This window comes from Schistocerca gregaria, chromosome X (genome assembly GCF_023897955.1).
Source record: "Schistocerca gregaria isolate iqSchGreg1 chromosome X, iqSchGreg1.2, whole genome shotgun sequence".
In the NCBI taxonomy this organism is placed as follows: domain Eukaryota; kingdom Metazoa; phylum Arthropoda; class Insecta; order Orthoptera; family Acrididae; genus Schistocerca; species Schistocerca gregaria.
Genome location: NC_064931.1, coordinates 649,910,658 through 650,032,553, shown reverse-complemented (window position 1 = coordinate 650,032,553; position 121,896 = coordinate 649,910,658). Strand labels below are relative to the sequence as shown.

Genomic DNA, 121,896 nt, shown 5'->3' with positions numbered 1-121,896 from the left:
TCTCCTGTCAGAATTGAATGGAGAAATGCGTCACCTTCATTCTTGTAGCGCGAGAGGAGTTCTTGGCAAATTTCAAGTCTGTGCACTTTCATTTCAGGAGTCTGCACCTGAGGTACCCATTGTGCACAGATCTTCAAATAGCCAAGCAAAGCTATAATGTGACCCATATGTTCTTGTGAAATGCCGATTGTGCTTGCGATTTCTCTGAGTGATACGATGATTGTCCTGAATCAATCTGTCAACATTTTGCTTGTGAAACTCGGTGGTTGCTGTCACAGGAAGTTTCCCACGCAAGATGTTCCTGCTTCAATATCTTTAAACTTACTCACTCAACGACGCACAGTACTCACATCAACACAATCACCATAAACTGCTTTCAGTCTCTGATGAATCTCCTTTGGTGTGACACCTTCTGCTGTCAAGAATTCAATGACTGCATGTTGCTTAAATAGCATTGACCAACCATTTGCCCAGGGTTCCATACTTTACACTGTAACAACACAACCGTTCATTGCTAAGGCTTCCCACCAACAGGCGCTGTAGAGAAGAGGCTACAGAACAAACAGTACCTGCCGAATACCAATGCTGCTTACTGTTGAAGAGCTACGAAAGTGGAGGCATCAATTTTCAGTCAACCCTCGTAGTTCCAGTAGTTAAGCAGTGATGACGAGATGTGCATAGAATGGACTAGCATGGAGAGGTGGATTAAACCAGCCTTTGGACTGAAGACCACAATAATAATTACACATCAGTGGCAGTTTGTATTTCTAAAATTGGGGAATTAAGATAATTTTTTAAAGGCCACTGGGTGTGGTAGTATGCCAATGAAAGACCTACCCCGTTGACAGCTGTGTAACAAGATTCTCTGATTTATGTAATAAGGGAATTTCCTTAACAGTCTTAAGTCTTCAAGTGTGTAAAAAGGGTTTCCTTAAACCTCTTATGAGTCACGTTTTTTAAGGAGAGTAAGCAAGTAATTACATGCCCGGAGAGGCAATGCCCGGAGAGGCAATGTACTGATAGCCTTGTATCTGAATATTCATAACTGCAGTGTGTTTTCTTAAGTATAGTTGTAGGTATGTTTGATACATATTCCTGTAAAATCATATTGATACATATTATCTCTGAAATAAGATCTACAAGACGCAATTTTTTGCATTTCCAGAGATACAGCAATAGCTATTACTATAGTGATGACTGGAATGTTACCTACGCTGGTTGTTCAATGAAAGACAGAATTCGGATGTGTGTGTCAATTTTGGACTCCATTTTAGCGTTATAACCTCAACTCTTTTAGCCAATTTTGTCAGTTGTCTTGATAGATCCTTAAGGCTTGTCAATCAAAATAGAGAGTACTATTCCATTACGACTGTTAATAGTCTACCGTGGAAATAGAGACTGGATTTCCTGATCTCCAAAATAACAGCAAGATACTACTCCTTCATTTTACAGGAATTGTTCGATGATTTGAAGAGTATTCTGTAGCTAAGGCAGTCATATTTTCAGTACCTTCTTAGATTTACACTAGATCTGTGCCTATCATATAACTGCTGGCAACAGAAAGTTTTTCTTTTTTGGCATTGTTGTCATGCAGTGCCAGGACTGGGGAAGGTGTAAACTTCTCTCGCTCCTCATTCACCTTCAAAATTCTGAAATATTTTAAGAACTGAATCTAAGTATATGATTGGAAAACAGCACATGGTCTAGAACATTCTGGCTATCGGACACAGACAGAAGTTCCCTCTATGTGTAATCATTGCTATGCACTCAAAAGGCACAAAGTTTTAAAAGATAGGAGGCATGTGCAGGAAATGATGCATTTTCAGTATCTCATTTATTTAATTTATGGTTACAAATAATAAATAAATTGGTTCACAAAACAGATCATGCACCTCTGTTTACTAAACAAGTCTGACAAATATTTACCGACATATTCAGTCAATGAATTTATCATCATGGGAGCTACTCCATAACAACACACACAAAGCAAAAAAATCAAACAACGTAAGTCACTTAAAACTCTTTCCTTCATCGTTATTTATTTCCTTCTAGTAAACAGGAAATCCTCAACCAAATAATATCACAGTGTTTATTTTTATAATATTACATAATGCAGGAATAATTTACATTTTCTGTTCTGAATCTGCAAGAGTACAACATTCAGGAGTTCTCTCTGTAACCTTCTTAGTCTTTCTAAAGCATTTTGCAGTATCATCAGTTACTACAAATGCACGAACAGTTTCTCCATCATTACTCTTTCTGTCCCAATTTTCCATACTTGGGGAGAAGTATTACCAATACAGGTAGTACATGTGGCCCAATAAATTCAACAGTTCTTCAGTCTGACTAGCTATTACTCAGTGCATGTATATTTCAACTTCTATCTGTCATATGCTACAGGTATGAATCTGTAGAGCAGGAATTCCGTCATTTGACATTCGCCCACTGTCAATACTGTTAACTGCATATGTCAATAGGTTAATAACCATTAATCAATCAATGGTTACACATAGCAAGAGAAATCCTGCCCACTGAAACTTGGTCCACAATTATAATAAAATGATGCAAGGTCAAGAAAGCAAGAATTACAACAAGATTAAACTCTTACCTCTACTACTTCAGTACATGAGCAGATTCTGACAGCAAAACATAGTGTCATTTCAGTAAGACCACATGACAAAACTCCTGAGAGCTGAACATCAACATAACATAAGAGAGAGAGAGAGAGAGAGAGAGAGAGAGAAAGAGAGAGAGAGAGAGAGAGAGAGATCAAGTATAACTAAAGATATATTCAGTAAATTTGTATTAAAAATATTTAGATGCAATGTATATCGGCTTTAATTTATCACAGTTTTGCAGTTTAATGTGGATAAATAATATATACATATATTTTGAGCAAACCTATAATAATATTTTGACAAACTTGCCAGATGAAGATTTCAAGTCTCTGTCCCTAGTATCACAATCATTCATGCCAGTAAACAGTACACAGAGAACACTTACTGTAACAGTCTTTACATGTAATAGTAAGTGAATTACAATTAGTGTCTGTGAGGCAGGAACGGATCATTCAGAACAAGTCCACGATATGCAACACTTACATACATACACAGTAACACAAAAACAAAAAGATCGTCAACCAAACCTAAAATGCCATAAACAGATTCAGGAATTATGTCCAGTGGCGACAACAAGTATGCAATTGCAACACTAATGCAGAAACCCATTCGCAACTGGAAGAGATAGAAGAGCCCTCTCACAGAAAAAAAATCTGCTGTGAAGTTGCGGATTAAAAAAGGAATATCTCTGATAAACTCTGGGATCTGAAACAGACACAAAGTAAAAATAATGAATATTAGATCATATATAATAACCACACTATCTTGTGAAGTCATTCTGGAATAAAGGGGGGGGGGGGGGGGGGGAGAGATGATATTGAATGGCTATCTCTTGTAATACCAGGGCTTCAACTGTATATAAAGAATACAATGCTGTCTTCACAAAATTTTTACGAAAAATACTTCTTGAACAGTTTAATTGGTGGTACAGGTGATGAGGATTTGTGTCTGATAAAGGTAATTAGTTCAACATGCCCACAATTAGTAGTCAAATTTGTTGAATCTATTCTATTTGTTATCAATATTTTGTATTTTTCAACAAGACCAAAATCCACTAAACCAGCTGATCAAGCCTTATGATGACAAAACTACTTTGGTAAATGTTATTCCACAACTGACTTGGTGCAAGAATACTGAACAAACATCGAAATCATTAAAGAAAATTTTATATCCAACTTACCTTTTTTTATTTTTGACGTATTTCAGTTTATATTTTGTTTCTTTCTATGTCTAATAAATATCCAGAAAAGAAAAGGGCTTTTTCACCTCCCTCTTCTAAATTCACCTTTCCAAAACTCCCACTATCATCATCACCACCACCACCATCACCATAATCATCTATAGTGAGCTGTTACCACTTATTAGCCTCTCTAACTCATCATAGACTACTTCTCCTTCTTCCTCCTCCTTACGATGTTTCAGTATACCATTTGCTTATTTTTAAAACAAGCCTCGATATTCTGTGCAAGATTCAATCGATAATGGTAATTCCTACACCCCCTCCAGCCCAAATTGCTTAAGAATCAAGCCTACACTTGAATTTCCTCACACTTACGTTCCTCTAAAATAAAATAGATGTCTTGCTTTTAATTTTATTTGGTCTTGATTTTATCACTGCAATGCTGGTAACACAACTACACCTGATCACATGCCAGAACAGCCCTCTAGTCTCTATCCAATATTGTCATTTGGCAGTCAATAACTCAGTCGATCTACACGTCACCTTTATCTGGACTCTCAAAAATTCGTGAGGGGGGTCTATAAGACTGCTACCTCAGAACAAAAGCTATATATTAACACAAAACTATCACATAACAACGGGCTTGGAGACAAGGAGTGAAAAATGAAAGTATTTATTATGATAGTGTGACCATTTTAGGATATGAAACACAATATCATAAATTAGGTTATAATTATCCTGAGATAACAAATGTCAAGTTTTACTGGCCTTACACAAGGAGTTCAGCTCTCTCTCTCTCTCTCTCTCTCTCTCTCTCTCTCTCTCTCTCTCTCTCTCTCTCTATCGACAGTATGTTCTTACAACTTTTTATGAGCATTTGCAGTATGTTTGACAATTTTTTTTTCCTAACCAATGTGAGCACACAAAACATCATATATCTGTGATAGCCCATTTCCAGAATCTTCAGTTGTTGGCGAGTAACTCTAAAAGGTGCCATGGCTTGTAAAACATTCTTCTGGAGGGGTGTGTTGCTGACCCTTTTTTTCCAAATGAGGATGTACTGTTTCTTACCCTAACTCCTTCAGAAAAATTCTCCATTTATCAAATCTGTCCTCCTTGTAGTTGGGATGCTGCTGTGAAAATAATTATAGGTGCTACATCCATTACATTTGTCCATAAATCAAAAGGCAATCCTCTTGACTGTCACTTGCATTTTAATGTACATGCCTTCTGGTCAAGAGCATCAACTCCTGATTTAGTTTTTTTATTGAATAAAATTCTTTCTGGCTTATTTTTATGTCCTTCATCTACCATGGCACCATGGTCCAGAGAACTGAACTGGATGACACTTTTGCTCTTTTTGGGCACATAACCTACTGTTGTCAAATTGTCTTCAAAATCAAATAGTCAAATGATGAAGATGAAACTTCTCTGGACTATGAGACCTTCATCTCTGATGGAATTTCCTCACAATTTTGTCACTGCTGTAATCTCTGATGGAATTTCCTCATAATTTTGTCACTGCTGTAATCTTTTCCTGCAATAGTTCTTCAAATGACAGGAAACATGCAAAATTTTCCATTCTAGTATTTGTTGAGATTCCTCTCAATGTCTTTGTTAGTGTTTTCACTGTAGTTGAAGCAACACTGATTTGTTTTTGTGATCAGACTGCAAAAAAATAAAAAAAAAATAAAAAAAAATTGCATTCATTTCCTAAGATTAATATTCTGCCAATTTTTTATTGATAACAACAATGCACCTACCTTCTAAACTAGTACAATGCACATTTTCTTCCTTATTTGTGTAATAGTACCATGTTTTCTTAGTGTGTCAGTTACACTACCTATTATTGAATCAGGTGGAATTTCCAAAATATTGTGTACTCAAATTTTGCTTTAATCCACTCAGTTCCATCATGACCAAGAAAGAAATCAGCAATTCTGTTGGCTATCTTCACTTGAAATGCTACAAGATGCAGAATCATTATCCTGGGGACTATCACTGTCTGAATCACTGTCATCTTCCTGATCAAAAAAGAGCTGCATCTTCAAGCAGCTTAGGAATTGTTGATTCCAAATTTTGATCACTTTTGATGAATTCAGATGACATTGTTTTGCTTCTAACAGATTATATGGAATGCCTAACTATCTCGCATAATTATTTTGTTCATGAAACTAAACTTACAATCACCTGAAGCAACTGTGGCATACACAAATACACTCACCTTTCAAAAGAATACTCAGTTGTTTGCAGTACTTCCAACAATGAGTGTAGGTGTGCCAAAATGCTAGCTCTTGGCAGTAATCTTGCCAAAATGATGTACAGTTCATACCAAAGACAAATAATCAATTACTATTCATATCCAAGACAAATAAGCAATTTTAAGGATGGTTTGTTTGTTAAAGATGTGTTATTCAAGGTGCAGCTGTTGCCTGCAACTGTGGCTGGGCCTGCCCACCATTTATTGCTCAGGTATACAGGGTGGTTCATTGATCATGTCCGGGCCAAATATCTCACAAAATAACAGTCGTCCAGGATACTGAGCAGCATACATACCACATGCCCGTTGGGCATTTTGATCACAACAGCCATACATCAACATGATATCAACCTTTTCTGCAAATTGGTAAATGGTCCATTTAACATGGGTAATGTATCATGAAGCAAATACCGTCCGCACTGGCAGAATGTATTGTGATAGCACGTACTTATACGTTTGTGACTATTACAGCGCCATCTATCACAAAGCAAAAAAAGTGGTACAACTAAAACATTCCTATTTCTTTACGTACTACATAAATATGTAATAAAAATGGGGGTTCCTATTTTTTTTAAATGTAGTTGATATCCGTTTGACCTATGGCAGTGCCATCTAGCAGGTCAACCATAGCGCCATCTGGTTTCCGCCTTCAATCTAGACGAGGCTTGTTCTTTGTAGTTTTTTCGTTTGATGCTTATTCCGTGAGATATTTGGCCCGGTCACTATCAATGGACCACCCTGTATAGTTTAGATTTTTATATGTCCTATGAATCATATTTGCAAAAACTTGCTATGACACAAAACATGTCAGCAGGTTTTACAATGAACCACATTTTCTCTATGAAAACGTTGTTACAAGCTGGCCATTTATATAACTAGATTTTTTTTTATCTTAATCTACAACAAAATTTAATAAATATAACCAAACCACATAAAGATACTATCTATTTAGTAATTCTTCTATGGAGCAGGAGGAGTTATCAAGCTCATGTAGTTTCAGTTTGTGTTTTAATTTAATATTACAATCCACAAAATTATTTTACAATCGAGTAAATTCTTAAAATCACTCAGTAAGTGGCCAAAGATTTTTATGGCTGAATACCTCACTCATTTCTGTACTACACGATGACAGTGATGTACAGTGCATATCAGTTCTTCTAGTATTATATTTACGAATGTTACTGTTGTTTTCAGAATGTGATTCACTGGCAACAAACTTCATAAGAGAGTAAACATACTGTGAGGAGGTTGTCAGTTCCTCTAATGTTTAAAGAGCTGTCAACAAGAGGTTCTGGGTGGACACCACATATTATCTTTATTATTTGCTTTTCTGCAACAAACACTTCCTTCACCAATGAGTTGAATAGGATGCAGTGAGACATTAGTGAATGAAAGTGGGAAAAGTAATTCAACTTTTTCTTACACTTGCATCTCCAAAATCTGATAGCATCAGTGATGCAAAAGTTGCACAGATAACACATTTAAGGAGATCTGCAACATGTGACTTCCATCTCACGTTCATATAAAAATAAACACCAAAAAATTTACAAAGATTCTGTTTCATTTATTGATTTACTATCACACATTATTTCTAATTCTGTGGTCAGGCCTGCATTGCACGTATTGTGTTTCAGCTAAGTTCCGTGACAGTCCATTGGGAGAGAACTAATTGTTAATTTTCAAGAAAATATTACTTACAATTTGAAGTGTTTGAGTTACTCTGTTACACTTTATTATTATACTTCAACAATGAAAAATCCAGGATGGAATAACGACAATATTATGAAAAGAATACACTACTACTCACCATATAGAAGAGTCACCAACGTGCGTGCCGACACACACACACACACACACACACACACACACACACACACACACACACCTCATTTATCTATCTCTGCTATATGGTGAGTGGCAATCTAGCCTTTTCATAATATTGTGATTATTATATTTGTAACAGCGGCAAAGCAAACTACATCTGATTCTTGAATATATAATGGAAGACCATTTATATATTAAAAAAAAAATAGTGGACCCAGTATCGATCTCTGTGGCACTTGTAAACATGTAGACCATTTACCAGCATGATCTACAGAATCACAATATCTGTGTTTCTCTAGGAGAATACTGTGAACTAAACAATCAAATGCTTTCATCAAGTTACAGAAAACAGTTGGTAATATTTTGTTATTAATATTTGTATAATTGGTGAACTGACAGGCAGTATGTTCTTTGGAGGCCCCCTTCTGAAATTCAAATTGATGCAGACTAAATTTTGAGACAGGTATGCTAAGGTTCTTACACACACAATTCTTCCCAGAGCATTCCACAAGGAGGTAAGTCCGTGAGACTGGTCAGTAATTACTAACATCTGTCTAGACAGAATAATAATGACTCAAATTTTTGTAAGAATATTTGAAAGTTCCCCAGTAGGAATCTATATACTGTAACAGTTATAAATGACTTTTCTGGTAGCAGCAATTCACATGCACAGACATCCAATTGTTGATCTGAGAAAGTACTGGTATCAATAGATTTGAACTTAATGTTATTCCCAACAAACATGACGACTCCTCCAATCTCCTTATTTTCATTAAGAAATGTACTGCTAATTTATGGTATTCCAAGTTCAACACAAATGGATTGCTGTATTGAAAGGACACTCAGGCAGACATAATACATCCAATTACTTTTGACATTCGAGACTGTGTAAACAGATAAGACTTTCTTTACTTTTGTTTTTCAGTCCTTTAAAATTCCAAAGCATGATGATAAGGTTATTCAGAAAAGTGTGACCATTTACCTGGACCTATTTCAAAGCAGTCAGCTTGAATGAGGCAACTAAAAAAAAACTTCTCTCGCACCTATAATCACAGGAATTCTGCAATTGGTGGCAAAGTCCACACTCCTCCACACTCCCCCCCTCCCTCCTCCCATGTTTAGCTGTCCGTTCAGATAATCTATCTTTCCCCTTCCTGTTGTTGTGTAGGCCGTGTCTTGTACAATCTTCATCTCCCAACAGCAGCAACTGGCAAAGTACTAAAGAGAGCTCCGTCCCAAGTCAACAACAAATCAATCAGTTCCAGATTAACTCACCCGATGGCTTCATTCATCCAAGTTTATCATGCCACTGAAGAACCTCAACAAAGCCCATGTTTGTGTGTGATGTTGTTGCCTGTAGATTCTCCGGGTCACTCCTGATGCTTTATTCTCTATTCTTTGCCTGGCTGTTGCCTGCTCCCCAAATTATCAATCCCTGGTTCTTTTCGCTTAGATCCCTAATCAGTTCCTCAATATCCACTATCATATGACCCAGGCTAGCACTAGGTTTTACAATACTTGTGACCTAGTACCTTAATCCTCAGTTTTCCTGCATATATTGGCCAACACCATTCCCATACTGCTTCCTAGCAGCAAGACCTTTCTTCTTCCTGAACTTAGTTTCTGACCTGTCTTCTGAAACCTGCAGCACCCTTCTTTCCTCTACAGGTCAATCGAACTTCTTCACAAACTACTCCCTTTTCACCCCTCTCCTGTTATCTTTCTTCATACCTCACTGTGCTCCCACTCTTTGAAATGCTCTAATTCAATTTTTGCAGCCTCAATCTCTGCCTTAATGGCAAAAATCTTAACCTCTAACTCGACACTCTTCCCATCTTTTACTCAGTAACTACAGATCCATGGGACAGCCTCGTTAGAAATGCCTTCTTTTGTCCCAGTGCATTCACCACAGTGAAACCACAATTTACAATCCGCACACATCAATCCTAAACTATTAACTAGCTAGTGGCAGCATGCACATTTGTTAATCTTGGTGACTACTGTTTTATTGTTAACAATAATTATCTGGGTTAAGTGAGACCAGTCACTGAGTTGTTTACTGATTGTTTATTTTTTCTCAAAGATCCTAATTTTTGTCAGCTTTTATTATAACTGTTGTGTCATCAGTAAATAAAATTATTTTGTGGGCTGCAATATTTAATATCATGTCATTCCCATAGTTAAGAAGAAGAAATGGTCCCACGGCAGACCTTTGTGCAATACCAGGAGACTGAGGCTGTCTTTCACATGCACTCTGAGACTAATCTAGTTTTGTTGTCCAAAATCTTATGCTAACATTCTGTCTATGGCTGAAGATGAATGACTGAATTCATTCATTTGATAATCCCCTAATACAAAAGTTTTCAAATTCCCTAAGGAGAACAGTGCAGTTAACCATGTGAAAAGAAACTTCCTGGCAGATTGAAACTGTGTGCTGGACCAAGACTTGAACTCAGGACCTTTGCCTTTAGCGAGCAATTGCTCTAGCACAGAAGTTTGGAAGGTAGGAGACAAGGTACTAGCACAATTAAAGCTGTGAGGACAGGTTGTGAGTGTGCTTGGGTAGCTCAGTTGGTAGAGCACTTTCCTGTGAAAGGCAAAGTTCTCGAGTTCGAGTTTCGGTCAGGCACACAGTTTTGATCTGTACGGATGTTTCATATCAGCGCACACACTGCTGCAGAGTGAAAATTTCATTCTGGAACCATGTGAAATGTTTTCGTTAAGTCTAGGAGTATTCCTGTTATTTTACAATTTTTGCAAGATTGTATATACAGTCATATATAGCAACCACTGTTGGTTGCTTGTTTCTGAAGCCCTGCTATGAGTGAGGTAATATATGATACTTCTATCACTAGCAAATAGCACTATTTTTGTTACATCAGTGTAAGATGGAAGGCCATTTATACATAGAATGAACAGAAGTTCTTGCAACAACTTTAAAGTTTATTAGAATACCACAGACCTTTTTACTATGATTGGGCATGCTTGTGCCCTCCTAGAATCTATAACTGATCTACCCAGTCAAGTATAAGGGGTGGGGGTGGGAACATACAGTTAAACATGTATTCTGAACTGTGGTGCTACTGGAGGACTGAAGTAAACACAAATACACACACAAATCCTTTTTTTCCACATATGCATTGAGAATCGCATAAAATGTAACATCCTTTTTATTTTGTGAACAGTTCACAGAATGAAAATGAGGTTCTCAGTATATAACATGTGGCACTTTAACAACACAACTGTGCAGCCTCTCCTATTGTGCAGCCACATGGGGCAAGGCTGGTATTGGAATACAGTTGACCTTTAACGCTGTCTGCTTTAGTCCGCTTCTGGGTTTTGGTTGTAGAGCAGTGAGTTAAAGAGAGAGAGAGAGAGAGAGAGAGAGAGAGAGAGAGAGAGAGAGAGAGAGAGAGAGAGAGAGAGTTGTCAACAGATTGTTTTCATTTGTTAAGGGAGAAGTATGATAATAATACTATGTCACGAATGTGAGTTTCTGAATGGTGTGAACGGTTTTCAGAAGGTCAGTATGAGATACAAAATGAGGAATGCCCCAGTGAATCCACGAGTTCAAGAACTGAAGCAACATTCGGAAAGTTCTGAGGAACAGTCAGTGTCTGAGTATTTGGATGATCACAGACATTCAATGAACATGAACAAAGAGACAGCAAGACAACTTTTGCATGATGAATTAAACATCTGTGGAAGAATGAAACGTGGATTCTGCATAAGGACAAAGCGTCAGTCAACAATGCCATATTTGTGAAACAGTTTTTTGTGGACAAGAGGATTCCTGTGCTCCAACAGCCTACATATTCACCAGATTTGACTCCTTGTGACTTTGATCTGTATCCAAAAGTAAAAAGTACATTGTTGGGAACACATTTTCAGTCTGTTGAAGAGGCCGAAGAAAAACCAGCACAGTTGTGGGAGAGGGAGTCAAGTGGTGACCTACAGCACAGCTTTGAACAATGGAAGACACACACATGCAGTGGTGTATAGATAGGGGAGGGATGTATGTTGAAGGGGATAAAAGTTAGTTGTAACTTCATTTGCAGTAAATCACATTCCTGATACCACTCTCGTTATTTAATTGCCACATCTCATATGATAGCAAACAGAGAGGCATTAAATTTTGTGTAGTACTTTACAATCTTAACCATTGCATCAACTGAGAAATTCAGCTAGATATATTTTATTACAGCCTTTTTAAAAAATTATTTATGATAACAATTACATAATGCTTGCTAAGTTTAACTTTGTAACTTTTCCAAAAGTATCTGCAAAATGTGTTCAAAATGAAAGCAACGATGGCTAATATCTGTTATTTCATTTACACAGAAACAAACATGGTTCTCTACTGGCCTCTTTTCATTATATCAAAGTTTTTGTCCTTTTAACTTGTTTGCGTTGCAGAAATAATAAGAAATGTCATATCAATCTGCCTACTATAATACACCTCATTTCTACTTCAATATTTTTTTGTGTGCTGGCATGTACATGAGTGAGAAGTTAAATAAGCTACTTGGATACGATCAGTGTCACAGAAATTCTCACAGAACAGTACAACAGTATACGGATATCCATCTTCACCACCAATGTATGTCATGTCACATATTTGCATACGTTATCAGGACACTAGTGGGAATGGGCTACATGAACAACAGTGGATGAGAACTACATATGACAGAGCATGCAAAGCAGCATCCAGATGGTGAAACAATGGAACGAGATGTATTGGCATGGACTGTGGACTCAGCCATATATCAGGTGCTCTATGGATTGGTTCCAAATGTTGTATATAGTTTTGGCAGAGTGATCAGCAACACAGGAGATGCTATAGTATGTTTTTGAAAAGTGTGCTTCACTGAAAAAGTAATAGTTACAAACCATGGAAATCTAAATTTAGATAGCTAAAAATGCTGTCCCCATCAAAGTACGTCAACAACACCTGTTGTCAGCTGAGGGTTTCAATTAATTATGATTTATTCTAGAGAAGCTGCACGGTCATCAATGGTATCTGTTCTTTAGAGAACAGTTACTATCTTCACATATAGAAATCTATCTTGTTTTCATTTGACATGAGAGCAGTAAATGAAGAGGAAACAAAAAAAATCAGTAAATGTAAACATGCGTCACATGGAGACTACCCACCCCCATAATAACTCTGACTGCTCCACATATCAGAACAGCACAAATTTAGAAAAAAGAAGAATTTTCAAAAATAAGTTCATTTTGTAGCGCACATCTTTCTGAAGAGTCTGAGACATAAAACATATATCTTCGAGGAAATGTAAAACATGTTATTTGGCCTTAAGTGTGCTGAAGTGCAGTGTCACGCCTCTTCAAACAACATTCTTATACCGCTCTGTGGAACTCAAATGTGTATATTTTGTAATGGATGCCATCAAACTATTTCAGGACAGTGGAAATTAAAATGGCCTGAAGTGTCTCATCTGCTCCCAGTTGGCCGGTTTGACATCTTGCCCCTTTTAAAAATAAAATAAGTAAAAAAATTTAAAAAAAATCGCAATTAATACTGGATGGGATTACTTGTAACCGGGAGAACAAGAACTCTTCAGAAAATGTGGACTCTTTATTGCCTATTAGCTAATAACTTGCTCTTCTATGTGACATAAAATTAAATATAGGATACCTAAAACCAGTAAAGACAAGAGATAGGCAAGACAGTATACATTTCTTCAATACTTAGGTCCCAGCGATTTTTCTCTTTCATCTTGCTACAGCTTTACATGGCGCATTTTCCTTTCTGCGAAATAACTATTACCTCATCAAAGCTCGTCAAACGTTTTGCTACATGGAAAATTGAAATGTCATCTAATACTGAAAAAGCTGTTAATACAAACAGGACCCAAGACTGTTGTGGTTTCTCTATCTGATTACTTCTATTTTGTCACCATGTGCTGGATAAAATGAAATAGGCCTTTCTAATATTGCAGCAATTGTAACCACATCAAATGAGCAAGACTGTTTTGACAATAATGATCATTTTTATAGTACAACAATATAATTCACGAAGTACCAATACGAAATACCTATTTGGCCTGCTAAATCAAAAACCTTTATGTTAGGAAATAGTTTCACATTTCATTCATATGCTACAGTTTCTTATGCACGAGACCGAAAAGTGGTAGAACGAAACTTTTGTATAATTTTGGAATTGTCATATTCTTCCATATTTGTGTGATATCCCCATTTCTTGTCCTTCCTCGTTCTAACAAACAAGCTTGTCAACATCAATTCTGTAACTATTCCTACCACTGTCAAAACTCATTCTCTGGTTAACTTTGCTAACCCTGCCATAATCACCGGTTTAGTTATCCTGCGATTATTCTCTTGTTAGGCACTGATACATGTTCGTACAATGCTGCTAGCCGGGACTACACGAGAAGATAATACATAATCTTTCTTACCTGTTATTCCTGTTAGTCATTTATTTCCACTCTGGTAGTCTGACTCTATGGGTTTCACTAGCAACTATGACAGCGCCGAACATTTGCAAACCGAATTAACCACTTAAACAAGCAGCAGTTGGCATTCACCGGTTCAGCTTTATTCTGATCAGCTCGTATAGCCCCATCCCATTTTGTACATGGGAAAGTTCATTTCTAGATGTGACAAGGGTTTCCCTGGCAGAGACATCATGTTCACTATGCACGCATTCAAAAATTAACTTATAATTCATTCAAAAATCAACTTAAAGGCTGTGTTCAAAAATGTCCAAAAACCAACAGGGGTGTGTTTCAAAATCATATGAATAATCGATAGCCTGACTTGCGCTGGATGCTAGGTGCTTTGTGAAACAAGGTTTTTTTCCTCAAAAATATGAATTTGCCCCCTGCCCCCGGAAATTGCTGCCAGGTTCAGATATCCCGGTTTTCCGCTGGCACTGTGGTCAGCAATGACTATATAAGACAACAAGTGTCTGATGCAGTTGTTAGGTCAGTTACTGCTGCTACAATGGCAGGTTATCAAGATTTTTGTGAGTTTGAATACAATGTTATAGTCAGTGCAGGAGCGAGGGGACAAAGTATCTCTGAGGTAGCGATGAAATCGGGATTTTCCCTTACGACCATTTGAAGAGTTTACTGTGATCATGAATATAAGAAATCTGGTAGACCATTAAATCTCCAACATGACTGTGGCCGGAAAAAGATCTTGCAGGAATGGGTCCAACGAGGACTGAAGAGAATCGTTCTATGTGACAGAAGTGCAACCGTTCTGCAAATTGCTGCATTTTTCAATGCTGGGCCATCAACAAGCGTCAGCATGTGAACCATTCAATGAAACATCATTGACATGAGCTTTCGGATCTGAAAGCCCATTCGTGTACCCTTGATGACTGCACAACACAAAACTTTAAGCCTCCCCTGGGCCCATCAACACTGGCATTGGACTGTTGTTGACTAGAAACATGTTACCTGGTCAGACGAGTCTCGTTCCAAATTGTATCGGAAGGGTGGACGTGCACGGGAATGGAGACAACCTCATGAATCCACGGACCCTGCACGTCAGCAGGAGACTGTTCAAGCTGGTGGAGGCTCTGTAATGGTGTGGGGCGTTTGCAGTTGGAGTGATATGACTCTGATGGGTGACACACATGTAAGCAGCATGTCTGACCACCTGCATCTATTCACGTTCATTGTACACTCCAATGGACTTGGGCAATTCCAGCAGGACAATGTGACACCTGACATGTCCAGAATTGCTACAGAGTGGCTCCAGAAACTCTCTTCCGAGTTTAAACACTTCCACTGCCCACCAAACTCCCCAGACATGCGCATTATTGAGCATATCTGGGATGCCTTGCAACATGCTTTTCAGAAGAGATCTCCACCCTCTTGTACTCTTATGGATTTATGGACAGCCCTGCAGGATTCATGGTATCAATTGCCTACAGCACTACTACAGACATTAGTTGAGTCCACGCCACATCATATTGCGGCACTTCATGGTAGCAGGAGGCCCCACATGATATTAGGCAGGTGTACCAGTTTCTTTGTCTCTTACTTGTAGCTTTCAGTGACAAAGAGAAGTCAATAAATTTTTTGGTTAAACAAAGGCAGGAGAAAACACTCAATGTTAAGCACAGCACAAAGCCTGAATTTGAATTGTATAAATGGAAGAAAGATTTGCATGAAGTACAAAAAAAATGTTGCTAAATGAAACTTGCCATAGTGTGAAAGAAAAACTGTTCGAAAGATTTAGAACTGCCCAGAAGAGTCAATGTACCACTGCTGAGGGAGGTCTACGAGACTGGGCCCTCTGAATTGCAAATGAGGCAAACATTACTGATTTCCAGAGTTTTTCTACTTGGTTAAACGGATTCAGGAAATTATATGGAAAAGGAAGTCATAAAATTACCAAGTTTACTTCAACTATATCTGTAGAGGAGGTATTATTAATAGATAACACTAAGGAGAAAATTCATAGCTAATGTGAAGACAAAGCTTCTTGTCATTCCCTAAAATGCTGTGCAAAATGCCAGCCAGTCAGGTTATGTCCAAGAACTGCATGCAAATCACATTATTTTGAGTGGGGGAGGGGGAGAACACACTGAGTCGCTTGTGCATCTGATGGACGGTATGACACATTCGTATACAATGCCACTGGTAATCATCAATAGATTATTGTTTCCACAGCTACACACATGTCTTCAGGAACCTTAATGCTAATCAGGACCAAAACTTTAAAAAAGGACTGTGTCGTTACGAAAAATCTTATCATCATCATAGCAAAATATTGAAAAATAATTCATCACTTTTGTTGGACCTTTGGCCTAGACACAAGGCAACTCTCTCTTTATGACAACAAAAAGACTGTCAATGTACGTAATTCAGATTCCATCTGGAACTAGTATCAGCCTCTCAATAAAGAATTTTTTTGACAGTGTCACACTTTCAGAAAATTGTCAGACAATACAACTTCCGATCGTTCTTTGTCATTTCAGGTTGTAACACTATTATCGATATTACCTATAATGGTCTTACCTAAATTCTTTGTCTGTTTTTATTTAATGTGACTTCTGTATAGCTATGTGCTTTGACGTAACATCCACGTAAATCTTTTATTAATTATTTATGACAATTTATGTAAACATAATTAATCTAAGAATGTAATATCAAAAGTAACATGCTGTTAAAGAATGTAAAAGTTAAAACTTTAACTGTAATATTGATTTACACATAGGGAAAGTAGCTCTGTAATCACACAAAACTTGGAGGGAAGTCCCTCTACAATGGAACTGGTTAGGTGGGAATAGAAAAGATAGATCTGGTGATCAAACTGCGAGGCTCCTGTGTGGAATGAGTCAGTTGGTGGCTATCGCAAAGAGTGCACATCTTGTGAACTGAAAGAAGTGAGAATAACTGCAAGATTATATAAGATATCCTCGGATGTGGAAATAATTCGGCTTATTATTGACAGACTTTGGTTAGTTCTGTACAATGAAAATCCGACATTAAGAAGAGAATTTCCAGAGCTTGTTACACTGGAAGAGCCACGGATTCTTTTGCAACCTTTTTTAAATAACACATGAGGTCAACACTGCCACCACCTTCATCTGAAATTATCAGTTGAGTACTGTACAACTGCATGAACCAGTTATGTGGTTCTGGTTTCAATAATAAGTCTGTGTTCTGTAAACTTTGTGTTGAGTTACCATATTTTATCCATAGTCATTTACCTAGATAGGGTGCTACCCAAAGTGCTACAATGAATCAGAGTATCCTATCTTACTGAACTGTAAAGCAGTTATTTTCCTTAATAAAATTTAAAAACTTTTTGATGTTGTGTAGTATGTAATTATTTAATGAGCATAAGCTTTGAAATATTCCACATAGCCTTCATAAATGGAAGGTTAAAGTTTCATCATAGTAGAAGCACTAAAAGAAGATTTAAAGTATTCAATTCTAAGATTCTTCTTACTGAAATAATAATATATACAATTTCATGTATCATGTAGTTAACAGTGATTCCCAATCTTTGTTGTGACTAAAGCGTTCAATCTCGATCTGAGTCTATTGATAGATTAGTTGCTAGGTCCCCATGCTAATAGTTGAGACAGATTTAAATGTCATATTAAAAAACAGCAATAAAGAAACTGACTACAAATATTCGAACTATACTAGATCCAGGTGTCACATCTTCCACTTGAACTAAATAGTAGAAGGAAGTGAATAGTCTTTGAGAATGCAAATAATAATCAGTACAAAAGATACAATTACTTCATAACTATTTCAATAATAGTAATTTTCCATAACTAAACTAACAAAAGACTCTCTTGTCAAAGTCAGTAGTGCTCCATCTTTAGTATTCATTTACCTATAACTACCATTAGCTTCCAACTGTAATGTACAGATTGTAAGTATTAGGTGAGAGCCAGTTTTTACCGAAACATATTAGTGCTACTACTGTGTAGTTCAAGTAAAATTACTGGTACATCACTTGCTAAACTGTGCTACTGTCTTGTATCTTATCAGCAAAACAGAAGTTCAGTATCAAGTAAAGTCAATCTCAATGGTTAGCTTTCTTCATGAGCCACACTAGTACTGGGTACAACTTTGCCTAAATAGGCTGATGACCATTTCTTTTTACTTAACTACTGTTTATTTTATTACTAATAGAACTTTGATTCAATTAGTGCTTGTTTCATTGTTGTTTCCTCTCAATAAAATTTTTTCCAGAAACAAAAAAACAATCTGATACCTTTCCATTATGCACAGTCACAAAAATCCAAGGGGTGTTGCTAATTTAGTAGTAGCCAGTACTGTTATAATGTGTATCAGCAGCACAGTATTGTTAAACTTCATTCATTTGTGGATTGTCAGTTTGCATCACCATGGCTTTCGTATTTGATCACGCATGCCTGGTACAGAACACAATAAGCGGAACAATGGACATGATCATTTTTAACTCCACCCCAGTTCAGTCCAAGTATGATTATTAATTACTGTGAAGTGCCTGAATGTATTGATTTTTCTTATATCAGGTATGCCAGGTGTAAGGGAGTGTTTTCATTATTGAACAGACACATCACATTTTTGTGAGGACTACAGGGAATACACAAACAACTGTTTCAATGTTAGTGAAATACACATTACTAAAAATAATGATAATAACTGTGCTACAAGGTTGTAACAAAATATTTTATGGGATAAATTAAAGTCTGAATTGAGGGATGCCGTCTGTAATGTAATATGATATACTGACTTGATTTTTTTTTCCTCTACTAGTCACAAGATTAGACGGATAGATCACATAAATAATTATGAGGTATTCAATAGAAATGGGGAGAAGAGGAGTTTGTGGCACAACTTGACTAGAAGATGGGATCGGTTGGTAGAACATGTTCTGAGGCATCAAGGGATCACCAATTTAGGACTGGAGGGCTTCGTGGAGGGTAAAAATCATAGAGGGAGACCAAGAGATGAATACACTAAACAGATTCAGAATGATGTAGGTTGCAGTAGGTACTGGGAGATGAAGAAGCTTGCACAGGATAGAGTATCATGGAGAGCTGCATCAAACCAGTCTCAGGACTGAAGACCACAACAACAACAACAACAACAACAACAACAACAAGTCACTAGTGTAACAATTACATCTGTAACAGTTTACCTAATGATATGAACAGCGATTTAGTCAAAAAATTAGTTATTTGAAACATTTATGGTATAGTTTAAGTACTTAAAATTCATGAGTGTGCACTTTGGACTTTGCACTACACGGCACTACATCCTCATCCCAGCTGTGTTTGCTTATTCATGCTTTTCTTGCACTAGACAGGAAGGGCTGTACAAACCGCTGTTATAAGTGGTTCTTCATGAGGCAAAAATCAGTAACTTTAACATTTTTTAAAAATATTTAGTGTGTCCCATATTGGATAAAATTTTGAAATTGCATTTCTTTCTATGTACTCTTCCTGGGTGAAAAATTTCAGGGTAGGTTTCGACATGGTGGATTGGATCATTCCCTTGCTGGTTAAAAATACTTGCTTGCAATGGCAAATAAAAATCCCAACATTTAGTTTCTGATGTATAAAGCAAAACAACAAACACAGACAATGTCTTTATCTCAATGTACTAAATGGCACAACTCTCCATTCACTTTCTGTGGGACTACATAGCTCTCAACATATTTCACAGTATGTAATGTAAAAAACAAAAAAGTAATTTAAACAACTGATGATTCACACAATCCGGACATGCTGTTACTAATTAATGCAGTCAAACTCTGAAGGTATCTCATATAATTAGCAGAAAATTGTTATAACATTGTGCAATAATAAAAACTATGTAATACAACTTTTGAGCAGTTTATAAGCTACTCTTCTCCTTGAATTCTGTTATTCATGAAACTGAAGATATTATAAGATAATCATAGAGTGAGTGAGTGAGAGTGTGTGTGTAGCACATTATCACCAACAACATAAACACTACAGACTACAGTCAAACCATGAAGTCTTGCCAAGTACTGAAACTTAGTTCATTGAGGAGTGTGGTTTCAGCATTGTCTTACTGAAGTACATTCCTTTCTGTTTCTGGCATGTAGAAATGAATCAATACTTAGTTAAAGTCAAATCTCATATTCTGACAAAAACACCAAGGTCACTGATACAACACTACAGACTGGAAACTGTTTCACTTACTGATAGTAAACACACTTTTTTATGTTTACAGTTTTAATTCAAGCTGATTTACTCTTTGTATCTGGCATATACTTCAACACACTCCTATTACAGACAAATTGTAAGAAATATTTTCCTACAATCCAAGAGCAACATGCCTCAAGAGATGGATGACACAGTAGAATTCCAATTACTTTCTGCCTTGTAGTAATACAATTATTTACAGATGATCCTATCACACTGGATACAAAAATAGAAGGGATTGGTTGTGGAGGTGCTGGTGGTGGGAGGCCTGCAAGGCAGTAAAAATAAAATCTGATTTTTTCCTACTTTCAATATATTTATAGTAAGATGCAGAAGGAGTGATGAAAGGGTTTCATCATGCAGCTATTTCATTTAGTATATGAAACAGTACGACATGCTATGAAGGAAAACTTCATCTGAGAACAGCACACATGGATCACTTACTTAGAGCTGACAATGTTAAAGAGGGAAAAATGGTTATGGCGTTGACTAAAAATCCTTCCCATCACTCATCTGGAGTGATTTAGCAATACCACAACCATACTGGCAATCGAGCAGAGTCCTCTGAAATACGAGTCCCAAGAATTTGGAAACTGATGGCACCAGAAAATAAGCCCCACGGCATATCTTTATTCTTCCTTCTCTCCTACTGTTCAAAATAACCCATAATCAATACTTAATTACCTCAGTTAATATTTATTCACAGTAATTTTTGTTCCACTCCATTTTGGCTGTTCAATAGAGTAATCGGTTATGAATATTTTGAATGAAAATAGTATCTGTAACAAAATTGTTTTTACTAATGACTATTACCTATTTCACCCTTGTAAGGCATCACCACATTATCTGGAGACAATAGAACAAAAACTAATATGACATAACAGTAAATACAATAAGACATGGTTCTAATCTATGCAGCTGTGCTTACAATGAACATTAATATTTACATTAACTCAAAAAAATGTAGTATGATAAGTTTCATCCATCAGTAGCCACTGAACTGCATTAAATAAGAATAAGAAGTGTGGATATGATATCTGGTCATCAAGTGTCTTATCAGATATGTGAAGGACCTACAATGCATTTAAAATTATTTGCAACTGTTGATGTTTCACTGACCGGAGGGGGATATGATGCTGTTGCCCAGATAATGACAGTGGTGAGCTGGCTTTCCCTACCATGCAGCCAGCAGTTCAGCTGGTAAGGTGCCCCTGTTGCCACATCATGAATGAACAGTACCACATGGTGTCACACATTAGATGCATCAATGTTCATCAGCTCTCATTGTAAAGTTGTATTGTCTGGCATTGAAGGGTTCTGTAGCCATTAGGTATTGTGGACAAGTTTTCTGTGTTGGCTCTAGATTAATAACACAACAGTGAAGTACATATGAATACAAGATTTGAAATAAAAGTGTTGTCCGAGAACAGGTTCATAAGCTGGGAAGATAATGTTCTGATGCAAAATATTCCTCAGAATTCCACAATAGTAATGGAAAAATGTCATACCACTCTGTTGTGATGCACAAAGCTCCACCAACGCAGTGGAGGAAAGTGGATAGTTTGCTCTGTGTACACAGAAATGTTCCACGAGATAAACTGAATCCAGTATGTATAAGGCGAAGTTACTGGAACTTGTAGTGCTGTACAAGCCAAAACTTCACGTTACCAGGTCAATGAGGTACAGTTTAATCAGGCTTCTTCCATACCCCGCTCATTTAAATCTGACTTGAGTTATATGGCCCTAGGCGAAAAGTAATGTGGCAAAAAACAAAACCAAGTTTATGCTCACTGAGGTTGAAATGTTGGCAAAAGAAGCCACTGCAAATGTTACACGACAGGACTGGTCTTCTTGAGTTGTCAACCATACCAAGAAGGTGGTTGAAGAGACATTGATCTACTCTCTCTTCTTGTCATGTTAAAATTTACTTCTTTTTTCAAAACACAGCAAAATTTAGAAATATTAATCTCACTAACATTCTAATGCAGTTGAAATTGTGACAGAATCCTGAAATACTCTAATATTAAACTAACAGCTGAGTACCAGTCAGGTCAATAGTTTATGAAACAGCCCATTCTCAGTATAAAGATAAATGTGCAACTTCTTCACTTATATTGTTACAAGACCCATGGCAGCTCTCATTTCACCAGCGGTTGAGAGCCCTCAATAATTACATAATTTCACTGAAAAAAATCTGTAGTCACTTGAATATTGTGGTAGACATGGAAGTTTCGCATATTAATCAAATGGCAAAGCACTCTCGTCTTTGCATGCTACCATTTGCCAAAATCTTGTTCTGGTGTCTCAATACCATTTATGAGATATGAGGAATTTATGAATATTTCATTCTAGTTTTTTCACTAATGCACAGTTTGTGACAGTGCTTTACATACATTCTATCTTCTCAAAATTGGAAACAGACAGCGATATCCTTCTACGTTTAATATGCAGAAACATGTAACCTAATGGGCACCAACACACAAATTCATAGTGACACCTATTTTTCACTGCAAACTAAAAATTTCTTGCAGTAGTTTACCAACTATCGAAATATCACAATAACTATGACCATTAACAAATACACTCCTGGAAATGGAAAAAAGAACACATTGACACCAGTGTGTCAGACCCACCATACTTGCTCCGGACACTGCGAGAGGGCTGTACAAGCAATGATCACACGCACGGCACAGCGGACACACCAGGAACCGCGGTGTTGGCCGTCAAATGGCGCTAGCTGCGCAGCATTTGTGCACCGCCGCCGTCAGTGGCAGCCAGTTTGCCGTGGCATACGGAGCTCCATCGCAGTCTTTAACACTGGTGGCATGCTGCGACAGCGTGGACGTGAACCGTATGTGCAGTTGACGGACTTTGAGCGAGGGCGTGTAGTGGGCATGCGGGAGGCCGGGTGGACGTACCGCCGAATTGCTCAACACGTGGGGCGTGAGGTCTCCACAGTACATCGATGTTGTCGCCAGTCGTCGGCGGAAGGTGCACGTGCCCGTCGACCTGGGACCGGACCGCAGCGACGCACGGATGCACGCCAAGACCGTAGGATCCTACGCAGTGCCGTAGGGGACCGCACCGCCACTTCCCAGCAAATTAGGGACACTGTTGCTCCTGGGGTATCGGCGAGGACCATTCGCAACCGTCTCCATGAAGCTGGGCTACGGTCCCGCACACCGTTAGGCCGTCTTCCGCTCACGCCCCAACATCGTGCAGCCCGCCTCCAGTGGTGTCGCGACAGGCGTGAATGGAGGGACGAATGGAGACGTGTCGTCTTCAGCGATGAGAGTCGCTTCTGCCTTGGTGCCAATGATGGTGGTATGCGTGTTTGGCGCCGTGCAGGTGAGCGCCACAATCAGGACTGCATACGACCGAGGCACACAGGGCCAACACCCGGCATCATGGTGTGGGGAGCGATCTCCTACACTGGCCGTACACCTCTGGTGATCGTCGAGGGGACACTGAATAGTGCACGGTACATCCAAACCGTCATCGAACCCATCGTTCTACCATTCCTAGACCGGCAAGGGAACTTGCTGTTCCAACAGGACAATGCACGTCCGCATGTATCCCGTGCCACCCAACGTGCTCTAGAAGGTGTAAGTCAACTACCCTGGCCAGCAAGATCTCCGGATCTGTCCCCCATTGAGCATGTTTGGGACTGGATGAAGCGTCGTCTCACGCGGTCTGCACGTCCAGCACGAACGCTGGTCCAACTGAGGCGCCAGGTGGAAATGGCATGGCAAGCCGTTCCACAGGACTACATCCAGCATCTCTACAATCGTCTCCATGGGAGAATATCAGCCTGCATTGCTGCGAAAGGTGGATATACACTGTACTAGTGCCGACATTGTGCATGCTCTGTTGCCTGTGTCTATGTGCCTGTGGTTCCGTCAGTGCGATCATGTGATGTATCTGACCCCAGGAATGTGTCAATAAAGTTTCCCCTTCCTGGGACAATGAATTCACGGTGTTCTTATTTCAATTTCCAGGAGTGTAGGTGGTTCATTATGAAGCAGACGAATTAAATTATAAGATGTGTGAAAATGAGAGAGAATCACTGAGTAGTTTCTCTCAAATCATTTGAGAAAGATTGCAGATCAGCCTACTTGCGCCGCTTGCTGTTCACACAGTCCAGTGAGCCTGCCAGGTTCTGCACCAAGTAGACCTGGCATTACACTGTGGTCAACTGCTAACACACACAGCACACATTGGGAACCACACTCCCCTCCACTCATTTTGTACTGAACTGTCAAAAGTTGCAACTTATTTTCAACACACTATAAATAGGAAGTACACACAGAAAAGTAGAATTAGTCAGGATTAAGGAAGGGTAGTGGGAGAAATGCCATCTAAAGTAGATAAAATACCAGATCAGTTAGGTACCTTATGCGCTGTGTGTGTACTGAAGTAGGCATAGTGTACACACCTCAGAACCACATGTACAGCATGTGTATGTAGAGTGGAAAACAGTTGACAAAGCAGGCCCATCCAGCGCAAGACTACATTTGGGTATGAGGTGTGCAACTGGATACCCTGTACTCATATGATGGGTATGGGCTGGATGGCACAATAACTCAAATGTAAATGATGACACTAATTGCATTGGTTAATTTCAACAGTTTAACAACTTATTAAAATACATGTGATATTATTTAAAGTGAGAACAATCCCACTGTAAAGAATTAGCGGAAACTTGCTAATAATGGTTATATGTAATGGATGCGTAAAAATACACAAATAATGTAATAGCACCAGACGAATCAGTGCTACATCCAATAAAGCTTATAATAGCAAGATAAAGTACAGCAATATTAATAAAGTAATTGCAGATAAATAAGGGAGTATTTGATGTGGCTGAAGAAACAGTCAGTACAACATATGTGTCACAAATGCTGGAGTGTTACAGAGCCAACACATTAATTTATAAATTGCTGTAGTTTCTGAAAGGGTCCAAGAGAACCTTAAATAAAACCATATAGAAGTGAAAAAACAGTAGCTATCATAATAAATGTCCCCTCTGCATTCATGTTGTTTATGACACACAAGCTAGACCACCTCTTATGCCAGATCTCTAACAGAATAGGAAATCCAGGTGAACTGATCCCCAAATATACATTGGAACTATTTCATCAAAAATTTGTATTTGAAGAGAGTTTCACCATCTGCAACAGGAATGGTCTGGTTAATCTGCTTAGTGGTATAATCTTTCCACCTACCTGCACCTTGTTATCTTTTGATATAGAAAACTTATACACAAATGCCTCGTACACAATGATCTTCTTAAGCAATGTCGAACAACAAAGTATGAGATTAACGAAAAAGCACTTTTATCCTTAGATCGCTTACTACATGTAATTATTTCTCACACAATACTCAATATTACAAGCAAAATGATGGCCTAGCCATGTTTGGTGGGTTTCATTGCTGATGTCTATGTCAACCACTTAGAATGAAATTACTTTAGGCACAACTTGGACAGACAAAAGGAGGTCCTTTTCCTGATTTTGTCCATTATAAATGGTTTTGTGCGAGATTGTGACTGTGAAAGCAATGGGTTTGTTATTACATAACTTTTTCTCCTAACAGTCACCGTTTTCTTTTAGTCTTATTTTGCAAAGCACATTTTAGGAAATGACTCCCATTTTCAAGTATATTTTCTCTTTGTGCTATGTCATTTTTACATAATGTTTTTGACGTGTGAGGTTCTGCTTTGTTTTGCTGACTAAGTTTTCTTATGGTCAATTTGTGCAGACACACATACATGTTAAATGTAAGTTATTTTTGATATATACTGTGCACTAAAAGATGTGTGAGTCTCTGCACAAATGGACCATAAGAAAACTTGAAGTCAACAAAACAAAGCAGAACCTTACACATTGAATAAAAGAAAATTGTAACTGGCAGCAGAAAAGTTATTTACAAACAAACCCATTGAGGTCCTTTTTTATCAGCGATATGTAGATGACATTTTCATTTTCTTTAACAGTTCTGCAGTCGGCATCCCATTGTTGGTAGATGACTTCAACTCATTGAGCCCAAACATGACTTACTCATGAATTAATGAATAATAGCAAAATTCTTAATTATTTGAACCTACAGTTGCATATTGATGGGGGTAAAATCCAATTTGATATATTTCATAAGGCCATCACAAGAGATTCAATTACACACCCTTCCTTGTAACTCTTACTGGTATAAGATCAGTTACTTCAAATCAGTAACACAGTTTATCAGTGAACTTCCACTATGTTACTCATCTATTGCTGAGCCACTCACCTATACAGAAAAAGTTAGCTATCCTAAAACATGTGGTTAGCAATGATTACAACCCAAAATTCCACAAGACTTATCAGTCTCCAATATGAAACTTGTGAAGATGCTCTCTGTAGGAAACCTGTCATATGGCCTTGCTAAAACATTTGAGAAGCAGGGCATGGAAGTTGTTTGTTTTATTTGGTTAATAAAGTTCTGAAATAGTTATATACATAACACACAACCAAGCAAGCAAACAGGCAGGATGTTTAGAACTCTATTTCATGAGCACCAACTAAATAAGAGAGGACAAGTTAGGCATCACCCAGTCATTACTGACAAGGGAACCTCCACATCGCATCCCCCTCAGTTTTAGTTATAAGTGGATAGATCTTGAAGAACTGAACATAGATCAATCGAGAAAACAAGAAGTTGTGTGGAACTATGAAAAAATAGGCAAAATATACAAACTGCGTAGTCCATGTACAAGATAGGTAACATTTAGGATAATGTGAGCTCATGAGCGCCATGGTCCTGTGGCTAGTGCGAGCAGCTGCGAAATGAGAGGTCCTTGGTTCAAGTCTACCCTCGAGTGAAAAGTTTACTTACTTTATTTTCGCAAAGTTATGATCGGTCCTTTCGTTCATTGATGTCTCTGTTCACTGTAATAAGTTTAGTGTCTGTGTTTTGTGACCGCACTGCAAAACCATGTGATTAGTAGACGAAAGGATGTGCCTCTCCAATGGGAACCAAAAACATTTGATCGCAAGGTCATAGGTCAACCGATTCCTCCACAGAAAAACACGTCTCATATATTCTATATGACACTGGTGACAGCATGTGCATCACATGACAGGAATATGTTGTCGACCCACCTAACTTGTACACTTGGCGAATGAGTAAAAAGATTCTTCTACCTTGCCCAATTTAGTTTTTCTTGTGGATGTGATAATCACTCCCAAAAAAGTGATCACATCGGACAGACGGACGGACGGACAGATAATTGTCTGAAAATAAAAAATTAAACTTTTCACTCAAGGGAAGACTTGAACCAAGGACCTCTCATTTCGCAGCTACTCACGCTAACCACGGGACCACGGTGCTCCTGAGCTCACACTTCCTTAATGTTGCCCATATTGTGCATGGACTACTCAGTTTGTATATTTTGCTTATATTTTTCATAGTTCCACAAACTTCTTCCTGTTTTCTTGATTGATCTGTGTTCAGTGTTTCAAGGCCTACCCACTGAGCCAACTTATAACTAAATCTGAGGGGGGTGCGATGGGGAGGTTCCCTTGTGAGCACCTGATATCAACTGATAATCAGCCTCCAACATTGAGCAACATGAGCTTGCTGCATACCACTGGCAAAGAGAAGAAGATGAATTTGTTAGAAGATATGGAATCGTTAAACACTAATGTGCTATTAAAGAAAGGCTATTGAATGATCAATTGGTTAGTAAAAACCAGTCTTATTACAGTGTAATGATGCCAACTATAAGATCCCTCCCATAATACTGCTTACCGCCACAATTGCGCAGCATAACTTTTGTTCACTCTCTCTTCTATGCTAATGAGTGTTTTTGTCTTAGCATTTATTCTTTTGCCTCTGGGATTTTAATGTAAATCAAAATTTCTTAAAATGTTTTTACTCTGTTTATGCTGTCCTAAACAACAGGTATGCACAGAGGATATTTATTATGTTAGCTACTGTTTTTTACTTCTATGTGGTTTTAGTTAAGGTCCTTTTGGAACCTTTTAGAATATATCACAGTTCATAAATTAATGTGCTGACCTGCAGCCGTCCAGCATTTGTGATACATACATCGCCGAACATTGTTTCTTCGGCCATGTCAAAAGATTCACTTATGAATCTGCAATTATCTTACTAATGTTGCTGTACTTTTGTTTACCTTGCTATTATGAGCTTTACTGGATGTGGCACTGATTCATATTGTACTACTACTTTTTTGTGTATTTTTATGCATCCATTATGTCTAATTGATATCAGTAAATTTCTGCTTGTGCTTTACAGTTTGTTAACTGCAATGGGATTTGTTCTCTTTTTAAGTGGTATCACATATATTTTAATAAGTTTTTAAACTGCTGACATTAAGCAACACAATTAGTGTCATCTGTTATGTTTGAGTCTTTGCACAACCTAGCCCATACCAGCATATCTGGTCACACACCTCATAGTCAGTTCTGGTCTTACGCTGGACGGATCTGCTTAGCCGATTGTTTTCTGCTCTACATCCATATGTTGTACGGATGGCTCTGAGCTGTGTAAACCATGCCTGCTTTAGTACACATAAGGTACAGGGTGACAGTTATTGAACTATACGAAATAAAATCATCGTAACTTCTGAATGGTTTGCGTTAGGTTATTCAAACTGCACGGTTGGTCGCAGGGCATGATGAGAATTGGTATGGCTTGGTTTAGTGACAAAGCCCATTTCCATTTGGATGGGTTAGTCAATAAGCAAAATTGGCACATTTGGAGGACTTAGAATTCGAATTTTGGGATCGAGAAGTCTCTTCACCCTCAAAAGGTGACTCTGTGGTGTGGAATGTCCAGTCACAGAATAATCAGTGTGATATTCCTTGATGTCATGCTGACTACTGAATGGTATGTAAAGGTTTTCGAAGATGATTTCATCTGCATTATCCAAAGTTAGTCTGATTTCGACAAAACGTGGTTCATGCAAGACGAAGCTCAACCCCATCGAAGCAGGAGCGTGTTTGATGTCCTGGAGGAGCACACTGGAGACCGCACTCTGGCTCTGGAGTACGAAGAGGCCACTGGACTGGGCCTCGATTGGCTGCTGTATTCTCCAGGTCTGAACACATGCTGCTCCTTTTTGTGGGGCTATAATAAAGATGAGGTGTACAGCAATAACACGAAAACCATTGCTGAGTTGAAAACAGACATTCAGAAGGTCATTGACAGTATCGATGTTCCGACTCCTCAGCCGTTCATGCAGAATTCCACCATTTGTCAGTGCCACATCACCACAAATGAACATATCATGACCTAAATCTGAATATTTGTAATGACATTTTCACATTGAATAAAGTGTGCGCACACCATTGTTTGTCACTAATTTATGTTTCTTTTCATATAGTTCAATAATTGTCACCCTGTACCTAACTGGTCTAGTAATTTACCTACTTTAGATTCCCATTTCTCCCACCATCCACCATTAATCTTGGTTAGTTTTACTTGTCCATTTTACTTCCCATTTAGGGCCTTGTTGTATCTGATAAAAGACTCAATGACTGGATGCTATATCCAGACAATTCTTATCCTTATTTAATGCCCTTCAGTTGCAATTGATGGATGAAGCTTATCCTACTGTCTTTTTTGAGTTTATGTATATATTACTGTCCTTTGTATGCATGCCTGCACAGCTTACAGCTATGCTTCATTCTCTTTACTGTTTTCTCATATTAATTTTCGTTCTATTGCCTCAAGACACTCCGCTGATACCTTTGCCCTTACAAGGGCAAAATGTGTAATTGTCACTTATTGATACACAATTTTGTACCCTAGACTGATTTCATTCAAAATACTCATATACAGTATCAAAAAATTAGTCCTGCAGTAATCTCAATTTATTGAAGAGGTCACTGCAGGCACCACCACAGAGCACATTTCAGCAAGTAAACAACTGAGAATGAAATTTTAAAATTATCGTGACAACTTAAAATATTGAATATTTTCTTGAGAACATTGTATAATAAATAATAGAAAGATGATTACTGAGTGAGAACATCACTCAGTTTTTAATATGTGGCGGCAAATTTTAGTTTCACACAGGAAACTAGAGAGCTCTGAAGTCCAAAAAAATATTAAAGGTGGCTGAAAAGTAAAATTTTAACTGCTGTCTACAGAAGCAGACACGACAACACAACTAAAAACAGACTTTCTTGTTTCCTCAAAACCCTCATATGACAGTATAGGCACAATCTGGCAAGTTAAATAACTAATTTCCCAGCTGACCACATATACTGCATTTTCATATCCATCCATATGATGAACCAGAAAACTGAAAGATGTTCTTTTGGTAAGACACAACAGAAGAGATGAGTATAAACTGATACTGAGGGGTTGATGGAAAACAAGCCAATTTTGTAGAAAACATGCTCGTCTGTGAAGTTATTGTACTACATCTGGAAAGACGACTCCACCTCTCCCAAGCATTGAAGCAGGCATGAGTATTATATTAATAATTAGACTCTTCATGTGAACTCTAACATAATCATTTTCTGTCCCCAGTAGCATAAAACACAGAAACTTCTATGAGTACATGGAAATCTTTCTAGACTACATCATCACTTACCAACTTTACAGGCAGACAGAGTTAAATTTACTAGATAATGTCACCACCACCACCACCACCACCACCACCACCACCACCACCAACAACAACAACAACAACAACATAACTTAGACGTACCTTCATCCAGTGTAAGACAGGGATCCTCAACAATTATAACTTATCAACTGAATTGGGTTCACTAACAATGAAATTACTGATGGGGATGAAATCAATGCAGATGCAATGACATTAAATGGTACCAGTTAAAACAGGTCAGAAACATTGAACTTACAATGTAATGAAAATGTTATAACATGCAAATTCATGTTAAGACAGGCACTCAAACACTGATTTCTTGAGCATCCCTGCGGGTCGGACTCAAATTTTTATTGCCACTTATGTTTCCCATTCCTAATGTCTGAACACTACAACCAGCGGTTATCTACAAGGTACGTGGGAATAACATCATTGCAAAATAATGGATTTGATGGACTATGGATTATCCTCTCACAAGGAATATGTAAATACGGCACAGATTTTCATTTGTCAGGATATACTCATTAGATTGCCAGTTCAGCATTTCTGAAGGATTTTTCACATTCATCTTCATTGATATTATCCCCATTAATTCTTTCATTTCCAAGAATCTAATTACATTAATACATATGCCGGCAGGGAAAGCCACAGACCTCCACTCAATGGTGCTACTCCCACATATCACATGGGAGACACACTGGATGTAGTGTTCATAAATCATAGGTGTAACCAACAATGAAAATGAAACTTTGAGTCAGGCCTGCAGGAATACTCAAGGCCTGAGGACATGTTCAGACAGCCTAATGGTTAAGGCAGACGTTTGCAGTTCAAGCAGGAAATCTGGGTCAAAAACCTTCTCTTACATTACTGCCATTAGTTATGACACATTCACAGATTTACTACTATTTATGAGTTATCTTGTCTCTCTTCCAACTATAAATTTCCATTGTGTATTTTCATCAAACTGAAAATATCATCTGCCCTTTAACACCATCAAAAGAAATAATTTTTTGTCTGCAAGAAGCATGCTCATGTTATTACTCAATATATTCAACTGCTCTATGTCTAGAAGCTTCTTCGACTTATCATCACTAATTTTACTCTCTTTCTGTGCATTTTTGCAATTTTCCACACCTGGTTGCAAAAGTATCAGCTATTTCAAATAGTATTTCAGCTATATATATGTAAGTGGTATCCGTTACATACAACAATTTGCATTTCATTACAATTAACCTCTTCTATAATGTTGATCCAATAACCAATCTAGCTGAAATCAAAAATCCTTAATTTTTTTTATGTATGGACTCAAACCACTTAATATGTCTTCCTGTCAAAGTTGATTGAACTTTTACCTGTTGACACAGTTAAACATAACATGCAAATGGAAAATCAGTTACAAAGAACAGAACAGCTCAGAGGGAAATTTCATCTAAATAATGTAAAGGGAGTCATCCACTTCTCACATAGCAGCAGACTGACTATAGCCTTAAAAGCTATGTGACCCAAAAGATATCAAAACTTATAGTTTTTTTTTCTGCCAAAAAGAGGGGACTTTTCCCAAATTACATCCTTTACTGTTGTCTTTCTTCATTGTAAATCACAGCTGATTTTGCTATGTAATACTTTTCGTGTTCTATTTTCCTTCATCCTCTCTTTTTAACACACTATCCCAAGTTCTGAAACTAGTGACTATCATTCTTTTGTTGGCACCAATCTGATATCACCTGTCGTTCTTCTGTTGGCACCAATCTGAAGTCACCTGGTAGGTAACAAACCATTATGTTTATCTTTTGCCATTATAAGTTTTCATATTACACCATTTCAAATGTTAATTTATGACAAACTGCAAGTACAACAGCACAAACCCTTGCTATTACTTTGGCATCTGGACACCTAGAAAAATTCTGTATTGATCAACTTACACAACACTGCTTGTCAGTGTGCTTTTGCTAGGTTTCAAATATAGGTGGTTCAACCACATTGCATGCAGCAGAAAGTACAACATAAATCACAATATGGGACATTCACAACATTTAATTGACCTTTAAACATAAAGTTTTTGTTGTATTGTCTTATAGCAATGACCTTGCAGTGTACAATTTTTCAAACAACGTCTACAAACACTGGATGCTTACTGATATTTTAGTAATAAATCTGATTCAAAATGAATGCCATTCACACAAAAGGAGTTACTATACTACGCACATTCTGATTCTCAGCACACCACTCAACATGAAGTCTTGCACAACTTGCTCATAATAAATTAAATGAATTAAACACAGAAATTACCGATCTTGGCACTCCATATGACTGCCTGTTGTATGCTGTAACAAAGTTCCGAATTTCTATACGTCTCTGTGCTAGGTCAGTGCCATCTTGTGCCTGCCTTTCCTCTGGAGTAAATCGAGTCATAATCAATGTCACCTGTGAGAAAAATGAAAATACAATTATGAAGCAGTAAGATGAAAGTTGTTAACAGCGAATAACGAGAATCATTACAGTAGCAGATAGTCAGTGCTAAACACTCTTTCAAAAATTGTTGGAAATAGTTATAACAAAGGTAAGTCCAGGATGGAATAACAGGAATTATGACAGAATGCAGCTCACCACTTTAAGGATTTAATATTGTTGCCATTGGACACAATCTATAGCAGATTAGAAGGATTACAGTTAGTGTATGTCAGGCATCACTAGAGGCAGAATCGATGAGTCACATGGTCCTACCCGACCGACAACAGCATGGGGCTAGGCGAGTGGCTACGGTTGAGTCTTATATAGTATGTGCTATGAGCTCTTTCATATCTTTGCTATCAGCTATTAGGATACTGATCTGGCTGTGGGTTTGGTGTCTTCTAGTTTTTGTTTCTGGCATTTCTACTGCATTCAGATCATGACAACCTTGTCTTGTTTATGGATTACACAATCGTATCAGGGCCAGACACTTATCATGATATAAGTTCTTAGGGTCCTACCCTATCATGTTTTTGGCAACATGTTCACATTCAGTGCCAGCACTACGGATGCAAAGTTTGTAAAACTTTGGCAGCAACTGCAGTTGTCCCAACAGCAACAGTTTGCAGCTCTCAGCAATGGCATAAAGAGCAGCATGCTGATGTCCTGCAGCTAGTGCCAAAACAACAACAACATTCTGTGTTTGTTTTATTTTAGGACATCAAAACAACTAAGGTCATAAGTGCCCACACAACAACATTCGGTGTCCATGGTTGTGGCTACATTCTCACCACCATTCGCTGCCTTCTACAAACCTTCAGAAAGCTCGGACATATGCCTTCATCAATTTGATCTCCACTGGTTCCCTCACAGGTATAACACTGGTGGTAGGCAGCAAAGTGCTTTGCTTTTGTCTTCTAAGGGCAGTTCATACAAAGCAGTGTAGAAACTGCAAACACTCTTCAATCTTGGTGGCTTGTCATTCAATAATCTCTGTGTTCTACTAACTGAATACTGGGTCAGCAGACACATCGGATTGTGGCTAGGCTCAAGGTTAACCACTATCATAAACAACAGGGCCAGACCTATGCAGCACTGGCTGATGACTTGCAGGGTCTTGCTAAGTGCAATTTCAAATGCTAGAACTGTTAACTCTCATATGTGGAACCATTAATTTAAGATGTAATTGTGTACCTCTCACCTGACAGAGAAGTCACAGCTAAAGCAAGTCCAAGTCTAGCCTTGGTGACATGCTTAAACACGCAAAATGTTTCGAGGTTGCTTTGGAATCTCAGCACGCTTTCACAAATGAAGTGCATGTGTGCCAAGTTGGTAATCACCATCACGAGCAGTGGTCATCTGATGATTCTGACTCATCTTCTAATTCTGCATCTAAGTCTCATCCAAGTTCATAGGCACCCAGATCGTGGGCATCTCTTGAGAGACTTAAGTATATTGATGACTCTGTTTGCCCTCAGTGGTGAATGACATTTTTGCAATGTTAGTCGGGCAGGTCAGGAGCGTCATCATTCCTCAGCATTCACACTATGTAATGTACCTCAGAGAAACTTCAGTCCTGTCCAAGTCCATACTGTGGTAGTGGGCATACCAGAAGCTGTTAACTGCACCATGCAGTGGACTGCTGGTCCTGCAGTGAGCACGGTCAGCTCGCCGTAATGTCAACAAGTGGCCCACATATCGCATGCTCTGAGGCAGTATGGGGACAACACTGTGATCAATACAGTCATGACTGCAGAGCGGGAAGTTCCCCTGCAGACACAGAAGCACACTTTGGAATTCCAGCTGGACACAGGTGCTGAGGTGCGTCTAATGATTCAAGTCATATATCGCTGGCTCTGTTCCCCTCCACTGCAACAGGCCCAGTACCAGGTCCTGCCTTTCTACAGTATGTCCAGGCCTTCCCTCTGAGGACTGTCACTGGTGGCTAAGTGCAAAAACATTGAACACATACTAATCTTCTTAGTAGTGCAGTCCCCCTACTAACATTTTCTACTCAGGCAGCTTTACCAGTTTTGGGTTCAAAGAAGAGAACCAAATTAACTTAGTGTCAGACTCAGTGTCATTTTCTGCTCTGTGCGCACCATATAAGAAGATTTTTTAAGCAATGCTCTGATGTGCACGTAATTTTATGGCTCACATTTCTTTGAAGCCTTCTGGAGTGCCTAAATTTTGCCAAACTCACCCACTTCCATTTATGATTCATGAGGCTGTTCAGGCAGAACTCTCACAGCTTTAGGACCGGGTCACTACTTCCCATGTTTTCACCAGATAGTGGGTGATGACTGTAGTGGTCATTAAGAAAGCAAATAGGTCAATACATATTTGTGGTAATTTTAAATCCACTATTAATTCCCAGTCTATGTCCACTGCCTCGCCCAGATGAGTTGTTGATGAAACTGGCTGGGAGCCATTGCTATTAAAGGATGCATATCTCCAACTGCCACTTCTACATATGCATCCACATCCATACTCCGTAAGCCAACATATGGTGCATGGCGGAGTGTACCCTGTACCACTTCTAGTCATTTCCTTTCCTGGTTCTTAGGTGAAATTTATGTAGGTGGCAGCAGAATTATTCAGTAGTCATTTTCAAATGTCAGTTCCCTAAATTTTCTCAATAGTGTTCCTTGAAAAGAATTTTGCCTTCCCTCCAGGGATTCCTATCTGAGTTCCCAAAGCATCCTCGTACTACTTACGTGTTGTTAGAAACTACCAGTAACAAATGTTGCAGGCCCCCTTTGAACTGATTCTATGTTTTCTTTTAATTTGACCTGGTGTGGATCCCCAACACTCAAGAAGTGCTCATAATGGGTTGCATTGGTGTCCTATATGCAGCCCCCTTTACAGGTAAACCACACTTTTCTAAAATTCTCCCAACAAACCGAAGTTGACCATTCAGCTTCCCTACTACAATCCTTACATACTTCTCCCATTTCATATCACTTGCAACATTATTCCCAGATATTCAAACAACATGACTGTAGTGAGCAGGACAATACTAATGCTGTATTCGAACATTATGGGTTTGTTTTTACTACTCATCTGCATTAACTCTCATTTTTTTAGGTTTCGATCTAGTTGCTGTTCATCACACCAACTAGAAATTTTGTCCAAGTCATTCTGAATCCTCCTACTGTTACTCAATGATGACACCTTCATGTACACCATAGAATCAACAGCAAACAGCTGCAGATCGCTGCTCACCCTGTCCACCCTATCACTTGATATTTCATGTCAATTACTAATTTCAAATATGCCTTTTGGCTTATACAGGTAATATTGCTCTATGAAAATGCCAGGATGATTCCTTCAAAAGGACAGAGTCAATTTCCTTGCCAAACCTTGACACAATCCAAGGTTGTGCTATGTCTCTTTGACCTCTATTTCATAAGTGTATTAAAACTTAATCTTTATTTCTTTTTAAATTGGTTTACACTGTCAGTTGGAAAAGTGCTGTTTGTTTGTCTGAGAGCAATTGAGAGGATTACAGCTTGAGAACGTATAGAGATGGAACCACACCCTCCTTCCTAACCTTCATGGTGGCACTAGAGCAGCCTCATGCCATGGTTGGGCTATCACCCCCTGCAGTTCTCGATCAGGCCTCTTGTGCCACCGCAGTCCTTCACTGGGCATCTTGTGCCACCACAGTGCTGGATTGAGCCTCCTTTGTCACCGCAGTGCTTAACTGGGGCTCCTGTGCCACCACAGTGCTTAACTGGGGCTCCTGTGCCACCACAGTGCTTAACTGGGCCTTCTGCTGGGGTCAGACCAAAGCCACTGGTTCTAGATCTGCTGATGGAAAGTGCTGCCTCTCCACTTCCCATCGCTGGCAATGGTTGGGCCATTTTTGATAATATGTGCAAAATTCAAGAGGGAAGGGATTTAATATCTGTTGGGATTTATTATATGTTGGGATTTATTATATGTTGGGATTTAATATCTGTTGGGATTTAATATCTGTTGGGATTTAATATCTGTTGGGATTTAATATCTGTTGGGATTTAATATCTGTTGGGATTTAATATCTGTTGGGATTTAATATCTGTTGGGATTTAATATCTGTAACAGCAGACACAATTGACAGTGAATCAAAAGCATTACAGTTAGTGGCTGTCAAGTGCCACCACGTGAACAATCACCAGGTCACATGGTCCTGCCTGACAGCAGCACGGCGCTACGCAAGCAACCATGGCTCAGTCTTATGTAGTAAGGGGTGGAGGAAGAAGTGCTGCTAGTGCTACCTATAGAAGCACACAGGAACAGGGTGGGGAGATTGTGCTGGAGAGAGGGAGGGAAAGGAGAGAAGGGGAAAGGACTATACAAGTGCAACAAGGGGACAGAGGCCTCATGTGAGGCTGTAGTGGGAGCAGGGAAGGGTGTAGAGGCAGGTGGGAGTACAGGGACTAGTGAAGGTTAAGGACAGGGTGGTTATGAGGACAAGGAATGTATAACAGGGAGGAGTTCCTACCTATGTAGTTCAGGAAACCTGTTGTAGGTGGACAGGCTACAGAAGACATGGGCTGTGAAGCAGTCAATGTCAAGAACACTGTGTTCTGCAGAATGCTCAGCAACTGGGCGATCCAGCTTTCTATGGTCATAGTTTGCTGGTGGTCATTCATGCAGACAGTCTGTTTGCTAGTGGTAGTGCCCATGTAGAATGCCGCACAGTGGTTTCAGATAAATTGGTAGACCACATGGCTGCTTTCACAGATGGCCCTGCATTTAATTGGGGTAGTAAATTTCTCTAACAGGACTGGAGTAGACGGTAGTGTGAGAATATATGGAACAGGTCTTACATCTACATCTTTCGGTATTTGAACCACAGGGCAAAGGATTGGCAGCAGGGGTGGAGTAGGGACAGATGAAAATATTACATATGTTGGGTGGGTGCTGTAATACCACTGTGGACAGAGTAGGAAGGATACTTCTCATTTCAGGACAAGACAATAGGCGGTTGAAATGCTGGGAGAGAATGAGATTCAGCTGCTTTGTCCTGGATGATACTGCGTCACAGGGGAAGAAGCGAGGGGACGGGATGGGGGGGAGGGGTGCACTCCTTTCTAACCGGTCCATAGGGGAGGGTAGGTGACATGGGAGACACAGAAAAGGAGATGCGTTTCTGGACAAGGTGTGGAGATTAATTATGGTCTGTGAAAGCCTCAACAACACCATCGGTGGATTTGAAGAAGGACTGCTCGTCACTGCAGATGTGACAGTTATATGGAAAGGACTTCTTGGTGTGGAATGGGTGGCAGCTGTCGAAATTGAGGTGTTGCTGGTGGCTGGTAGGTTTGCTGTGGCTGGAAGTACTGATGGAGCCATCCGTGAGGTTTGGATTGTCATTGCTGAAAGTGACTTCTTGGGCTGAGGGCGACCAGGTGAAGCGAATGAGGGAGAAAAGGCTGAGGTTCTGGAGGAATGTGGATAGGGTGTTCTCACCCTCAATCCAGATCATGAAGATGTTATCAGTAGTTTTGAACCTGATGAGCGGTTTGGCATTCTGAGTGGGTAAGAAGAATTCTTCTAGATGGTCCATGAATAGGTTAGCATAGATTGGTGCGAAGTGGGTACCCACAGCTGTACCATGGGCTTGTCTGCAAGTGATGACTTCAAAGGAGAAGTAATTGTGGGTGAGGATATGGTTGGTCATGGTGTGCAGGAAGGGGCAAGCTCCCCTCATGACTCAGTACTACCCAGGACTGGAGCAAACAAACCATGTTCTGGAAATGACGACAACCATGTGTATATGAGTTGTGTATGTAAGAGTGTGTGAGTGTTTTGTAAATTTGATGGCAAACTGTGTCCAATAGCTTACTCTACCTCTAACTGCATTTCTAAATATTGCTATTTGTCACTCAACACTTCTTTTGTTGTTAAAAAATAGCCATAGTACACACATACATGGCACGAAATCATAACAGGTAAGAAATAGGGATGTGAAGCGCTTCACACTGGTAGACATTCTTATCAAACAAAGAAGAGTCTTCAGGTATTGGTCTCTTCTGATCAAAATTATGCCGATTTCTCTTCCTTCAAATAGCTGGATATTTGTTAGACAAGCTGCTCACTCTTGTGCTCACATAAACACTTTCTCCCAAAAAAGTGAGGAAAATGTGTAGAACTGAAGAGGATGGTGATGTTTACTCATAAACTATTCCCATTTGTCTTAATGTCTTCAATACTAAACTAAGACTGCAGCCTTGTCTGAAGTTTTCCTATATGACGTCCGATATTAAATTCTGTCTCGTAAGTAACAAAAACAACCTTCATCAAATCTAATCTAGAATGGTAATTTTTTCCATACTTGGCGCTGCAAGACTGAGCTTTTCTTAGGTCTCTAATGGTCTTGTCAACTGCACTGTTCTACTGACAAGCAAGCAATAGTATGCTGTACAAGTAACCGAAAAACAGAAGACCATTGCATACTAGTTTCACCATAGCTGGTGATGTTGGATAGCTAGTGACACCAACTTGTTCCTACCCAGAGGTTGGAAATAGGGGAGGTTTGATAAGCTCCTTTTCCAAGTCACCTTTGTGGTTAATTCTGTCTAATATTCTAGGACGGGATGATGTTCCTGACTGCATGAATGACCAAGCAATATGATATTAAGTCCTGAAAAAATTGAAGACACTGTTGAAATCCAAGTTCTTTTACTGAAGCAAGGTATTGGTTGGTTGGTTTAAAGACGGGAGAAGGGACCAAACTGCAAAGTCATTGGTCCCTTGTTCCTAATAAAGCAATGCCACAAGTGTGAGAATAAAACAGACGAAACATATAACACAGAACAGGAAGAAAGGAAAAGCCACAAGAACAAAGGGAAGGCAACGAACACTAAAAGGAACAAAAGAGGACAAGAAAACAACAGAAACGCTAGAAACAGAAGAGAGTAAAACATGAAAGCAGATTACAGTGGCTGGCCAATCACGAGAATAAAAAGGGAAAGCCAGCCACTCTGCAACACATTAAAACCTCCACCTCAAAAAAAGCACTAGAGTGGAGGACACAGAGGGACAAAGGACATACACTAAAACCTACATAGAAGTATAAAACCCACCCTCACAGATAAAATGTAAAACAAAAGCTGCTGTGGAGGCATTGTCACCCAACACCGAAGTTAAAAGCCTGCCACAGAGCGGCTAAAAGTGGGCAGTCCAGCAAGAGGTAGACGACTGTCTTTTGGGAGCCACAGCGACACTGAGGTTGGTCCTCGCAACGGAGTAGATAACCATGTGTTAGCCACATATGGCCAATGTGGAGCCGGCAGAGTACAACTGATTCCCTGTGAGAGGCCTGCATGGAAGACTTCCACACATTCATACTCTCCTTAATGACACGCAGTTTGTTGTGCGTGCTGTTATGCCACTCCGTCTCCTAAAACCAGAAAACTCTGCGGTGTAAGACAGAACGCAGGTCAGCTTTGGAGATGCCTATCTCCAGAAGTGGTTTCCAAGTTACTTGTTTGTCCAGCCTGTCGGCAAGTTTGTTGCCGGGGAATCCAACATGTTCTGGGGTCCACACAAACACGACGGAACAGCGGGACTGTTGCAGGTCTTCGATGAACTCCTGAATGGATGCTACCAGAGGGTGGCAAGGGTAGCACTGGTCGATAGCTTGTAGGCTGATCAATGAGTCAGTACACAGGAGAAATGACTCGCGAGGGCAGAAGCGGATGTACTCAAGAGCACGAGATATGGCCAATAGCTCGGCAGTGAAAACACTGCAGCCAACTGGCAAGGAGTGCTGCTCAATATGTCCTCCATGAACATATGCAAAGCCTACATGACCATCAGCCATTGAGCCGTCGGTTAAACCGCTTCAGAGCCCCGGAACATGTAGAGAATCAAGAGGAAGTGACAGCGGAGCGCAGTGGGGTTAACAGAGTCCTTAGGGCCTCAGGTCCAGGCGAAACTGCAGCCGAGGTGTACACCATGGAGGTGTACGTGAACAGACCACAAGTAGAGGTGGTAAAGGGAAGGACTCCAGTTCAGAGAGAAGGGACTGCACGTGAATCTTAATTGTTAGCCCCGATCTGGACCACCGATGCAGGAGATGGACAGCCATGGGCGGGAAAAGGAGAAGGTAATTTGGATGCTCAGGGGAACTATGAATGTGTGCTGCATAGCTGGTGAGCAGTTGCGCACGTCTGATCTGCAGTGGAGGGACACCAGCCTCCACCAGTACACTGATCACCGGGCTTGTCCTAAAAGCTCCTGTCACTAATTGAACCCCACAGTGGTGCACAGGGTCAAGTAAATGCAATGCTGAAGGTGCTGCCAAACCATAAACCACACTCCCATAGTCAACTCGGGGTTGGGAAAGGGCTCTGTAGAGCTGCAGCAGCGTACAGCGATCTGCACCCCAACTAGTGTTGCTCAGGCAACGAAGGGCACCGAGGTGCTGCCAGGACTTCTGCTCAAGCTGACGAAGATGAGGGAGCCAAGTCAATCGAGTGTCAAAAACCAGTCCTAGGAATTTATATGTCTCCACTACAGTGAGTGCGTCATCATTAAGGCAAAGTGCGGGTTCCGGATGGACGGTACGCCACCGACAGAAATGCACGACACTCAACTTTGTGGCTGAAAACTGGAAGCCGTGGGCTAGAAACCATGACTGCGCATTGTGGATAGCTCCCTGGAGGCACCGCTCAGCAACAAAATTACTGGAGCAGCAGTACGAAATGCAGAAGGCATATGCATAGAGAGATGGTGAGACGGAGGGCTCGACAGCTTCTGATAGACCATTAATGGCCACTAAAAATAGTGACACACTCAATACAGAGCCCTGCAGAACTCCATTCTCCTGGATATGGATGGAACTATGGGAGTCACCAAATTGGACACGGAAAGAATGGAGCGACAGGAAGTTTTGGATAAAAATCAGGAGGCCCCACTCATACAATGTGGCAAGGATATGATGTCACCAAGTCGTGTCATGTGATTTACGTAAGTCAAAAAAGATGGCAATCAGATGTTGCCATCTGTAAAAGGCAGTTCAGATGGCAGACTCGAAGGACATAAGATTATCAGGGGTAGAACAACCCTGGCGGAAGACGCCCTGACATGGAGACAGCAAGCCACATGATGCCAGGACCCAACCCAACCGCCGACGTACCATACGTTCCAGCAGCTTATAAAGAACGTTGGTGAGGCAGATGGGCCGATAGCTATCCACATCAAGCGGGATTTTACTTGGTTTGAGCACCGGAATGATGGCGCTCTCTTGCCATTCCGATGGAAAGACGCCATCGCACCAGAGCCAGTTGAAGATGACGAGAAGCTGTCGCTTGTAGTCAGATGAAACATGTTTAATCATCTAGCTGTGGATGCCATCAGGCCCAGGAGCTGTGTCGGAGCAATGTGCAAGGGCAGTGAGGAGCTCCCACTCTGTAAATGGTGCTTTGTAGGATTCACTGCAGTGTGTTGTGAATGAGAGGACGTTCCCTTCCAGCTGCCATAGGAGTGTGCGAAAGGCTGGGGGGGGGGGGGGGGGGGGGTAATTCTCCGATGCAGAGGCTCAAGCAAAGTGCTCGGCAATCGTGTTTGCATCGGTACATAACTCGCCATTTATGGTAACACTGGGGGCAGCTGTTGTGGCCTGGTACCCGAAAAGACGTTTGATCTTTGTCCAGACTTGGGAAGGTGACATGTGGCACCCAATGGTGGAGACGTATCTCTCCCAACACTACTCCTTCCGTTGTTTGCTAAGGCAGCGAACACAGGCACAGAGCCGTTTAAAGGCTATGAGGTGTTCCAGGGAAGGGTGCCTCTTATACCGCTAGAGAGCTCATCGATAGTCCTTAATTGCTTCAGTGACTTCCGGTGACCACCAAAGGACTGTCTTACACCCCGGGCACCCTAAAGAGCGAGGGATCACATTTTCTGCCGCAGAAACAATTGTGCTAGTCATCTGCTCAACCATCACATCGATGTTACCATGAGGGGGAGATTCAGAGGTGACAGCAGAGGTGAAAGTTCCCCAGTCCGCCTTGTTCAAATCCAATCTGGGCAGGCGCCCATGTGCCTGATGTTGGGGCAGTGACAGGAAGATGAGGAAGTGGTCACTACCACACAGGTCATCATGTTCTCTCCACTGGATAGATGGGAGAAGTCCTGGGCTGCAAATTGATAAATCAATGGCCTAGTAACTACCATGAGCCACACTGAAATGTTTGGTGGCCCCAATATTTAAGAGGCAGAGGTCGAACTGAGACAGTACAGTTTCGACATCTCTGCCTCAACCAGTAAGCACAGTACCATCACACAAGGGATTATGGGCATTAAAATCTCCCAGAAGTAGGAAAGGTTTAGGGAGTTGATCAATCAGTGTAGCTGATACGTTCAGGGGTACTGCACCATCTGGAGGAAGATATATATTGCAGACAGTTATTTCCTGCGTCGTCCTTATTCTGACAGCCACAGCTTCAAGAGGGGTTTGAAGGAGCACATGTTCACTACAGACCGAGTTTAGGATATAAACGCAAACTCCGCCTGACACTCGATTATAGTCGCTACGGTTCCTGTAATATCCCTTATAGCCACGGAGGGCAGGGGTCCGCATTGACGGGAACCAGGTTTCCTGGAGGACAATGCAGATAGCAGGTGTAAAGCTTAACAGTTGCTGTAGCTCAGCCACGTGGTGGAAAAAAACGCCACAATTCCACTGAAGGATGATATTGTGAGACTGGGAAGGAATGGAACATTCAATGAGGCAATTTACACCTCAGAGTCAACTGCTGCCACCAATTTATTGCCTGAGCAATCTATATTCATTGTGTCTGAGGGTGTGGCAACATCTAGGTCCTCAGCGGATGCCAAAATCTCCACCCCCATCCTCAGCCGCAGAGCTTGTAGGTAGTGGTGGTGTGGGTGCCACCGCAATTTCCTTGGTCATAGGGGTTTTCTTTTGGGATTTCTCTTGCTGCTCCTTGGGTTTCCCTGGCTGGGAGGACTTCACTGGCTCAGTCTCCAGGACTGAGGATGAGCATGAAGCCCTATGACCAGCTGCTTTTGGGCTCTTCAGCTACTGGCGGGTGTCGTCTTTCCCACTAGAAGAAACCTGGGAAGGGAGTGACCCAAGAGAACCCTTCCTAGCGAGGGAAGCCGAAGAAGACTTAAGCTTCTCCGGCTTAGAAGTGGGGACAGACGTCCCCAATGGTTGGGGGTTGTTGTTCCCAAAGTTGTTGGTGCAGGAGCAACAGGAAGGGAAATGCCCCCCACCATGAAGGGGGCAGGTGTAGTCTTCAGGCTCTGAGAGGTGACAGGGATTGGCAGAGCTGATGGTGACAGAACTGTTGTAGGGGCGGCATAAGATGATGTCATACGCACATGATGCAGGTGTTCAAATTTTCTCTGAGCCTCAGTGTAGGTCAGTCGGTCCAGGGTCTTGTACTCAATGATTTTCCTTTCCTTCTGGAGAATCCTGCAGTCAGGCGAGCACGTCGAATGGTGCTCTCCGCAGTTGACTCAGATGGGAGGCGAGGCACATGGAGTATCGGGAGGTGATGGGCGTCCGCAATCTCGACATGTGACGCTTGAAGTACAGTGGGAAGACATATGGCCGAACTACCAGCACTTGAAGCACTGCATCGGGGGAGGGATATAGTTCTTTACATCACACCGGCAGACCATCACCTTGACCTTCTTGGGCAATGTATCACTCTCAAAGGCCAAGATGAAAGCACCGGTGGAAATCTGATTATCCCTTGAGCCCCAATGGACGCACTGGATGAAATTAACACCTCGCCACTCTAAATTAGTGCGCAGCTCATCATCAGACTGCAAAAGAAGGTCTCTGTGAAATATGATACCCTGGACCATATTTAAGCTCTTATTGGGTGTGATGGTTACAGAAATATCCCTCTGCTTGTCACAAGCGAATAACTCCCATGACTGGGCAGAGGATGCTGTTTTGATCAAGAGTGACTCAGATCTCATTTTGTATAAGCCCTCCACCTCCCCGAACTTGTCCTCTAAATGCTCAACAAAAAACTGAGGCTTCACAGTTACGAAAGACTCCCCATCAGCTCTCGAACATACAAGGTACCAGGGTGAATAAGATCCACTGCCATCCTTTGCATGACATTCCTCCCATAGTGTGGCCAGGCATCAGCAGAGCGATCCCTGTGTGGTCAGGGGGCTACAACCAACATGGTACATGGCGGCCCCACCACAACGGACTGGCTACTTTGCTGGATATCAGTGTCAACGCAGAAATCAACACTGCAGAGTGCATTGTGGAAAACTCACACAGGAAGGTGTCCTCGCCCAAGAGATGGAGAATGGGCAGGACTGCAATGCGGCGATGAGAAAGTGGGCTAAAGATCTCAATGCACGATGGACATGATGCACCTTTTAAGGCACCCTTCCCCAATTGGCTCGCTCTTCGGGAAAATTTTGAAGAATGGAGGTCAAACCCTACAGGGAACCATCACATAAAGGCCGAAACGTGTGAAACTCCTTTTACTCGTCTCATACGACAGGCAGGAATACCTTAGGCCTATTCTAACCCCCGTACCTGCAGGGGGTGAAGCAAGGTATTCAGCACCCTGATGGCTAAACTAAAACCTGCCAATAGAGCTTCATGTATATCGTACTAGCTGCAAGACAGGGAGGTGAGCCGGATAGGAACCCAATTTATATACCAACGTATCAATGATGAGGCACACTGAGCACTAATCAGATGCACTAACCAGCTTGAGTGTAATTGCTGCGTGATTTCCCACGACTGTTAAAGAGCAAATACTGGCATGGTCCCACACCTGTGCTACCTGCATGTCAAGGTAACAGCTCATGCATCAACAGTGCATTCCTGTGCAGCCAGAGGGCCACCAACATATGGGCATCTTATGACGAACCATATGGATTGGTAACCCCACTGTGTACTGGGTGATCTTCCCTGCATAACACACACCTCTGTACAAAAAAATTTGAAAAGGTGTAGGTCAAACCCAGGTGTTAGGTTCAAACAGGAGTTAACTGAAGTAAGCAGTGTAAAATAAACAAAATGGGAAAATCTATAATAGATTTCATACAAACAGGCAAGGTTATCAACAATGAACCTGTCCTACAGATCAAGTCACAGGTAAGGAAGAAGTACTACAATGACATGGGACCCCATACTCACCACACACTTACTCACACTCACAAAAGAGTTGGGAGGCCCTTGGGGAGGGGTGAAAAGAGTGGATTCTCAGAAATGATTGTAGTCTTCAGGTTCAGAGCTGCATGGAGGGCTTAAATCTTTGGAAGGGAGGGAGGGAGGAGGCTCTGAATGCTCTACACATACTGACTACAGAGAGGGGCAAATATCAGCCCTATTAATTATAGATGTTAGCATTAGTAATTCCCAATTAGAGAAAGAAAATGTTCATGTAGCACCAGTTAAATGCAGCACCATAAACAGACAGCATCCAGGACGAAACTCATTTATATTGGTAATAACACTAACATACTATAGTGGTGCGCACATAAGAATGTAGTTGGTGGGGTGATGCCCAGTGGCAAGTTGCACTGTACCACATGACGTTCCAACCATTAGCATCATTCTACCGTGTCTGCCTGCACCACACACTTTGGCATGCACATAGAATATTCAGCATTGACTTTTGTGTTAGTTTAGGTATGGTGATGTTACTTAGCCACTATAGTGTCCATTATGCATGGCATAAAGCAAACAAAAGTATTATACTAAAAAGTGACGGCTATGATTTTCCATATAAATTATACCAGTGAGAGTCAGAAATAGAAACAGCAGCCCAGTATATTACTCACCCTGGGGTTGCCAGTTATCAAGGTAGGCAATGGCTAGAGGATGAGGACAGGTACCACACTGGTGACAATGGAAAGTATTTTTCATCTCTCTTTGCACAGTATGCATCACACTGCCGGATTCTTACATGCACACCACCATAGGAAAATAAAATTGCCTGAAATTAGAACTGAATACCAACGAAATTTTGAGTTCTGCTAGGAGAGTTTACAGCAAAGAAACACCAGACATCAGTAGTGGATGCATGTTTATAAAACAGAAATAAAATTATGTAAAGTAAGTTTGGTGAAAATGAGCATTAAAGGTGCACTGTGAGTGGTAACTGGGTGCTTTTATAGAATTCCTGCCTCTAGGGCCACAGCGGCAGAGCATTTAAGAGAAAACTTGGAGAAGATTGTGTGTAAGTTACCTGATCATGTTATATTTTAGGGGTAATATTGAAACTTACTGGTTATTGACTGGAAGCTGCAAATGACTAGAAGTGGCAGGAACAGAGATTGGGTGATTTTGTTCTAAACACCTTAAACGAACTTGAGTAGCTAGTCAAGAACTGACTCGCAAGGGTAATGCCTGGAATAATTTAATTACAAACAGGTCTATACTATTCAGTTCATTTAACATAGAGCAGGGAATCTGTAATCATAAGGATGGTTCACATGGCTCTGAGCACTATGGGACTTAACTTCTGAGGTCATCAGTCCCCTAGAACTTAGAACTAATAAAACCTAACTAATCTAAGCGCATCACACACATCCATGCCCGAGGCAGGATTCGAACCTGTGACCGTAGCGGTCACGCGGTTCCAGAATGTAGCGCCTAGAACCGCTCGGCCACCACGGCCGGCTCATAAGGATGTTATTGCATCATTGATGATAGGTATCAATAAGAATGTTAAGAAATGTAGGAGAATATAGGAAGATATTTCTCCTTAGGAAGTGAAACAGGAAACATATTTTAGATTACCTGAGCATACAACACCAATCTCCAACTCAGAGAGAGAGAATCTTGAGTATAAATAGACGAAGTTAAAGAATATTGTACAATACATCTTAGACATGTACGTGTCAACCAAAATTGTGAGGGATGGGAAAGGTTCGCCAAAGTTCCAAAAGGTGTGCTAGAAAGTTGCTCCAAAACCAAAGAGAACTTCACTACGACAAAAACATAGCCAAAATAGTCAGCTGACAAACAAGCTGGTGTCAATCTATAGCAGGCTTTTGTAGCTCGGTATTAAAACCTACCCAGAACACAAACATCATCTTTTTAGGAATCAACACACATTCTGAAAACAACAATCTTATGAAACCCCACTTGCTGTGTTTGTCCACAAGATTATGAATGCACTAGATACTGGTGCCTGGGTCTAGTATATTGGTAATGCAGTAAATGATTCCTCAGAAACTATTAGGCTACTGGCCCAATATGTATTAATAAAATTTACTTATTCTCGAATATTCTTATGAGTCCACCTGGCATGGAATGGCTCCCTAGTAATGACCACTGACATAAGCTTTCTACAATGGAAGCATAGTGGCCTAAATACTTTCACAGGAGCTTCTTTCAAGTGACCCCTGACTAGTATGTTGAAGCTTGTCTAAATCAGTGGGTTCCAGGATCTGTCCTTTCCATGCCAGACTCAGTCCAGACAATAGTTTCACATTCTTGAGACATTCCTCTGAATAAAAGCCATCAATGACCTTCCATGTGGATTATAACACACACAATGGCTTTCCATACAGTTTTGAATATAACGGCTCAACTGGTCAAGACTTTGAACTCTTACAAGAATCTTTTTTGCCCAGTTCAGTTGTGTATCTGGCAACCACTCTTACCCAAACTGTTACAGATTCTTTGCTGTTAGCCTGAGGGTACTTGATGAGGCTCCCTTTTGAGTGACAATATTCACCTGCCAAGACTGTGATGAAACTTAGCTAATTAGCCACACATTTTCCCACTGATTCCATTGAGGATACAGTTCTATAGCTCCTCATGTGCATCAGGTTTATTCATATGTATGCAGAGCTACTCATAGATTTATACAGATTTCACATAGAAAAAATTATTGCTATAGCAGAACAGTATGTCAGTGTTGGATAACAACCTCACAGCAATCCTGAAATGTTTCACTATTTTTATTAAAAAGGCATCAGATCCTGAATTAATTCATATTCAGACAAAATGCCCAATGGAACATTATGCCTATTATGATTAGCCGAGAGAAGGAAATGTTAGGCAGTTCTCTCATATGTCGTAAAGAGTGTTACTAATGACAAGTTCCTATGATGGCAAGTAGACTAAGGCTACATTCACCTATCTGTAGGCAGATACTGCAACAACTATTCTGTGCACAATAAAGGCTGTAGCAACATGTGAAATGGTACAGAAAACTTACCATGCCATTACACTACCTTCACATGTACTCATCATACGAATTATCACTTGTGCATGAATTTTAGTCATTACGCACAGGTGTGCTTGTTGGCTGAAAGTGCCGCCTCTATTGGCACATTGTGTGTTTTACCCATGCTAGAAGCTTTAATGTCTATTTACAACTCTTTATACTTTCCCTATCCTTTTTATTGAAATGAAGAGTAGTGAGGGAAGCAAGCTAGATATCAACATCTGTTGTCAGCATTGGTCAATAAGACAGCACAGTGTACTGAAACACTCCCCCCCTTTTTTTTTTAACATGTGAAGTAAGAGATATGGGGATACACTAACAGAAATAAATCTATATACTAATGAACGAATGAACTTCAAACATACTTTTAATTCTATCATTAATAGAATTTCAGATAATTATAATGATTTTAACATACTTTGTGCTCATTGTTTTACGCTGGGGGGGGCAAGGGGGGGGGGGGACTTGGTTGTTCAGTAGTTTTCTATGATCATATATATACTGGGTGATCAAAAAGTCAGTATAAATTTGAAAACTTAATAAACCACGAAATAAGGTAGTAGAGAGGTAAAAATTGACACACATGCTTGGAATGACATGGTGTTCTATTACGGGAGGGGGGGGGGGGGGGGCGCAAAGGTATTGCTAGACACGTGAAAGATCTCTTGCATGCGTCGTTTGGTGATGATCGTGTGCTGAGCCGCCACTTTCATCATGCTTGGCCTCCCAGGTCCCCAGACCTCAGTATGTGCGATTATTGGCTTTGGGGTTACCTGAAGTCGCAAGTGTATCACGATCGACCTACATCTCTAGGGATGCTGAAAGACAACATCCGACGCCAATGCCTCACCATAACTCCGGACATGCTTTACAGCGCTGTTCACAACATTATTCCTCGACTACAGTTATTGTTGAGAAATGATGGTGGACATATTGAGCATTTACTGTAAAGAACATCATCTTCGCTTTGCCTAACTTTGTTATGCTAATTATTGCTAGTCTGATCAGATGAAGCACCATCTCTCGGACATTTTTTGAACGATTGTATTTTTTGGGTTCTAATAAAACCCCATGTCATTCCAAGCATGTGTGTCAACTTGTACCTCTCTACCTACATTATTCCATGATTTATTCAGTTTTCAAATTTACACTGACTTTTTGATCACCCGGTATATACTTTTTTTGACTTCCCAACATCTCTGAGCTATAGGTGGCTGGAGGTAAATTGCAGTAGGTTGCAATGAACCAAAAGTACTAAATATGACATCCCTCCTTTGAGTCACTTGAATGAGCAACTGAGACAGTCTGCTTGCACATGGTTCCATACTCCAGTGGGAGCACCAAAAACACTGTTGTGTGCCTAAACATGCATATTACCACCCACAGTCCAGCGGTTGTCGATAAAAAATGCACTATTCCGTTAAACATCACTAATTTTACATTTTGAAAAGGCCTTCAATGTCTCTTATGGATATAAAAATAACACATTCACTGAAAACTTTTACTTTCTTCTTTAATAGTGAGAAAGGTAGAGAAGAAACAGACCTTTAAATTCAGTCATTATATTTTTAAGATAGCCCCCTCAGGTCTAACTATCTGGTACTGGTAGACTGTATATTTGCTGACAATCTATCCAGACACTGGGAGTTCTCACAGCTTCAGAGTTTGGATATAAAATAAGATCACAAGCAGCTAGGTAATTACAAACTCTGAAATATAGCCTCAAATGCCTGAGTAAGCCCAAGGCAAATAGGGTGTGAAAAGTGGCCCAGAGGTTACACAATGATGAAGTTTTTTGTCTATAAATCAATTCACTTCCTCAGAACATATCTCACTTTCAAGCTTGGTGGTTTGATACAGGTTTCTATATAACTCATAATCAAAGCCCAGAACCACAAACTCTGTAATATCAATGTTCTACAAATGTAATCATGCAAAAATAATCGCCCCTGAAGTACGCAAAAAGTTCATATTATTACAGAACCAGTGCTACTTATTAACCGCAGCTTTGGCCACCCAACTGTCAAACTTAAGGTGAGCAAACACAGACAGTGAACTGTAATATGTGAAATACATAGATTAAAGCCATAATGTCTAACAATCCTCCTCTAATGACTGGAGTAACAGCAGTGTAACATACATGGTGGTTGCAAGTGCTATGTTGTAACATTCAGTGGTAATTTCTTGCTTAAGGCATACAAAAAGTTACTTTTGTAACTACAGATAATCTGAACAGCAATGTGATGTTTCATTCTGATCAGATATTTTTGATTTATGTGAGAAAATAGGGAGAATGCAATGAAGCAATAGAGAATACTGAAATAGGAAAAACATCAAGGTTTTTTTTCTTTGAATTTGACACTGTGTCGGCTCTGTAATGCCATTCTAACTGGTAACATTCGTCACTTTTTCATCACATAAAAGGACACACACACACACACACACACACACACACACACACACACACACACACACACACAGAGAGAGAGAGAGAGAGAGAGAGAGGAGAGAGAGAGAGAGAGAGAGAGAGAGAGAGAGAGAGAGAGATCCTTCACAAATACTACATTTTGCTTACTGCTACATGCTGATGGGTTTTGGAAAACTCTAGTATTTAACTATATCTTACCAAAAATCACATGTACTTACATTTGCTCTGCACAATGGACATGGCTTGATTACTTCTATTAGAGGCCTATGGCGAAAAGTTTGCAGCAGACAGTGCCCTGAAATTAATCACATGGCAGGTTATATTTCAGTAATACACTAATGTGACAGAGATAAAATTATCTACTACTTCATCCTGAAACTCTAAACCATAATTAAGCATAAAAAGTAATAAGATACAGATGTAAATACACATGAGGTCAATGGCTTATGAAATTCCATTATCTAATAGCATGTTGCTTTTGAAACAGAGAAAACAAGAAAGCAGTAATTATAAAACTCAGCAACAAATTGGATGAACTGAAAAAATTAGAAAATGGTTACATATCAAGGACAAAATGTCATCTCTAAGCAACAACTGGTTGATTCTGTTTCCCACTGTTGTTCAAATCAAATTACCTAGCATCCCCCCCCACACACACACACCACAATCCCCTCCCCCTCTACTGACCAAAAAGAAAGGACATTAAATTCCATGACAGGATATTAAATTCCAACCTCGTCTTTTCTTCTGGTAGCTGGTCTGCAAATAAGTCACCAAAATTTATAATTTTCTGTAGGTCAATTTGATATTTTCTACAAAATAAACTGCAGCAAAATGACATGCTGAGCAGAAAGTATTCTGAAAGCTGCATTTGATATGCAAGAATGTATAGATACAAACTAATAGCAATCCTTATGAAACAACCAGGGAATGTGCCGAGTAAAACTATTTCAGGGGGGAGATGGATGACTAAGACTCAGTGGTATAATACAGTTACCCCTTGCAACAATACCAAAACTACATAGGCAGATGTCACACCGGAAGAGCAATGGGGAGGAAAATAACTGAAGATAAAAAGTATAGAGCAAAGAAGTGAGATGAGGGACAAGAAATGAGAAGGGAGTGGTAATGGTGTCACTCAGGAAGGAGACTATCGCAGGGTTAGGCTAGAAGGCTTGTGGGAATGGAGGATGTGCTGGAGGGACACAGCTCACCTTAGCATTTCAGAGGGGCACTTAGGTATTAAAAACCTTAGCCACATTCCTTGTCAGGGTCTGGCCATTTAACCATCTATATCTACATCCCCACTCTGCATGCCACTGTGAAGTGCCTGGCAGAGCATACTTAGAATCGTGCCACATGTTTGGGTTGTTTCGCATTCCAGTTATGTATGCAATGTGGCAATAATGATAGCTTAAATACCTCTGTGTATGCTCTAATAAGTCTAACCTTGTCTTCACAATCCCTCAGGGAGTAATATGTACGAAACTGAAGAATCTCTCTCGATTGTTCATGTAATACATATTCTTGAAACTTTGCAAGCAGGCTTTCATACAATAATTGCTATTATCTTCCAGCATTTGACAGTTCAGGTTTTTCAGTGTTTCAGTGACACTCTCCCATGGGTCTAATAAATCCATATGCTTTGTGCCACCATTCTTCATATATGTTTAAGATACCCTGTTAGACTTACTTAGTATGGTTTCCACACACTTACGTGATATTGTAAGATAGGACACAAGGTGATTTGTAATCTGTCTGCTTTGTAAATTAACTGCATTTTCACAGTATCCTGACAATGAACTGAAGTTTGACACTTGACTTACCTGTGACTTAGCCTATGTGCTTACTCCATCATATGTAAGATTTGTTAGCCCAGGTATTTGTATGAGTTGACTGATTTCAAATGCGACTCATTGATATTGTTTTTGCATTTTGTAAAGAAAACAAATTTCTGACAATTTAAATCAAATTGCCAAACTTTGTACTACTATGAAATAATATAAAGATTTAACCAGATACCGTATTTACTCGAATCTAAGCTGCACTCGAATCTAAGCCGCACCTGAAAACTGAGACTCAAAATCAAGGAAAAAAAAATTTTCCCGGCTCTAAGCCGTACCTGAAATTTGAGACTCAAAATTCAAGGGGAGAGAAAAGTTTTAGGCTGCACCTCCAAATCGAAACAAAGTTGGTCCATTGTAATATGAGACACAATTTAGGTCGATTGGATGATGATACAGCTACAGTAGTTTGGTACGAGTCATAAGGTTAGCAGTTAGGCTTTACCAGGTAGCCATTGCTATGCGTCAGGCGCTCCGTCTGTATTTATACGGGTACCCTTCCTTTTTCACGTGCTTCGTCTGGTTTGAATTGATTGCTTATTTTGCTTTGATCTGATAAGTGCCGTTTTCTTTGTTATAGGTGTTCACGTCACTCTAAGCTGAAAATGCATTACTATACTGTGTCATGCATTATTTGTCGCATTCTGATAGTGCGTGTTTACGACTTGTCGCCTGTGGCTTGCTTTTGTGCGCACTACCGCCACTTACAATTTAAAAAAAAGAGAGAGGAAGCGAAACAATGGCAAGAGACTGCTATTTGTTGTTACTTACACTGCTGCTTTCTTTGATAACGATCAACAAGAACCAAGTAATAGACTGCATATGATAGAACATGTTCTGAACGAGAGTTAGGCGAAAAATTTTCTCCGTTTGAAAATCTTTGTGGCCGCTTCTTTAGTACATCAAATTCTGCACAGAAATTAGAGTCATCGTAGATTTAAAAATCTAGTCAGTTGCCGTGCTTCATTTCTGACTGTATCACTATTATGCATAAGAATAATACGAATATAAACATGACACGATACGTATATTCTTCCGCGTTTGCTGTTGTGTCGCTCTAGTTTCGTAGTTTATTAGGCAGACATGATTTAAATGAGATAGCAGCAAACATGAAAGAATACATAGCAAAATGTTTATATTCGTATTATTCTTATGGTGAAGAGAATACTGCATGTGATTCACATTTCATCAGGTTCCTATTAGCAACAATCTCATCTCACAGGCAGAAAAAATTGAGAACGTAGAGTTGGCCATATTGACAAACATCCCAAACAGTCTTGCCAGTCGGATTCTGCTACATTCAAAGATTAACAATACGGAATTTGTACTTACTTCGGTGGATAATGTATGAAAATGCAGTGGTCGAAACTCGGGGCGGAGAAGAAAACCTCGTCTTCCACCTTTTTTTTTTAAATTTATTTACTGACGCAGAGGTTTCGGCACCAGTATTTATCTTTGTGCCTACAAAGCATGCCTGTGTAGCGCTACATATATTCGACGGCAGAAGTTAGTTGTGGCGGCACCTACCACATTTTTTAGAACTTCCGCTTGCTTTGCACTCGATTCTAAGCCGCAGGCAGTTTTTTGGATTACAAAAACCGGAAAAAAAGTGCGGCTTAGATTCGAGTAAATACGGTATTTGTGCAGCTTTTTTCAGATTTTACTTCATTATGGGTAGCTGCATTATCTGTAAAGGTTCTAAGGTTACTATCAATAGTGTCTGAACAAAAATTGTCCAAAACACTTCCCTGTGTTGAAGTTGTTCTCTTGACGACATTCTATCGAAGATAACATGCGATGTCTGTCCTGCCAAGACATACATTAATAAGCCTTGGAGGAATTCTGAATCCATCTGATTGCCTTGACTCACAGCTTTCAGGATGTCACTGAGAAAAGTGGAAATTACATGAGCAGTATCTTCATATAGAAGAGGTCATTCTGTTTGAGATATTTCATTACATTTGAGCTCCAAATATGTTTAAGTAATCTACAAGTGATGGATGTCAAAGATGTTGGAGACTCATTTTTCAGATCACTTCTGCTACCTACTCTGCTATCCTTCTTGTAGGTGGATGTGACCTGTGCTTTCTTCCGATCACTGGGCACAGTTTTCTGTTCACACACTAAGAGTATATTATGGTTAAAATGGGACATAACACAGCTGCAAATTCAGTACTGAATCTGACAAGGATTAGACTGGGGCCAGGAGCCTTGTTTAAATTAAGCAATTTTTACCTATATCTGAACATAATTGATACTAATAACTACCACTCATCTTTGCAGTAGTGTAGGAAATAATCTGGGGCAATACTTCTGTATTTTGCTTAGTGAAGAGACACTGGAAAACCGAGTTCAGCATTTCTGCTTTCACTTTGCTACCTCCAATTTCACTTTCAGTGTCATCGATGAGTATCTGGGCACTAACTTCGGTGTCACTGGCAGTGTACTTATGACTAGAATTTCTTCAGGATGGATGGATAGAATATAGTGTTTTAAGAGACCAAACTGTTATGATCATCAGTCCCTCCATAATGAGTATGTTAGAAATGTGGGAGATGAGAGAAAGCCACTGAGTTTTAAAACACAAGCAAACAGGAGAGGGGTGGGACAGACACAAGAGGCATTAAGAATCAATTATTAAACAAGTCAGGGGGTAAAAGATAATAGTGTAGAATAGACGTCTGCTGGGAGCAATTCAAGGCTCTCAACAGGTTATCACACAATGCAAGATGCATCCCACCCGACTAGGGTCCCGAGGCCACTGTACCACATTAACAGTCAACAGGGCAGCTACCTAAGAAGAGGAGCATTAAAACATTTCAAAAAAGAAATTACGGTTCATGGCAATATTAAACAAACTTGGAATGACAGGTGTTGAAATAGCCTTCCATCTGGGCAAGCAGCCCAAGTCCCTGGGGCTAAAAATGCAATAATAGGTGACCCCCTCCACCATCTGGCAGCTGGCAGGACCATAACAATGCATGTTTCAGATAAAAGTATGCTATCCACTGCAACGGATAAAATTTGAAACCAGATTTTCTGCCTGGACATTATCAGCTAGGACTTCAGGGAGTGTCTTAACCAAGTGTGAAGCTGAGTCTGTAGCAGCCAACATGGGGCACTCCAGCCGTATATGAGTGACTGTCAGGGCCCGACCTTCAACTGCAATGGATGGGCCAATTTGTCACAGGATGTATCCATGGGTCAGACTGGTGTAACCAACATGGAGGTGGCAGAGGATTGTGGATTCATGACAAGATGGACAAAGAAAAGACTCCCACACACTCACAGACACTTTGACAGTCTGTAATTTATTTGGCTGTGGTTGAAACACCACATTCACTGTTCCATACTACTAAGAGTCAGTGATATAATATTGTCTCCATGTCAGATCCTGGTACTTTTAGTTCTAGAACATCCTTCCTGGTAGCAGCATTGACGAGCCAGGCCACAAGTGTATTCCCCAAGATCCCAACATGTCTGGGGGACCAAAGGAATACTACTGTCTTCCCACTGTCATGGAAGTCTAAAAAGGGAGCTTGTGTTTTTGTTATCAGTGGAAGCCAGGGCCAACAGAGGGTTATACCATTTATGTTGCTCATGTAGTCACTGTAGGTAAGGAAAGACTCATGTAATTGGGTGCAGTTGTACTGAAACATACACAATTGCCACCACTTCAGCCAGAAAGGCACTGCATCAATTAGGCAGGGAGGGTTGCTTGCTGATTCTAAGGCATGTGAAGGTTGTAATGTGACAACATGCCATTTAGTGAAGGCCAGGCATAGTCAAGGTAGAGAAAGTGGACGGTAGAGAAAGTGGACGCTTATGCCATCTGTGGGCCAGAATCGAAGGCAAAGCGGAAGTGCTTCCGCCTGGTGGCAGTTAAATTAAAGTATGCTATGCAGGAGACAGTGTCTGGCTTGTGCTGCACTCTGACAGCGAAATAACAAAAGAATTAAACTAAATAATATTGTTACATATAGTGAAAATATAAATGTAATATTACTTTAATATATGAAAATGACTGTAATTGAATATTGTATTGCTATGCTATGTTTAATTGTAAATAGAGAACTTGGCGTAATGTAAAATAATGTTTAGGTGTGGGTGGAATCTCTGAGAATGAGAACAGTGTACAGGTTGGTGTGTAATATTGGCGCTAGAAGTAAGTTGGCTTAACTCTGAGGCAGAACAAGTGTTAAGTGGCGTAAAAGTGACTGCCGGTGTATGCTACAGTAACGTTGCTAACAGACCATTTAGAAGTGAGCTGAAAACAGATATGGACTTCGTTTATCGTATGGCTACAAGCTAAATGGACACTAAGGCTTGTAAGATGCGGTATTTTGACGGAGATGGACTGTGAGCGGCAAAATAGTACGGTTTCCCACTCTAGGGTACAGGCACTGCATGGTGCAAGGCTGCGTTAATTGAGGTGAGTTGCTTGTGCCAACGGCGAGGTGTGAAGGGACCAGTAGCTGCATCCAATGGCGTATTGTCATCTCAATAGCTGATGATGGGGTGAGCTCACTTCAGTAGCAACGAACTAGAAGTTATCTTACAAGAGTATTATTATGAACAGTGGTTGTTATGCCGACGCCAGTAGCAGCACATTTATATTTTGTGAATCAGTTTGTGTAATAGTCAAACCAAGTTCTCTACAGTGTGTAAAGTTTGGAGGCAATAATAATTTTGTGGTTTAAATTGCATTCCCCGAGTGTAACCAATTATTTAAAGGAAATGGCTCATTATTACCCTATATCCAGTGATTTGTATGTGCTGCAACATCAGTGAAAAGTTATGGTGTGCGAGTATCGGCATAGCTATATTACAAGAGAAAATAGTCTGAATTAAAGCCGAAATCGCCAGCAGACACTGCTTCATGCAATGGATGGAAGATGCCAGGTACTGTGCCACCTTAATTACTATCCAGCTTGATGTGGTGGCTCCTCAGTACATTGCCATAGTCAAAAATTACTCAGTTCCGTCCGAGCAACATAAATCTCAATTAGTGTTTTCAGTAACTATGTTGACAAGCAGATCTACATTGTTCTTTCATTAAGTGTTCAAGGAAATTGCTGCCACCACAGTACACATGCAAGCTCAATAACATTAAATTCAATAATTACAATTTGTTTAGTTTACATTAACCTAAAACAAATTCAAGTGTTTATCATGTCTGTTTATGTATTGTGAAATAATTTCAGACTGTGGTAGTGTTTTAAATGAGTAATGTCCTCCTGCTAGGCAATATCAAACATACAGAACTAAGTGCTCCCCGTTCAGTCACTTCAAAGAGATTATCAGTACTACTAATAATCAAATATAGACGTAAAAATAAGTTGCTTACGTGCCATTATCATTATTAATTACAAAAATTCCATGTAGTAGTTGGATCACCAAAAACTGACAAACATAATATAAAGAAGACTTGTATCAAAAGGAGTTTCAATAAAACAAATATTGAAATATTCTATGAAAAACTAAGTAAAGTTAAGTGGTGTTTCAGGGATGGTGATTCAACAAATGAAAATTTTAGTACATTCTTAAACAGTTTTATTGAAGTATTTAATGAAACTTTCCCGCCAAGATCATATTGCAACAAAACATCAAGTAAGATAAAATGGATCACACCAGGAATAAAAATATCGAGTGAGAGGAAAAGGAAGCTACACAATCAACTGAAGTACAACAAAGATCCTGATTTTGTAAAATATGTTAGAAACTATAAAACTATTTTCAAAAAAGTTGTGAAAGCTTCAAAACAAATGGCAAATAACAAATTCATTCTAGGGCAGAAAAATAAAACAAGGGCAGCATGGTCTGTAGTTAAGTCTGAATTAGGTGTCCAAAACCATAAACAAGATATCTCAGAAATCAAACTTAAGGAAAAATTGGTTGTAAATCCAGCTCAAATATCTGAGTGCTTCAATGAATACTTTATAAATGTAGCACAATCTGATTTAGACATAGCAAATTATGAGCAGAAAGTAAATAGTTTTGGGTTAAAAGACAATACCACTGAATGTCTTAAAAAATTCAACACAGTCTCAGCAAAACTTGTTGAAAATATCATACTTTCCTTGAAAGACAAAAACTCGGCTGGCTGGGATGGGATACCCACCAAAATAATTAAAAAAGTTTACAACGTAATAGCTCATCCTCTCTCTCTCATAATAAACAAATCCTTTGAAGACGGTTACTTCCCTGATCTCTTGAAATATGCGGGAGTAAAACCATTGTATAAAAAAGGTTCAAAAGATGATATGGGAAATTATCGCCTCATCTCTATACTTCCTGTCATATCAAAAATATTTGAAAAAATTGCTGCTTTACAGATACAAAGCTTCATCACACAGAATGATATCATTTCACCAAACCAATTTGGCTTCCAACAAGGCAAAAACACAGTAGATGCAATAAATGAGTTTATTGAAAAAATTACTTCATCACTAGATAGGAAAGCTAAGGTCGCAGGAATATTTTGTGATCTTACAAAAGCATTCGACTCTGTAAACCATGCCCTCATGCTTTTCAAACTCAACAGGTATGGAATAAGGGATATTGCTTTGAAATGGTTTGAATCATACCTCTCGGAGAGGAAGCAAAGGGTAATAATCACATCAAATGGAGCAGATTACTTCTCAGAGTGGAAAACTGTCACACAAGGTGTTCCTCAAGGCTCAATTATTGGACCCATTTTATTCTTGTTCTATGTAAATGACTTGCCTCTCAATATAAATACTCATTTAACTTTGTTTGCAGATGATACTTCTGCCCTAATTGAAAATGAAAATTCTGAAAATGTACCACATTGTGTCATGAATACGTTAAGAAACCTGGAAACATGGTTCAGTCTAAATGGCTTAAGGCTAAACATTTCAAAAACCCACATGATGAGTTTTAAATCCAAAAAGTCAAAAACTGAAGAAATCTCTATCACTCACAACAATCAAAAAATGAAAGAACTTGACTCAGTCAGGTTCCTGGGAATAAACTTAGACAAAACTTTGAGCTGGAATTCTCATATAGAATATCTAGCAAATAAATTAAACAGCCTTGCTTTTGCAATGGAAATTTTAGCCTGTGCCACTGATATGGCCACCAGGAAAATAGCGTATTATAGCTACTTCGAATCAGTTATTCGATATGGCATAAATTTTTGGGGAAACTCTGGAAACGTTACACGGATCTTAAAATTGCAAAAAAGAATCGTTCGCAACATGTGCTCTGCACAGCCGAGGGCATCATGTAGACCATTATTTAGAGATCTAAAAATATTAACTGTTCCCTCTCTATACATCCTTGAGGTGATTCTTTTCCTACGCAGGAGAGCTGATCTATTCAAAAAAAATCATTTTGAACACTCGTATGACACGAGACATAAAGAAAACTTTATGCTCACCTCTCATCGCTTAAAACTGCGTGCTCAGACTCCTCAGTATATAGCCATGAAAATTCACAACTCTATAAAAGGGTGTGGCATGACGAGTATGAAGGTAAATATTTTAAAAAGCAAGTTACATGATTTCCTAATTAAACGATGCTACTACTCTGTGGAAGATTTCATGAAGGATGAAGTGATACTTTGAGCTGGATCCCTAAAATGGAATAAAAATTTCTGATAGTTATAGTAGTTGTAAATGCTATAAGTTTGACAAATTTTAAGTAAGTAAATTCTTCACAAAGTATTACTGTAAGTATGACAAAATTGTAAATAAGCTAATTGTAACCTTGACGTGTCTCCTGTACATCAGACATATGTTCTGAAATATTGTACGTTATGAGATAAATAAAACACATTTAACATTTAACACATTCAAACCTATTACATGCGAGAGCCACTTTCCGGAAGCCCGATGCCGCACGGTCTAATAATAATACAGTAAATTCGGGTAGTGGCATCGCAAGGTATAGCCTGTCAAGCCTCCAATTCTTGAAGCACTTGCATATACGGTACTCACCAAGTACCAAAAGGAAGAACTGGTGAACAACCGAAGGGTCTATCACATCCTTTCCACTAACGGAAAGATTTAGACAAATTTGCAGGTAAGGGATGCAGAATTGGGGGTGTTTCAAGTGTGATGTAGTGATTGGATTGAGAGGATGTAAGCAAAAGTTGAAACTGATGGACTGTTACCAGGACAATAATGGAATTTTTTGACCAAGGCTGCTTTTCTGGAAGTCTTACATCCATATCAGGAAACAAAAGGTATTGGTTAGGATTTTCTGGATGGCTAAGACTATGTATGTCATAGCTGAGGAGTAATTAGTGGTTCCTGATCCATAAGGTGGTGGTCCACAGGGCTCGTCTGGTAGGCATCAGCTGCAAGCCTGACCCCACAATGGTGGATCGGGTCTATGAGACTCAAGGTTAATGGTGCTGCTAATCCATAGGACAGCCTTCCATAATCCATATATGATAAAATGAGAGCTTTGTAGAGTTGCAAAAATGATGGAACGGTCCACACCCAAGGAAGAGCTACTGATACAGAATAGGACGTTTAGTTTAAACTGGTGTGTCCACTTAAGCTGTTGTATAAAGGGATAACCCACTTGACATAAAAAATGAGTCCTAAGAAGCGATATGTCTTAAGCACATTAAGTAGCTTATTATGTAGGTAAAGTTCTGAGTGTGATTGAACAGGTTTACATCAGCAGACACACATGGTGCAAGTTTTGGTAATGGAAAAAACATGATCAATATTTTGCCTTCCTTATAGCAACCTACTGTTGTCCCTCTGTGAACCTCATGGTGGAAGAACTGTAGTAGATGCAGAAGTCATTATTGCATGAGGATTGTGAGACTATACATCCCACTGCCCCTGCAAATCCATTGAACGCTATTAGAAAGAGGATCAGACTCAGCAGAGAGCATTGTGCAACTCCATTTTCTTTTATGTGGGAAGCACTGTAGTAATTACTGATTTGTATTTTGAAGGATCACTGGGAGAAAAAATGTTGGATGGAAACCATGAATGACCCACAAAAACCCCACTCATATAAGGTGGATATGATATGGTGGTTCCATATCGTATCATAGACTTTACACAGGTCAAAGAAGACAGCAATGAGATGCTGATGACAGGTAAAAGCCAATCTGGATCAGCTGTCCTGAAACCCACAATGAGTTAGACAAGTGATCCTTGTTTCCAGGGCCCAGCACAGATGTTGCCTTGCCAAGCACTCAAATCATTTGCAAAGGACATTAGAAACACAGATTATATCTGCTCCCTGTGGGGTCTTCCCTATTTCAAAACTGTGGTTATCATACTTTCTCTTCATTCCCTCTAGCCAGATTCAGTTAAGGTTGATGTGCCTGCATTTTATAGATACACTACTGGCCATTAAAATTGCTACACCACGAAGATGACGTGCTACAGACGCGAAATTTAACCGACAGGAAGAAGATGCTGTAATATGCAAATGATTAGCTTTCAGGAGCATTCACACAAGATTGGCACCAGTGGCGACACCTACAACGTGCTGACATGAGGAAAGTTTCCAACTGATTTCTCATACACAAACAGCAGTTGACAGCATGTCCTGGTGAAATGATGTGATGCCTCGTGTGAGGAGGAGAAATGCGTACCATCATGTATCTGACTTTGATAAAGGTCGAATTGTAGCCTATCGCGATTGCGGTTTATTGTATCGCGATACTGCTGCTCGCACTGGTCAAGATCCAATGACTGTTAGACTATGGAATCGGTGGGTTCAAGAGGGTAATACGGAACGCTGTGCTGGATCCCAACGGCCTCGTATCACTAGCAGTCGAGATGACAGGCATCTTATCCGCATGGCTGTAATGGATCGTGCAGCCATGTCTCGATCCCCGAGTTAACAGGTGGGGACGTTTGCAAGACAACAACCATCTGCACAAACAGTTTGCCGACATTTGCAACAGCATGGACTATCAGCTCAGAGACCACGCCTGCGGTTACCCTTGACGCTCCATCATCATAGACAGGAGCGCCTGCAATGGAGTACTCAATGACGAACCTGTGTACACAAATGGCAAAACGTCATTTTTTTGGATGAATCCAGGTTCTGTTTACAGCATCATGATGGTCGCATCTGTGCTTGGTGACACCACGGTGAATGCACAGTGGAAGCGTGTATTCGTAATCGTCATACTGGCGTATCACCCGACGTGATGGTATGGGGTGTCATTGGTTACACGTCTCGTTTACCTGTTGTTTGCATTGACGACACTTTCAACAGTGGACACATCCTTTCAGATGTGTTATGACCCGTGACTCTATCCTTCACTTGATCCCTGCGAAACCCTACATTTCAGCAGGATAATGCACGACCACATGTTGCAGGTCCTGTACGGGCCTTTCTGGATACAGAAAATGTTCTACTACTGCCCTGGCTAGCATATTCTTCAGATCTCTCACCAACTGAAAACGTCTGGTCAATGGTGGCCGAGCAAGTGGCTCGTCACACTACACCAGTCACTACTCTTGAACTGTGGTATCGTGTTGAAGCTGCATGGGCAGCTGTACCTGTACACTCCATCCAAGCTCTGTTTGACTCAATGCCCAGGCGTATCAAGGCTGTTATTACGGCCAGAGGTGGTGGTTCTGGGTAATGATTTCTCAGGATCTATGCACCCAAATTGCATGAAAATGTAATCACGTGTCAGTTCTAGTATAATATATTTGTCCAATGAATACCCGTTTATCATCTGCATTTCTTCCTGGTGTATCAATTTTCATGGCCAGTAGTGTAGATGGTGTGACATTTAATTTTATATTCTATATGGACCCATAGCTGCATTTCAATAAATTGTAAGAGCACTGAGGAGTTCCCACTCAGAGAAAGGGGTGTTATACGGTTCCATACATTGTGTGTAGGAACACAGGGTGACACATTTTCGTAGCCTTATGAGGAGGAAGGAAGGTGGATTAGTTGTCAAACACTTGATGCTCATGCAAATTGTATCCCCAGATGGTAAGCATAGACAATAGGGTTGGATTTCACTATGCCATCCTTACAGATGCCTGAGACACCAGTCAATTTTTGCACATTGACCACACATACACAGTAAATTGCTAGGTCTAACACACTTTGTAGAAACGGACAAAGACAAGTACTGTCAAGCTGCAAAACGTTTTTACTGAAAGGAAAGTGACCTGCATCTAGGCTACAAACTGAAGTGAGGGAAGATGAATAGTACTTTGGTCTCCTGTATAAGAAAATTTATTACTCAGTAAATGCACTTCAAAGCCATTATAAGAGCATTTCTGATTTAGCAAATTATAGATGACCAATTACAGATTACTTCTGGTGAAACTAACAATAAAATTGTTGGTAGTAAAATACAAGATGTTTGCATTCAGACTTGTGAGTTTGTTGACATTGGCATGATCACAAGAGGCATAAAATCCTAGTCAACAGCTGAAGCAGTCACAAGAAAGTAGAGTTTCAAGTACTCATAAAAACAGGACTCAACATACTATTAAGTACAGGAATTTGGATAAAAACTGAAATTAACAGGAGTGAAATTTTTGAGGTGAATCTAAGAATACGTCAATAGGGGTAACCAGAAATCGAAGCAGCATGATCTGTGGGGGGGAAGGCTCAGTAGGCTATAAACTTATAATTGGGTCCTTCTATGAATCTGCAGACACAATAGGCTTGTTTTACTCATGGGAGACCATCACAGAAGGATTGAAAATCTTGAACTGCCATCATAACTGATGAAATGTGATGTCCTCCCAACATAATTTTCAGTTTTGTTCTGTTGTACACTTATCCTTTCCAACTGTTTCTCTCAAATTTCTACTTACTTTCTTTCATCTCTTTGAAATCACTCCTGAGTATTGTATTTAGTTCAACATATTCCACCAGCTTTATATCATCAATTGTTTGGCACTCTTACCTGCTCTTTTATAGTTACATAGTTCTTTTGAGATTTTTTTCTTTTGCCTCTTTCATTCTTGCAAAATTTGATACTGTCTGCACAAGTGTCTTTTTATATAACTGTCCATTTTCTCTCTGTATATACAGTTCCAAACTTTCTGCTGCCAAGTTGGTTCCTTAACCCTCGAGCAAGTAAGGCTATGTACAAAATGCACCAACTACAAACAACATTGTTTTGTACCATTCCACTATTTTTTGCAACTGCTAGCCCATACCTATTCCTTAATTATTACTTCAGCTAATACAGTGATAAGCTGTGTTCTCACATATCCACATGAACAGCAATAATATAAAATAAACAGTGAACTATGTGAGGAAAAAGGGGTTACGATTTGTGAAAAAACAAAAAGACCCAGATTGTGAGCTACCAGCACAATCCCACAATGAGTCAGCTACCTACAAGATAATTAGCAATCAAATAAGTTGTTGGCACGGATCTGATGCAACTACTATGTTTCATGCTTCAAGTAGTTTATTACTGTGGGGTAACACTTGTACATAGCAACAGAGTGATATAATTACTGTTTAATTAAACAATGATTTATCTCACACCATGTAAGTTTATTTTATTACTGTTTAATCAAACTAATATTAAATTGTGATGTTTACCTTGGTAATAGAAAGACAGCCATTCTTTACATGTGTATCAAGTATACCACAGACCCACTTCTGTTAAGAAAAATGGCATGGCCCCTTATATTATGAAAAATGGTATGCCCGCTCGAGAGTTCGTTGAATCTTATATACCTCAGTGCTCCTAAATAAATTTGCATAATCTATATTTCTGATTTCGTACTTGAAGAGTTTGTAACTGTTTTGTTTTGCATATTGTTTTACTGTGAATTTTACTTGTCTGTGACCAATCGAAATTCTAAAGTAGTTAAGAACTGTCACATTTAGTACAACTAATTCGTTATTTGATAAAATATGGTCAATTCTATTTGGTGCTTGTCAACTTAACTTCCTATTTCCCTCTCCTTCTCCCCACCCCAGTAGAAGATTGAATCATATTGCTCTCATCCGTCATTTGTGTTGTTATACTGAAAGATAACCACTAAAGATTTTTTGTTTACTTTTCTACCTACTTTGCATTAAAATTGCACATTACCTTGCTGCCATTTATTAAGTTCTGCAGCTCTATGACACTTTTGAATCCTCACCAGAATGTGTGCATGTTGGTCCATAGAATTGACTGATTAATGTGGAATATCTTACATTTACTTTAAAACAAGTCTTGCTAATCTGTCTTTCATTCCTTCAATATAAATTGTATTGTTTTTCAATTTTCTTGTTTTAGAATAAAGCCAACACAAAAGTTTCTTTCCTGTTCTTCTGTAATAAAATGTACTGCACAAAAAATTTTTTGCAGCACATGCATATCTGCAAAAATAAAAGAAACTATAAAGTAAGAATAGAAAAATAACCAAAATAAAAGCAGTCTGCCTGAAAGTGAGCACCTTTGCTCATCTCTTAAACCAAAATCTGTTACTGAGCAACATTCAATACTATGTTGGTCCACCTCATGCACTGTAACACACTTTGATCCTCCTCGATGTTCTCCCCACAGGTGGTCTAGATGTTGCTGCTCAAACCTGTTCCATACTTGGGATCATCCAGTGTGTAGGACGGTTAATATGATGAGAAATTGCAAGTTCAACTGACCCCCAGCCTGCTCCATTACGTTCATGTCAGCATATACGGAAGATCATTTTGTCCTGTTGATTAGTGCCTTGTGAAAGAAGGCACTGTGTGCTCATGCATTACCATCTTGGAAGTATCCCACTGTTGAAATATCAAGTGATAGGCTGGGAAATAGGTCAGAGGATCCTATTCTGTTTAACTGACACAGAAATGTAGGCCAGTTTGGTGAGCAACTTCCCATACTGATATCCCTTCTTCTCATAAAGCAGCAATGCGCACACGGTCAACACTTGCAACGATTCTTCACTGCATGTGAAAGATTAGATAGTGTACACAAGTCATATTGTTCCAGTCACCACTGCAGACACGACACATGCACTATTCAACTTCTCCAATGCCACATAGAAAACAAGGCCTTACATGTGTGGTATGATAGCACATCTTGAGCTTATGCCAAAACAATAATTTAGTCTTCAGTGAAGACAATACACTGAGACTTCTTTGGCAAATCATAAATACCAGACACTAAAGTTCATCATGATGATCCAGCTAATATAATGAACTTATTGAGAATTACATTTTTTACCATTAAGTTAAAAACATTTTTTTTTTCTTTTTTCAAATATATTGCATCCTATGTAACATACTGATCATCATTATAGCAAAATTTTCTTTGTGCCAATTTCATTTTACCATGATAATGTTTTACACAACACTATTAGAGTAACCAAAATTACAAAAATTAAATCTCGTACTTGTGAACTACTGTGAAAATTCAACTAAAAACTTTTGAACAAGTACATAACTATTAGCTAGGAACCAGCAAAATTCGCACTTGTGATAAATGCAAATTTTGCATCAAAATCTGAAACTGTGAATACATATAATAACCTTTATTTCAAAGCAAATTGTATCCAGATGAATTATTTTATCAGAGATGGTTTGAAACTGAGTTATTTTCTTCATATAAATATTGAAAAAGTAGCCAATTTTCAGTTACTAATACTGCACTTCATCTGCTGAAACCCAATTTGGAAAGAGAATGTGAATAATAATGTACTTGCAACATAAATAGTGCATCAATGCTCAAACACAGTGGTATATCAGTGCGTTCTGAAGTTACGCTCCAGCCCCACAGCAAGCAGTGGGTATCTGAATGGCCTTTATAAGATAGATGTAGCATTTGACAATGTAGGACTCAGACATGGTACTTAATATCTTAGCACAAAGAAATGTGTATGTTTTTTTCCTAGCTAAAGTTGGTATTGTACAAAATGCCAGATACTATAAAATGGTAGATGCATGTGCAGGGTGTTTTGAACTATGGTTGCACAACATCCAGTAATGGTCAGGCCTGAACCAGCTCATTTACTAAGTTACCAACCACATCAAGCAATTGTATGGTAGCTGCTACCAAATGCTTTTTGCACCTCACTTTGCTTTGCATTGTACATAACTCATTTTCTTTTCTTACTTTGAAATGAGTGAAGAGCATAATTCTGGTCCATCACAGGGTCGAAGTAAAACTTTCATGACACCAGGGGAGACAAGCAAACAATGTATCAATTCCAATTTCATAGAAACACAAAACAAAGGTGTAGGCTGGCTCAAGAGTGAGAAATACAAACAAGAAGAACAACACAAAACAAACCTAAATCATGACATTTGAGAAAACTAAATACATGATATTCTTATAAGAACAATAGCTAGCAAATGCCACATGGTCAACCATTTGCTAACACTATTCACCCTATCCTAAATAATGAAAAAATAGCAAAGACTGCTGTTCAGCTTTTAAGTCTCATGGAAAACAGTCATCCCACACCCAGCAATACCATTACAAATGTTTGTTGAAAGCAAATATCATACATCTTTGTGAGATCAGTTCTTGAAATACAGCTTGAGAATATGCAGCCAACTGAATAAACTACAGATAGTGCCAATATTGAAGATGATAAAGGAACAATCATACATAATTATCATCATACACAAGTGGGAAGCCTACCTATATGTCCCCAAGTATTAATGGGTAGAAAAGAGAAACTGGAGTATCAAAAGGTCACCTACAAATGCAAAGATCAGAAGAATTATAGCTTCACGCTGACACCATACGACAGGCAGAACTAGAACAGTAAAAATGAAACCATAAACAATATTCTCTATAACATATGATAACAATGCACAGACAAAGTAGGATATGTATTGAGAATATGAGGTACTAACACAGCTTACAAAACCAGCAATTTGGTACAGAAGCATCCACCAAAACACAATTAAGGCTCTACCAATTAAGCTATTAGAACTGCAAGAGATGCAATGACCAGTCGAACTGTTGACATAATGCACAAAGAGCAGACAATGTCATTTAAGTACAAAACCACACATTGGACACTAGTGAGACTCTTACACAAATAAATTATTCACCAACAAGAAACATACATGGATATAACCAGAGGTGGTAACAGCAGACATCTCACTCTTCTGGAAAACTACCACGCATGAACATCAATAGCACAAAATCATTTCAAATACACTGAATATATTTCAGGAAAAATATGTCTATGACTAGACACAAACCACTCAAGGACACACCCCCTTCTGCAACAAAAAATCACGACTAAAACAAAAAAAAGTCCAAAGTTCCAAATTTTACTTTTTTAATCACGCAATGGCTAGTTTTGGGCTTAGACCCATTTTCAAATCTTCATAACATAGTAAAAAATGGCACATTTTTGAAAGTGCCATTTTCGTCTATGTTACAATTATCTGAAAATGGGTCTTGGCCCGAAACTGGTCATTGAGTGAATAAAAAAGTAAAATTTGCAACTTTGGACTGGTTTTTCATTCTACTGATTAACAGAAGTAGCTGACACACAGCTAATCCAGCATGCTTGAAGTTCATATAAAATTATGAGCTAAGGAGGCACAAATGCAACCAAATAAAGGTGCTGATTTCTTGTAGCGGGCAGCGAAACTACTAAGTATTCATTTATCTGTTTATACTATGCACTTCAACAATAGTTTCCTGTTTAATAATCTCTGCATTTTGCCGTAGTTATTAAGAAAAATTTCCTCGGTTCGATTAGTGAATGTTACAGAATTCTATAAAAAACTTATTATTGTCCATATGTAGTCAGGAATTAATTCACTTCCTGTTCAGCATCTGTTAACTGGTAATGCTTTGGAGAGATACGAAGGGCAGGTACGATGTTTGTGGGGAGGGCAAATTTTCCGAGTTGTGGCTTGCTCAGTTTTCCAACCTACTGTGCAAGTTTCCCATAGCATTTTTTTAAATGCAAATAACAAACCTATAAAATTAAGAAAAATATATTGTGCTTTGTCTGCTGCAACTTTTACTGTGAATAAAACTTTTAACTGCCACATATTTACATTAAAAAGCAATCTAGTTACCACAGAATACTCTCCAGGAATAAGTTATACCACCTGGTCACAGAAACCCACTTCTTACATAATATTCATAGGCTGGGAATTTCAAAATATGAACTTCCCTGTTCTTGTCATAATTACTGACGTATGCTATGAACACAACACTTGTTCACCACTCTAATTAGTAATAGTCAGTTGCTAAAGATAGTGTAGACCCTAAAAGACTACTATGATGCACTAAAGAACATAATGTCTTTGCTAACAATATAAGGCATTAACAAGCATCCTATGTTACTGTCACCCACACACTGCACCTGCTTTACTTGCAATATGTGATGTCACTCCCTACTAATCAGACAGATGTGTGAACTTGTCCTGTAACTTTCCTCTATTAGACAGTGGCTGTACACTTGATTTCCTATGGTCAAAAGACAACTGAGAAAGAGGTTTCCAATAATAATAATAATAATAATAATAATAATAACAATAATAATAAAGAGAAAAAAGAATGGACAAACCATGCAAGTCTTTAGATCTGCATTTACACCATAAATGTCCACTACATAAAAACTGGTTGAAGCACATAGGTTCCAAAGATTAATCAAACTTTTTGTAGCAGCGTGGGTGGTACACAAATAGCTGGGTGTGTCCAAGGTCAAAAGCCATTGCTCGATTTTCCTCAGATACTTATCCTCAATTTTGTTGCACCTGAACCAATATACTGATATCCCAGAAACTTCAGAATGTACAAGTAGTGTCTCCAGTACCTAATTACAGTACACTAGGCTGAAGGGCTCAAAGAATTTGGCAATTCTCAAACTGTACTATACTTCACCATCTACAGCAGTCTCAGGACAAGACTGAATGACTCTAAATCTCAAAACCTGGGGTCAACACAACAAGGAAGTGATAGTTCACATGCCAGGCAGTGGCAGTCATATGCTAGGAGAGCCCTCAAGTCAACGCTATCATTTAGCAATTAGTTACGTCTGCGTGAGACTCCTAATGCATTCAAATATTGTTTACAGTGTTGCAGATACTGACTCTCAATATTTTGCAATATGGGAGGATGAACAGCCCATCCACATTTGTTGTCCACAGAGTAATCCATCATGGTGGCTCCCTTAAGAGTACTAAAAGCTGCAAGATTCAATGCTGGATAGGACACTGGGCTCCATCACTAGTTAATCTGCTCTAAAATGTACTTAAGATCACTGCTAGTAGAACTTCCAATTTGAAACATATAGATTATAAAAGAAGATTATGCTGAGTTGTTAATAAGTTTTTTTTTTATTTTTAACTGGGGGATACAAAAATTTAAATACTGCTGCACCAAATGCAATGAACTCAGTGAAGATTAGATTCAGAAACAACACTGTGACTGTTATGCTGCTCAGTACACACTTTCAATTTGCCACATATCATCAAAGCAGTATATAATTCACACAGAAACTTCCTGGCAAATTAAAAATGTTTGTCAGGGTGGTATACAAAAACAGCACTTGCCTTTTGTTGCAGTGTGAAAGATTCCCATTGTAATCCACACAGATTAAGATAATAAACTCTGTATGATAAATATACCTGTGTGTTAACTACTAACTGCTCTCCGTTCATTAAAAAAATTGTTCAATAATTTTGCCTATGAAAGGGTTATTTCACAGCCCATGCAATCTGGATCTTTCTCAACAACACCAGCTTTTCTGAATTACACAAGTGGTAACTCTCCACACAATTTATCCTTTTGCTACTCCAAGTCCCTCATCTCCTTCCCTGATCCCACTACAGCCCCATACAAGCCTAGTACCCTCCTGCTCACATGCATACTCCTTTCCATTTCCTATCTCTCCCCTCCCCCATTTCCTCAGCACAGTTCTTGTGATGCTGTACCTAGCAGTCCACTATCCTGTCCCCACCATGTTCATGCATGCTTCCCCTCCCCACATCATGCCTTTTCTGCATCCCCACTACCCACACCATCAGAGATCACTAGTCATCCCAGGGAGGCCAGAGTGCCTGCGGATGACGTGCGTGTGTGTGTGTGTGTGTGTGTGTGTGTTTCCTTTGTCTGACAGCTAAAACTAATATACGAAAATCTACTTTTAAATATGCCTGCCCATTGCCTCCTCTATGTGGTGAGCACCAACCTATCAATCAAGTCATATAATTCAATTATTGATGTTTCTTTTTGTGAAAAGTGTTCCTTATTTTTTATTTTACCAAATTCATCAGTACACCCTTTTAAGCTCTTGGTTTGGCACATAAAAACATCACGCATTTAATAAGTGTTCTATGATTAATTTGTTCCATAAATTATTTTCCTAAGCCTGTCATTCATCTCTCTATTAGCCCAGTCTTTGTAAGATAAATTACTAAAGACATAAGAGAAAATCAGAGGTCAGTAATAAAAGAATTTAACAACAAAAAATAGGACAAATATAGAATGCCATATCATCATGTGAGTTTACCACAAAAATGATGTCCACAGTTTGTCTCCACTGCTACAGTAAGTTGTTCCAAACAAATACAGCAGCTGTGCTCAGGAAGTGGACGATCTGAAATTAAGAAACAGTTACTTAGTCTTATTGTAAGGTTATTAATTGTTACACTAATTTATTTATTTACTCTTTTACTTGGAAAAACTTTACTGTGGCTTGAGTAAATATGTAAGGGCATGCATGTAATGGATTAAGAACAGAGCTGGGACAAATAAAGACATCCTGTCTTGAACAGGAATAAATAAATCTATAGGTATAATATATGCATTTAAGGGAATGGGTTAGGTACTAAAAACTTTAAGCTTAAAAAAAATTGTGTGCACTTATTATGCATTTGACATGTTCCACATCATAACAGTTACCATGAGATTGATCAGTGGAACATTAACTAACAGGTTTCAAGGTCTTGGGATCCAGTACAACTAGAAATGAATAGATAGAAATTCTGCCATAATAAAATGCCAAATTAGATACAAAGGTAGTACATCAATATGGCCAAGTGAGGCACTAGTTCCTGGGAATATAGAGGCAACAAGTGCAAAGATATGACTGTGTGAATTAGACTTTTTTCCTGATAATGTTTAATGTCTTAATGACGAGGAGATCATCACAGACAAAGCTCTAGCGCAGTTAAACCACGAGAGGACACTACAGACATTCACCAATATCTGACAAATGATATATCTGAATCAGGAGGTATAGGATATAATGTGAATCCAAGTTCTCCACTGTTACAGCATTGCCCACTTGCAAGTGAATGGTCAGAATTGTCAGGTGTAGGCCTGTGTTATTGTTATTCCACTTTGGGAAAACTCCATATGCAAAATTTTAGTTGTTGACATGAAGAGGAAAGAGCAAAATTAAATAAATAAATAAATAAAAATATGAAATAATACATTTTTCATATGGTTTCCACAGTTGATATTGCCTGGTGCACAGCACTGAAATCTTGTACTACTCAACACAACATGCTTTTGTCAACATTTCCATTGGTTTGCAAGATGACCTTCAAGCCGCCAATAAAGAGATCAATACATAGCTACATATTCATAGAGAAATGCGGTGTTCATTTGCAAGACTAGAGTCTCACAGCGGTAACATTGGCTAAAATGTTCTCAGGTTTCCAGCTGCATCAAGTGGCTAAAATGGCAAAAACTTTCAACCAAGCACTTCCTGGTCATTATGAAGTGGAACGACTGCTGATGGGCTGCTGATATGCTTGTATACACTCTACTTCACAGTTGTGATGTCACTAGCGCTCATGGCATCACCATATACAGGCACACGTGGACTTCATGTTCCTGCACTTGCTTTAACCTTGCAATCATTGGAGTCTAAGCTGTGCTGAGCAGCAAGAAGTCATCTCTATTAATGATGTTATCAGTGATTTTTATTTTGATGACTTCTTTAATTACACAATCCCAGAGGCTGTTAGTGCATGTCATGATAGAGGTTTCATCAAATTTGATCCGGTGACCATTTTCCAGAGCATGCTCAGCAAAAACGGATTTTTTGGAGCAGCATTGTTTGACAGAGTGCACTGTTTCTATGATATACAATTGGTGACACTCACAAGGTATCTTGTAGACCCTAGGCATTCTGAGACCTGCTACATCTTTAACTGGTCTCAGTAATTGTCAGACACATGAAGGTCGATTTGATTTTATGTTTTCAAGACAACTGAGCTCGTTAAATGATCTTTGCTGGAAAATGATGTGGTCATAAATCTTCTCACAAAGGCATCTAGACTACATGCTGTTTACGTTCTACCAAAGATCCTCAAGGATTGGATTACTGACATGTGAGCTGGTGAAGTACTTGGCCAACCTCCATGCACCACATGGGAGTCACTGTGAACATCATATTAAGAACTCTGCTGACTTTATCAGTCAAATTAACCACCTTCAACTTTGAAAGGGTGACATTATGGTCAGTTTTGAAAGGGTTTACCTATTTATGACTGTCCCTATAAGACCTTTTAGACCTAGTATCCCACTTCTTTGAAAGTACCATATTTAGGCACATTCTTATGTCATATTTTCCTAACAATGGACAGTATTACAATCAAGCAGATGATGTTATCATGCGCAGTCCATGAGCTCAACCTATTGCAAAGCTCTTTATGGACGATTTCAAAAAAATTGACTTAGATACAGGCTCATAAGAAACAGTGGTTTCTTCCGGTACGTTAATAACACATTCATCATTTGGTCCCATGGATGCAAATACTTTAGGAGTTCTTGGAAAACCTCAACAGCATTAACAGTAACATCAAGGTCACTATGGAAGTACAAAAAGACGAAGCATTGCCCTTCCTAGACATCCTCTTCTCCCATGAATGAAATGGGTGCCTTGACCCAGAAAACCTGCACACACTGATCTGATCTTTACTTGCGCATGGTCAGCCATCACCACCCAACAAAGACACGTACTGTGCTCCAAACATTGCTGTAGCATGTATGAATTATATCACATGCTGATAACCGGCCACAAGTGCTAGTTCATGTATGCAAGGTCTTCAGAATCAATGGCTGCAATGTTCACCAACTAAATGAAGTGATCTCAAACAAGAATCACAATATCAATGAGGAAAAAACAAACTTCCCTTTTTAGCATTCTGTGGCTCCAGGTTAGGCAAGATAAGCTGCCTGCTCAAAAGACACAAAATCAAATTAGTCTTCATGCCTCTGACAAAAATCCAACAGTTACTGAGACCATTTTAAGATGCAGCATGTCCCAGAACACCTGGGTTCTGTAAGATACCTACTGAATGTTGTCAGTCTTACGTTGGGCCAAGTTTCCTGAGGTGCTCACCATCTGGTTTGACCTCAAAGGTACATACTGCTTTTTTAATGCTACGGATGCAGCAAGCATTATCCCCACTCTCCCCAGAATGAATAATTCATAAAGCAACTGATACGGGAACTCCAGACTTCCCTTTCCAGAGAAAACAATGTGGTGATTTGGACATTCCACATCACAACGGACACTTAGAGGACAGTTAAGTAGCAGCTGATGGAACGTTATCCACAGAGAGGGAATCCCCCACCGCTGTCAGCAGGCGGTCTACAATGGTCATCCAAAAGGTATTGGCCACGAGCTTAATCTCAGAGTGGTGAAACAGGGATATGATAAGCAATGTTGGTGGAACTGCTAAACTGTATGCCAAGCTACTGTAATTCAGAAAAGATACAGGCTTTGTAGAGTTGAGAAAGAGTGGAACAATCTTCATCATGAGAGTTGTTAGTGACGTACCAGCTGGTACTGAATTTTAACAAGCACTTATGTTTAATACAAGGCAGCTTGTGATTTCAATACTAGGGAATAGCGCGTATAAAAATGTGTCAGAAACTTTATACATTTATTCTCAACTTCAGAACATTCCAAAAGTTCAAATGAACATGGGTACAAAAAATTCAGTTGTTACAGAGGTATGAAAGTAATTCCCTGTAGAGACTTACTTCAAATGTGTAATTTTACATACTTGGTCATGACATTTGTTTTGTCTGATGGTCGTTTGCTGTGTTTAAGAGTGACTTCCAGCACAATGCATCAAACAATGTAGTCAGTGTCTGAAATGACAGATGCATCAGGCCAACTTTATGCTGACCATTACCCTGGGAGGCAGTTACCTCACACAAGAATGTTTGTACAACTCCACCAATGCTTGCTTTTTGTTATTGTTTTGTGTTAGGCCAGAAGACAACTAAGGTCACACACACCAATGTAAGAACCTTAGAATAATAGAACACAAAAAAGTGTTAAAAATTACTACACATTGAACCCAACTCATGGATAGAAAAAGAGCTCAGAACAAGGATTTCCTCTTGGAGAAACGTCCACAAAATACACCATAGAGACAACAAAGCTCCTGAACTAAAGATTAAATGTCCTTTCTCATACTGCTATGACGGATAAAAGATAAACGTGGTTGATACCCCACACGTCATTCACTAATAACACAGATAGCGAACATACATTACAATGTACATGGCTTAAAAAAAAATGGCATTCAGTCAGGGAGAGGTGAACTGTCAAAGGTTGATGACAATGAGAACAAAATGGTGGGGATCACCACTTAAATGGTGATGGCTGAAACGACAATTCTCAGTACGCAACCTAGCTAAAATGATCTGCTCGTGGCAAAAAGGCTGAGAGGAGACCAGCTACATTGCTGGGAGAAGTTTAATTCCCTAGAGCTCGTTCTCATGAAGGGAAGAGCAGTGGTGATGCCAAAGTAACACCACCTGCTGGCATAGGACAACCCGAAGATCATCAGAAGGAATGGAAGAACTAGTGAGCTGGGGCAGGGGGACTGCACCCTTGGCACGAGTGCCAGCAGCCTCACTTCCCATTACACCGACGTGACCAGGAACCCACAAACATCACAATGGCTCTCTCAAGAGTGAACAAGTGGAAGCTTTCTTGGACCTGTTGCACTAAGGGATAGACTGTGTACAGCACACAGAGGCTCTGAAAGACCCTGAGAGATTCGGAGCAGATGACACAATTGAAAAGCCTATGTTGCCGGATGTACTGTGTGGCCTGATATAGGGCGAAGAGCTCTGCTCTAAATACTGAGCAGTATTCCAGAAGCTGATACCAAAAATCGTCAGTGCCAATGATGAAGGCACACCCAACACCATTATCAATCCGAGAGCAAGCAGTGTACACAAAGGTACTATTGCTAAGTTCCATGCGAAGGTCAAGAAACTTACAGCAGTAGATCGAATCTGAAGTAGTTTCCTTAGGACGTGAATGAAGTTCAATGTGGGCCACTGCATGAAGCCAAGGCGGTAAATGGTTCACACCTATCTGGAAAGTGGCAGGTAGTGTGAAGTTAAGCTGCCAGAGCAATAGGCGAAAGCAAACTCCAAGGCGTAACAGAGAAGAGGGACGTGCCCAATACTGGTGGTCAAAGGAGTCAGCAAAGAAACAGGCATAGGATGGGTGGCCAGACATGGCAGACAAAAGGCAGGCGTATCCTCTGAGGAGGACATCATGCTGGTATGACAGTGGTAGTTAGGCAGCTTCTACACAGAGACACTCAACTGTGCTAGTGTGGAAGGTGCCAGTGGCCAAGCGGATTCCATGATGGTGGACTGTATTTAGACGGTACAAGATGGACGGGTGTGTACATGCATAAATGAAACACCCATAGTTGAATTTTGAACAGACAAGGGATCGGTACAAACTGGGGAGGGTGGTCCGTTCTGCTTCCCGAGCAGTACTGTTAGGACACGTAGTACATCAAGGGACAGGGTCATCGGGTGGCCAAGTAAGACACGTGGGAGAACCCAGAAAATTTTCTATCAAGCATGAGCCCCAGGAATTTCGTAGTTTCAGCAAACAGAAGAGCAACAGGCCCAAGATGTGAAGACAGTTGAAGAAATCCACTGTGCTGCCAGAAATTCATACAAACCAGTTTTGTCAGTGGAAAAGCGAAGCCATTGTTGATGCTCCACGAGTAAAGACGATCAAGACATTGGTGGAGGTGCCACTTAGGGAGACAAGTCTGTGGAGAACTGCAATATATTGCAAAATCATCGTCGGAAAGGGAGCCTGAGACGCCCAGTGAGAGACTCAGTATAAGGTTAATGGCTATAGCAAGGACGACGACACTCATGACAGATCCCTGGGGCACCCCATTTTCCTGGGTAAAGATGTCTGATAAAGCCACACCTACCTCGAAAACTCTGTCTTTTTAATATGGCAGTCCCATGTGCACAGAGTACCGAAGATACCAGTCCTCCAGCAGGTGTTGTAGGTTCCCAAAAAACACATGGCCACAGTCAGGTATTTCCGCAGAAAACCATTAATGACATGGGTTGACAAAGTGATGAGATGGAGACTCTATCCACCATACCAGCTGGTTATGAATCATACATTCCATCATCTTGTAAACATAACTGGCACGAGAAATAGAGCAGTAGCTAGAAAGATGATGTTTATCCTTACCGGTCTTAGGTATGAGTATCACAGTGGCTTCATGCCAGCATCTGGGAAACATGCCATCTGCCCCGATGCAATTGGACGTATGAAGGAGAAAGTGCTTACCTGCAAGAGAAAGGTGCTGCAACATCTGAATGTGATCATCATACGGTCCTGGGACAGAAGTTTGGGATGAAGGGAAAGCATTATCTACCTCCCTCACAGTAAAAGTGATATTCTAGCATTCATGAATCTGAGATGAGAAGGGTATCACCTGAGTCTCCTCCACTCATTCCAATGGAGGAAGGCAGGGTGATAGTGGGTGGAGCTTGAAATCTCTGTAAAAATAGCAGCCTAGGTGTTGGAGGTAAGAATGAGGTCCACAATGACGTCATCTGCTATAGTAAGGCCAGAAATTGGGGAATGGACCTTGGTCCCAGAGAGCCGTCAGAGGAGTGGAACTGTTAAATGAACTAATAAATGAAATCCATCTAGCTTTTTTTTTTTTTTGGCTAACCTGAAAAATGGACGACACTTCGCACGCAACTGTTTATAATGAATACAGTTTGCCATCATAGGATGACATGTGTAGAGCATGTCTCCGTGTGCAAACTGCGTTGCAGCACGCCTCAGTCCACCAAGAGACCAGGACAAAGCACGGTAAAGAGGAAGCGCGAGGAATGGAATGTTCTGCAGTAGTAAGGATAACATTTGTAAGGTATTCTACCTGGTCATCACAACTGGGGAAATGTTTGTCGAAGTTGAGAGAGAGGAGCAAAGCCTCCAGTCAGCCTTAGAAAGCTGCCGACTTGGTTTACATGTAGGTGAGATAGGAGTCAGCAAAGGGATAGCCCATGGAAAATGGTTGCTCGAGTATGTGTAAGAGAGAACAGACCATTCGAGACAATGGGCAAGCTGGACAGTGGAGAACGAGAGATCCAAATGGGAACAGGTGTGTGTGGACATGGGTGCTCCAGTGTTAGGGCACATGAGGTTGAGTTGATTGAAAAGGTCAGCCAAGAGGGCACCCTTTCAGACAAGGTCTGGATGAGTCCCAAAGAGGATAAAGTGGATTAAAGTCACCAAGCAGCAAAAAGGGGTGAGGGAGTTGACCAATAAGCTGGAGCAAGTCTTCCCTGGTGAAACTGACTGATGGAAACATGTAGATGCTACAGAGAGGAAAGATGAAGCGAGGAAGGAAAATGTGAACTGCAATAGCTTGCAGTCGGGTGTTCAGTGAGATAGTTTGACTTTGAGCATCATCCTGGATGATGTAGTATGGAAGTAGCATGACTCTCCTATGAAATGGAATGGAATGCAGTCCTCAGGGCAAAGGTCAAAGTGGACCAGAAAAAAAATGCAAGATGTCAAAGTGGTCACGAGGATGCAGTTTTGTTTACCAGAGGCAGGAAACAAGAGGACGCTGTGATTCCAAAAGCAGCCGCAATTCCTCCTTGTTGGATCTAAGACCATGAATGTTCCGCTCGGGGAGACTCATGATGGGGAAAGGGGAGGGTGGAAAAAAAATGAAAAGTTGCCTCCTTGGCAGCTGCCGAGTGAAAGTCTTCGAAGACTCACTGCTACAGGGCGCAGAGGCTGAAAGATCCTGTTCCAAGAGATCGACAGAAGCATCGACATCTCTATGGCTCAGCCTGTGTGTTCCAGAGCAGAAAAACGATTTGTGATGTGCATTGGCAAAACAGAGGTCAGTGGGATGAGTGTATCACACAACGACACCATCAAAGAGGATCTCAGAGTCGCCAAAGGAGAAGGACATTTGTCTTTGATTTCTTAGAGCCTTTGGGACTGGTACATGTTTGTTAGCTGGAGGGACATAAGTAGTCTTTGGGGAAGTGTTCCTTTTGTTCTTTCCAGCCTGCCAGTTGTGAAGCGTGGGATTTCGCCACTGGGGATGAAGACTAGGTGGCTTGTTCCACATCTGGAAGAGAAGGAGACAAGGATGCTATATGACACTGAGTGGTTTTATAACTGCAGAGCTGTATTTGAGATCACAAGTCTGCATGGTCACGTCCTTCATGGAGCAAGGTGTAGCAAGAGCGGTACTGTAAGTGCCAGATGATAAAACACAGGGCTTTCGACTCGCCAACAACTGCAAATAATAGTATATGGTACTTTTTCCTTCACCCGGATCTCCTGGATGGCCCGCTCCTTGAGATACATGGGGCACTCACGGGATGAGGCGGTATGGACTCCATTACAATTGATCAGTTGGGAGCAGGCGGCAGGCCCCCGTGAGCATCCCTACCACAAGTAACACATTTGGCAGTGGTTTTACAGGACAGTCAAATGTCGTCATAATGTTGACACTGGTAGCAATGCATTGGGTTTGGAATGTACAGTCAGACAGCAATTATTTCATATCCTGTTTCGATCGTAGATGGAAGCACTACTCAATCAAATGCGAGAAAAAGAGTGCATGTAGGAACTAAGGTAGCATCAACCGTTTTCATTATCCAATGGAGTGCAGTGATGCTCTGATCAAAGAGGTAAGATTAGATTTCTCCCTCAGTCAGACCATCAAGCAGTCCAGTTTAAACAACACCACACAATGAGCCTTGACACAAACAGGATATCCATGAAGCAAAGACGTTGTAAGCAGTTGTTGGACTTGAAAATCACTATTGGTCTCCAAAAGCATGGTCTCACTACGTAAATGAGACCAAGATTTCACAGTGCCAACAATTGCATCAACACCTTTCTGAATAATAAATGGATTACCAGTAGTAAAGGACTGACCTCCTTCAATATGTGATACCACAAGGAAGCAAGGTGAGGCTGGGAGAGTCTTTGAATCTTTAGCCTCATTCCATTTACATTTAGTAGACACTGACTGAGATAAAGATGAGTGGCTCATTGCAAAAAAATCCACTATGACTGCCAGCATCTACGATGGTATGCTGCTTCCAACTGGCGGACCCCCTTGGAGCGGGGCTCACTCACCTTAGATGATTGTTAACACCTCAGGTCATACCTTCCAAACTTCTGTCAGAGGGCACAATCAGCAATTTGGGAAAGTCGTGGCTCAGGCAATCACCCATCCCTGAGCCTGGCCTGTACCAGGGGGTACATGTGAAGCCTACGTGTCAGCCCGGCACTGGAAATTATGCATCACCCAGCCACCTGCTATGTATCAAAAGCATGGACCATCCTTCAGGAGTGCACAGGGAGGAAGAACAAACATAGAGTAAACTCAAATATTAAAACTAAGGATGGTATGAGATGAAGAACGAGGAATGAAAGAAAAAAACAGATGAGGGGCTGTTCTGATGTCAGGCTATGAAAACCTAGAACAAATTCCCAAAAATATCCCAGGCATGTTTCCCAAGGAAGGGGACAAAGGATAGCACAAGGATAGACATGCAGTACAGAAAGAGAAGAGGCTCTGCAAAGGCCCTGTGGTAGCCAAGCAAAAACTCATGAAAGAGTGGTGAGCCCCTGGTGGGATCAATGTTTGAGAGAGACAGGCTCATTTGAGGAGATACTCCATCAACCAATACTTGTAGAATTGCGATACGTGAAGGTATTTGCTATGCATAATGCTTACTCTGCTTCCACAGCTGCTTAATCGCTTCCCTGAATTCTTAAATGTCCTGTTACCCAGCACTATTGTATCTCCTTGCATAGCCTCTATTTGGAGAAAGGAATCCTGGATGATCTTTTACCTGTTCGGTACATTTGAGCATAGCTTGCAGGACACTCAAGCAATTAAAGCAGATAAGGAATTTCCCAGCGAGAAACGTCTTGTCTCTACTGGAGACCTCAAAATTCCATGTGGCTTTGCATAGAAATACCACAAATCTATTTACTAGAAGGATCTTGAAAAGAGACACTGGAAAAATAACAGATCAGTAAAGTGGAACTCTGCTGCTGGGGCCCATTCGGTAATATTATCAAACCATCCGCAAACAGAATGCCAGAAGAATGACTCTGTGAATGCTGGAATTTATATAACCTTGTATTTGCAGTTCCTATGGGAGAAACTCACAGGTTCTTCATATAACACTGGTTCTTGAAACTCTGTACATAGTTGTTTGCAGGATAGTTGACTGGCATCTACCAGTTCAGGTTTTTCATCATTTCTGTAAGGCTGTCCTGTGGGTCAAACAAAACTGCAACCAACCACACTGCCCCTCTCTGAATATGTTCAATATTCCCTTGTAATGTGGCAGAAAGAAATAATAAATTAAGAATACTACCAACACCATGTCAAACTGCACACTATGGTACCACATGTTTGTCACTGTAAAGATACATTACAGTGAATTATCTGTTTTATATATGAATTTCAATGCACAAAAGATCACACTGGAATATAAAAGGCCAATTTTCATTACATACTCCCCATGAACCATGGACCTTGCCGTTGGTGGGGAGGCTTGCGTGCCTCAGCAATACAGATAGCTGTACCGTAGGTGCAACCACAACGGAGGGGTATCTGTTGAGAGGCCAGACAAACGTGTGGTTCCTGAAGAGGGGCAGCAGCCTTTTCAGTAGTTGCAGGGGCAACAGTCTAGATGATTGACTGATCTGGCCTTGTAACAATAACCAAAACAACCTTGCTGAGCTGGTACTGCGAACGGCTGAAAGCAAGGGGAAACTGCAGCCGTAATTTTTCCCGAGGGCATGCAGCTTTACTGTATAATTAAATGATGATGGCATCCTCTTGGGTAAAATATTCCGGAGGTAAAATAGTCTTCCATTCGGATCTCCGGGCGGGGACTACTCAAGAGGATGTCGTTATCAGGAGAAAGAAAACTGGCGTTCTACGGATCGGAGCGTGGAATGTCAGATCCCTTAATCGGGCAGGTAGGTTAGAAAATTTACAAAGGGAAATGGATAGGTTAAAGTTAGATATAGTGGGAATTAGTGAAGTTCGGTGGCAGGAGGAACAAGACTTTTGGTCAGGTGACTACAGGGTTATAAACACAAAATCAAGTAAGGGTAATACAGGAGTAGGTTTAATAATGAATAGGAAAATAGGAATGCGGGTAAGCTACTGCAAACAGCAGAGTAAACCTATTATTGTGGCCAAGATAGGTACGAAGCCCACACCTACTAAATTAGTACAAGTTTATATGCCAACTAGCTCTGCAGATGACGAAGAAATTGAAGAAATGTATGATCAAATAAAAGAAATTTTTCAGATAGTGAAGGGTGATGAAAATTTAATAGTCATGGGTAACTGGAATTCGGTAGTAGGAAAAGGGAGAGAAGGAAACGTAGTAGGTGAATATGGACTGGGGCAAAGAAATGAAAGAGGAAGCCGCCTGGTAGAATTTTGCACAGAGCACAACTTAATCATAGGTAACACTTGGTTCAAGAATCATAAAAGAAGGCTGTATACGTGGAAGAAGCCTGGAGATACTGACAGGTTTCAGATAGATTATATAATGGTACGACTGAGATTTAGGAACCAGGTTTTAAATTGTAAGACATTTCCAGGGGCAGATGTGGACTCTGACCACAATCTATTGGTTATGACCTGTACATTAAAACTGAAGAAACTGCAAAAAGGTGGGAATTTAAGGAGATGGGACTTGGATAAACTGACTAAACCAGAGGTTGTACAGAGTTTCAGGGAGAGCATAAGGGAACAATTGACAGGAATGGGGGAAAGAAATACAGTAGATGAAGAATGGGTAGCTTTGAGGGATGAAGTAGTGAAGGCAGCAGAGGATCAAGTAGGTAAAAAGACGAGGGCTAGTAGAAATCCTTGGGTAACAGAAGAAATATTGAATTTAATTGATGAAAGGAGAAAATATAAAATTGCAGTAAATGAAGCAGGCAAAAAGGAATACAAACGTCTCAAAAATGACATCGACAGGAAGTGCAAAATGGCTAAGCAGGGATGGCTAGATGACAAATGTAAGGATGTAGAGGCTTATCTCACTAGGCGTAAGATAGATACTGCCTACAGGAAAATTAGAGAGACCTTTGGAGAAAAGAGGACCACTTGTGTGAATATTAAGAGCTCAGATGGAAACCCAGTTCTAACCAAAGAAGGGAAAGCAGAAAGGTGGAAGGAGTATATAGAAGGTCTATACAAGGGCGATGTACTTGAGGACAATATTATGGAAATGGAAGAGGATGTAGATGAAGATGAAATGGGAGATACGATACTGCGTGAAGAGTTTGACAGAGCACTGAAAGACCCGAGTCAAAACAAGGCTCCTGGAGTAGACAACATTCCATTGGAACTACTGACGGCCTTGGGAGAGCCAGTCCTGACAAAATTCTACCATCTGGTGAGCAAGATGTATGAGACAGGCGAAATACCCTCAGACTTCAAGAAGAATATAATATTTCCAATCCCAAAGAAAGCAGGTGTTGACAGATGTGAAAATTACCGAACTATCAGTTTAATAAGTCACAGCTGCAAAATACTAATGCGAGTTCTTTACAGACGAATGGAAAAACTAGTAGAAGCTGACCTCGTGGAAGATCAGTTCGGATTCCGTAGAAATGTTGGAATACGTGAGGCAATACTGACCCTACGACTCATCTTAGAAGCTAGATTAAGGACAAACCTACGTTTCTAGCATTTGTAGACTTAGAGAAAACTTTTGACAATGTTGACTGGAATACTCTCTTTCCAATTCTGAAGGTGGCAGGGGTAAAATACAGGGAGCAAAAGGCTATTTACAATTTGTACAGAAACCAGATGGCAGTTATAAGAGTTGAGGGACGTGAAAGGGAAGCAGTGGTTGGGAAGGGAGTGAGACAGGGCTGTAGTCTATCCCCGATGTTATTCAATCTGTATATTGAGCAAGCAGTGAAGGAAACAAAAGAAAAATTCGGGGTAGGTATTAAAATCCATGGAGAAGAAATAAAAACTTTGAGGTTCGCCGATGACATCGTAATTCTGTCAGAGACAGCAAAGGACTTGGAAGAGCAGTTGAATGGAATGGACAGTGTTTTGAAAGGAGGATATAAGATGAACATCAACAAAAGCAAAACGAAGATAATGGAATGTAGTCTAATTAAGTCGGGTGATGCTGAGGGAATTAGATTAGGAAGTGAGACACTTAAAGTAGTAAAGGAGTTTTGCTATTTGGGGAGCAAAATAACTGATGATGGTCGAAGTAGAGAGGATATAAAATGTAGACTGGCAATGGCAAGGAAAGTGTTTCTGAAGAAGAGAAGTTTGTTAACATAGAGTATAGATTTAAGTGTCAGGAAGTCTTTTCTGAAAGTATTTGTATGGAGTGTAGCCATGTATGGAAGTGAATCATGGACGATAAATAGTTTGGACAAGAAGAGAATAGAAGCTTTCGAAATGTGGTGCTACAGAAGAATGCTGAAGATTAGATGGGTAGATCACATAACTAATGAGGAAGTATTGAATCGGATTGGGGAGAAGAGAAGTATGTGGCACAAATTGACCAGAAGAAGGGATCGGTTGGTAGGACATGTTCTGAGGCATCAAGGGATCACCAATTTAGTATTGGAGGGCAGCGTGGAGGGTAAAAATCGTAGAGGGAGACCAAGAGATGACTACACTAAGCAGATTCAGAAGGATGTAGGTTGCAGTAGGTACTGGGAAATGAAGAAGCTTGCACTGGATAGAGTAGCATGGAGAGCTGCATCAAACCAGTCTCAGGACGGAAGACCACAACAACAACAACAACAACTCAATATGTATTACTCATTAAACTTTGTAATCCAAATGGAAGTGTAAACAGATGCAGATATAACAACTTCTAAATCGTTTAGGCAGAAGGACAGTAATTTAATTTGAAGCACTCAACATTATAATATCGAGAATATATTCAGAATATTAAAATCTGTCTAACTCAAAAGTTACAAAACATTTACAATTCACTTGGCATGAGGGACAATCACAGCTGTGATGATATATTTCAAATGATGAAAACTGCAACATCCGCATCAAAATGATTTATTAATGACGACTAATTTAATGAGATGATGGTCACATCTTCAGGTACCAAACTGTTAACCTCAAGAAAATACAAAAATCATACTTAGAACTACATTAAATCAGGAACTGCCATATTAACATAGTGTTAATCAGCAACTGAGGTACACAGACAGTTTAACAAACAAATTGAGAAAGTCAGTAATGCATGAGTCCACGTCTGGCCCTTATGCAGGCAGTTATTCGACTTGGTATTGACTGATAGCATCATTGGACCTCCTCCTGAGGGATATCATGCCAAACTCTGAATAATTGCCACTTTCGATCATTAAAATCCTTAGCTGGTTGGATAATGTTCCAAACATTCCCAATTGGTTTGGCGAGCACGAAGAAAAGCAATACAAACTCTCATGATGTGCAGGTGGCCATTATCTTGGTGAAATGTAATCCCAGGAAGGCTTGCCATTAAGTGCATTAAAACGAGGTGTGCAATATCACTCATGTATTGATGTGCAGTAAGGGTGCTGCAGATGACTACCAGAGGGGTCCCACTATGAAAAGAGATGGCACCACAGACCATCACTTCTGTTTTTGGGCCATCTGTCAGGTGTCAGTCAGGTCAACACCCCACCACTGTCAGCGTGTCTCCAGACACACCTTCACTTGTCATTGAGGCTTATTTGATGTCTGGAGATGCCCCAGATAGCAGTGAGATACCAACCCGATTGTCACCCGCCATACGGCGCAAGAATCAGGATTGATGGTTTGGGGTGCCATGTCTTTTCATTAACAGGACTCCTTTGGTAGTCATCCACAGCTCCCTTACAGCACAATAGTATGTGGATTATATTATACACTCTTGTTTTGTTGCCTTTCATGGCAAGCCACCCTGGGGTTACATTTCAGCACGATAATACCTGCCTGCACACAACACGAGTTTCTACTGCTTGTCTCTGTGCTTGTCAAACACTACCTTGGCCAGCATGATCACCAAATCTCTCCCTAATTGACAACAGGTGGAGCATTATGGGAAGGACCCTCCAACCATCTCAAGATTTTGCTGATCCAATGTGCCAGTTGAACAGAACGTGGTACGATACTCCTCAGGAGGGCATCCAACTATTCTATCAATCAATGCCAAGCTTAATAACTGCTTGCATAAGAGCCAAAGGCGAACCAGCATGTTACTAACTTGCTCAATTTGTGAAGCTCTTTCACTTGAATAAATCTTCCAATTTTTTCTGAAACTGTAATCATTTGGTTGCCCTTACACAAACATCACATCTGCCGATTTTCATCCCTTTTGGATAAATTCTTTCATGGCATGTCTTCCCCCCCTCCCCGCCAGAGTGTATGTTGGCCAACTTATAAGTGTGCTAAAGGAAATTATGGCTTTTCCTGGTAAAGTTGTGAAGAACTGACTCTTACATATGAATTCTTGTGCACCCACACTTGGAGCTAAGGTGAAGATACATAAACTAAATGTTCTCGCGAGCCAAATCATTAACTCATGTAGTGGACTGGGATACAGTACTGAGAAAGTTTTGGCTAAATATCTGAATCTATATTACTTAAATCTTTATTACTCAATTTATTACTTAATTACATCAAGCACAGGGATCATCATATCACAATACTGAATGAAATCAGCATTCCACTTGGAACCCACATTGTGTATCTTGAGATTAAGAATATGTATACTACTGTCCCCCCAATGTTGAATTATTTAACTTGGATTGCACTGAACATTCCCACAAATGGCAGACCAAGTGATGAAGTAGTTCTTGATGATAATTACTTTAGATTTGTTGACCCATGTTACCAACAGCAACTGAATCTCACTGTTTAGATTAGATTTACTTTCATTCCAATTGATCCGTAGTGAGGAGGTCCTCCAGGATGTAGAACATGACAGAAAAACAATAATACATGACAAATATTTACAACTCAAACAAATAAGCTAATGTACCACTCCACAGGTCCCAAATGGAATGATCACCATTTTTGTAAATGAACACTATATGAAAGAATCATTTTACAAACACTAATGCACTGAATTTAAAATAAAAAGGTTTTTTTTATTTACAAGGTAATGAACATGAAATAGAAGTACTATAATACTTATTTACACTGAACACATTACTGCACTGAAATGATACAGAAGTTAGATTGTACTTACACACACACACACACACACACACACACACACACACACACTGAGAAATCCATCAATGGAGTAGGAGTTGGCCACCAATAAATCCTTTAGGCTTCTCAAACTGAATTTCATTGGCTGTTAAGCTTTTTATGGCTGCTGGCAAGTTATTGAAAATGTGTGTTCCTGAATAATGCACACCTTTCTGTACAAGAGTAAGTGACTTTAAATCCTTGTGAAGATTATTCTAATTTCTAGTATTGATTCCATGAATTGAGCTGCTGGTTTGAAAAAAAGATACATTTTTAATGACAAATTTCATTAAGGAATAAATATATTGGGAAGCAGTAGTTAGTATCCCTAGTTCCCTAAACAGGCTTCTGCAGGATGTACTTTAGTTCACACCACACATAACTCTTACTACACGTTTGTGTGTCCGGAAAATTTGAGCTTGGCTTGATGAATTACCTCAAAAAATAATCCCATATGACATTATGGAATGAAAGTAAGCATAGTAAGACAGCTTTCTCATTTTTATATCCCCTATGTCTGGCACAATTCGCATTGCAAATAGAGATTCATTAAGACGCTTCAGCCGTTCTGTGGTGTGCTCCTCCCAGTTGAATTTATTATCAAGCTGTAATCCCAAGAATTTACACTGTCCACGTCTTCTATCTGCTTGTCATCGTATGTTAGGCATATACTTGTGGGACACCCCTTACAAGTTCTGAACTGCATGTAGTGTGTTTTTTCAAAGTTTATTGACAAAGAATTGCTAGGAACCAGTGATTAATGTCCACAAATATTTTATTAGCCAATCTTTCTAAGACTACACTTGATTTGCTATTTATTGCAATGTTTGTATCATCGGCAAACAAAACGAACTTGGCATCTGGTAATGTTACTGATGAAAGGTCATTGATATACACAAGAAAAACTAAGGGTCCTAAGATGGAACCTTGTGGGGGGGGGACCCCACATTTAATTATTTCCCAGTTGGATGATGCCTGATAGCTTAATACATGTCTCTTTCCTGATAACACCCTTTGTTTCCTGCCAGAGATATAAGATTTGAACCATAAAATCATTTCTAGCGTATTGTCTGGCTAATATTTTTATGACTAATTTTGAACATAAGATTAAGACTCTGCTTCCTCATTTCGGCGATAAAATAATAATCTGGAATCACTACATGGCTGATGTGTTATTGCTCTACCAGGGTACTAAGGAATGCTGTACATCTCCTGTAGATTCTCTAAATATGCAAGATTCTTGTAGGCAGTTCACCATGCACGATAATAGCCAAAGTAAAAATTTCTTGCCTTGATTGCTTGTTATGTTAGAAGAGATATAAACTAGGTAATTGGTACTCCACATTGATTAACACCATCCCCACACTTGTAAGATGGCTGGACTCAGATCATTACTCAACAGACTGCACATTGTACCACTTAGCCCTTAAGCCTTCAATAGGGAATTAAAAGCAATTCAACACATTGCCTATGCCAATATTTACAGTGCAGGGTTTATTACCAAAGTTAATAGAGGAGTAATTAGAAGAAGAATGGGTAGGTCTGGTAGGGGGGCACTATGACCAAATCAGATCAACTGGGAGCTACATCATAGGAGATATTATCAGATCCCATATCTCAGTGCAATATCTGAAGGAGCTGGCAAAGTACTGCATGCAAAGAATGTTATACAGCTTTTTTTTGTTAAACCTAAGGATCTTGTTGCCTCCATTAAAAATTTTGGGATCCAATTCCTTTAATGGTACAGGTGTTTGTAGTATTTGTCATAACTACTTCCCAGAAAAATATGTTGGTCAGACAGGGAGAAGTTCTAACATTCGATTTAAAGGTCACTTTGATAAGATGAACTCAAAAGCAGTGCTCAGTGAACAGCTATGTGCTGAGGGACACTTCATTATTAATGTTTCCAAAACTAAAATTTTATACAAAGAAACTAAAGGCCTTTTACTTAACATTTTAGAAGAGGTAGAAATAATGAGCTCTGTTAAAACTATGCATAAGTGCACCCTCAATGGGCAGGTAGAACTATATCACTATTCCCTTCAGCAACTTTGACACACACAAGTGACGAGAGTGGGGAATACACACACATAAGAAGTCTGTTCAAAAAATTCCAAAACGTTCTTAATTTTGCAACAATGGTGTGTTGGAGTGAAATGCAGCTGGCATCCCTTAACATGCCTGTGTTTAATGTGTATCTGCTATATTGAGGAGCACACTGTGTCACACAGTTTGTGAATTTCGAGATGGCAGAGTTAGAGGAGCAATGTGTGTGCAATTAAATATTGCAAGAAACTTGAGTAAACCTTTACAGAGACACACCAAGTGATACAGGAGGCCTACAGTGATGACTGCTTAAGCCATATTTAGAGTTACAAATTGTTCACATGGTTTAAAAAATGGCTTTGATTGGGATACCCTTCGACATCTGCCAACAATGTTCATGTTAGGAACATCAACAAAATTGAGTATGCCAGTCTAAGACGATCTGCCCTAGGCAGGAGGAGGTAACGTTTCAGTTGGATCATGTCATAAAATCCTGACACTGGATCTTGGAACACATTTTAATGTACGTGACATGTAAAACCACGTAGTCATCTTTCATGTGTTTATTTCTTTCAAATAATCTTTGTAGGTTACTGGCAGTTCAGTTAGCCTTCTGCAGCCGAGCAGTGTGTCAGCAGTACACTAGTAGCAGCATTACTGCATTTACTAGGCAATCTTTTATTTTACTGACCGTTTAAATTCTGTGTCGAATTGTTTGTGCTCTGTGTAGATTATTTCTTACGTTCTTTGCACAACAGTATTTAGCATGAATAGGGACTGTGACTGCTGGGTTCGGATGCGGGCTGAGTTGGCATCCCTTCGCTCCCAGCTTCAGGCAGTGTTGGCTTCGGTCACACAGCTTGAGGCTGTTGCCAATGGGCATCACTGTGGGGGGTCCAGACGGGGCTTTGTTGGGGACGGACAGCTCGTCCCACGCATTCCCCAATCGGAATACGGCTGTGGCCGTCCTGGGATACTGCCCACATTGAGGCTGACCCCTCACCCATGGTAGAGTGGGAGGTCGTCTCAAGGTGTGGCAGGGAGCAAAAGACATTCTGGAGGGCTGAACGGAAGACCTCTCCAGTTTGTCTGATGAACCGATTTCAGACTCTGTCTCCAGCTGATACTGATCTTCAGCCGGACATGGCTGCTTGTCCTGTTCCATAGGTTGCCCCTCAGTCTGCAAGATCCGGGCGGTCGGAGAGGGTGGGCTTAATGACAGTTGGGAGCTCCAACTTCAGGTGCAAGGGAGGAGAAGAAAACCAATTTGCACTCCGTATGCATACCGGGGGGAGTCATTCCAGATGCGCAAAGGGTCCTTCCGGATGCCGTGAAGAGTACAGGGTGCACCCATCTGCAGGTGGTCGCTCATGTTGGCACCAATGATGTGTGTCGCTATGGATCGGAGGAAATTCTCTCTGCCTTCCGGTGGCTATCTGATTTGGTGAAGACTGCCAGTCTCGCTAGTGGGATGAAAGCAGAGCTCACCATCTGCAGTGTCGTCAACAGGACTGACTGTGGATCTTTGGTACAGAGCCAAGTGGAGGGTCTCAATCAGAGGCCGAGACGGTTCTGTGACCATGTGGGCTGCAGATTCCTTGACTTGGGACATAGGATGGTGGGGTTTCGGGTTCCGCTGGATAGGTCAGGAGTCCACTATACACCGCAGGCGGCTACACGGGTAGCAGAGGTTGTGTGGCGTGGACTGGGCGGTTTTTTAGGTTAGATGGCCTCAGGCAAGTACAGAAAGGGCAACAGCCTCAAAGGGTGTGGGGCAAAGTCAGGACATGCGGGGACCAGGCAGCAATCAGTATTGTAATTGTAAACTGTTGAAACTGGGTTGGTAAAGTACGGGAACTTCAAGCGCTGATAGAAAGCACTGAAGCTGAAATCGTTATGGGTACAGAAAGCTGGTTGAAGCCGAAATTTTTATAAAGGCACAGACGGTGTTTAGAAAGGATAACAGTGCATGCAACCAGTGGTGGCGTGTTTATTGCTGTTAGTAGTAGTTTATCCAGGACTGAAGTAGAAGTGGATAGTCCCTGTGAATTATTATGGGTGGAGGTTATACTCAACAACCGAGCTATGTTAATAAGTGACTCATTTTACCGACCTCCTGACTCAGCAATATTAGTGGCAGAACAACTGAAAGAAAATCTAGAATACATTTCACATAAATTTCCTCAGCATGTTATAGTCTTAGGTGGAGATTTCAATTTACCAGATATAGACTGGGACACTCAGATGTTTAGGACGGGTGGTAGGGATAGAGCATTGAGTGACATTATACTGACTGCACTATCCAAAAATTACCTCGAGCAATTAAAGAGAGAACCAGCTTGTGGAGATAACATCTTGGACCTACTGATAACAAACAGACCCAAACTTTTCGACTCCGTAAGCGCAGAACAGCGAAGCAATGATCATAAGGACATTGCAACATCACTGAATATGAAAGTAAATAGGAATATAAAAAAAGGGAGGAAGGTTTATCTGTTTAGCAAGATTAATAGGAGGCAGATTTCAGACTACCTAACAGATCAAAACAAAAATTTCTGTTCCGACACTAACAATGTTGAGTATTTATAGAAAAAGTTCAAGGCAATCGTAAAATGCAATTTAGACAGGTATGTGCCGAATAAAACTGTGAGGGATGGGAAAACCCCACCGTGGTTCAACAACAAAGTTAGGAAACTATTGCGAAACCAAAGAGAGCTTCACTCCAAATTTAAACGCAGCCATAAACTCTCAGACAAACAGAAGCTAATGATGTCAAAGTTAGCGTAAGGAGGGCTATGCGTGAAGCGTTCAGTGAATTCGTAAGTAAAATTCTACGTACCGACTTGACAGAAAATCCTAGGAAGTTCAATATTACGTTAAATCAGTAAGTGGATCGAAACAGCATATCCACACACTCTGGGATGATAATGGCATTGAAACAGAGGATGGCACGTGTAAAGGTGAAATACTAAACACATTTTTCCAAAGCTGTTTCACAGAGAAAGACCGCACTGCAGATCTTTCTCTAAATCCTCACACGAATGAAAAAATGGCCGACATCGAAATAAGTGTCCAAGGAATAGAAAAGCAACTAAAATCACTCAACAGAGTAAAGTACTCTGGACTTGATGGGATACCAATTCGACTCTACACAGAGTACGCGAAAGAACTTGCCCCCCTTCTAACAGCCGTGTACCGCAAGTCTCTAGAGGAACGGAAGGTTCCAAATGATTGGAAAAGAGCACAGGTAGTCCCAGTCTTCAAGAAGCGTCGTCAAGCAGATGTGCAAAACTATAGAGATATATCTCTGACGTCGATCTGTTGTAGAATTTTAGAACATGTTTTTTGCTTGAGTATCATGTCGTTTTTGGAAACCCAGAATCTACTCTGTAGGAATCAACATGGATTCCGGAAACAGCGATCGTGAGAGACCCAACTCGCTTTATTTGTTTATGAGAACCAGAAAATATTAGATACAGGCTCCCAGGTAGATGCCATTTTCCTTGACTTCTGGAAGGCATTTGATACAGTTCTGCACTGTCGCCTGATAAAGTATGAGTCTACGGAATATCAGACCAGTTGTGTGGCTGGATTGAAGGCGTTTTAGCAAACAGAACACAGCATGTTGTTCACGATGGAGAGATGTCTATAGAGATTAAAGAAACGTCTGGCGTGCCACAGGGAGTGTTATGGGACAACTGCTTTTCACACTATATATAAATGACATAGTAGATAGTGTCGGAAGTTCCATGTGGCTTTTTACGGATGATGCTGTAGTATACAGAGAAGTTGCAGCATTAGAAAATTGCAGCGAAATGCAGGAAGATCTGCCGCAGATAGGCACTTGGTGCAGGGAGTGGCAACTGACCCTTAACATAGACAAATGTAATGTATTGCGAATACATAGAAAGATGGATCCATAATTGTATGACTATACGATAGCGGAACAAACACTGGTAGCAGTTACTTCTGTATAATATCTGAGAGTATGTGTACCGAACTATTTGAAGTGAAATGATCATATAAAATTAATTGTTGGTAAGGTGGGTGCCAGGTTGAGATTCATTGGGAGAGTCCTTAGAAAATGTAGTACGTCAACAAAGGAGGTGGCTTAAAAAACACTTGTACGACCTATACTTGAGTATTGCTCATCAGTGTGGGATCCATACCAGGTCAGGTTGACAGAGGAGATAGAGAAGATCCAAAGAAGAGCTGCGGGTTTCATCATAGGGTTATTTGGTAAGCATGATAGCGTTACGGAGATGTTTAGCAAACTCAAGTGATAGACTCTGCAAGAGAGGCACTCTGCATCACGGTGTAGCTTTCTGTCCAGGTTTTGAGAGGGGGTGTTTCTGGATGAGGTATTGAATATATTGCTTCCCCTACTTATACCTCCTGAGGAGATCACGAATGTAAAATTAGAGAGATTCGAGTGCGCACAGAGGATTTCCGGCAGTCGTTCTTCTCGCGAACCAAACGTGACTGGAACAAGAAAGGGAGGCAATGACAGTAGCATGTAAAGTGCCCTTCGTTACACAACGTTGGGTGACTTGTGGAGTATAAATGTAGATGTAGATCATGCTGCCGCCAAGTTTGTCCCATGGCTCATGAGTCAAGACCAGAAAGACTTTTGCCTTGCAACCTGTGAAGAACTTTTGAATTGCACAAATGAAAACAAGATGCTCCTTAAAAGAATCTTAACTGGTGATGAGATGTGGGTCTACGGTTATGATGTCAAGACCACAGTCCGATCTTCACAATGGGTCGGGAAAGGTTCTCCAAGACCAAAAAGCTCATCAGGTCAATTCGAATGTCAAAGCTATGCTGATAGTTTTATTTGACTTTGAAGGATTAGTTCATCATGAATTCATGGCACAGGGACAAACTGTTCATCAATGCTACTGTCGGGATACGTTGCAACACATGCGAGAAAATGTGAGAAGGAAACAGCCTGAAATGTGGTGGACAATTCGTGGCCCTTGCATCATGGTAGCACATCCACACATTCATCCCCATTTGTACGTGATTATTCCATAAAATAAAGAAATCACTGTGCTGCTTCATCCTCTGTACTCTCCACACCTGGCCCCTGCAGACTTTTTTTTAATTTCCAATGTTGGAAACTACATCGAAAGGACGAAGATTCGCAACGATAGATGAGATAAAAGAAAATCGGGCGATCCAGCAAGAGACATACCAAGGGTGCTTCTGGAAGTGGAGATGGCATTTGGAATGGTGTATTAGTTGTGGAGGAGAGTATTTCAGAGGAGACCAAGCACAATAAGTAAAGAGTAAGTGTAGAAAAATTTTGTGGATGAAGTTCTGGAATTTTTTGAACAGCCCTCATGATAAGTAAGTTACCCTTTTTCTATGCTTTCCGGAGCATAGTTTCCATTCTCTTCCTGTATCTTAACATTTTGCATGTAATTGTGATACAGTATTACATTACTGTAGTATCTTCTTGTTAACTGTAAAGTTGTCAACACCTGCTAGTAGAGCATTTGTTGTGTACAGAGGTTTCTGTATCTTCCAAGGCTTACATGCATTCATCCATTTGTCTCAGTTTGGCATTTTGCTGCTGCTTTTCATGTTTGTTTGTGGCCTCTGGCCCACTATATCAGTTTCCCCCGGTTCTGCGCATGCACTGCTGTGCATTCTTCATAGCAGGGGTCTCCTTATCCAGCCTATGTTGTGCTAGTGGTGCTGGCGCCTGTGCCTGAGAGCACACACCACATATGTCTCGTAAAGTTGGGGATCCTTTTCAATGCTTTATGATGACAATTCCTATTCAAAAAATTTTCTGTATGGTTATGTCTTTCTTTAGTTCCACTGGCTATTTTACTCATGATGGTTACATACTTTATGAATCCAGTTTTGTGCAAGAAGATAGGGGACTTATATTATTTAACCTTGTGGAGATTTTAAGGACATATGTCTGAAACAGGGATACCCCACTTGCTAATCTACATTATATTAATTTGGTTGTTCCTGTTTTGGGGTAGTTCTACCTATGATTTTTGTATCTTCTTAAGGTTAACAATTGGGGACCTGAAGATGTGACCATCATCTCATGAAACTAGTTCTGATTAACGAATCATTCTGATGCAGCTGTTGCAGTTTTCATCATCTGAAATATAAAGGTTTCTTTTAATACATTGTTAACTCAACCGAAGTCACATTATTATGAAAATAAATGTCTCTATATAATCAACACTGTTACTGTATGTTGAAATTTATGTCAAGGCCAAGTTTAATCTATCACCAAATTATTCAGATGTGTTAATCATTAATTGTAAATTATAAAATGTAGAGAATCACGAATGTACATTTACAATTTTAATTATTGTCAATTTCTAAAGGCAGGATATTTATAGCCATGAAGTGGCAGTGCTGGAACAGTGTTTGTGACAAACTCTGTGATTGTCTTTGTTGTATTTTAATAAACAGTTAAAAATGAAAGTTTATGGTGTGGATAACATTCTCCAGTAATTGGTGTGCTACAAATTGTCCTCATACTATGTGAAACAAATGTCAGGAAAGTTAAAATGCAAAAGTTATCATCTTACTGAGATGTACCAGCAACACTAGAAGCTGAAGATCTACAAGATGAGTATATAAATTATGCTCATGACTAGAGTTGGCAGATTTCACCCTGACAGTGCAATTTCGTATGGATCCCACATGAACACACAATATTCTAAGATACGTCAAACAAGTGTTTTGTAGGCCATTTCCTTTGTACACTAATGGCATTTCCCCAGAGATCTATCAGAGAACCAATATCTGCCACTTGCTTTACCTACAACTGAGCCTATGTGACCACTCATTCCGTTCCAATAAATTGTTAAACCCTGATATTTGTACGAGTTGACTGATTCAAACTGTGACACATTGATATTATAGTCTTAGGATACCATTTTCTCTATATTTTGTAAAGTGCTCAATTTTACACTTACAAACATTTAACCCTCCGACAGTCGTGCATGTATCTGTGAGATACATGACCTACTTTTTCTCTAATATTACCGCAATGAACAGTGGCAACTGTTTGCTGGCCCACGACATCTTGTGTCATACCTTTCTTATTGCTTCACAGGAATTTCAGTCTTATCCCAATACTGACAAGGTCATAAATGAGTCAGGTGTGGGAACATGTACTGCCTGTATCTCTCAGATACAGCAAGCCTACTCGGGTAACGCTTTGTCACCACTAATGACTGCAGCTGTTGCATTATTTGCAGTGTACACAAGTCAGCAGTTGCGTTGTTGTCTTCTAAATGAAGCAACGTTTCATTGTAGCTAAGTGTACTCTCTTTCAAAATGAGTAAACGATATGATCTAGAAAATCCTAAGGATTTGGAAGAAGTACATCGCCTTCTTCTAGACGACGAGGTATCCATTGAAGATGAAGATGGTCTTGTAGAAACTGATTCAAAAACCGAAGATATACTCGAAACAAGATATGTAGACTCAGACACAGATCATGAATTTGATGAAGAGGAAAATAATGAAGTGCAGGAAACTGATGAACATTACTATTTTGGTGAGTAGAAAAGACAATAAATATGCTCTCAGATGTAATAATGACAATATCTGATAATGGTGTAATGTACCTATTTTTTTTATTTTAGGTAAGGATGGAACTAAATGGAGGAAAGTGCCTTGGAAAGCAACACAGACACTGCCTCATAATATACTAACCAAACTGCCTGGGGTAGTTGGAGATGCAAAGTAAATGGTAACTGAAATTGACTGCTGGAGCCTATTCATCAGTAATGATATCCTAGGTCTAATTGTGGTCAACACTAACAGGCATATAGCTGATCTAAAAGGAAACTTTGCTCGCGAGAGTGACTGCAAGGACACAGACACAATCAAAATAAAAGCCTTTCTTGGCTTGTTATAACTTGCTGGTGTGTTCCGTGGTGGGCGACAGAATGTTCACGACTTCTGGACAGCAGATGACCTTGGTCTGAATATTTTTAGAATGACCATGTCCGAAAAACGTTTCCTGTTCCTAATAAGATGTGAATATATTGTGGATTACAACCAGAAGGACCCTTTCAGAATAACAACTCCGCCAAAGAAGTAGTTCTGAGACTTGCCAAACCAATATATGGGATGGGTAGAAACATTACAGCAGATAATTGGTTCACTAGTTTGGAGTTAGTAAGAGAAGTGCATGAAAGGAGACTGTCATTTGTAGGCACAATTAGAAAAAACAAGAAGGAACTGCCATCGAATTTCGTCGCACCAAAAAGTAGACAGCAATATGATAGCATATTTGGCTGCAGCAAGAATGAAACCCTTGTGTGGTATGTCCCGAAAAAAGGGAAAACTGTAGTCCTCCTTTCGAGTATGCATGTATCGTCAAGTTAGGTTTCTGAAGGTTTAGTGAAAAAACCAGCAATTATTCTACACTATAATGACACCAAATCTGGAGTTGATGTAGTTGACAAACTCTGTGCAACCTACAATGTAACTAGATCAACAAAAAAAAGGCCTATGGTGATTTCTTTCCACCTGTTGAACATTGCAGGCATCAACTCAAGAGTAATTTTCTTGGGCAACAAGAATAAATACTCAAATTGGCGCGAGTACCTCAAAACTTTGGCTCTGACTCTACTGCAAGATCATCTCAAAAGAAGACCTCTTATTATGACTCTACCTGATGATATAAAGTCAATGCTAGTAAAGTACAAACCTAAAGGAAAAGAGCAAGAAAACGCTGAACAATCCTTGGAATCAGAAAACAAGAAAAGAAAAAGGTGCCAGTCAAGCTACAGGGAGACAAAAAAGACTTGTCTCGGCAAGTATACATGTGAAAAATGCAGTACACATCTTTGTTTGCAAAAGCATGCAAAAATAATTTCAACAATGTCTTTCTTTAGAGGGCAATCAGTAAAAAAAAGACATGCTTTGATTATTTGAATAATTTATTTGTATCAATAATAAAATCAATTTTTAAAAGAATTTCATGTACTTCTTCATTACAAAATGTCAAACATTTCTGTTAATTTGAAAGTGTAATGAGCATGATGTTCACTTCTGACCGGCAGTACACCCGTGGATATTTTGATTATCAAATACGCCGGGAGAAACTCAAGAATCACAAATTTAAAACAAAAACAAAAGAAAAAGAACCTGTAAACAAACAAAAAACCACAAGAATCGTCGCATGTATCCACAAGATACATCGCGACTAGTGGCGTCATGAAAGTTGACGCGCCTGCTGGAGGGTTAAAGCATTAAATTGGCAATCTTTGTATCCCTCTGAAATCTCTTCAAGATTTGACATATTTATGCACCTTTTTTCTGATAGTACTTTATTACAGATAAGGGTATTGTCTGCGAAAAGTTTGAGGATAGACTTAATATTGCCAGCCAGATCATTAACACACAACACTACACTCAGCAGCCAGAATATTATGACCACCTACCTAATAGCCAGTATGTCCACTTTTGGTGCAGATAACAGCAGTGACATGTCATGGCATGGAAGCAATGAAGCCTTGATAGGTTGCTGGATGGAGGTGGCACCACATCTGCATACACAAGTAACCTAATTCCTGTTAATTCAGGGGAAGGATGCTATGAGCTCTGACTTCACACTTCACATTCAATCACATCCCAAATGTGTTCGATCAGTTTCAGATCTGGTGAGTTGAGGTGCCAGCACATCAATTGGAACTCCCCACTGTGTTTCTTGAACCACTCCATCACACACCTGGCCTCGTGACAAGGTGCATTATCTTGTTGAAAAATGCCACTGCCATTGGGAAACAGGATCATCATAAATGGGTGTACATGGTCTGTAAACAGTCTACGATACTCCTTGGCCATAATGGTGCCTTGCATGAGCTCCACTGGACCCATGGACTCCCATGTGAATGTTCCCCAGAGTGTAATGGAGCCACTGACACCTTGGTCTCCGTCCCGCAGTACAGGTGTTAAGGAGCTGTTCCCAGGAAGATGATGGATTCGGGCCCTCCCATATGCATGATGAAGAAGGTACTGGGATTCATCAGACCACGCAATTCTCTGCCACAACAATGTCCAGTGTCGATGGTCAAGTGCCCATTTTAATCATAGTTACTGATGTCGTGGAGTTAACATTTGTACACGCATGGTTTGATGGCTGCGGAGGCCCATCGCTAGGAGTGTTCAGGGCATAGAGTGTTCAGACACACTTGTACTCTGCCCAGCATTAAAGCCTGATGTTAGTTCCGACACAATTCATTACCTGTCCTGTTTTACCAGTCTGCCTACAATGTCAGACATCTGCAATGACGTGCGGTCGCCCAACTCCATAACGTCTGGACGTGATTTCACCACATGTTGAAGACAACAAAGCACTCATTAAATACCCAATTCATGCAGTTTCCCAAATGCTCATGCCATGCCTCCAGGCCATCACAATCTGCCCCAGTCAAACTCAAATACATCGAGCACCATTCCCATTCTACACACGGACAGCACGCTCCCTGATACTACATGCACTGTGCATATGTCTGATCATTCCTCACCAGGTGACATTGCTATCACCTGGACTGCTCATATTGATAGCAGGTTGGTGGTCATAATGTTCTGGATGATCAGTGTACCTGCAACACACTTCTCTGAGCCACTTTTGGAGTTACTACTACATCTGTCAATCAGTAAAACCAAGATCATATGCTGGGACCTCAATACCAATAATTCCTCAATCCAGGTGCAATTTCTGTTTGATACCCCATATGACCAGACTTTTTTTTAACTACCACTGGAATGATACAAAGTCAAATTCTTTTTGGAAATTAAGAAATACTGCCTTTACCTGATTGCCTTGATCCATAATTTTCAAGATATCTTGCATGATACAGGTATCGCATGACTGGTGTCTTTGTGGTTGGTATGGAAGAGGTCATTCTGTTCAAGATATGAAGTTTGAGTTCAAAATATGTTCTAAGTTCTACAACAAACAGGTACTGATGATGCTGGATGGTAGTTTTCTGGATCTCTTCAGCCACTTTATCGTACCTTGTCGTATACAGGTTTTATCTGTGCTTTAACTCAGCTGAAAATTCTCTAAAATCTGCAGCTCTGGGGCCTTGTGAAATTTTTATTATTACAACTCTTCCTCAGTGTCACTGACACTATTATCTATTAAACTATGGAAGTACTCCTGTACTTGTAAAGGAACATTTGAAATGGGAGTTACACATTTCTGATTTTGCTTTTCTACCCTAAATGTCAGCTCCTGTGTTATCCGTGACAATCAGCGCACAAAGTTTGGTGTCACTGACAGACTTTACATATGACCAGATTTATTTGGGCCATGGGAGACCTTTTAAGATTCTGTTATTCTGGTATATAATGCTCTATGCAACAGTCACTACTTCTTCTAAAGTTTTTTTACACAGTCTGTATACCATGGAGGGTCCCTTCCACCATGAACAGTGCTACAAAGTACATATCTATCCAATCATTGGTCAACTATTCTTATAAACTTCAGTGACACTTCCTCTACAAGCACCTGCCTAGAGCTTAATGTTTAAAGTTCCACCTTGACATATGACACCACCACCTCTTTATCTAGTATACAGCATGTTTGTAGTTTTCAGAGAAGACATTTACTATTGTTTTTCAGGGTTTCTTGTCACACCCACTACTGATAAAACTAACTATCCCAATCGAATGTTGTGCAACTAGTGTCTCCTCCAGTGATGACATTATGATTGGCCAACATAACACATTAGTGAGCTGAGGTTCTATTTAAAGTTCTTGGCTGAATATGGAGCTGAGCCTTCCGAGTGATAGAAGGGCCCAATTATTATTATTCTATGTCCACCAATGATTCTGAATTGTGCACCAGAAACAAAAGATCTCACATGCAGAATGGAAATTTCTCTGAACATCTGAATCCTTGTCTACAGTGACACCTCCCAAATTTTCCATTAGCCTATCCTTAAGATATACACTCAGATTTAGGACAAAAACCTCACCATCATCAATTCTGAATTCTAGCCAGCTTTCTGTGCCTAGTATTATGTTAGCTTGTCATCAATTCTGAATTCTAGTCAGCTTTATATACCTATTATTATGGTAGTATGCTGCTTTTTAGGACTGCTTTGAGCACTGGCACATGTTTCGGCAAATGATCATTAAACTCTGATCAAAAGTACTTGGCGATTGGAAGATTGCAATGGCAGTGTTGTGGTGGGGACTAGAGGGGAACAGTGTTGTTAGCCTGTAGCCAGCCACACTTCACAAGGCACCATCCAAAACAAGTAACACAGTGAGCATCAAGAACTATGGCTGGATAGCATTTGACCCCTACAACTCAACTTGCTGAACCACCAATCAAAAACGCAGTTTCAATTGAGTATATGTTTTTAATAATCATCTGCAGGGAGTACTTCTTTCGGTCTTTCACGAACACTTCATGGTCTCGTACAGCTATAATTATCTTGACTGTATGGAGAATTGCCTATCTAAAAAGTCATTTTTGTGAACTCTGTACACAGTAAGCTAACTGAGGAGCAGTATCTGATGCACAGTGCACCACTGACCCATTTATGTTCTCAACTGTAAGACAAGTCGAGAGAGTTGTAGAGTAACTTGTCAAGAAACCCCGAAAGCCAGTTGTTCAAGCCTTCTACTTGACTCAGAAGCAGGTCACCTAGACCAGTTGCAGGGAAAATGCTGCAGATTGTGAACTTTGCTGTAATTCCATGAGCAAAGCTAGAATTCCCCACAGCAGGTGCAAGTTGTTGGAATAATCAAAGTATGACCTCGGAGCTCAGACAAGAGCAATTAACTGGTTCTAACATACACCACTATCTGCAGTTTTTTGTACCCTGTCCCCTCAATGGTTGCTATAACAGACTCTTTGACATATTGAGAGAGAACCCCAACCATATAAACTGATTGCACAAAGTAAGCCTTCCCATCTCTTGGTGTCATTTCTCTGTGGAATACCATTATTCACTGTATGTTTGAACTGATTAGGATTAACAAATCATTATCCTTTTGAACTTTCTTCCCCCTGACACTGGACATAGCAGGCTTATCAACAGATGAAGTATGCAGAGTGGCTCAGTTACAGTTTCAGTCGGTGACATAACCTCAAACTTGTTGGTAACGGTTATAAATGTAGTAACCTTTTTCCTCTAGTCCCTGCTTGCTTTCTGTATGGGGTGCCTAGACCTAAAACTGACACCCCACTGACAGTCGAGTCCACAGACAGAAATAGCATGCTTATTTGATGGAGAGGAGACAGTATCTACAGGAAAGTATGATACCTAGGTACTTTTGGTATCTCTGGAACATTGTTTTGGTAGTTCACCCAACATACCTACTCACAGCTGCCTCCAATTGCTTGACAGCAGTCGGGGTGTCTCCCAGCTGCTTACAAATGGAAAGAAACTCTTCTTAACTTCAGGATCTATTATGTTATTAGCGCTTGAAGATTTCCTATAAGGACTGAGCTACAATCTCCAAGAAAGTGGTTTACATAACAACAAGAGAAAAACCTGGGATAAAATTTACTGGTTCCCTAAAGCTAACTTGGTGTTTTAAAATACTGTTTTGTCGAGGTTTAACAACTCTAGTACCTAATTTAAAAATATTAGTAGTTTACAACAAATGCAGACAATACACAATAAAATTAGAGTTATATATTAATACCTTCAGCTGCTGATGGGCATTGATATATATCAATGGAAACAGGTTAAAATTTGCGTCCCGACGAGGTTTCAAACCCGGGATCTCCTGCTTACATGGCAGACGCTCTATCCATCTGAGCCACTAAGGGAACAGAGGATAGTGCGACTGCAGGGACTATCTTGTGCATGCCTCCCGCGAGACCTACATTCTCACCTTATATGTCCACATACTACATTTGTAGTGTCCCTACCTAACACACTGATTACTCGTAGAAGACATTCTTACCAAGTCCCATAAGAGTTAGGGTGATATGTGTGCATCCGCACAGGAGGAGGAGGTCATGGCCGATATTGCCAGAACTGTATACTTATATGGATATGATGTCTGTTCTTTCCAACATGTCTGAAAGAACAGACACCATTGATGACCTGCAGCCATCTAGAACGAAATTAGAATTATATATTAATACCTTCAGCTGCTGATAGGTGTTTATATATATCAACGGGGACAGTTGAAAATGTGTGCCCCGACCGGGACTCGAACCCAGGATTTCCTGCTTACATGGCAGGTGCTCTATCCATCTGAGTCACCGAGGGCACAGAGGATAGTGCAACTCCCTCCCGCCTCCCGCGAGACATGTCCGAAAGAACAGACACCATATCCATATAAGTATAATACACAATGACGCTGAATGAGGAAACTAAATGGAACATGATATGACAATTATAATATGTGTGAAAGACAATATTAAGCTACAGTAGCCAACTTAACAAACTGAAATACTTAAGTACCTAACCTGCAATTAAGAGTACTGATTTTCCACAACAGACCTCCACTTACATTTACTGATGTTCTTATCATAAAATAACCCATATAGAATTTAAATGTGGTACACTGCAATGTGTTTACCACGTGCACAGATTGGGCCTCTTCCCAATGCAGAAATCCATAGTACAGAAGATTACACGCTTCACAGAGATGGGTCACTGCCATTCTCTCCGATCTCTGTGACCAAGAGGAGGATGAGTTTGGAAATAAGTGTGGTTCCACCCACTACAGCTTATTGCCACTATTTTCAGGCATCGTATGAAGATGGTTTTCAACACTTACTTAATAATCACACAGGAACAGCACATTGCACTGATTACATGATTCTTTAACTGCTGTCCTGTTTGCTTGTTTTTCTGGATCTCAACATGACCTGTTACCCAGCAAACTTATGTAACCTTGCCTGCAGTTTTAACAGATTTAAGGAGCCCCAAGAATCATCTGAATATTTTTTTCTGTTGAGTAAATCTGATTGGCTGGAGGGTACTGTGGGGAGATGTTTAGTGCCTTCGGAGATCTTGTGTTCACACTGGTAACGAGGACAATTCCGCAAACTTCCAAATGGTCAACTGCAATGGATGGTGGTTGTTGTATTGTTTTAAGAGGAACAGAAAGCAGCAAAACTGTCTACAAGTAACAAGCACTGCATTGTATTATATTTCTTGCTATGGCATTTGAGATTGCCTTGTGTAAATTAGCAGTAACATTTGCTGACAAAATTACTCAATAATTTTTAATTTGTAAATAAATGAAAGCAGCCTATGTTATCATCATTAACTAAAGCTGTCCAAACCTTAGACAATTCTGCATCTATCTTTTGGGGTCATGATTGTGCAGGCAACCCCTCTAACTTAGCTATTACAGTTAATGACCATAGAGATAATACATTTATAATGTTAAGAGTTTTCATTTCTGTTAGTTACTGGTCAAAATGAAATTGCACTGCTTAGGTTAATTACTTCAGCACCATTTTAGTTGCTCCACAGTGTATATGACTGTGACTAAGGTAAACTACAGAGTGATAACTTGGATAACTCAGATATTGTGAGTAACCAGATGGATGTCACTCTGACTTACATCACACAGCCAATGTGCGTATTCTGCCTGCGATGATTCCAACGGAATATTACATGGCAAGCAATGGTTGTTGCGCATGGTGAACCAAATGTGAGTACAAACAGTTTCTGTACAGACTTTAGAATCAATTCAGAGTGTTTGTTATGGAATCAACGTGAGACTCTGTGATATCAGAAACACACAAACAATAAGAGATTATGACAGTAAAATGTTTTGCAGGCATATTTAACTTTCTCGATCAATCACTAGCTGAATCCAGGGAGAGGAGGTGGTGGGGGGGATTGGGGGGGGGATGAGGAGGAGGTGAGGGGAAGATGGAAGCACTCATGATGGCATTAGATGACAAAGCAACAGAACATATGGTTATTAGCAACTGACAACCGAGTTCGGTGATCCAACTGAGATACATCACAATATTTCACAGCACACAAAGCAGACAACAAAATCAGTTAAATGGCATGCAGCATAACAACAGGAAGTAAGTTTATATAGTGAATGTGTGAACAGTGTTATTAAAAGGGCAATAAAATGGAGTAAGATAGCAGAGAAATTTTGTAAAGAGAAATAACAGGGAATATGTGAAAGCAATTATGAAATCCTTGCATTGTCAAATTCAGGTAAACAGCAATTCACAATGCCTTTACAAAAGTTGATAAGGCAAGGAACTCATTTACAAGAAACAATGTTAAAGGCATGTGTCAGGGAGAGGTAGACAAGGGACAACAAAGTCAACTAGTTCAGGAATCAATATGTGAAGATGGGTGTCAATGTATAATGAAATATGTTAGATACAGAAGCAAAAGCAGCACACTAGAACACCAAAAGAAGTTCCAGAAACACAAGGGAAAATATAGAAAAGGCAGGAATGACCAGCTCAAGTGCCCAAAAAGAGAGAGGTAATGCAATAAATATTCAAAAGATCAGAAGAGGAGCAAAGCAAAAGCAGAAGTGCTTAACTCTGTTTTCAAATGTTGATTTACAAAGGAAAATCCAGTAGTATCACCCCAGTTTAATTCTTTTAACACTGAAATGATGAACAAAATAGATGTTAGTGTAAGTGGTATTGAAAAGCAGCTGAAATCATTAAAACGGAACAAAGCCCCCAGACCTGATGGAATTCATACCAGATTCTTTACCCAATTTGCAGATGAGTTAGCCCCTCTGTTAAGTGTAATCCATTGAAGCTCCCTCAAGCAGAAAACTGTGCCCAGTTGTTGGAAGAAAGCACAGGTCACATGTCTACAAGAAAGGTAGTAGAAGTGGTCCATAAAACTACTGTCCAATATCCTTTATATTCATTTGTTGCAGAATCTTAGAAATAATTCTGAGCAGAAACATAATGAGGTATCTCAAACAGAATGACCTCCTCCATGCCAACTAGCATGCATTTCAGAAACATAGGTCATGTTAAATCCAACTTGCACTTTTCTAGACGCAGTATTTCTCGATTTCTGAAAAACATTTGACTCAGTGTCATACACCTACGTTACTTATCAAAATAACTGTCATATGGGGTGTCAGACAAAATGTGAGAATGAATTGAGGATTTCTTGGTGTGGAGAACACAGCATGTTATCGTGGATGGAGAGTTACCAACAGATGTAGAAGTAACTTCAGGTATATCCCAGGGAAGTGTGTAGTGTCCCTTGCTGTTCATTATATTTATGATCTAGTGGACAATATTAACAGTAACCTCAAGCTTTCTGCAGATGATGCAGTTATATATAATGAACTACCTGGATAGGATTTAAAGTGGTGAAATGACTGGCAACTTGTTTTAAATGTTCAAAAACATACAACTGTGCATTTCACAAAATGAAAAAAACATTATATCCTATGAATATATAATATTAGTGAGTAAATCTGTAAACTCGTACAAATACTTCTGTTTAGCATTTAGTACAGACATGAAAGTGGAATGATCGCATAGGTTCAGTCGTGAATAAAGCAGGTATCTGACTTCGGTTCACTGGTAGAATATTAGGGATATGCATCAGTCTACAAAGGAGATCGCTTACAGATCACTTGTGCAACCCATCCTTTAATATTGGAGGACTAGCAAGGGATATTGAACATACATAGAGAAGGGCAACACAAATGGTCACAGGTTTGTTTGACCCATGGAAAAGGGTCCCTAAGACGTTGAAAGAACTGAACTGTAACTCTAGTGGGGAGGAGAGAGGGGGAGGGGGCAGAGGGGGAGGGGGCAGAGGGGGAGGGGGCAGAGGGGGAGGGGGCAGAGGGGGAGGGGGCAGAGGGGGAGGGGAGGGGAGGGGGGGGGAGAGAGAGAGAGAGAGAGAGAGAGAGAGAGAGAGAGAGAGATTGTCAAGTGACAGTTTCAAGAACTGGTTTTAAATGATGACTAGGAATATACTAGAACCTACATTTCACTCCCATAAGGATCATGACAATAAGGCTATATTAATTACATCATACACGGAGGCATTTAAACACTTCTTTTCCCGGACACCATGTGTGAACAGAATGGGAAAAAGTCCTAATAACTAGTACAGTGGACATATCCTCTGTCATGTATTTCACAATGTTTTACAGAGTATAGATGTAGATGTAAGTGAGGAGGAGCAAACTAAAATATTGAAAGAGATAGAGTTCAGAATAGAAACAGAAGAAAGAAAATCAATGGAATGTTCTGAAACAAGACACAATAATTAACAGGCAGTCATCTAAGCAAAGAATAAAAGAGACAACAAATTTACATTTCTGAAAGCTAAAACATGATAAGACAAATGAATTAATTTGTTGAACAGGTATCTGCATTGATAAATTATATTATAATAATGTGCATGTGGAGAGGGCTGGGAGCAGGGTTTTACTGATACCTATCTGAAAGGGTTATAATGGAGATAAATAGTAGGAATTTTGCATAACTTTGTGACTGATGTTTCAGTGAATCGAATGTTAAGGGGAAGGCATCAGTCACTTGGGCTGTTTCTCAGGCTCCACATGCTTGTTGTGTCTCCTGTTCTGCAGGCACAAGCAGCAGAGCCTTGCCAGGCAACACGGACTGCACAGGGTGGAAGGTCCAGTCGAGGGAGTTGAGGGAGGAGAAGGAGAGCCCAACACACAGTGACTTTTGGATGAACCATTCTGCCACTATAAAAATATTGCTATGCACATAAAGAAAAGCTACATGTACTGCTGTTGAAAAATTTAAGGCAACCATCAGTAATAATTATGGACAATACCTCCTACCATTTAACAATTCTTGTTAAGGTACCTACAGTAGCATCATCAAACAAGGCATTACCAACTGGCTACAACAAAAAAACATACTTGTGCCAGATGATGGCATGGCTCAGAATAAGCCACCTTTGCCTCTATATGTTGTTGAAGAACTGGCAAAAAAATACGGCCATAGGGTCCTCAGACAGACGCCGTATCAACAGAACTCAGTTGTGTTTACAACTGATAATGAGTGTGCAGGTCATTTAGCTAGTACAGCTACAAGTGCGGTCAGTGCAGAAACATGGCCCCACATTTAGACACTGAGCCACGATATTAGAAAATTGCTGCTGTTATTAGTGTATACTCAGAGGAAGATTGTTTACTATTGAGTTTGCTAAGGGACCTTGATGCATAACTAATAGCCCAGTCAATTAAGACCAAGAAGGTCAAATGGGGAAAAATGTCCATGTAGTTGCAAATTTTTGTGCAATGGTAGTGGGGAGTGTCATGATCAACATACTAAAAACTGCTAAGCAGTATATGGTGAGCATGGGGTGGGATGGGTGCTGGGGTGTTTAAAGGTAACTTTTCATGTTTTTCTTGAACATATCAAAAGCTGTGGCTCCTAGTGAAAATGTTTCCCAATACAAAATTAAACTGCATTAAATTTCCTACAAAAAAAAAGGTCCTCCCCACTTTCCCTTTATGACTAATAGTTTCCATGTTGCATGGTATATAAAAAACTACAGATTATTCAAAATAGTGTTCTAATGGTAAAAAAAAAAAACTGATGTGAGTTGGTAAATGAAGTGGGTTAAGATCAAATATTAAATGTGTTTTCCACATGTAAGTGTAAGAGAACCATATTAAGGGATTGTGTTCTGAGGGTGTGACAGGGTGGAAAGGCTAGGGTGGAAGTTAGAAGCAGGAGTGAAGATTGGTTGCCTGATTGTGGCCATGCACTGCCATCCTTCACAGGTCTGCAAACTGAACAGCCCACTTCATCACAAAAAGCAACTACAGGGTGTTTCACTAGGTTATACCGAGCCTTCCGCAGCTCACCTCATGAATTACTGGTGATACAGTGTGCCAATATTCCCAGGGGTGTTCATTTTCCACAAAATGCATTAACATTACATGAAATACAGATACGAATTACTAATAATACTAATGCAAGAAACACATAAGGACAGACTCTACATAAATCTCTGCACACTGTACACTGTTCTACGCTGCTAGAGGGTAAATTGATTGTTAGTCATCCTGTATGATTATATAGTGGAGTTATTTTCAGTTTATTAATGGGTACTTATGTGCAGTTCTTAATTGAGCATTTTTGTAAAATATGTTCCTACAAACAATGACACAGAAGTGCTTAATTTGTAAGTGTGATGATGTCAGTGGCCTATGTGGTGTTGATGGGAAATGGATTGGGTTGGTACATATAGCATCCTGCTCTGTCCATCACTGACAGCATGTTGTAAGACCGTGTAACTGTGTTGTAGTCACTTGGTGGTGAAGTAATGAATGACCAGAAAGTTACAATACTTCTCTTATCATTAATTGCACTACTTGTAGATGGCATAAATCTCTTCAGTTCAGGAACTGTTGGCACCTGTAAAGTGTGCTGCACTGAGTGGAGCCACTTACCACTCCTCAACAACATCTTGCAAGAAGGGTGTCAATTTGTCTGATGGAATAGGACTGATCATGCTCAAATCAAGACCAATAATCTACTGTAATGCATAGATCCAACCTTGAGAAGAGGCTGTCCGTAATCATACAGCAAATATAGAGGGGGATCCTCCTCTGGCAGTGTACATTTCCCCTCTAGTAGTGTACAACACTGTGCACAGATTTATGTACATTATGTCCTTTCTATTGTCTTTCATTAGTTCCTTTAGTAATTTATATATATAACACACTTTGTAGAAAATAAACACCCTTGGGCATATCTGCACACTGTGTCACTGGTGATTCATGAGGCGAGCTGCAGAAGGCTCAATATAACTTTGTGGAACATCCTGTAGTTGCTTTTTGTGAAGTAGTGGGCTCTGCAGTTCGCAAACCTGAAAAGGACGGCAGTGCATGACTACAATCCCTACATTCTCTCATGCTTCTAGCCTTTAACCCCGCCTTTCCACCCTGTTAAACCCCCAGAACACTGTCCCTTAACATGGTTCTCCTACACATTAATAGTTGTTCTTAACCCACTTCATTTAACAACACACATCCATTTTTTACCATTATAAACTATTTTTAACAGTCTGTAATTTTTCTGTCCAATCCTATGTGGAAACTATTAGTTGTAGAGAGAAAATGAAGAGGACCTTTTTTGTACGAAATTTATTGCAGTTTAAGTTTTTATTCAGAAAATAATTTTTGCAAGACAATGCAGATTTTCAAGATATCGAAGAAAAGTATAAAAAGTTACCTTTAAATGCCCCATATCCTAGACTCTCTCTCTCTCTCTCTCTCTCTCTCTCTCTCTCTCTCTCTCTCTCTCTCTCTCTCCCTCTCCCCCCCCCTCTCTCTACTGGTCCAGATATATGGGATGTTTTTTATCACACTCCCCCCTATCACTGTACAAAAATGTGCTGTACTTTTTCCTTCACTGACTGACCTATAATATAATGCCGCAACTTTTATTTTTGCTACATTTGCTGAAACAATGTTGCAGGAGGTTACGACTGGAGGTGGAAAATTGTATCAATCCACTGAGACACTGTTCAAGTAAAAATGAGCAGGGTGAACATGGGTCTTGTATGAGGACTGTGAAACTGTTACACTATAATCCTAAATTAGCAATGACTAAGTGTTTCTATAAATTAAATCAGAACAGCAAAGTGCTACGTAGGAAGCGTTCCAGTGCAGCACATTTTTCATTTTCAGAATTCTACAATGCAATGTACCTTATGTGCCAACAGAAGTTGCTATACCAGTGTTTCTCTTCGAATGGACAATTTTAGCAAGAATCTGCCTTCCAACCACTGAAAATCTTACCAGTTTTCTTTTTGCAATTATTCCTTTCAGCTTAACATACAAAATTAGAAGCTTAAAGCAACACATTTCAAAGCAAAGATACATGGATGACAAGAGCTCAGAATGCATATTTGTGTCATTAAATGTGAGATGAGAAGACCAGACAGACACTATGTTCTGAGCTGTTAAAATGTAAAACTACTCAGCACCCAAAAAGCATGTATTTTTAGCATATGGAGGAAACACCAAAAGTTTAGCACACTATTGAAATGATTACTGGGAACACTTGTGAAAATTAACAGCACATTTTGCTGTATATGCTCATCAATAACTTTTAATTTATATAGCCTAAAAAAAAGAGAGTAGTAAAATGTGTTTCTGTAGCTGACCAAAGTTGCATAAAAATTACCATATCATTCATTAGAACTCTAAATTCTGAAGGCAGTCTAACTGAGCTGCCACTTGGCCATAGTGAATGTAGGCTAGGCATGTTACAAATGTTGGTTTGTTGAATGTGTGAGCTTACTTTTCTCCATTTTCTGAAACTCAACAGAGACCTCCTAGGAGGTCATCTAGAGAAAAACAATGTACTGAATAAATACAACATTTGGGTCGATTCCTTGATGAAAATCTAGTTAAGTAGTATAATGCGTGACTACAAGAACCTCATCAGCTAACTAATTTTTATCGCTTGTAATGGTATGAGCGAGTTTTTAACAGCACAATTTTAATTCTATGCGCCTGAAATAGTGATTGAAAAACTTACCTACTACGTCTTCGATAGCATCTTCTTGCTGGCTTTGCTCTTCCTCACCAGAATCACTGGTCTGCAATCTCTCCCAGATATATGCTATCCTGTAGTAGAAACATTGATAAAACAACAGACACATAGTTACTAGACAGTATTAGCAAATAACTTGTTATAAATCACACTCTTTTAAAAAAAAATGACTCTTGAAAGATTTGAAAATACTTGCTCAGCCAGAATTGGCGATGAATTTGAAGATCAGCATGACATGCAATCTGCCAGAAGTCTTTCCACATTATACACAGTACTGTAACTTATGAAAAAATTGCAAAAATATCCAGGAGTATCAGTATGTAAGTCATATGCATTAAATAATGGATTGGTCTGTGAGTAAGAAGGCGAATATTTTAGCTAAGTTTTTAAAACAGCATTGTACTCCTGGAATTGTTTAACTGAGGTGAGAGGTTGTGGAGCCAGTGAGCAGAGGCAATGGATAAGTGACAAGTTGTGAGATTCAAGTATAGTGAGTGGTTGCTTTTACTCATTCTATTGTTTGCATTCCATCGAGAGTGCCCATTATCATTTTTGTATCTTAAATTGACAGCTCAAACAATCTCGTCAGCCATCACATTCACCAAAACAGAGAAAAAGAGAGAATGTGCTTTTCATGGAATATCACCGTGGACTCTAAAAAACAAGAACATGAAAAGGCATAAGGGGCACAAGGAGCTGAACTCTCAATCAGATGAAAATAGCAGCAAAATACAAACAACAGTTCATAGTCTGTAATCCAGGCAGCATGTACACAAAACACCATAACTCACAACACACGAAGAAGACAGTTGTGAAAATACTGTGCAGAAACAGAAACACTCAGCTGGACACCCAGAAATACACCATTAATCAAGCACACAAATAAAACCTTAGAGACAATGAGGTTAGCTTTGCTTTACATGATGCACCTGAAAGTTGCTATTCACCTTTGAAATAATGGCACATTTTTCCACTAAGTTTGGATTTGAGATAGGTTGTTGTATTTTGACAACAATTTATACATTCACCAAACATAAAATACAACCAAGTGATGTGGTACAGTCGTTACAGCACAGGAGTCACATAAGAGAGTATCAGAATTCAAATCTCCACATGAGCATCCACCTTCAGATTTTTTGAGGTTTCCTTAAATCACTTATAGCAAATTCAGAGACAATTCATATCAAAATTTCATTCTTCATTTAGGAATACGAATGTATATAAACCAAAACTTTACCTCTATGGTGATGGCAACACTGGAAAGCCAATGCTGATAGAGAAAGTTGTAAGTCGCCAACAAAATGTACATGTCATATTCTTCGGAATATGGACTTTGTGATTACAAGAAGAACATTCACAAAGTGATATTGCTTCAACAATTTGACTGATTGACATGGTGGTAAAACTCATATACTTTCAAACATATTGTTGCAGGGCAGCCCGTGACAGTGAATGTGAAAAAAACTGTACTGGTTTAAATGTCTGTCTTTTTGGGCCTTATATATTCATTTTTAATGAATTTGTTATTAGTGATGATGGTTTAATATACAGTTACAAACTGTACATGTTAAATCATATATTATTTACTGGAAGAAATGTTTTACACATATGCCACGATTCTTATCCATGGTTTTCTAGATTTTTTTTCCCTAACACAAATGAAATGAAAGTAAGAAAGAGTATGAGAATTAACTTATGCGTTCATTGCCACTTCTTCTCTGAACCAAAATCTCATGTTTCAATCAAACCCAGACCTCTGACTACACTTCAAACAGTACGTCACTACATCTAAGATTTTGTATTCATGTTCTTTGGCTTCACCAACTCTCAAACAAACTGGTACCTTTTTACCTAACCTTGGAGCTACAATACAGAGCATCAAAACCTACATTTAAACACGTACACAAAAGATATTTTGTCAGTGTTCTGGCCTCTTTCTTATTGTGCACATACGATATCACACAAAAAAACATCATCATGATACATCTGGTAACTGTTAACTGGGTTGACCAGTATTTGTAGTACATCGGTTGACTAGTAATTTATAGAAAGTATACAGGGTGTTTCAAAAAGGTACGGCCAAACTTTCAGGAAACATTCCTTACACACAAAGAAAGAAAATATGTTATGTGGACATGTGTCCGGAAACGCTTACTTTCCATGTTAGAGTTCATTTTATTACTTCTCTTCAAATCACATTAATCATGGAATGAAAACACACAGCAACAGAACGTACCACCGTGACTTCAAACACTTTGTTACAGGAAATGTTGAAAATGTCTTCCGTTAGCGAGGATACATGCATCCACTCTCTGTCGCATGTAATCCCTGATGCGCTGATGCAGCCCTGGAGAATAGCATATCGTATCACAGCCGTCCACAATACGAGCACGAAGAGTCTCTACATTTGGCACCGGGGTTGCGAAGACAAGAGATTTCAAATGCCCCCATAAATGAAAGTCAAGAGGGTTGAGGTCAGGAGAGCGTGGAGGCCATGGAATTGGTCCGCTCTCTACCAATCCATCGGTCACCGAATCTGTTGTTGAGAAGCGTACGAATACTTCGACTGAAATGTGCAGGAGCTCAATCGTGCATGAACCACACGTTGTGTCGTACTTGTAAAGGCACATGTTCTAGCAGCACAGGTAGAGTATCCCGAATGAAATCATGGTAACGTGCTCCACTGAGTGTAGGTGGAAGAACATGTGGCCCAATCAAGACATCACCAACAATGTCTGCCCAAACGTTCACAGAAAATCTGTGTTGATGACGTGATTGCACAATTGCATGCGGATTCTCGTTAGCCCACACATGTTGATTGTGAAAATTTACAATTTGATCATGTTTGAATGAAGCCTCATCCATAAAGAGAACATTTGCACTGCAATGAGGATTGACACATTGTTGGATGAACCATTCGCAGAAGTGTACCTGTGGAGGCCAATCAGCTGCTGATAGTGCCTTCACACGCAGTACATGGTACGGAAACAACTAGTTATCCCGTAGCACTCTCCATACAGTGACGTGGTCAACGTTACCTTGTACAGCAGCAACTTCTCTGATGCTGACATTAGGGTTATCGTCAACTGCACGAAGAATTGCCTTGTCCATTGCATGTATCCCGTCATTCTAGGTCTTCCCCAGTCGCGAGTCATAGGCTGGAATGATCCGTGCTCCCTACGACGCCGATCAATTGCTTCGAACGTTTTCCTGTCGGGACACCTTCGTTCTGGAAATCTGTCTCGAAACAAACGTACCACGTCACGGCTATTTCCCCGTGCTAATCCATACATCAAATGGGCATCTGCCAACTCCGCATTTGTAAACATTGCACTGGGCTGCAAAAACCACGTTCGTGATGAACACTAACCTATTGATGCTACGTACTGATGTGCTTGATGCTAGTACTGTAGAGCAATGAGTCAGATGTCAACACAAGCACCAAAGTCAACATTACCTTCCTTCAATTGGGCCAACTGGCGGTGAATCGAGGAAGTGGAGTACATACTGACGAAACTAAAATGAGCTCTAACATGGAAATTAAGCGTTTTCAGACATATGTCCACATAACATCTTTTCTTTATTTGTGTGTGAGTAATGTTTCCTGAAAGTTTGGCCGTACCTTTTTGTAACACCCTGTATATACATACAAATATATGTTCAATAAATAATTGACTTTCAGAGGTAGGAAGACTTGTTCTGAACCTTGAAAATGAAGTTTATTTATCTTTTGGATTAAAATAGACTCATAACAGCATTCAAAAGTAGAGTAAACTAACAGATATGGATAAAGTGGTATTGCATTTTAAGCTTGTAAAGTACAGACTGAAGAGTTAAATAAATAACTAAGATTGTGCACATTTTAAAATAGCTTTTTCTGTAGGAACAACTGTCAACATTACAGACACAGAAATCGAGATTGTCACACATCAAGCACATTCCTGTTGACTGCTACCCTGCTCTACAAAATTGGAGGCTGTTCTATAGTCAAGCAGAAAGTTTACACTTTATTAAAAACAGTAGGAATAACTAATAAGAGTTCAAATCATATGTCTCTTAGTATTTGGTTAAACAATTGGGAATATTTATAAGCCTCCATGGTACTTATATTCTCCATCAAAATCAACAGTATCAACATGTTTTATTCCAATAGGAAAATAACTGTGATATTTACAAATATACCATTATAAGAGAGTATATCATTACCACACCCAACCCAAAAAAACTTTAACTTATGATGCAGTACAATTCAGAGTTGAGAACATAGTACTGCTACATATTTAAGTCAAATGGGTAGCAAATATGGTTAATAATAGATTAAAGTTACTTTTCCCTAAGTAACTCGTCTTATATCAATCACAAGCTCTTTAAAGAAAAGTAAATAGCCATATACACACATCATGGGTAAATGACCAACATGTAGATGTAACCACCTCTCATGAAAAGCTGTATTACAACTAACACATTCCACACAATAATGCAGGTCATGAATTTAATATATGTAACATGAAATTAACCATTAATAATTCTGGTAACTGAATTTGAATAAAATGTTGAACTGACAGGAGTATAATAAACTCAACTTTGAACCTTAAATATTACTTCAGTAGAAGTTATAAATAATATCAGTGTTTTACACTGTGCAAAATGCAAACAGCAGCATATTAAAAAATAAACATAGCTAACTCAGGCAAAGAAGATAGCATACCAGACATTGTGGAGGCAGAAAAAGAAGGGGAAAAAAAACTGACAGCCAGGTTTCTAGTGTAACATGTTGACACTAGAGTTATTAGGCCTACAGTTTTCTGAAACATCAAAAAGTATTTGTGACAAAGTTTAAAAGAAAAAAAAGGACAAATGGAGGGAGAGAAGTGTGAAAGAAAATGAAAACTACTGATTTAATAACACCAAACTCAAGTTTTTGAAGACCTATCCTTACGTAAATAAACATCATAAGACCACACAGTACTACCAGTATGCTTGTGATGTACCCAAATTATTAGTGCTCAAGCAATAATAATACGAATCATCTGGGAAAAAATGGTATGACACACAAACATACAGGGTTTTTAATTCTTTTACAAACTTCTAAGGATGATGAAGATGAGTAAATGTATCAATTTGAAGTAAGATACTCTGGTCCGGAAACAAGTCGAAAGTTATAAGTGAAAATCGTTTTGATACCTATGGCAGTCGAATACATGTACCAGTACTGATGTTGCTAAGACTGTATGCTGGGTAGTCAACTTTAAGATGTGATACTATAGACAAAACCAGGTAAAAGTCTAGTAAACATGGGCTCTACAATATATACCTTAAGAGCTATGGACACTACTTCAGCTTCACTACTGTGAAAATTGATAAAGTTACTATTCTAAATCATCTCTGAAAGTCTGTGTCATCATCACAGAAATTTGCATATTTCTTTCTTTCATATGACCAGTTAAAAATTGCAATAGTGAAAGTTTAAATGTTGTAGATTACATTTTGAGGTCTCTTCTGACACACACATTAGGCAGATTAAGGATGTTGCAATAAAACAGATATAATAACTCAAATCTTTTCAAGTGATGTTTATTCACAGTAACTCAACACAAACACTTTATCACACTGAAAAATGGAATGTCATTCTGGGAACCTACTGTGATGTACACACACAGTGACCTGACATTTATGAAACAAAAACTGGTCTTAGTAATATCTTCTTATCACTGCAACAACTTCAATGAACTGTTATCCTCAGATTTGTAATAAGGGGAAACCTACTTACATATATCACAACTGAAACCTCTGATACTCCTTAGCAAACCACCAACCAAATTTTCGCTTTTCGACATAACTTAGGCATCAGGCTATGTTACATATCAGTATTACACTACAATTACGATTCCGTATTTATATTCGATGGCTTTGCCAGATCACGATCAAATTTACACATTTCATCCTAGCTTGGGACTAAAGTTACGTTACAGATTAGTCTGACACCATAACCCATATTCCAAAAACTAATACTGGTGCAAATGAATTTTGACAGTATTGTATTCTTTTCTTGTTTGCGCGCATACGATGACACATGCTACTACAACAACATCATCATCATATCACAGGATGAAGCAGATGCCCAGTATCGGTTAGTTTAGTTAAATCAGTTTTTTCCTCTCAAAGAAATCGGCCCTCTAGCTTGAAAAACTTTCTTCCAATCCCAAGTCTTTCAAATACACGGCTGCCTGCATGGAGAGAGATAGTTCTTTTCCTATGGTTGGTGAAATTACATGAACAACTGATTCTATCATCATCCTCCTCCTCCTCCTCCTCCCCCCCCCCCCCCCCTGGCCGTCGACGAAACCTGGTCAAGGTATATAGAAAATCTATACAAGCGGTTGGCAGAGTTTTACATATTTTTCAAATTTGTGTATACGGTGGCTGCAAACGACAGCGGTGTTCAACTGCGTACTGACAGGAAGCTGTACCTGTTCTGAACTTCGCATACAGATAACACTGATGCTGTGGCACTGCACTACACTATTTGTGAGCTATTCTACAGTCAAAATTTTGAAGTCATGGTAAAATGTCTACTATAGTTAAGTTTCCTTTCGTTGCATAAGGGCGTGTGTGTGTGTGTGTCACAGAGTGGAAAGATTTTGAGCGTGAGTAAATGAATGGCATACATGTAACGATCTGAAACCAGCACAATGAATATCACATGATTTTGGCGCACAGAAATTCTGTATAAATTATTCTATAATACAAGTGCATTACGAAACATTCTTCACATATGAAAAACGTCTTAGAGTGGCAATGTAATACAAACACGTCTTCAGGTAACGAAAATTGTATTTCAAGTTACAAAGGCAATAATAGACGTACAGTAAACAATTCATCGTGAATAAACGTAGACAACAGCAAACCACTTCACTCACCACTTAGAAACTGTCGTTATTAAGTGGAAAAACAGAACTAATAACGGTACGGCAACAATGATCAACGCCAACAACACTTCATTTCCCAGTCCTACAATCCACACGTCGTTCATAAACTCACTTATACCAGAAAACGGCATGGTTATATCAGCCACCCTATTGCACATAAATCCATTTACCACATATGTAAGCACTCGGTATGCGCAAACAAACAATCTACCACTACCCGCACTTCCCACATGTCACCCTCCTGGCCTCCTAGCCGTGTTTACGATTAACAAGTTAACAACTGACAAGTGTGTCCAAAGACAATCAGTATGCAGTGAATTCAAAGAGTAGGAAAAGCCCACAGTGGCTTCCCGTGGAGACGGCTGGCGAAGCGTCATGAGGAATACTGCAAGCGAGAACACTATACGTACATTGTTAATGAAAGCAAATTGCCAAATTCATGTGTTGAAATAAATAAAATTTAGTTGTTTATTAAGTACTCTTCTTTCTGGTCGTTTTGTACTACTATGAGCAAAATTAGAAACCAGTGCGCTATTTCTGCATTCAAAAATGTTCCATATAAAACTGCGAATGTCGTTTACCATCGAATTCGGAAAGATAAGACAAGTATAGCACAAAAACCTCTCACGCTGTATAAAAAACTGATCCTGTTAATGTGAATGATCACGGCTAATACAGGCGGCCGTGGAATGATTCAAGGATTTGCCGAAATCGTTTCCATCCCGAAGAACGGGACTTTAAAAAACTGAGCTTCTGGGGTTTTCTTTGAAAAGATAATTAAACGGTGACTTTTTGCCACCACTTTACATGCCAAATTAGTATGGAGATGGATCTGAGGTTGACGCAAGCACCAGCAAGTTCAGATAATTAC

General features: G+C 39.8%; 1 protein-coding gene across 1 annotated transcript; it reads right to left on the bottom strand.

Annotated features, from left to right (window-relative positions):
• Positions 1 to 1,817: 1,817 nt before the first annotated feature.
• LOC126297639 (E3 ubiquitin-protein ligase RNF170) lies at positions 1,818 to 121,305 on the bottom strand. The gene is made up of 6 exons (XM_049988664.1): positions 121,017 to 121,305; positions 114,082 to 114,170; positions 73,508 to 73,594; positions 52,461 to 52,537; positions 33,463 to 33,597; positions 1,818 to 3,323 (listed from the first exon to the last, which is right to left on the bottom strand). The coding sequence occupies exons 1-6, from the start codon at positions 121,181 to 121,183 to the stop codon at positions 3,042 to 3,044; spliced, it is 837 nt and encodes a 278-aa protein (XP_049844621.1). The 5' UTR covers positions 121,184 to 121,305; the 3' UTR covers positions 1,818 to 3,041.
• Positions 121,306 to 121,896: the final 591 nt, after the last annotated feature.

What these genes read in the sequence shown, in the direction of transcription:
- LOC126297639 (XM_049988664.1), bottom strand. Translation starts at nt 121,183, where the DNA reads ATGTGCAATAGGGTGGCTGATATAACCATGCCGTTTTCTGGTATAAGT. An exon ending in TGCTATCGAAGACGTAGTAG is followed by an intron (nt 73,595 to 114,081) that starts GTAAGTTTTTCA and finishes TCTTAATTTCAG; the next exon opens with ATCGTCCACTTCCTGAGCAC. An exon ending in CATATGGAGTGCCAAGATCG is followed by an intron (nt 3,324 to 33,462) that starts GTAATTTCTGTG and finishes TGTCTGTTTCAG; the next exon opens with ATCCCAGAGTTTATCAGAGA.